The sequence below is a fragment of the Ptychodera flava genome, chromosome 20 (genome assembly GCF_041260155.1).
Source record: "Ptychodera flava strain L36383 chromosome 20, AS_Pfla_20210202, whole genome shotgun sequence".
Taxonomy (NCBI): Eukaryota; Metazoa; Hemichordata; class Enteropneusta; family Ptychoderidae; genus Ptychodera; species Ptychodera flava.
In genome coordinates, this window is record NC_091947.1 from 11881228 (window position 1) to 12025406 (window position 144179).

The 144179-nt window shown below is 37.6% G+C and overlaps 4 protein-coding genes, 1 long non-coding RNA gene and 1 other non-coding gene across 10 annotated transcripts; 2 read left to right on the forward strand and 4 right to left on the reverse strand.

The window, feature by feature from the left end:
• Positions 1–22922: 22922 nt before the first annotated feature.
• LOC139120047 (uncharacterized) lies at positions 22923–33733 on the reverse strand. The gene is made up of 4 exons (XR_011549026.1): positions 33659–33733; positions 33055–33117; positions 31119–31297; positions 22923–23194 (listed from the first exon to the last, which is right to left on the reverse strand). It is a non-coding gene; the product is annotated as an uncharacterized lncRNA (long non-coding RNA).
• Positions 33734–43918: 10185 nt separating this feature from the next.
• LOC139120040 (alpha-adducin-like) lies at positions 43919–61183 on the forward strand. 4 transcript variants are annotated; one of them, XM_070684059.1, is made up of 8 exons: positions 43919–44058; positions 53248–53321; positions 53887–54042; positions 56657–56887; positions 57703–57846; positions 58845–58943; positions 59487–59663; positions 60237–61183. In XM_070684059.1, the coding sequence occupies exons 2-8, from the start codon at positions 53259–53261 to the stop codon at positions 60297–60299; spliced, it is 933 nt and encodes a 310-aa protein (XP_070540160.1). In that variant the 5' UTR covers positions 43919–44058; positions 53248–53258; the 3' UTR covers positions 60300–61183. The 4 variants fall into 4 exon arrangements, with proteins under 4 accessions (XP_070540160.1, XP_070540161.1, XP_070540162.1 ...); XM_070684060.1 differs by having other exon boundaries at positions 43919–44035; XM_070684061.1 differs by lacking the exon at positions 53887–54042.
• A 3460-nt stretch (positions 61184–64643) lies between these two features.
• On the reverse strand, positions 64644–80127 carry LOC139120038 (BRISC complex subunit Abraxas 2-like). 2 transcript variants are annotated; one of them, XM_070684056.1, is made up of 10 exons: positions 79983–80127; positions 76832–76921; positions 76156–76246; positions 75642–75678; positions 75379–75445; positions 73628–73827; positions 72962–73090; positions 71745–71829; positions 71027–71150; positions 64644–68854 (listed from the first exon to the last, which is right to left on the reverse strand). In XM_070684056.1, exons 2-10 carry the CDS (start codon positions 76904–76906, stop codon positions 68361–68363), a joined length of 1302 nt encoding a protein of 433 aa, XP_070540157.1. In that variant the 5' UTR covers positions 76907–76921; positions 79983–80127; the 3' UTR covers positions 64644–68360. The 2 variants fall into 2 exon arrangements, with proteins under 2 accessions (XP_070540157.1, XP_070540156.1); XM_070684055.1 differs by having other exon boundaries at positions 64644–68857; positions 79983–80126.
• Positions 79547–115089, forward strand: LOC139120681 (hexokinase-2-like). The gene is given in 21 exon segments (XM_070685207.1): positions 79547–79764; positions 85313–85384; positions 90241–90403; positions 90909–91048; positions 91774–91894; positions 92676–92770; positions 93675–93774; positions 94825–95017; positions 95385–95437; positions 95440–95539; positions 96067–96254; positions 96257–96423; positions 105760–105922; positions 106256–106398; positions 106637–106757; positions 108592–108683; positions 109677–109776; positions 110256–110448; positions 112282–112437; positions 113158–113336; positions 113339–115089. Coding segments are annotated over 21 exon segments (2745 nt in total). The 5' UTR covers positions 79547–79746; the 3' UTR covers positions 113527–115089.
• Positions 115090–116880: 1791 nt separating this feature from the next.
• Trnar-ccu (transfer RNA arginine (anticodon CCU)) lies at positions 116881–116987 on the reverse strand. The gene is made up of 2 exons: positions 116951–116987; positions 116881–116916 (listed from the first exon to the last, which is right to left on the reverse strand). It is a non-coding gene; the product is annotated as a tRNA-Arg (tRNA).
• A 10542-nt stretch (positions 116988–127529) lies between these two features.
• On the reverse strand, positions 127530–132622 carry LOC139120033 (fibroblast growth factor 1-like). Its single transcript, XM_070684049.1, has 3 exons — positions 132144–132622; positions 130537–130640; positions 127530–128759 (listed from the first exon to the last, which is right to left on the reverse strand). Exons 1-3 carry the CDS (start codon positions 132382–132384, stop codon positions 128556–128558), a joined length of 549 nt encoding a protein of 182 aa, XP_070540150.1. The 5' UTR covers positions 132385–132622; the 3' UTR covers positions 127530–128555.
• Positions 132623–144179: the final 11557 nt, after the last annotated feature.

Here is a 144179-nt window from a genome sequence, read left to right on the forward strand (position 1 = left end):
TTCAAAATACAGCTCATTCAAATGTACTGTATTCAAACTTTAAGATTGACACTTTGAAATTCCTATCTTACAACTGACATGTCAACAATTTCATTAAAACATAGAATGACTATTTAAAATATGAATATATGTAAAATGTAAAATATAATATATATATATACGTATATAGATATATGTATATACCAGTATAATATATATATATATATATATATATATTATATATATATATATATATAATTTATGTCCACCTTTTGTTTTACCTATGTCGGCGCCGGGGGGGGGGGGGTCACCCTGTTTTTGAAATTTGGAATAGGGGGGGTCACCCTGTTTTCAAAAATTGGAATAGGGGGGGTCAGCCACTTTTTGACGTCGGCAAAAAATAATCCACCGGCCCCCCCCCAGGCCGAAGAAACTGACCAGTCCCAATTATTTGATAGGATATTAGACCTTAAAATATCATATCTTGTACCACAGGTCTGATTTTTAGTATATGGGGATAACTTAGCAATACAATTTTTTTGACAAAATGTCATGTGACCTTCATGACCTTTGACCTTGAATATACGTATATGTCCATAACTCAGTAACCACAAGTGCTACACACTTCATATGTGGTATGATGGGAGACCTTATGACACTGCATCGTGTACTTCATTAATTATGCACACAATCTAAATTTTCTTTTGCTCTAATGCGGCCACTTGTGTCGAAACCCGGTCATCGCTGCTTGCAGCTATATTTAGGGTTTCGACACCATGGGTGCGAAACCCTCTTGTAATCGTTCTGTTTTTATTATTATTATTAGGGTTTCGACACCATTGGTGCGAAACCCTATTGTAATCGTTATGTTTTTTATTATTATTATTATTATTATTATTATTATTATTCTTCTTCTTCTTCTTCTGTCGCGCTTCTGCAACTACCATGCAAACACCGTTGCACCTAGAGACTTCATATTTGGTACACAGGTACAAGTCTGCAAAAGTAAATTTTTGGTCACATGACCATAACAAAAGGTCACGTGACCTTTCGGCCATTTTGAAAATAAACTTTAAAATTGACTTCATTTGCATAAAAATTAACCAATCAAAATTCTGTCCTATATTTTTGTAGACCATAGGATTGAGCTCCTTCATGCCAAATTTTAAGGTCATAGGCCCTGCCGATTTTGAGAAGAAGATTTTTTAAAGTATTATTTTTTCTGATTTTTCTATGACCTTTGACGTTCCTATACCTGTGCAGCTAAGCTATGGCAAAGGCTTTTCTAGCCTATCTAAGGGTCCCAATAGGCAAGTGTGTCTTGAACAATGACCTTTTGGGAGACCACATTGAACACCGAAATTTCGGGGATGCCCCTTGACCTTTGACCTTGGCATCATTTAGCACATTATTAAACATGCACGTATGCAATTCTGGAGTACCAGATACAGCAAGAGGTCTGATTTTTGCTATAAGGAGGCAAACAAAGTTTTTGAGGTCAAAGGTCATCCTGGTCACGTGACATTTTGTCAACACACTTTGCTCCTATACTTCTGCCTGTGTACCAAAAATCAGATCCCTAGCTCTATCGGCTAGCCCGGAATTAGATATGCGCATAATTAATGAGCTACGTGATGTGGTACCACATTGTCTTCCATCCCACCAAATATCAAGGCAGTAGCACTTGTGGTTACTGATTTACAAGCCTATTCGTGAAATCGAGGTCAAAGGTCATCCTGGTCACGTGACTTTTTGCCCAAAATCTTGTCTTCCACACGTCTCCCCATGTACCAAAAATCAGACCCCTAGCTCTAATGGCTTGCCCAGCATTGGCGTTAGCAGCCCCTGTGCAGTAATGCTGGCTGAGCATATTCCCTATTCATAAGCTATAGGCTGGCCTCGTACGTAACTCAATGAGATGAACCCTCGCTGGCTTCACATCCTGAAAAAACTGATCTGATTTTGCCGTGAATCTCATGTTGGCTCTAAAATCAACTTACAACCCATGCTCTATCTTTGTAAGCCACAAACTGAGTGCTGATCAGCTGCTATTCAAGCATAGAGACAGGCACTATTTTTTGAACCGGACTATCTGACCTTTGACCTAGTAGCTCTACCTTTGACCTCAGCATCTCAACAGCATATCCCCGTGTATGTGTACCATGGCCCATATGCCTACAGCTTTGCCCTATTGCTTTCATTGGGTTTTTCTTATTAGGGTTTCGACACCATGGGTGCGAAACCCTCTTGTAATCGTTCTGTTTTTTATTAGGGTTTCGACACCATGGGTGCGAAACCCTCTTGTAATCGTTATGTTTTTTATTAGGGTTTCGACACCATGGGTGCGAAACCCTCTTGTAATCGTTCTGTTTTTTATTAGGGTTTCGACACCATGGGTGCGAAACCCTCTTGTAATCGTTCTGTTTTTTATTATTATTAGGGTTTCGACACCATGGGTGCGAAACCCTCTTGTAATCGTTCTGTTTTTTATTAGGGTTTCGACACCATGGGTGCGAAACCCTCTTGTAATCGTTCTGTTTTTTATTAGGGTTTCGACACCATTGGTGCGAAACCCTATTGTAATCGTTATGTTTTTTATTATTATTATTATTATTATTATTCTTCTTCTTCTTCTTCTTCTGTCGCGCTTCTGCAACTACCACGCGAACACCGTTGCACCTAGAGACTTCATATTTGGTACACAGGTACAACTAAGCAAAAGTAATTTTTTGGTCACATGACCATAACAATAGGTCACATGACCTGGCGGCCATTTTGAAAATAAACTTTAAAATTGACTTCATTTGCATAAAAGGTGGTAAATCAAAATTCTGCTCCAGTCACTTTTTAGACCTTATAGCCTTGCTCCTTCATGCCAAATATCAAGGTAACAGGTCTTGCCGATTTTGAGAAGAAGATTTTTAAAGTATTATTTTTCATATTTTTCAGTGACCTTTGACCTCCCCTATAGATTTACAAATGCCCATTATAGGCTAGCCAATAGAGCTAGGAGTCTGGCTCTTTTTCGACATATACGATCATTGGCTGTTAATGTTCACCGAAATATTTTGGGTCAGGTCACGTGACCTTGACCTCATTAATTATGCGCATATCTAATTCTAGGCTAACCAATAGGGCTAGAGATCCGAATTTTGATACACAGGGACTACTATCGGATAGAAATCTATTGCAAATATGTCACGTGACCAGACCTCATTAATTATGCGCATATCTAATTCTAGACTAACCAATAGGGCTAGAGATCCAAATTTTGGTACACAGGGACTACTATGGGATAGAAATCTATTGCAATTATGTAACGTGACCAGACCTCATTAATTATGCGCATATCTAATTCTAGGCTAACCAATAGGGCTAGAGATCCAAATTTTGGTACACAGGGACTACTATGGGATAGAAATCTATTGCAAATATGTCACGTGACCAGACCTCATTAATTATGCGCATATCTAATTCTAGGCTTACCAATAGGGCTAGAGATCCAAATTTTGGTACACAGGGACTACTATGGGATAGAAATCTATTGCAATTATGTCACGTGACCAGACCTCATTAATTATGCGCATATCTAATTCTAGGCTTACCAATAGGGCTAGAGATCCAAATTTTGGTACACAGGGACTACTATGGGATAGAAATCTATTGCAAATATGTCACGTGACCAGACCTCATTAATTATGCGCATATCTAATTCTAGGCTAACCAATAGGGCTAGAGATCCAAATTTGGTACACAGGGACTACTTATGGGATAGAAATCTATTGCAAATATGTCACGTGACCAGACCTCATTAATTATGCGCATATCTAATTCTGAGCCAGCCAATAGAGCTAGAGGTCTGATTTTTGGTATATAGGGATAACTTAGCATTACAATTTTTTTGACAAAATGTCATGTGACCTCGATGACCTTTGACCTTGAATATACGTATATGTCCATAACTCAGTCCATAACCACTAACCACAAGTGGTACACCCTTCATATTTGGTATGATGGGAGACCTTATGACATCACATCCTGTACCTCATTAATTATGCGCATATCTAATTCTGAGCCAGCCAATAGAGCTAGATGTCTGATTTTTGGTATATAGGGATAACTTAGCAGTACAATTTTTTTGACAAAATGTCATGTGACCTTCATGACCTTTGACCTTATATATACATATATGGGCATAACTAAGTAACACCAAGTGCTAGACCTTTCATATTTGGTATGATGGGAGACCTTATGACTTCACATCCTGTACCTATTTAATTATGCGCATATCTAATTCTGAGCCAGCCAATAGAGCTAGAGGTCTAATTTTTGGTATATAGGGATAACTTAGCAATAAATTTTTTTTGACAAAATGTCATGTGACCTCGATGACCTTTGACCTTAAATATACCTATATGTCCACAACTTGATAACCACAAGTGCTACAGACTTCATATGTGGTATGATGGGAGACCTAATGACACTGCATCCTGTACTTCATTAATTATGCTCACAATCTAATTTTTCTTTTGCTCTTAATGCTGCTACTTGTGTCGAAACCCGGTCATCGCTGCTTGCAGCTATATTTAGGGTTTCGACACCATGGGTGCGAAACCCTCTTGTAATCGTTCTGTTTTTTATTATTATTATTATTCTTCTTCTTCTTCTTCTTCTTCCGCCTTTCTTTTGCAACTACCACGCGAACACCGTTGCACCTTGAGACTTCATATTTTGGTACACAGGTACAACTCACCAAAAGTAATTTTTTGGTCACATGACCATACAAAAGGTCGCGTGACCTTTCGGCCATTTTGAAAATAAACTTTAAAATTGACCTCATTTGCATAAAATTAACCAATCAAAATTCTGTCCTAAATTTTTGTAGACCATAGGGTTAGGCCCCTTCATGCCAATATCAAGGTCACAGGTCTTGCCGATTTTGAGAAGAAGATTTTTAAAGTATTATTTTTTGATTTTTCAGTGACCTTTGACCTCCCCTATAGATTTACAAATGCCCATTATAGGCTAGCCAATAGAGCTAGGAGTCTGGTTCTTTTTCGACATAGACGATCATTGGCTGTTAATGTTCACCGAAATATTTGGGTCAGGTCACGTGACCTTGACCTCATTAATTATGCGCATATCTAATTCTAGGCTAACCAATAGGGCTAGAGATCCGAATTTTGGTATACAGGGACTACTATGGATAGAAATCTATTGCCAATATGTCACGTGACCAGACCTCATTAATTATGCGCATATCTAATTCTAGGCTAACCAATAGGGCTAGAGATCCGAATTTTGGTACACAGGGACTACTATGGGATAGAAATCTATTGCAAATATGTCACGTGACCAGACCTCATTAATTATGCGCATATCTAATTCTAGGCTAACCAATAGGGCTAGAGATCCGAATTTTGGTACACAGGGACTACTATATGATGGAAATCTATTGCAAATATGTCACGTGACTAGACCTCATTAATTATGCGCATATCTAATTCTAGGCTAACCAATAGGGCTAGAGATCCCAATTTTGGTACATAGGGACTACTATGGGATAGAAATCTATTGCAAATATGTCACGTTACCAGACCTCATTAATTATGCGCATATCTAATTCTAGGCTAACCAATAGGGCTAGAGATCCGAATTTTGGTACACTGGGACTACTATGGGATAGAAATCTATTGCAAATATGTCACGTGACCAGACCTCATTAATTATGCGCATATCTAATTCTGAGCCAGCCAATAGAGCTAGAGGTCTGATTTTTGGTATATAGGGATAACTTAGCATTACAATTTTTTTGACAAAATGTCATGTGACCTCGATGACCTTTGACCTTGAATATACGTATATGTCCATAACTCAGTAACCACAAGTGGTACACCCTTCATATTTGGTATGATGGGAGACCTTATGACACCACATCCTGTACCTAATTAATTATGCGCATATCTAATTCTGAGCCAGCCAATAGAGCTAGAGGTCTGATTTTTGGTATATAGGGATAGCTTAGCAATAAAGATCTTTTGACAAAATGTCATGTGACCTCGATGACCTTTGATCTTAAATATACCTATATATCCACAACTTGATAACCACAAGTGCTACAGACTTCATATGTGGCATGATGGGAGACCTAATGACACTGCATCCTGTACTTCATTAATTATGCGCCCAATCTAATTTTTCTTTTGCTCTTAATGCTGCTACTTGTGTCGAAACCCGGTCATCGCTGCTTGCAGCTATATTTATTATTATTATTCTTCTTCTTCTTGCGACGAGCTTTTGCAACTGCCATGCGAACACCGTTGCACCTAGAGACTTCATATTTGGTACACAGGTACAACTCAGCAAAAGTAATTTTTTGATCACATGACCATAACAAAAGGTCACGTGACCTTTCGGCCATTTTGAAAATAAACTTTAAAATTGACTTCATTTGCATAAAAATTAACCAATCAAAATTCTGTCCTATATTTTTGTAGACCACAGGATTGGGCTCCTTCATGCCAATTTCAAGGTCATAGGCCCTGCCGATTTTGAGAAGAAGATTTTTAAAGTATTATTTTTCTGATTTTTCTATGACCTTTGACCTTCCTATACCTGTGCAGCTAAGCTATGGCAAAGGCTTTTTCTGGCCTATCTAAGGGTCCCAATAGGCAAGTGTGTCTTGAACAATGACCTTTTGGGGACCACATTGAACACCGAAATTTTGGGAATGCCCCTTGACCTTTGACCTTGGCATCATGTAGCACATTATTAAATATGCACATATGCAATGCCGGAGTACCAGATACTGCAACTGGTCTGATTTTTGCTATAAGGAAGCAAACAAAGTTTTTGAGGTCAAAGGTCATCCTGGTCACGTGACTTTTTCTCAACAAACTTTACTGCTATACTTGTGCCTGTGTACCAAAAATCAGATCCCTAGCTCTATGGGCTAGCCTGGAATTAGATATGCGCATAATTAATGAGCTACATGATGTGGTACCATATTGTCTTCCATCCCACCAAATATCAAGGCAGTAGCACTTGTGGTTACTGATTTACAAGCCTATTCGTGAAATCGAGGTCAAAGGTCATCCTGGTCACGTGACTTTTTGCCCAAAATCTTGGCTTCCACACGTCTCCCCATGTACCAAAAATCAGACCCCTAGCTCTATTGGCTTGCCCAGCATTGGCATAAGCAGCCCCTGTGCAGTAATGCTGGCTGAGCATATTCCCTATTCATAAGCTATAGGCTGGCCTCGTACGTAACTCAATGAGATAAAGCTCGCTGGCTTCACATTCTGAAAAAACTGATCTGATTTTGCAATGAATCTCATGTTGGCTCTAAAATCAGCTTACAACCCATGCTCTATCTTTGTAAGCCACTAGCTGAGTGCTGATCAGCTGCTATTCAAGCATAGAGACAGGCACTACTTTTTGAACCGGACTATCTTCGTGGGTAACGGATGACCTTTGACCTAGTAGCTCTACCTTTGACCTCAGCATCTCAACAGCATATCCCTGTCTATGTGTACCCTGGCCCATATGCCTACAGCTTTCTCCTATTGCTTTCATTGGGTTTTTGTTATTATTAGGGTTTCGACACCATGGGTGCGAAACCCTCTTGTAATCGTTCTGTTTTTTATTATTATTATTATTAGGGTTTCGACACCATTGGTGCGAAACCCTCTTGTAATCGTTCTGTTTTTTATTATTATTATTAGGGTTTCGACACCATGGGTGCGAAACCCTCTTGTAATCGTTCTGTTTTTTATTATTATTATTATTAGGGTTTCGACACCATTGGTGCGAAACCCTATTGTAATCGTTATGTTTTTTATTATTATTATTATTATTATTATTATTATTCTTCTTGCGACGCACTTTTGCAACTACCACGCGAACACAGTTGCACCTAGAGACTTCATATTTGGTACACAGGTACAACTCAGCAAAAGTAATTTTTTGGTCACATGACCATAACAATAGGTCACGTGACCTGGCGGCCATTTTGAAAATAAACTTTAAAATTGACTTCATTTGCATAAAAGGTGGTAAATCAAAATTCTGCTCCAGTCACTTTTTAGACCTTATAGCCTTGCTCCTTCATGCCAAATATCAAGGTCACAGGTCTTGCCGATTTTGAGAAGAAGATTTTTAAAGTATTATTTTTCATATTTTTCAGTGACCTTTGACCTCTCATACAGATTTACAAATGCTCATTATAGGCTAGCCATTAGAGCTAGGAGTCTGGTTCTTTTTCGATATAGACGATCATTGGCTGTTAATGTTCACCAAAATATTTGGGTCAGGTCACATGACCTTGACCTCATTAATTATGCGCATATCTAATTCTAGGCTAACCAATAGGGCTAGAGATCCGAATTTTGGTACACAGGGACTACTATGGGATAGAAATCTATTGCAAATATGTCACGTGACCAGACCTCATTAATTATGCGCATATCTAATTCTAGGCTAACCAATAGGGCTAGAGATCCGAATTTTGGTACACAGGGACTACTATGGATAGAAATATATTGCAAATATGTCACGTACCAGACCTCATTAATTATGCGCATATCTAATTCTAGGCTAACCAATAGGGCTAGAGATCCCAATTTTGGTACACAGGGACTACTATGGGATAGAAATCTATTGCAAATATGTCACGTGACCAGACCTCATTATTTATGCGCATATCTAATTCTAGGCTAACCAATAGGGCTAGAGATCCAAATTTTGGTACACATTGACTACTATGGGATAGAAATCTATTGCAAATATGTCACGTGACCAGACCTCATTAATTATGCGCATATCTAATTCTGAGCCAGCCAATAGAGCTAGAGGTCTGATTTTTGGTATATAGGGATAACTTAGCAGTACAATTTTTTTGACAAAATGTCATGTGACCTTCATGACCTTTGACCTTATATATACATATATGGGCATAACTAAGTAACCCCAAGTGCTAGACCCTTCATATTTGGTATGATCGGAGACCTTATGACACCACATCCTGTACCTAATTAATTATGCGCATGTCTAATTCTGAGCCAGCCAATAGAGCTAGAGGTCTGATTTTTGGTATATAGGGATAGCTTAGCAATAATTTTTTTTTGATAAAATGTCATGTGACCTCGTTGACCTTTGACCTTAAATATACCTATATGTCCACAACTTGATAACCACAATGCTACAGACTTCATATGTGGTATGATGGGGACCTAATGACACTGCATCCTCTACTTCATTAATTATGCGCCCAATCTAATTTTTCTTTTGCTCTTGATGCTGCTACTTGCGTCGAAACCCGGTCATCGCTGCTTGCAGCTATATTTAGGGTTTCGACACCATGGGTGCGAAACCCTCTTGTAATCGTTCTGTTTTTTATTATTATTATTCTTCTTCTTCTTCTTCTTCTTCTTCTGTCGCGCTTTTGCAACTACCACGCAAACACCGTTGCACCTAGAACTTATATTTGGTACACAGGTACAACTAAGCGAAAGTAAATTTTTGGTCACATGACCATAACAAAAGGTCACGTGACCTTTCGGCCATTTTGATAATAAACTTTAAAATTGAGCTCATTTGCATAACAAGTGATAAATCAAAATTCGGCTCCAGTCACTTTTTAGACCATATAGCCTTGCTCCTTCATGCCAAATGTCAAGGTCACAGGTCTTGCCAATTTTGAGAAGAAGATTTTTAAATATTATTTTTCTGATTTTTCTATGACCTTTGACCTCCCCTATACCTATACAGCTAAGTTATGGCAATGGCTTATTCTGGCCTATGTTTAAGTCCAAGACAGCCATTGTCTATTGGACCATGGCCAGTAGGGGACCAAACTGCACTCCACAATTTTGGGGATTGCCTTGACCTTTGACCTTGGCCTCTTGCTCCAACTCATTTATTATGTGCATATCTAATTCTGAGCCAGCTAATAGAGCTGGAGGTCTGATTTTTGGTATATAGGGATAACTTAGCAATACAATTTTTTGACAAAATGTCATGTGACCCCGATGACCTTTGACCTCAAATATACATATATGGCCATAACTAAGTAACCCCAAGTGCTACACCCTTCATATTTGGTATGATGGGAGACCTTATGACATCACATCCTGTACCTCATTAATTATGCGCATATCTAATTCTGAGCCAGCCAATAGAGCTAGAGGTCTGATTTTGGTATATAGGGATAACTTAGCAATACAATTTTTTTGACAAAATGTCATGTGACCCCGATGACCTTTGACCTCAAATATACATATATGGCAATAACTAAGTAACCCCAAGTGCTACACCCTTCATATTTGGTATGATGGGAGACCTTATGACATCACATCCTGTACCTCATTAATTATGCGCATATCTAATTCTGAGCCAGCTAATAGAGCTAGAGGTCTGATTTTTGGTATATAGGGATAACTTAGCAATACAATTTTTTTGACAAAATGTCACGTGACCTCGATGACCTTTGACCTCAAATATACATATATGGCCATAACTAAGTAACCCCAAGTGCTACACCCTTCATATTTGTTATGATGGGAGACCTTATGACATCACATCCTGTACCTCATTAATTATGCGCATATCTAATTCTGAGCCAGCCAATAGAGCTAGAGGTCTGATTTTTGGTATATAGGGATAACTTAGCAATACAATTTTTTGACAAAATATCATGTGACCTCGATGACCTTTGACCTCAAATATACATATATGTTCATAACTAAGTAACCCCAAGTGCTACACCCTTCATATTTGGTATGATGGGAGACCTTATGACATCACATCCTGTACCTCATTAATTATGCGCATATCTAATTCTGAGCCAGCCAATAGAGCTAGAGGTCTGATTTTTGGTATATAGGGATAACTTAGCAATACAATTTTTTTGACAAAATATCATGTGACCTCGATTACCTTTGACCTCAATATACATATATGTCCATAACTAAGTAACCCCAAGTGCTACACCCTTCATATTTGGTATGATGGGAGACCTTATGACATCACATCCTGTACCTCATTAATTATGCGCATATCTAATTCTGAGCCAGCCAATAGAGCTAGAGGTCTGATTTTTGGTATATAGGGATAACTTAGCAATACAATTTTTTTGACAAAATATCATGTGACCTCGATGACCTTTGACCTCAAATATACATATATGTCCATAACTAAGTAACCCCAAGTGCTACACCCTTCATATTTGGTATGATGGGAGACCTTATGACATCACATCCTGTACCTCATTAATTATGCGCATATCTAATTCTGAGCCAGCCAATAGAGCTAGAGGTCTGATTTTTGGTATATAGGGATAACTTAGCAATACAATTTTTTTGACAAAATATCATGTGACCTCGATGACCTTTGACCTCATATATACGTATATGGGCATAACTATGTCACCCCAAGTGCTACACCTTTCATATGTGGTATGATGGGAGACCTTATGACACCACATCATGTACCTCATTAATTATGCGCATATCTAATTCTCAGCCAGCCAATAGAGCTAGATGTCTGATTTTTGGTATATAGTGATAGCTTAGCAGTAAAATTTTTTGACAAAATGTCATGTGACCTCGATGACCTTTGACCTTAAATATACCTATATGTCCACCACTTGATAACCACAAGTGCTACAGACTTCATATGTGGTATGATGGGAGACCTTATGACATCACATCCTGTACTTCATTAATTATTTCACAATCTAATTTTTCTTTTGCTCTAATGCTGCCACTTTTGTCGAAACCCGGTCATCGCTGCTTGCAGCTATATTTATTATTATTATTATTATTATTATTCTTCTTGCGACGCACTTTTGCAACAACCACGCGAACACCGTTGCACCTAGAGACTTCATATTTGTACACAGGTACAACTCAACAAAAGTAATTTTTTGGTCACATGACCATAACAATAGGTCACGTGACCTGGCGGCCATTTTGAAATAAACTTTAAAATTGACTTCATTTGCATAAAAGGTGGTAAATCAAAATTCTGCTCCAGTCACTTTTTAGACCTTATAGCCTTGCTCCTTCATGCCAAATATCAAGGTAACAGGTCTTGCCGATTTTGAGAAGAAGATTTTTAAAGTATTATTTTTCATATTTTTCAGTGACCTTTGACCTCCCCTATAGATTTACAAATGCTCATTATAGGCTAGCCATTAGAGTTAGGAGTCTGGTTCTTTTTCGACATAGACGATCATTGGCTGTTAATGTTCACCGAAATATTTTGGGTCAGGTCACGTGCCCTTGACCTCATTAATTATGCGCATATCTAATTCTAGGCTAACCAATAGGGCTAGAGATCCGAATTTTGGTTCACAGGGACTACTATGGGATAGAAATCTATTGCAAATATGTCACGTGACCAGACCTCATTAATTATGCGCATATCTAATTCTAGGCTAACCAATAGGGCTAGAGATCCAAATTTTGGTACACAGGGACTACTATGGGATAGAAATCTATTGCAAATATGTCACGTGACCAGACCTCATTAATTATGCGCATATCTAATTCTAGGCTAACCAATAGGGCTAGAGATCCGAATTTTGGTACACAGGGAGTACTATCGGATAGAAATCTATTGCAAATATGTCACGTGACCAGACCTCATTAATTATGCGCATATCTAATTCTAGGCTAACCAATAGGGCTAGAGATCCAAATTTTGGTACACAGGGACTACTATGGGATAGAAATCTATTGCAAATATGTCACGTGACCAGACCTCATTAATTATGCGCATATCTAATTCTAGGCTAACCAATAGGGCTAGAGATCCGAATTTTGGTACACAGGGAGTACTATCGGATAGAAATCTATTGCAAATATGTCACGTGACCAGACCTCATTAATTATGCGCATATCTAATTCTAGGCTAACCAATAGGGCTAGAGATCCCAATTTTGGTACACAGGGACTACTATGGGATAGAAATATATTGCAAATATGTCATGTGACCAGACCTCATTAATTATGCGCATATCTAATTCTAGGCTAACCAATAGGGCTAGAGATCCCAATTTTGGTACATAGGGACTACTATGGGATAGAAATCTATTGCAAATATGTCACGTGACCAGACCTTATTAATTATGCGCATATCTAATTCTTGGCTAACCAATAGGGCTAGAGATCCCAATTTTGGTACACAGGGACTACTATGGGATAGAAATCTATTGCAAATATGTCAGGTGACCAGACCTCATTAATTATGCGCATATCTAATTCTGAGCCAGGCAATAGAGCTAGAGGTCTGATTTTTGGTATATAGGGATAACTTAGCATTACAATTTTTTTGACAAAATGTCATGTGACCTCGATGACCTTTGACCTTGAATATACGTATATGTCCATAACTCAGTAACCACTAGTGGTACACCCTTCATATTTGGTATGATGGGAGACCTTATGACATCACATCCGGTACCTCATTAATTATGCGCATATCAAATTCTGAGCCAGCCAATAGAGCTAGATGTCTGATTTTTGGTATATAGGGATAACTTAGCAGTACAATTTTTTTGACAAAATGTCATGTGACCTTCATGACCTTTGACCTTATATATACATATATGGGCGTAACTAAGTAACCCCAAGTGCTATACCCTTCATATTTGGTATGATGTTAGACCTTATGACACCACATCCTGTACCTTATTAATTATGCGCATATCTAATTCTGAGCCAGCCAATAGAGCTAGAGGTCTGATTTTTGGTATAGGGATAGCTTAGCAATAAAAATTTTTTGACAAAATGTCATGTGACCTCGATGACCTTTGACCTTTAATATACCTATATGTCCACAACTTGATAACCACAAGTGCTACAGACTTCATATGTGGTATGATGGGAGACCTAATGACACTGCATCCTGTACTTCATTAATTATGCGAACAATCTAATTTTTCTTTTGCTCTTAATGCTGCTACTTGTGTCGAAACCCGGTCATCGCTGCTTGCAGCTATATTTATTATTCTTCTTCTTCTTCCGTCGCGCTTCTGCAACTACCATGCGAATACCGTTGCACCTAGAGACTTCATATTTGGTACACAGGTACAACTCAGCAAAAGTAATTTTTTTGTGACATGACCATAACAAAACATCACGTGACCTTTCGGGCATTTTGAAAATAAACTTTAAAATTGACTTCATTTGCATAAAAATTAACCAATCAAAATTCTGTCCTAAATTTTTGTAGACCATAGGGTTAGGCTCCTTCATGCCAAATATCAAGGTCACAGGTCTTGCCGATTTTGAGAAGAAGATTTTTAAAGTATTATTTTTCTGATTTTTCATTGACCTTTGACCTCCCCTATACCTATGCAGCTAAGCTATGGCAATGGCTTTTTCTGGCCTATGTTTAAGTCCAAGACAGCAAGCGTCTATTGGACAATGGCCAGTAGGGGACCAAATTGCACTCCACAATTTTGGGGATTCAACTTGACCTTTGACCTTGGCCTATTCCTGCAACTCATTTATCATGCGCATATTTAATTCTGAGCCAGCCAATAGAGCTAGAGGTCTGATTTTTGGTATATAGGGATAACTTAGCAATACAATTTTTTTGACAAAATGTCATGTGACCCCGATGACCTTTGACCTCAAATATACGTATATGGCCATAACTAAGTAACCCAAAGTGCTACACCCTTCATATTTGGTATGATGGGAGACCTTATGACACCACATCCTGTACCTCATTAATTATGCGCATATCTAATTCTGAGCCAGCCAATAGAGCTAGAGGTCTGATTTTTGGTATATAGGGATAACTTAGCAATACAATTTTTTTGACAAAATGTCATGTGACCTCGATGACCTTTGACCTTGAATATACGTATATGTCCATAACTCAGTAACCACAAGTGCTACACACTTCATATTTGGTATGATGGGAGACCTTATGACACCACATCCTGTACCTCATTAATTATGCGCATATCTAATTCTGAGCCAGCCAATAGAGCTAGAGGTCTGATTTTTGGTATATAGGGATAACTTAGCATTACAATTTTTTTGACAAAATGTCATGTGACCTCGATGACCTTTGACATTGAATATACGTATATGTCCATAATTCAGTAACCACAAGTGGTACACCCTTCATATTTGGTATGATGGGAGACCTTATGACACCACATCCTGTACCTCATTAATTATGCGCATATCTAATTCTGAGCCAGCCAATAGAGCTAGAGGTCTGATGTTTGGTATATAGGGATAGTTTAGCAATAAAACTTTTTTGACAAAATGTTGTGTGACCTCGATGACCTTTGACCTTAAATATACTTATATGTCCACAACTTGATAACCACAAGTGCTACAGACTTCATATGTGGTATGATAGGAGACATTATGACACTGCATCCTGTACTTCATTAATTATGCGCACAATCTAATTTGTCTTTTGCTCTAATGCTGCGAATTGTGTCGAAACCCGGTCATCGCTGCTTGCAGCTATATTTATTATTATTATTTTTCTTCCGCCTCCTAAATGCGCTTGCCATTCGAACACTGTTGCAGCTAGAGTCTTCAAATTTGGCATATAGATAAAACACCTCGCAAGTAATTTTTTGATCTCATTACCATAACAATGGGTCACGTGACATTTCGGCCATTTTGAAAATAAACTTTAAAATGGAGCTCATTTGCATAAAAAGTGATAAATCAAAATTCTGCTCAAGTCACTTTTTAGACGATATAGCCATGCTCCTTCATGCCAAATATCAAGGTCACAGGACTAGCCAATTTTGAGAAGAAGATTTTTAAAGTTTTGAATGACCTTTGACCTCCCCTTTACCTCTGCAGCTAAGCTATGGCAATGGCTTATTCTGGCCTATGTTAATGTCTAACACAGGCAGCGTCTATCTGACCATGGCCACTAGGGGACTAAATCGCACTCCACAATTTTGGGGATTCCACTTGACCTTTGACTTTGGCCTCTTCCTGCAACTTATTTATTATGTGCATATCTAATTCTGAGCCAGCTAATAGAGCTGGAGGTCTGATTTTTGGTATATAGGGATAACTTAGCAAAACAATTTTTTTGACAAAATGTCATGTGACCTCGATGACCTTTGACCTTAAATATGAGTATATGTCCATAACTAAGTAACCACAAGTGCTACACCTTTCATATTTGGTATGATGGGAGACCTTATGATACCACATCCTGTACCTCATTAATTATGCGCATATCTAATTCTGAGCCAGCCAATAGAGCTAGAGGTCTGATTTTTGGTATATAGGGATAACTTAGCAATACAATCTTTTTGAGAAATTGTCATGTGACCTAAATGACCTTTGACCTCAATATACATATATGGCCATAAATAAGTAACCACAAGTGCTACACCCTTCATATTTGGTATGATGGGAGACCTTATGACATCACATCCTGTACCTCATTAATTATGCACATATCTAATTCTGAGCCAGCCAATAGAGCTAGAGGTCTGATTTTTGGTATATAGGGATAACTTAGCAATACAATTTTTTTGACAAAATGTCATGTGACCCCGATGACCTTTGACCTCATATATACGTATATGGGCATAACTAAGTAACCCCAAGTGCTACACCCTTCATATTTGGTATGATGGGAGACCTTATGACACCACATCCTGTACCTCATTAATTATGCACATATTTAATTCTGAGCCAGCCAATAGAGCTAGAGGTCTGATTTTGGTATATAGGGATGGCTTAGCAATACAATTTTTTTGACACAATGTCATGTGACCTCGATGACCTTTAACCTTACATATACCTATATGTCCACAACTTCGTAACCACAAGTGCTACAGACTTCATATGTGGTATGAAGGAAGACCTTATGACACTGCATCCTGTACTTCATTAATTATGCGCACAATCTATTTTTTCTTTTGCTCTAATGCTGCCACTTGTGTCGAAACCCGGTCATCGCTGCTTGCAGCTATATTTATTATTATTATTATTATTATTATTATTATTATTATTATTATTATTATACTTTATTGTCCTAAAAAGGATAATCACCTTACAGCTCAGAGGATAGAATAACAACCAGACAGACATATAAAAACAAAAACAAAAACAAAACACAGACTAAGTCAGCAAACACAAGAAAAAATACACTTCAGAGATTGAGTCTCTTGATGGCTGTTGGAACAAAGCTCTTGCTGAACCTTAATTTGTTACATTTCAAGCAGCGAAATCTCCTTCCTGAAGGCAATAATTCAAATGAGGAATACAAAGGATGCTTTACGTCAGTAGTGATTGCTCGTGCTTTGCGCAGTATTGCATTATCTGTGAGCACTGAAAGGGACGGAGTGGGTCTACCAATTATCTTAGCGGCTGTTTGCGAGATTTTTAACAACTTATTGCGATTTACGGTAGAGAGCAACGAAAAGTAGCAGACATTGCAATAAGTCAGAAGTGGTTCAATAATACTCCGATATAGTAAGAGTAACAGATGTGAGTCCACATCAAAGGAACGCAGCCTTCTAAGCACGTGCAATCTCTGCTGACATTTCTTTTGAAGGGCTGTTGTATGATGACTAAATGAAAGTTTACTGTCAAGAATTACGCCAAGGTACTTGAAAAAGGTCACCTGTTCAACAGGTTCTCCGTCAATACAAATTGGGTCATTTTGGTCAGGAACCTGACGAAAGTCGATTGTAAGCTCTTTCGTCTTTGATACATTTAGCTCTAAAAGATTCGAGCTACACCAATCAGAATAATATTTAACCGAATTTATGTAATCAAGTTTCGAGTTTAAATCACTAAGGAGAGCAAGTACAGCTGCATCATCTGAAAATTTGAAAAATGGGCTAGTTGGAGAACTACTTTGGCAATCATTTGTATACAAAATAAACAAGAACGGACTTAAAACACATCCTTGATCAACTAAATGTTACTGGAGAATGAGCTTTCAAATACGTGTAGTCTCCCTTATCAGATGCAAGGTTGGGATGAAGAATTAAAGCAGAAAGCGACAGAAAATTCACAGTGAAAAAATGCATACTCTGAATTTCTGAATTTTCTGAAAACACTCTGAATTATCTGTCGTTCTCTGCTCCAAATCTTCATTCCACCCTTGCATCTGATGAAGGAGACTTCACGTCTTTGAAGGCTTATGCTCCAGTAACATTTAGTTGATCATAGCCTACCAAATCTTAGATTATTTTGTATTGTAGATCAACACGTCTTTTGTTCTCGATTTACTGTTTTTAGCTTTACTGTAAAGGACACAGAGCGTATATCATAGGTGAATGTGTGGCATCGTCCTCAAATTTTTACATCCCAAGCTTTTTCTTCAAAACGGCCAGTACGATTCCTTTAATATCTGGAATACAGTTTTCCAGGGATTACCCTAATCATATGTACCAGTTATGATGAAATACGCAAATTTGTATTTTTGAGACATTAAAGACATTTCAGACATTTTTAAGACATAAGGAATTATCAGAATGTGATATATTCAAGTAAGCCAAATTTTGAGCTTTTTAAGAACAGGCGTTTTTGTACGTTTGTACAAGTATGAACATATAACGTTTTGCACAATATTTAAGTACTTCTGCTATGTCATTACTTTGCTCATATTTTTAAAAAACGATCTACAGTGTTTATGTGGATTTTCTTTTGTTTATGTTTTGATAGGAAGGTGTTAACACCGTTGGTGTTTTCCTCTGACAAACTTTACAAAGTGGCCATGTTTATTTGCCCAATTTACACTGAGAGTTTGTATTTTACTCAAGAAATTTTTGTGTATTTTTAGATAAAATAATTTTACTGAATATCAGTGGTCTGTTTTGTTATTTCCAGGCTTGAACACCCCCTGAACGCCCAAAATTAAAGGTGTTCAACAAGTGCATATCATGTGTTCTAACCTTTAACACACTTATCGTTGAACGGCGTCCATGCGTTCAAAAAGTGTTACAGCCCTTTGAACGCGTAAATGCGTTCAATTTTTTGAACACACTTCATGTGCAACGTGTGTTCAGATATGGAACACCATGGTGTTCAATATAATGTCTGATGAACACGGAGTGTTCAAAATCTGCACACGTGTGTTCAAAAATTGAACATTGGTTGAACACGTAGTGTTAAATTTCTGAACGTCTAGACGCGTTCAAAAAGTGTTACAAAAAGGCGTTTAATTGGTGTTCTATCCTTGAACACTTAACTTTACAGTGTACGAAACTTTAAGATCTCCGAATTCGGAGGGGAGCTGGCTTGAATATGGATGGAGATCGAAAAAATGTTCTCCTGACAGTAGCTGTGTGATGTAACCGGGGTTATGATGGTATTGTCGTTTACTTGGTAGTGTGTAGGGGCGGCAAGGCTTGTATTCCGATGATAAAGGGATTCAAGGAGGACGAGGCGGCGAGTACTATAATCTAAGTATGCTACTTTATTCCACTATGCACTAGGCTACGGTACAATGACCAGAGGTGAGCCGGAGACTGACCAATATCCACGTGGACCAAGACACATATACATGCCCTCATGAATAGTAATGACATATCATGAATAATAATAAGGGTATACGATTTGGAAATTTCTTGAAAATTCACATAGAAACTGTCAGTAAAGGTCATTTTCAGTTTCTTCAAGGTAGCGCTAAAGCAACGACAATTTGGCTTTAAAACGGGTGTCTCACACTTCTTTATACCATCAATGATCATGACCCTGAATATTGAAGAAATGCTTTAAATTGTTCTGCGACCTACTTGCATAGCTGCATTTTTGTGACCAATATCTAACACTAACAGCTCAAACAAAAGCCATTGAAAGCCTTTAAAAGGGGCACGCCCACTTGTTAACATAATGCCAATGGTCGATATTTGACGTAGCGACTGCGCGCGGATCTCGAGATATCGATGAAAACATGTCATTTCCCGAGCGTGTTTTTCACATTCCGAAGTTTTACGATCGTTTCTGATTATGTCCCGAAATCCTCCGAAGGTTTGTTGTTGTGCTGATCGACGATTTTCTAGGGAGTCCATAATAAGTTCGAACAACACAATTAATTTTTCCTCCCACTGCGAAGACTTTATATACAGCATTATGTCTTTACCTCAGGTAAGTTTTTTTAAAACTTCTTAGTTTTTGTCGTTTTCATTATTCTCAATCAGTTGTATTGTATATTTAACCAATACCTTATAAATATCAGTTTTAACGTGTAAAATATTAGCCCCCTCTGATGACTGCATTTTGTCGTCTGCCACACAGTTACGTGTAGTTCGCGGCGTGGTATCATCGCGTCTATGCATACCACGCGGCGGCCGCACATATCTGTGCTAGTCACCTATGCGAATTCTGGTGGAATCAGCAAAAATTGTTTTTCCTTTTTTTCGCCAAGTCAGTAAGACTCAGCTTTCTCCCACGGGGCATGACCGATCACCGACGCGAGTGGTACTGTGGCATGCAGCAGCGTCAGTGTAGACTCGTACTCCATAGCTTAGTTGACAATGGCCCCAGTGCCGAACGTTCAATGTTCGGAAGCTGAATTTAGGTGGGCCACCGGAATTCAAACTTTTACTTTTTGAGGACATGTTTTTATCTATATCTCGCGATCCACGCGCAGTCGCCACGTCAAATATAGACCGTTGGCATTAATTAAATGTGTTTTAAAAAAGTTACCAAGTGGGAGTGCCACTTTGACATGCACTGACCAAAAAAAGAAAGAGAAGTCTGAAAACACTTTTGTGCCTGGTGTCCTCTGGGGCTAAAAAAAGAGGGCTTTTCCGCGTATTATATTTTAAAATGTATATTCTGATCAAGCTTAAAAATAAGGTCAATTGAGGGTATAATTGTTGGAAAAGTTAGGTTTTGCCATTATGTCAATGGCTCTCCAGCATGGACACGTGGAGCTGCATGACGTCCAAGATCGCCATATGAATACGTTGTTGTGTTCGACGCTGTGCCAGAAAGAAATTCCCACTATTTTTTTTCTTGACCCACTACTTCAGGGGCTGTGTCAGAGACTGGCGTAAGTTAGCGTACACTGTCTCTCTCATTCCTTCCCCTCTCCAAAACCTTGATGTTGGAATTGATTTTATTGTCTGGCACGCCATAAAAAATCAATAAGTACTATAAGTGTTCGACGAAAAATTACATGGGCCGTTGCATAGCTGCGTCAGTAACTGCATACACTGTTTTATCTCTTCAGCAACATTTAGGTAAGAATTGTTTTTAATATGTGGAGAGCCGACGGGGGAAAATTACTAAAAAAATGCTAGAACTTTTCATGGCCTCATCCTTATGGAGTGTCAGTATGTAAAGCCGTCTCTTCACCCCCCCCCCCCCGTCCCGATAAAAACATTTTGGTATTCATTTTCTTACTATGTCATCTATGTGGCACAGCCGCACAGTGTTTTCTGGGCGACATGAGCTTACTTAACAGCATTATTCTTCCTAAAGAAACTTCTCTCTGAGTTGAGAAAATTCCACTTACAGTAGTACGTGCCAAAAAGGAAACGTATGTACGGTACGGTACAGTTTGGGTACCGTATGGTACGGATTTGATACGATACGGTACGGTTTGGCTGGTACGGCCGTACGTGTGGTTTGATTGTGATATGTAAACTACTAGGACGCCTACGTAGGAACTGTTCGATAAAAACTTATCTCACGTACATAAAGATAAATTTGCACAACAAAAAAAGAAACAAACGTACACTCTAAAGTATAGGTGTACATCTTTATTTAACATTGAAATCTAATCAAACATAATCAATACCGACACTATTCAGACGTATAGATGAACGGTTATACATATACAAAAATATACACTACCATTATTTACGAAACGGGCAAAATGTTTATTTCCCAAATGCAATTATATTAGAAACAAAATACATTTCATATCATTAATTGCAGCAAGCGATGATTACTAAAATGTTTATTTCAAAAATGCTATATTAAAAATAAATTAAAATACACTTCATGAATTCAGCGATTTATTTTTAAAATGTGAATAAATTCAAATCAAATACATTTCATTTTATCAATTAAAGAGGCACTCCCACTTGGTAACATTTTTAAAACACATCTTTTTAATGCCAACGGTCGATATTTGACGTGGCGACTGCGCGCAGATCGCGAGATATCAATAAAAACATGTCTTCAAAAAAGTAAAAGTTTGAATTCCGATGGCCCACCTAAATTCAGCTTCCGAACATCGAACGTTCGGCACTGGGGCAATTGTCAACTAAGCTATGGAGTACGAGTCTACGCTGACGCTGCTGTATGCCACAGTACCACTCGCGTCGGTGACTGGCCATGCCCCATGGGAGAAAGCCGAGTCTTACTGACTTGGCGAAAAAACGAAAAACAATTTTTGCTTATTCCACCAGAATTCGCATAGGTGACTAGCACAGTTACGTGCGGTTGATACATAGCGGCCGCCGCGTGGTATTCATAGACGCATACCACGCGCGCGGCGAACCATACGTACTGTGTAGCAGACGACAAAATGTAGTCATCGGAGGCGGCTAATATGTAACACATAAAAACTGATGTTTATGAGGTATTGGTTAAAAATATAATAAAACTGATTTAGAATAATGAAAACTACAAAAACTAAGTAGAATTTAAAAAAAACTTACCTGAGGTAAAGGCATAATGCTGTATATAAAGTCTTTGCAGTGGGAAGTAAATTCATTGCGTCGTTCGAACTTATTATAGACTCCCTAGAATATCGTCAATCAGCACAACAACAAACCTTCGGGGAATTTCGGGTCAAAATCAGAAACGATCGTAAAACTTCGGGATGTGAAAAATACGCTCGGGAAATCACGTTTTTATTGATATCTCGCGATCCGCGCGCAGTCGCCACGTCAAATATCGACCGTTGGCATGAAAAAATGTGTTTTAAAAATGTTACCAAGTGGGAGTGCCTCTTTAAGGAATGGCTAGTAATATGTTTATTTATAAATTAAACACTCAAACTCAAAATGCATTATTCATTTCATTAATTAAGTGAGCATGATAGCTGGCAACTTTTTTATAGAAAGCAACTAAATTAAAATCAAAATACATTTCTTTTCATTACAACAAACGGTGGCGATCTTTCTGGCGTAACTGTTTGCAACGCTGACCAAGTGCTTCTTTACATTTCTTCTGAATTTCCCACGCCTCTTCAAATTCTTCTGAACTAAGGACATCATAATACTTGCGTCGAACAGCATCTGAAACAGAAAAAAAGCACCCCTTCCGTCCAAAACAATACCAAATGTGCTGTCTTTCTATTGTTTGGGATAGGTGTTCATAAAATCACTTATAAAGTTTGGCTTTGATCAATTTGGCTTGCCGTTGTTACCATGTCATTGGACTAAGCGTTTTATATGGGGAATTATACCACAGTTTCCAGAGTAGTTATTTTATGATTTGTAAGTTTTAATTTGTTTTAATATCACGGGTAAAGTCATTAAAAAACGAGTATCAGAGAAAAACTCTCAATACAGTTTGTGTGTGTGTGTGTGTGTGTGTGTGCCGCGCGCGCGCGCGATACATTCTGTAAATTAGCCCAAAATCGCTTGCCATGTGATAGAGGGTAAAAAATAACCCCCAGAGGGCACCGAGCAAAAGTGTTTGATACTACTCCGGGCACGTACATGTTTGAACAAGTTCAGCTTGACGTAGTAGAGTTTTTTTATTCGCAAGGTCTTGCATGTTTGTACATGACAGCTTTTATTTAGCAGGTCAGGCTTTTGTTTTTTGCCGTTTGTGTCAGGCAATGCAGCCATGTAAGTAGTATGCAGCACAGTAAGTGAGGCTACCCACAATTCTCCATGATCTGTACACACGGAGATCACGGACTGAACTGAAGCAAATTTCTTCTGTACGCAGAACAACTCGGTCCATATTTCAAAATTCTGGCAACATAGTTCTGATAATCATAATTTTCTGATTTCTCACTGTGAATAATGAGAAGATCAACCCTTTTCCGCGGAGGAGATAGCAATTTTGTAATTTTGTCGACATAGATTTTTGACAGCCATACACAATATTTTCTAGGAAACTAAGAGAATAAGTTTCATCTGAGTTGACGAAAGAAAGGGTATTCATTTTCTTGAATGCTCACGACAAAGGAAATTTGCATGTCTAACAGGTGTTATGATGAGACCATCTCAGTTGCTGATAACTTAACCTTGACAAACGTACAATTTTTAGCACCAACAAGCATCGACTTATTATTCAATTTGTTCTTCAATTTTAAACATAATCGATAATTTTGGAACATGTTTTAACAAACAGTCTTGAAATTCTTAAATTATAAGTTAAAAATTCTTAAGAAACTGATGAAATTGAAAAAGCCTTTTGCAAAAAATGTCTGAGTGAACAAATCAAGGGGAATTATGGGTAGCCTCACTTACTGTGTGCAGAAATCTGAACAAAATGTCTAAGAAACTAAGAAAACCCTGGAACAGTTAGGAAAAATTATATAGAAACATTTATTATACAATACTTATTGCAGCTCGATGGACTCGAGGCGAACGCTGTATCAGTTGTATCAGAAATGATCATACAAAAGTCAGTCGTAAATGTTCAATATAGTACCGAGAAAGATCACTTATCCTTTGACATGCCTCTTTGATTTCGTTGTGAAAACTATGAAAGCCATTAAGTGGTGTTGTCACTTCGTTTATATCTCAATGACGGATAGAAAAGTATTGAAATGTTTGCGAAATTGATGTGCACAGTTGGTTTGCATTCTACTAAGTGTTAACCAGACTTAACCCACATAACCGAAAAATCAACCATAGAAAACGATTTATATGTCGAAGTACTAAAATCTTCTATTTCCATATTACAATCATCCTAGCACTGAACTGAAATTACTGAGTTCAGTCAGGTTTTGTTTGTCGATGAATTTCATTGTTTCTTTCCGCCTTGTATACGGCATTGTCAGACACAGGGGCAAATGTGTTCAACCCAGGAAGGAGTTGACCATTTGATATGGTTTGGCTGGGAAGATGGATAGGGGAACATCATTACCGATGTACTACAGCTCTCACTGCTCTATACTTGGAGTTGACTTTCTAGTTTAGCCGATTCTAGCAACATATTTCACCATCCCTCCCGAAAGACTCTCATTCTTTCTTTCTTGACAACTGACGGCATTCGCTTTTCTCTTGGTTGTAGTAATTTTCTTTACATGACACAACGGAAGCGCATCGGACATCATTACCGATGTACTACAGTTCCGACGGAGGAACTGTGGCTGCACAAAATGTAATCGAACCTTTTTTGCAAACGACTGCTGCTACCACAGAAAAGTGGAAAAGGAACAGAAGGAAACTTTCCCCACAGTAAGATTACAGATGCAGTAGAGATGTTTACTAAAGAAATCATTGTGGACCCAGTTCATGAATGCGACGCTACCACTGTTTATAGCGATTAGGTTTGTTGAAGGCAGTAGAAGCATTCCAAAAGTATTTGAATGTCTGAACAAGGCATTGAGGGGAGAGGAATAATGTGCACCTAAGTGACTCCAAACGTTATAATTCTGGGGATATCAAGAGGGATTGTGACAGAAAATTGTGAATATTACAAATTAAAATAGAGTCTTTTGAGATCATTTTAGTTGGAATTTACAGGACCTGGTTTATCCCATGACATATGCATGCTATAAAAAAACAAGAATCGTTCAGTAAATGTTCGTATCAAGTCATTTAATTTTAACGGAAAATACCTGTGCCCTTGTGTAACCGTAATGTAATTACATTGGAAATGCTGTGTTTAAAGTTTGAAAGGCATTATGGACTTCCTTAACATTAGGTCTGGGTGCGGGAACAGAAACATTTGTTAACAAGTCTTGATTAATCTGGCCCTTTAGTCAAGAACAACAGTGGGCATAGGATATCCGGTGCAGGCTGGACAAGCTGAGCTAGCTGCATGCTTTCGGGGCCGAGAAGGAGAAGCTACAGCAGAAGCACAATAAATATGACTACTAAAAATGTCAAAGTGAAAACCTTGGTATATACATGTTAAATAAATGGCAATGGAAAAGTATGATTTATTACGTAAGCAGTCACGCTGCGAGGACGTCAAGTTTACCGCTCCGTCACAAATCCGTTATTTTCGCATTGGTTTGCTCCTGAAACTCAAAAGTCACCAAAGAGGAAAGCTTAAAACATAGAAAGGCCTATGGTCCAATATGGGGACGGAGTTAGAAATTTATAGACGGAAATTGGATGTTTTGCTGGTGGTGCGCCTTCTCGCCATAAGAAGTCACCAAACATGGCCGCTTTGCGTATACCACTAATCAACTGCCACATGTTACTGGCCATTAAGGTATGTCTTGTGGCACTGCTGGTTGTAGCAGGCAGTGTTGAACGGAACCCTGGTCCACCTAAACGCCATGCAGCAGATCTTGCTACAAAAGAAGATGTTTCGTCGCTTCATGAGAAACTTGACGCAATTTTAGAAGATACGAAGGTAATGAAAAACAATTTCGGACTTTTACAATCGAGAGTTGATAACATCGAGGAGGATATACACGATTTAAAGGAGCAACTACAGGAAGAGTCGGACAGAATTTCAGAACTAGAAAATTTAAAATATAGCAGTGATTCTTTCGATGGTAGCGCTAACAGATCTGAGGGTATCGGGAAAATGTAACCGGCCCGCTCAAATCGACTCTCACGACATGAAGAAAGCTATCAACGATATCAGAAGAGAGAAAGACGACCTTGAAAACAGAAGCAGGAGAAGTAATTTAATTTCTTTGGTGTTCCTCAAGATCGTGGCAACGAAAGTTGGGAAGAGTCAGAAGAAAAAGTTAAGAATATCGTAGAAAATCAACTCGAGCAACGTGGCAATATTGTCTTTGAACGCGTACACCGAATTCCTAACGCGCCATCTGTTCGCGGTTGCAAGCCTATCGTTGCAAGATTCGCTGGTTACAAAGACAAGGAACAAGTTCTCCGAAACGCGTTCAAGTTAAAGGGCAGTAGCATTACCATCAGCGAAGATTTTACAAGACGAGTCCATGGTATTCGATCCAAGTTATGGAGTCATTCTCGTTCACTCGTGGCTGAAATAGCAAACTGAAAGCGCACCTTCAATATGATAAATTTATTGTCAAAGATTCGGACTGTAAGCATATTTTCAGCGTGAACGAAGAAAATCAATCGTCGAACGCACGGTAAAAGTTACTGCTTCTTTGCCCAGTTAAGGTTGTGGCCAAGGTCAGAGCTGTAATCGCTGTAATCAAAATTTATATTCACTGTTAGCATGGAATATCCGAGGATTGAAAGAAAATTATGTAATCCTGATTTTGTATCACTTTTCCAAGCTTATGATACAATTTGTGTTATGGAAGCTTTTTGTCTGAAGGATGACGATGTCAATTTTCTTTCCAACTACAATTCATTTTCTTTCCCCGCTGTAAGATTTTCAAATAGAGGTAGAGCAAGTGGAGGTGTGACGATTTATGTCAACAAATGTATTAGAAATGTCACCCGTATTCATTGTGATGTGAAAAATTGTGTTTTTCTTGAATTTCCATTGGCTTCATTTTCTCTGGAAAAACGAGTCCTTCTCGGTTGCTGTTATTTTCGTCCTGAAAATCCCTTTGTTGATTTTGAGAACCTGGATGAGTTTTTAGTCAATGTGCACTCTGTAGATTCCGAAAAACCAATTATTTTAACAGGTGATTTCAATGCGAGAACCGGCCATCTTGACGATTTCATCATTGACGACACAACCATTCATGTTCCAGTGCTAGATAATTTAGATTATATTTCAGATACGTTCTGTACACCTCGACATTCCAAAGACACCGTTGTAACACCGGCAGGTAGAGTATTGATTGACATATGCAAACGAGCTGGTATTCACATTGTAAATGGCCGAACAGGTGGAGATAAAGATGGCAATTTCACGAGTATTTCATATGCCGGTGCAAGTGTTATTGATTACGTCATTTTATCGACTGTACTTTTTGACTCATTGGTTGATTTCAAAATACTATCTCGCACAGAATCAGACCACATGCCATTGTCATGTAAATTTTCTGTTGTTGAGTCTTCATTTGTAGGTCAACTTGATAATGATTCTGATGACAACACAACAAAGCTTGCTCGTTTCAAATGGTGTGAAAATTACAGAGATGTATTTTTAGAAAATCTTTCCTCAAACCAAGTGAAAACTCTTTTAAATGACTCTGTAGATAACTTCTTAGATATTGACACAGCTATTATTAAGTTTACAACAGCACTGCAAGTAGCGGGAAAGGACATGAAGTGTACACAGTCAGATTTGAAAGGTAAACAACGCAAGCAGCCTGACTGGTTTGACAACACTTGTGTTTCAAAAAAACGGTGTATGTATGATAAGTTAAAAATTTTCAGACATTCAAATTCTACAGTTGCTTTGGGGGACTATTTTACAGCAAAGAAAGACTTTAAGGAAACATGTCGCAACAAGAAACGGGTGTACCAAAATTTAGTTCAAGAGAAACTTGACAAAGCATTTAAGACTGGGTCGTCAGATGTGTGGTCAGTTTTAAAATCGTGCATGAATCGTAGGCAGTGCAATGCAAATAGTATAAGCTTAAAGGAATGGTATGATTATTTCAAAAATTTATATGAGCAATGTGGTGACACAGTTTCAGGGGATGAAAATCTTACACACACTGTAAATGATTTCTTACATGGCATGGACACGTCATCGACCAGTATTCAAGATGACGATATTTTGAACAAGAGTATTTCTATTGAGGAAATCGCATCGAGTCTGAAAAGATTAAAATCTTGTAAATCACCGGGAGTTGATGGCATTCCTGGAGAATTTTTGAAATTTTCAGCAGATGTTACTATTCCCTTTATACACGTTTTGTTTAATAGAATTTTTGAATCTGGTTATTTTCCCGAAGAATGGGCTATAGGTGTTGTTATTCCTCTGTTTAAAAAGGGAAATAGAAATGATACAGGTAATTATCGGGGTATTTCTCTTTTAAATGTTTTTGGTAAAGTGTTTACCTCAATTCTAAATGAGCGTTTGACATCATGGGCTGAACTCAATGAATTAAGATCTGATTGTCAAGCGGGTTTTCGAAGAGATCACAGCACAGTTGATAATATCTTTGTTTTGCACGCAATGATACAAAAATATTTGAGTGTAAGGGGTGGGAAATTTTATTGCCTTTTCGTTGATTTTGCAAAGGCATTTGACAGTGTGAATCATTCTTTACTTCTTTATAAGCTTTCTCTTCTCGGTGTCTCAGGTAAAATGTTTTCCATTCTTCGCTCCATGTACTCTAATGTGAAATCATGTGTAAAGTCTGGGTCTAAGCTTTCAAATTATTTTGATTGTCCATCTGGTGTTAGGCAGGGATGTATGCTTAGCCCTGTACTATTTACTTTTTTTATTGAAGAATTGAACGACATGTTAAAAAACTCTGGTAGCATTGGAATTCAATTAACACAAGATATGTACAACTTATTTTCACTGCTGTACGCTGATGATGTTGTAATATGCTCTGACTCTGTTGTAAACTTACAGAAGTTGATTAATATTTTGGGTGAATTTTGCAGTAAATGGTCAATGGCTGTAAATATTAATAAGACAAAAATAATTGTTTTTCGTAATGGAGGTCATAGAGCTCGCACAGAAAAGTGGGTTTTGAATGGTCAAAATATTGAAGTTGTTTCCTATTAAATACCTAGGTATTGTTTTATCTTCTAGAAATAGATGGGGCAAAGCGGTTTCTACATTAGCGGAGCAAGCTAATAAAACTCTAGCCATGCTATCTGTTGCGACAAAAAAAATTGGAGGATTGCCATGTAACACACATTTTATGCTTTTTGACACAACTATCTTACCAATTATGATTTACGCTTCTGAAATATGGGGCTTCCAACGTTATGAAAAACTTGAACAAATTCAAAGAAAGTGGTGTAGGGCCTTTTTAGGTTTGCCACCAAGTGCAACAAATGAAGCTGTTGTAGGAGAATGTGGCAGATTTCCTATTTTTGTGTACTCTCTGAAACGCTGTATTAAGTTTTGGTTAAGGTTGTTAGAACTACCCTCCTCAAGATTGCCACGCCAAGCATATGTCATGCTTTTCCAACTTGATGAATTAGGGAGGCATAACTGGGTTACATCAATTAAGAATATTTTATATTCTTATGGTTTTGGCTTTGTATGGCTGGCACAGGAGGTTGGTAACAAAGAAATGTTTTTAAGTGATTTTGGAGAAAAGGGTAAAAGATATTTGCAAGCAACAATGGCGGGGAAACATTATGAAAATAAATAAAATGCGTACATATATTGAGTTTAAGAGCGCCCTTGAACCAGAGAAATACATTTCTTTAACTATTAATTTTAAAATTGCCAAACAATAGCATGCTTCCGTTTTTCATGCCTTCCTTTAAATATAAAAAAGGTAGACATGTGGGTGAAGCTTCCACTGAAAGATTTCGTGGAATATGTAATTTTAACAAAGTTGAAGATGAGTCATTTTTTGTTGGAATGTCCCAATTATCATAATATCAGATCATTGTACCTACCTGAAGATATCTGTATTCATCCAAACACATATAAGTTTCAGCGTTTATTACATTCTACAGATGAATGTGTATTGCGTAAGCTTGGTATTTTTCTGTTTAAAGCTTGTCAGTTGCGAAAAGAATTACTTTGTAAGTTAAATGTAGACAATCCTTGATATAGAAATTGTTAATTACGGATTGGTTTATTTTTGTATTGTAAATTTGAAAGTTTTAATTTATTTACATTTTTTGACGTGTAACTCCTCTGCAGATGGGCCGGAGGCCTTGAAATGCAATAAACAAACCAAATGAAAATGATTTATTATCTTCATCATCATATAACAGATCATGAAGGTCTGCTGAAAAAATGAATCGAAACCTAATATTATGGCACGCCGAAAAATTAAAAGAAGTTACAGACGGTCACTGTCAATGTATTTTATTCTTAACTTTAAATCTGCTTTTTATATGTTTCGGCATCTGTTGCTGGAATTTTCTTCATATGCATCCTTTTTTAAATCTTTTATAAAATCTTCCTTGCCCCGATATATGAAATGGTCAAACCCTAAAGACAGCACATTAACTATAACAAGTAAAGAGGGAACATGAAACATACCTTTTGTAATTTCCGAAGCAAGTTTTTCCTTCAAACAACTCCAGAGTTTTGCATCTCTATCTTCTTTTTCTTTTGAGCTTTTGTTTTTCACTTGCTCTGCCTTTAACTGTCCTCGCGAAGGCGACCCTTCCATCCTTAGTCACGATGCTTTATTGAGCAAAGTTATGACAAAATGTACCCTTGAAAGAAAAAATCCAAACCGCACATCAAATTAGCATATATTATATATTATGTGTATGAATTCAACCTTTATGAACACATGGATACATTTTAGCAATCTGTAGAGTTACGGGTTGCAGATCGCATGACTGCCGTTGTCTCTTTGCTGTGTGCACACGTTTGGTGATTAGAGTCAATGTGCTTCATATAGATTTGTGCAGATTAAGTTACTCAACCGATTTCTCTATATGATGACATGATGTAAGTCATCATCTGTCTGTAAATATGTTATGAGTTTGTATGTCTGTGTATTCAGGTGTCCGTGCTAGCATGCTTGTAGGTAAGTAAATATGTACTCTCGGTATACATTTAAATATGTAATATTATATGTGTTTATACTTATGGGGTTGTATTTTTCACCTCGATTTTCCGACTTGAAAGGATAAGGAAATCCGCTGTGGTGTCGTACATGTAACCACAATTCACACCGAATGCGGTTAATTGTCTCAGCTATTGTATCGTCGTTTGGCTCTCAAACATCCATGCAACTCTAAGTTTTCCCGTTATAATTTCAGAGAAACTGTTTTGCGCTCATTTTAATAAAGCTGCAATGTTAATACTGGTGTTCCATTGTTAGTTATGGTCGTCTTCCATGTCTTGATTTCAGTACACTGTTCGGAATTATGACACAATTCTTGCAGCAAACAGAATACAAAATTATATTGAACAAACGGCAACACAATTGCAACTGTGGAATGGCATCTGGGAAAAGCGCCGAGCATGAACTTCTGCTAGAATTCCGCTTTCTCACCTTCGAAAACATGTACATCTTTTCAACCTTAACGGAAACTGGTAAGTTACACAGGTAAACTTGTTATTTTAAAGTATACTAAAAAAGTGCGCAGGTAACTTCCTTTCCATTAACAACACGTGGTAATATGCCATCAACATCTGGGTCGCCCGTCCGACCAAAGTGTATTATAGCCAAAAAGTATAACTGATTTTGCAGACTCGTGTATTACTTTAAATGTTGATTGTTAGGTTAAAATTTTCTTATAAAAAGCCAAGGATTAAATTCTGGTTCCTGTTGTTTTAATTCACAGACATGCACTCGACACATTTCTGGGATAATAGTCATATTTAATATGTAGAATGTCTATATGATTTGATTATTCAATAATGAATCACAGTTGGTATTACTGTACATGTGGACTAGCATAACCGAGTGGCTATGGCTGCCGGGCTTGGGCCCCTCGAGCACGCTTACTGCTTCATAGGATTTTTCCCACATTCAATTAGGCTTACATATTAAATATGATTATTATCCCAGGAATGTGCTGATCGCAAGAGCATGTGGCCCAATAACCCTGTGGCTTTACATTCTACTTGAGAATTGATTCAGGTTGTGTATGTCCAAATGCAGACTGAAAATGTTTTATGATGATAATTTCAATTTCTCTGATTTCTCAATGTCCGTACTAGATTTTTCAAACCGTACAATGCAAACTTAGCTTCGTAGTATAGCAAATTCGTCACTCGTGAAAAATCGTGGGTGAAAAAATGGTAATTCCCCCTACAATAGGTATTTTCATTAAAAAACGAAACACATAAGCCGTCATCACTGGTCGCGTACAAAGTTTTATCGAGTTAAAGATAGCATTGTTTCCGATCAACCTTTCGCGGATATACGTGCTTGCAGCGTTGCTTGTTTGGTCGATTCATGGAGGTGGAATGAAAGATCTTTCTTTCTACCTCCATGGTCGATTGAAGGCCTAACCTCTGCAGTTCCAGTTGTTCAATGAATTTTCAAAACTGATACCAAGGTTCGGCCTTCGATAGGCTGAAAGACAAGGGTCGAGATGTTAGACTAGTTATGGTTCGATAAGCCTACGCGATATTTCTAAAAGGACACATTCAGAGGAAGACTTTTTATTGTTTAACAATAGATTTATTATGCAATATTGTCAATAACTGTAACCCTCAACCCGCAAATACCCACTTTCATTTCACAATGTACCATTGCTCTATAAATATTGATAAACTCAGTGCCATGTCTTGTTCATTGTTGACACACACATTAATTTTGTAATGATCAGCATACAGTATTGCATTCTCTATATTACAAAATTCTGTTCCTTTCCACAAAAAGCATTCTGTAAGATCATGTTTCTCCACGATAACCACACAAATATGGCGGACTTGGACGGAAGCCAATGCAACAACTACGGAAATGTCGCAAATGTCGACATGTACTCACTGAATTAAGTGCGACCGAATCTCGTATAAACAAATCAAAGTTGATTCAAAGTCACTTCCGCAGAATGTGGTGTCAAATGCGGTACATAATGCTTATGACACGAACGCCAAATACCAAGACTCACCTGAGATACCGATCTTGAAGTATCAACCAGTTTGATATGATCATATATCCGATGACGCGCGTACCTGTCGATGAGATGTTTATGAACTTTGACTCTGGTAACAGTCACGTGGCTTGGGTGACTTACAGCAACACGGAGACCAATATAGGACTGATAGGAGCAACGTTAAGAAGCTCATAATGCAAAATGTGTCTCAGAGGGCTAACAGTAAGGCACGCTCTTGAACATGACCTGCTTTGGCTCACCGTTTGCAAAACCTTCCTATATGACACAGGTTACTGTCATGACTGTGTCCAAGATCGAATCACAGTTTTTTTGGTCTGGAAGCAATTTAAAATGGTTTATTTGAAAAATTACGTCAATCAAATGTGTGTCCAGTGTAACACATATATCACCAAGGGTCAGAACTACTACCGGTATATTGGAACTACTCTAGCATACTTGAAAAAAATTGATTCAAATGAAATTCCATGAATTACAATGAACATTTGAGTGACGTAGACAGTACCTGAAATTACAGGATTGGCAATTCTTAAGAGCTTGTAATTATGCCAACATCAATATCAAATTCAGTCTTTTTCACCAGATATTTTAATTTAATGCATTTCATTTATTCATTCATTCATTCGTTCGCTCATCTATTCATTCATTGATTTGGGGAATTCAATAGACATTCTAGTTCATACACTTTACGTTTTCTAAGGTTTGCAAAACAACATTCCCACGGAAACTCAGCGCGGAGAAATTTGAAAACATTCAACACGTACCTGTCAATCAACCTGACTTAAGCCTTGAAATTATACTGATATTTGTCAGTTGGCCTAAATGATGCGTTGTCTATGCTCAGCTATGAGAAACACACTTTAGGGCATTTTAGACATTGTACAAATGCAGTGTACTGTTCAAGGGTAAAGGTAGACTAAGTATGCATGGTGTACATTTGCCAGTGATACGTCCAATAGTTCTCAATTCAAAACAATTCGATAGTATGTCTCGAACGGTGAGAACAATGGGAGACTAAGTTCTTATAATAAGATAGGCACGTCTCTGTCAGGATTTTAACAGTTGTCAACCCGATATCAATCTTGTAAACTGTAACAAAGCAGTCCTTCGTCCGTACGCTCTATTATACGTAACATTTAGATATCCATTTAATTGCACATGCCTTCATTGCAGACAATTTTTCCCATCAAACTATACTATTTTAAACTAAAACCGTAACTTTACATCATTTCTACAATCAAATCAAGTGTACATATGATGAAATTTTTCTTTCAATTAAAAGAAGATATTATCCTATGTTTCTTGCAGAATTCAGTCGACTATAAAGTGAAGTTGTCTCGTATTCTAATATTAAGTTTGTACTATTGTTAAATTACAAAGTTTGTACTTTGTTAAACTTACAAAGTCGCTCTTTTTTGACCTTTTGGTGCTACAAGAAAACTTCGGGTACTTGCCGACTGACTTTCCTGTGACAAATAAACACTGCCACGATGTAAGGAAAAGCTGCTATCCTTGTCTATATGAAAGGCACCGCCGATACAGATTTCGCTTCCATGAGGACCAAACTTTTGCAACGGTGTATGTTCAGATATGCTGACAGTTGTGCACGAAACTTGATTTTTAGTGCAGACCGTAAACTGTATCACTGAACAATATCTCGGTTCTTTGACATAATATCGTTTTTAAATCTTTTCTCAGGATACGCCATCTATAGTCAAGGCAGTGTCTTTCAAAATAATATTGCTTTGGAGATGTGGATAAGGTTGAGATGTTTTAAAACTTCTTTATCAATTGAATCACCTATGTTTAAATGCCCAATAAAATGAAAAATTGACAGTCGTAACATATGTCACAACCTAAATTATAAACCTGAAAGAGATATTTGAAATATAGGCCTATTTGAAATTGGACTGGTTTATAAAATGCGGTGAAAAGATTTGAAACTTTCAAATCTATCTTACATGCATATAGGCGCAGTATGCACCTGGTATAGTGCATGGTGGTAACAGGCGGACCTGCTCCTGATTTTAAAGACTTTTTACCAGCTTTCAAGTGACACTTTTTGATGAAAACTTCTCCGTGGATCTTTAAATACTCAGGGATCCTGTGAATGCTGACTGTTTGCACCGAACACCTCCGTTAAAGCTGTACTCATGGCTGTTTTTTCACCAACTAGCATCTACAAAGAACGGCTCAGTTTTTGCTTGTGAACCATCCAATTCCTAAGGTCAATTCATATGCAAATATTAACTTCAGGTGTGTTTCTTTTTACTGCTTTACAACAACAAGATACACAGTGCTGACAAAGCTGCTGATCTTCCTCAGTTCAAGTTCTGTCATTTCAAGGTAAAGCTTGGTGCTCCTGTTTTGTATTATAGTAATCATGTGGCTACATACAGATCACTGCTTATTGATGGTGATATACAGCCTAACCCTGGTCCTGAGAGTGAGACAAATGTAATCTATCAGTATACTACCAGAATGCCAGGAGTATCAAGAACAAATTTATGGATATTCATAGTTTGGCTCCACATCACAGGCCCCTGGCACATTGCTGGGATAATAATCGTATTTAATATGTAGAATGTCTATATACGACTTGATTATTCAGTAAAAGAATCACCGTACGTGATATTAGTGTATGCCTATAGGCCTACATCAGGTGCAGCCAACGAACAATGCACTTTTAAAAAGGTCCTTACTATGATAAGATATATTGTGCATGACAAGTAATGTGAACTGACTAATTTTAAGTCAAGAGGGTAATTAATTAGCTGTTCATAATTTGCCCTCCCACAGAAAATTTTTCGACTTACCCTCCCACACTCAAACTTCGTTTTTACCCACTCCCCACTTATTTTTGCCTGTTTCCCCTCCCCACTGTGAATTTTTAAAGCTCCGTCGCCCTGTAGCGAAAAAAAACTTGCCAACCCCTGCCCTGGAAACAATGCCCCTCAAAGTTTTTCGCCAAACCCTGTCCCAGGAAAATCAACCGATATCCGCCCTGCCCTACAAAAAAAAACTAAAATTTGCTCCCCTACCACCTAAAAACATGTCCCCTGCCCTAGCAAAATTAAAATTTCCCCTGCCCTCAAAAATTGCTCCTGGAATAGCTTTTTCGATGAATAGCTCCGTTGGCTGCACCTGCTACATATTGACTGGCATTGTACCTATGGCTGCCTGGCTCGGGCCCGGCGAACGCATTGCATAATCATCAATGTGTAGAATGTTTACATGACTTGATTATTTATTAAAGAATAATGGTACGTGATATCAATGTACATGTCGGCTAGCTTAACCGAGCGGCTGTAGAGCTCTGCAGGGCTTTGGCCCGGCTTTGGCCCGTTGTCCACTGCTGCACAGACAGGAAGTCAAGGTGAGAAAGTAATTCACAGCCCGATTTCATAAATCAGCGAAATTCACGAACTCTGAGCGTTTCCGGTGATAAAAACTGGTCAACGGTCAGATGGTTACGTAAACAATCGATCGACTGGCCTCTTTTGCCTAAAATCATACCTTACCCTATGCTACTGGCGAGAAATCGTCCTGAAATCGGCTGGGCACACCAACCCAGCGCCGGCCATTTTGAATAAGCTGCATTCAATGTACGCGTCCAATATATGAGAGAAGAGCAATGACGTCATCTGCCAAGGGTTGTATGCACAGGCGCATACATTGCATGCAGCTTATTCAAAATGGCCGGCGCTGGGTTGGTGTGCCCAGCCAATTTCAGGACGATTTCTCGCCAGTAGCATAGGGTAAGGTATGATTTTAGGCAAAAGAGGCCAGTCGATCGATTGTTTATGCAACCGTCTGACCGTTGACCAGTTTTTATCACCGGAAACGCTCAGAGTTCGTGAATTTCGCTGATTTATGAAATCGGGCTGTGAATTACTTTCTCACCTTGACTTCCTGTCTGTGCAGCAGTGGACAACGGGCCAAAGCCGGGCCCAAGCCCTGCAGAGCTCTACAGCCGCTCGGTTAAGCTAGCCGACATGTACATTGATATCACGTACCGTTATCCTTTAATAAATAATCAAGTCATGTAAACATTCTACACATTGGTGATTATGCAGTGCGTTCACCGGGCCCGAGCCAGGCAGCCATAGCCATTCGCCAGTCAACATGTAGGCCTATAGGCCTACACAAATATCGCGTACGGTGATTCTTTTATTTAATAATCAAGTTCAATATAGACATTCTACATATTAAATACGATTATTATCCCAGCAATGTGCCAAGCGCCTATGCTCCACATCTCTTGAAATTCGACATTATTGTTCTCACTGAAACATGGTTACATCACAATATTGAGAATCAAGAACTTTTTCCTGACCACACTGTTTACCGTCGAGATCGTATTGACAGGAAAGGAGGAGGAGTTCTCATTGCTGTGAAACCGTCGATTTCGTCAAGACGTCGTCCTGATTTTGAAACAGACTGTGAAGTTCTGTGGGTTCAAATTCAGAAAAGCGACATGAATACACGTAGTCTTCACCTTGGAGTTTTCTACCGCCCTCCTAGTGATGACGTATCATCGCTTATCCAATTGGAACACTCGCTGTCTTCGGTCTACAGTGATGATAAGGACATTATGCTGTTGGGTGACTTTAATTTGCCATCTATTAACTGGTCGTTCCCTTCAGCACCTACTTCATCTAATAACATTGAGGTGTATTTCATTGACAGTATTCTAAATAATTTTTCTTTAAATCAACATGTTTCTGAACCAACAAGGGGTAACAATATCCTTGACCTGGTTTTGTCTTCATTTGAGTGCATTCCAATTTATATTGGTGAGAACTTGCTTGATTCTGATCATTCTTCTCTTACATTGAGTATTCCCACGTATAACCATTCTACCATTGGCTTTCCGACACACCGTAAATTCTATAATTTCAAGAGGGCTAACTGGGATGACATCAAAGCCGACCTCCATGCCATTCCATGGAGTTCTCTGTTGTCTGACTCTCTAAATAGCGCGTGTGATATATTCTATGACATTTGTTTTTCTGCTTTAAAAGATCATGTTCCTCTTATCCATGCGAAAAAACCAGTTCCACCATGGTTTGATGACGAGGTTTTTGACCTTTTGAAAACAAAGGAAGCATATTGGAGATCTTTAAAGAAAAATCCATCCTTGCACAACCGTGGAAGGTATAATCAATTAGGTCCTCCTTTAAAAAGAGGGTCAAAGACAACTATGCTCTTTACATTAACTCAATGCAGATGATATACCAACCAATCCTAAGCGTTTTGGACATTGCTGCAGTCACGTAAGCGTATATAAAAGGTTTTCCATCTGTTCTTACGTACAATAATGATTTAAAGGCGAGCTCTGATTTTGAAAAGGCCAATTTGTTTCGTAAATTTTTCAATTCAGTTTTCAATAACAATATTGCTGCTGATATTCCCGATGTTGCTACTATAATTGACGACCAATTTTCTATTGATATTGATGTCGATAGTGTCAGGAAAGAGTTGCTTTGCATTAGCACCAGCAAAGCTATAGGAAGTGATGGCATTCCCAATATGTTTTTGAGGGAATGTGCAAATGAACTTGCTATACCAATTACCATCTTATTCAATAGGTCTATTAAAGAGGGGATTTTTCCTGATATCTGGAAACGTGCAAACATTATCCCTATTTTCAAATAGGAAGTCGTTCAAAAGTTGAACATTACCGGCCAATTTCCATTTTACCAAGTCTGTCTAAAATCTTTGGAAAGATAGTTCACAGACAACTCTCACATCATGTTTCCAATTCCATATCTACTAATCAGCATGGCTTTGTTTCAGGTAGATCTTGTATCACTAATTTATCTATTCTTATGAAAGATCTCCTCTTAGCAGTTAACAGCAAATCACAATGTGATATCATTTATACCGATTTTGCTAAAGCATTCGATAGTATAAATCATAAACTTTTACTTCATAAGTTGACTTCTTTTGGTGTCCAGGGCACTTATCTGAAATGGTTTAATTCATATCTTGATAACAGGCTACACAGAGTGATTATAAAAAATGCTTTTTCTGAGTGGACTCCCGTCCTTTCGGGCGTTCCTCAGGGTTCTCACCTTGGTCTACTTTTATTTATTCTTTCATTAATGACATCTCTGATGATCTTGTGTCGGATTCGTTACTTTTTGCCGATGACATGAAGATTATCGTATCATTGATTCGGATAATGACTCTTTATTGCTGCAATCTGATATCGATAGAATTGTCAGCTGGTCCGACACTTGGTTATTGAATCTTAATCCTACTAAATGTAAAGTTCTTACTGTTTCATTGAAAAGAAATGTTCATATTTTCCCTTACAAACTCGACACTCATGCATTGAGTAGAGTCAGTAGCATGAGATATCTCGGTGTTATTATTGACCAAAGATTAAATGTTTGTGACCATGTAAGTAACATGATTCAAGGTGCTAGAAAAGCTCTCGGTTTTATTATGAGGAATAGCCATTGTATTAACAGTGTGCACGTTTTAAAATTATTGTACTTTACCTTGGTAAGGTCTAAGCTTGAATATGCTTCTGTTATTTGGAACAGTATTAGTAAACACCAGTCTGATAAAATTGAAAGAGTACAGCATAAATTTTTAACATTTCTTCATAAAAGAATTACTGGTTTTTACAGTGATGACATTGACTCGTTGTGCAATATTTACAATTTACAGTCATTAAAATCAAGGAGGACTATATTTGATTATATATTTTTATACAAATGCATAAATGCAAAGTTTAATGTTAATGCTTTTGCTTCATTTTTTAGTCTTCATGTACCAAGGTTTTTACTCGGCGTACTACTTTTTTTCATGTGCCATTTGGTAGAGTTAATTGTGTTCGTGACTCTCTTTTTAGTAGAATTCCGAGACAATTTAATTTGCTTTTAAACGAATACAATGACATTGATCCTTTTTCTGTAAATTTAAATGGTTTTAAAAATGTTTTAAAACATTGTTTTCTCAGTATTTGTTAAAGTTTGTTCGTCTTGTCTTCATGCTTTAACTCTGTATCTGTATTTTTACTAACAGTCTTCCATAAATGGCCTCGGCTGTGGAAGTCATTATTAATAAAATAAAATAAAATAAAATAAAATAAATGAGGTGATACTCATACGTAGCAAGTTTACGTCCGATAAACTATTATGATTTATAAAACTCATTTTAGTGTACAAGTTTCACCTATCGATAGCCAGATCAAACTTTCGAAAATCGTGATATGTACGGTTAGTACGCCGCTCTGTAAGTTTCTTCACAGACTAGTAGTCAGCGTTGACAGGTTAGACATATAGGTTACGTCAAAAGTTATACCTATCGTTTAAGGTAGTTCGCACCTCGAAAGTGAAAGACTTAAACTTTTGCTCTAACTTTCCTCAAGGAATCTTTCAATCATTCTCTTTCAAAATCAAGAATAAAAATAGGGGGTCACCGTGCAAATTTTGGTACTAGAGAAACAAATTACCCAAGATTTACCGATATTACAAATTCAAAATGGCCGCCATCCCTGTGTTCACTCTATGGAGAAAAATATAAATTTTCGAATTTTGAAAAACTAAGCCAATGAAAAGTATTCTTTTACCAAGAGCTTTAAAATGAACCCCCACATGTGGTATATCAGAAGAGAATTGTAAAAGTTTGAGAGTCCGAATGTCTGTCCCCGAGGTGCGTTCTAATTTAAACGGTCCCTGGAGGGACCGTCTTCGAACCATGTATTGCCAATTGCTTCGCTCAACTTCGCCTCTACTTCGTTTTATTTCCATTTGAATCGTTGCTGAAATAAAAATCCGAGTCGAAAAGATCCTAAAAATACCATCCACGGTTTATTATCGAAAGTTTAGAAAGTATGTCCCGATTTTATTTCAAAATTTGTGAGCTTTATCAGGTTGAATCCCGTTTTTACTACGGAGCTATGTCCCTATACATGTTTCACGTTGATGTCCTTAACATAAAAATTGAATTTATTTTGTCATAATGTGTAAATTTGTTGGCGATTGCCAATGTGCTTTCCTCTGCTGTGCTTTTGTACTTCTGTCACAGCACATCTGTATCAACAGAACTGAACATAACTCTATCAAACAAATGAAACAGAGCCGCATCAAACCTTTCATGTCGCCTGATATATACGAATTTATACGTAGGATAATCACTGCGACGTTGATGCTTCAGTTCATTAAAATAACACTGGTCAAAATATTTTTGTTGAGTAAAGTCTAGGATCATTCTGTGTTTGTCTGATATTGTCATTCTTTGTACAGTATTTCAAATGAGACAGTACATATCTGTCCTCTGCCAATCCTTATGTTTTCACAAGTTATTGCCGCCGTTTACGCTTAGGGGTGGACCATTTTATATCCTGGAGGGGGTCTTGAAGATTTTCGGAAGAAAAAAGAATTCCCAGCAAATGTCAATATGAAAACAAAATTAGCCAGAGAGGCTTGACAAACAAAGATAGCGCACTTAGGTGAAAGACAAAAAAATCTACCAAAAGTTACTTTCTCTTACACACTTTTTTTTTATTTTCAGGGCGACCTTCTGGCGCAAATTTAGGCTGCATCAGATATACTACGGTTCTTTGGCCAAATGAGTGAGGGGAGATTATATTTAGAGAACAATGTGTCCTCCCTACAGCTAGATCTGAAGGGTATACTCGTAGCCAGTAAATGTAGTAACATTTTGCTTTTATAACTTTTTGTTCAGTTTGTTAACTTTTTTCTTCCCACTGAAGTTTGACATCGCAAGGTTATTTGGGATGTAAACATAAAATAATATAAGCATATCACATCTGTGATTGTTGAGAACTATATTGTGGTCGACCCTTCATATTATGAATATTAAACAAAATTCCATAATTTAGGCAGTATGCATAGGTACGTAAAATGGGGAATAATCAGCGAGCATGAGACAAAGAAACAGTGATTGAACGGACGATAACAAATATTTAATTTGAACTGAATAAACTTTAATAACTGAACTTTAATAACTTAAACCCGGACCGCGGGTACAAAAGGAATGCAGCCAGCATAATCGATGCTTATCTCATTTGAATGGAAAAGGTTAATAGCGTCAAAGACAGCTCTGCAAAAAATCCATGCAAAGCGCTGATAGAGGAAAATTTTCGATACGTCTTCCTGTTTCATGAACCTATGAATATCCATCGAATTCGAATGCTGCTTTAACATAACACTAGACAGTTCGGTCGTACTATATTGGCAAAAATTATCGAACCTTGCGCCAACAGAGATAGGCAGACCGCGGGACCCACTTCCGGCAGTGGGATTCAAAATTACGGGTTTACCGACTGAAAAAAATTACTTAAATAACTTTTCAAAGATAAAACTTCACTATTACAGTATGTAATCTTTTTTTCAGACATTGTCAACAGTGCTATTTATAATATCTCGCACAATCATATCTGACTCTTTGCCACTTAGTACACTGTCAACAATACGGTCAACAATGTCCCTCAATTCTTCTTTGTAACAAATACTGTGTATAATCCCATTGACTATTTCTTTCATCTCCATCAGTCACCTCCTTTATATTCTGGGCAACTGACTGAGATAGACCGGTGGTCAACAGACAATATTTTAGCAACAGTTTTATATTTCCTGACATTTCAAAAGTGTTTCTACATGCATGGGGACTTGTACATCTCATGGACAAGAGAATAGGCCTTGCTTACAGATTTAACTGTACATAGGGACTAAGAAAATTAAATTTCTATATTTAATACTGGTTTTAATTTTTAAGTGTATTGTCATTAGGCCACCCAGAAACAAAGGTCAAAGATGGCTTGTACAGAAGGTACTTTTTGAATTATTCTATGGCAAATTAAGCTGATCATCTTTTAAATTGTTGTTTTGAGATGTTCAATAGGTACAGATACCTTGGATGCAGATATGTAATCTTTCCTTAGATCATGTGCATTTATTTTATCATGCACCAGAATTACACTCAGTTCCCGAGTCATAAACATTTGAACATATATGTACAAGTATTATGCCCCAACTGATTATGATTATCTAATGTACGACGTTTTAACCACGCGCTGTAAAGATCTCTGTTCATTTGTTGTTGTTTGGGAAGAAATCATAGAGAAAGAAACACAATGTATCAGGTAAAAAAATAATGCTACCAGATTAATCTTCCAGACCCCCCCCCTCCTTTTTTGCAGAATATCAAATGGCCCATCCCTTATCAGGCGACCGTTGGTGCTACGTAAAAACGAACAAACACTGAGGCGATGCCGATCGTAAGGTTAAAGGTCACAGGGAATCAAAACACTGCACCGCGGAGCGTAGAGTTTTTAGTCCATTGAAAAATGCATTTTCCCAGTCAAAAGAGGAGCATAAGGACAGTTAGAGTGTTGTGAGTAATGTTTTGATTGAATGGTAAGATTTCAACATGATATTTATAAATGCATTGAGAACTGTGGGTCGACATGTATCCTACTCGCTCGGCTGAAGCCTAACGCTGCAAAATTGTAGCTCTACGGTGAGGCGGTCGGTGAGTTTTGGTTTTAGCTACTATAGACTATAGTCTATATAGAAGCTATTGGGATGGGTATCCGTCCGGCGTCCGTCGTCAGTCTGTATGTATGTATGTATGTATGTATGTATGTATGTATGTCCGTTTGTGAGGCGTCCGTCCCACAGGCTCTAGAGGAATACAAGAGAAGTCGGCCAGTTGCGAACTCGGCCAGTTGGAGAACTCGGCCAGTTACGAACTCGGCCAGTTGGAGAAGTCGGCCAGTGGGCGAACTCGGCCAGTACAGTATGCACCCAATTAGAATATATGCTCCATTATAGTGTTTCTTTTTTTGAAGTTTTACTAAAGTTATATGCGAAAGCGATCTAAATGTCATTCATAAGATGAGCGTAATGTTTGCAAACTTCACAGATCACATTTCAACGCACGTATGATAAACACACATTGGGTAAAATTAGGCTAAAGATGGCGGTGTATCGCGATCGTGGTAGCGAGTTTTGCAGCCTTCGTCATAGTTACACTTGAAGTTCGTTAAAAAGTCATAGGAGATGGTGAAGCAAATTAGTTAAGAGTCATCAAGCCATGAATTTTACTGAAGAAATGGCATAATGTTTGCCTGAACTTTAACAACGGTACGCGCGCGATCTGCAGAAACACTGGCCGACTTCTCCTGGCCGACTTCTCCCACTGGCCGAGTTGGTCGGCACCGGCGCTGGCCGAGTTCGCAACTGGCCGACTTCTCCGGTTACCCTCTAGAGTCAATGCAGGCGAACCGGTATCCGCCACTGATACAATAAAAATCAAAAGGTGTGTAACAGCGGCAGCCATGCACGGAGCCCGAGTAAATTTCAACAGACGGTTTTCGCCCTCTTTTATCTCAAATACAACTTGCTTATTGGGGTCGATCGATGCTCCAGTTCATCAACTTCATGAAAAATCACACCAATATCAAAATCTCTCTGTTAAGTCCATGAAAAAGCTGTGTTTTCGGAGCAGTGTCAGCTAGGAAACGCTGTTATCATACATGACCCACATTGACTGTATTTTATTGTATCAGTGGCGGCTACCGGTTCGCCTGCATTGACTCTAGAGCCTGTGGTCCGTCCACTCAAATATCTTTAGAACCGCAGTACTTACTGATTTGATATTGTTGTGTGGTGAGATGAAAAATAGGATTTTGAGAAACTGTTTTTTTTTAATTTTTGATATTGTTGAAAATAGGCAAATTAATGCCAAAAAAGGCGTTTTGGTAAAAAATCTTCTTCTTCATAACCGCTGGTAAGACAGCTTTGTTATTTGGTATACAGGTCCCTAGGGATAACCCAACTTAGATTTATTAAATTGTGATGAAATATGCAAATCTGTATTTTTAAGGAATTTTTTTGCCATTTTTGGTCAAAATTTGACTTACATTGTATGTAATTCTTGTACTGTATAAACCCTATCAATTCACCCAGAAAAAAATAATTAATATGATTTTGAATAATTGAATTAATTGGGAAATCATCAAAGCCAAAATAATTTTAGTGTAGAATTATCAGAAAGTTCAACTTTTTTTGACAGTTCATAGTGAAATGCCTACCATCTTGGAGGATTAAAACATGTAAAGGCAACTTTCCTGAATCCCAACTTTGACATATTCTGAACTGTCATTTATTGTGCCCTGTATGTTATCTAAAAGAAATTGCTCATAATAGCTTGTCATGATAGGGTGGTCAAATAAATAGAGATAGAGAAAGTTCTAATTTCCATTTATGGTTGACTTGGTAAGGATAAAATAAAATTACTCTTTGAGGAAAAAAAATAGAGTGGTCAATTAAAAAGGTGGTCAAAGTGATAGGGTTTTTTTATGGTAAAGCTGGGCTGTAAGATTCCTCATGTGCTATTTATAGCAATTATGCAATCTGTGTAAACAGTGCAAGAAAGTGTTACATGATTCCTTATAATGCTTTTGATGACCTTGAACTTCTTAAGTTTCAAACATTTGTCTCTTCAGTGTGCTTTCTCTGAGTACGTACAGTCTCAACTTATTCAACAGAACTTACTTACAATGTAAATTTGAAAGTTAAGATGTGCTTTGTTAATAGGATGGAAATACTGATAAAGATAACCTGACAGATACATATATGCTGTTTTTTATGACGTAAATCTTGATTTAAGCAAGTCTTGTTTACTTTAATTAGAATGTAATTAACTCTGGTGTATTAGCTACTATAGACTAATATAGTCTATAAAAGCTATCCGTCCGGCGTGCACCGTCAGTCTGTATGTATGTACCGTATGTATATATGTATGTATGTATGTATGTATGTCCGTTTGTTAGGCGTCAGTCCACAACTGCAGTACTTACTGATTTGATATTTGTTGTGTGGATAAAATATATGATTTGAGAAACCACTTTTATTAATTTTTTGATATTGTTGAAAATATGCAAATTAGCACCAAAAAGGCGTTTTTTTGGTAAAAAATCTCCTTCTTCATAACCACTGGTCAGACAGCTTTGTTGTTTGGTATACAGGTCCCTAGGGATAACCCAACTTAGATTTCTTAAAATTGTGATGAAATATGCAAATCTGTATTTTTAAGGAATTTTTTTTTCCATATTTGGTCAGGCCATCCTGAAATGAGCTATCAAAGATATCCACCTTCTTCATCAATGCATGTGTCACAAAATTTATTCTGTACATAATGCAGCAGAGTTCTGTCAACTGTTGAGTCGCTTGTTTTTTTCGAAACCGCTGGTCAGACAGCTTGAATATTTGGTTTACAAGTCCCTAGGATGACCTTAGTGAGATAATTTCATACAGTCATGTATCCATGTCTATAGTAGCTTCAGGGACTTTGGCCCTATGTTTGGTTTTTGCGACTTCGCTCACCAGTAGTGCTACAAGGCCGATGGCCCTGGGGAGTATCATATAAGCGCACCCCACTCGACCAGGCGTGTTGATGCGGAATGCAACATATTTACTGCATTTGGTCGTACCGATTTATCACCACTGAAGACTAAACAGTATACTGCACTAACTTTGTCCTTTTATGGGTTTGAAATTTGTTCAAACACGACGATCGCGTTCTGAAACATTTCTGGGAGCCGTCATTACCAATGGTAATGGCGGCTCCCACAAACACCGACGCCCTACGCTCAATGTTTTCAGAACGCGATCGTCGTGTTTGAACAAATTCAAAACCCCATAAACGACAAAGTTAGTGCAGTATACTGTTTAGTCTTCAGTAGTGATAAATCGGTACGACCAAATGCAGTAAATGTGTTGCATTCCACATCAACACGCCTGGTCGAGTGGGGTGCACTTATATGATACTCCCCAGGGCCATCAGCCTTGTAGCGCTTAGTGAGCGAAGTCGCAAAAAACAAAAATCACCGACCGCCTCACCATAGCGCTACAATTTTGCAGCTACGCTGAAGCCTACCTCCATGGCTGAAGCTAGCGCTGCTGCAGCCAAAAATTGCAAGCCAATTTCCTCCTATATTTCGAAGTCAAGTGGACAATAATCAAACGTACAAGGTTCTTTGTACATGTATCAACACAAACACATCATTTACTAATTATTTTTTTGCATAATAACTTTATAATAATTTTGCATAACTTATGCAATAATAATATATGCAAAGAAATTAATTAAGAAACAAGATAAGTGTAGTTTGTTAGTATAGATGTGTATGTGTAAGAAATGCTAAGTGAAATGGATGCACATTCTTTCTTACATTGCTGCAGACAATGCATTCTGTTGTAATTTACCATTATAGGCGAGCATATAGGTGATAACTGAAATAGAGATAATTTATGCAAAGAAATTAATTAAGAAAAGTCTTGAGTGCCGTCTTCCACACCAAAGTTTTGGCTGCTATATGTAGCTTCAGCGGAGTTCCTACTCAAGCTCGGATCTTTTACAGACTTAATTGGTTGTAGCTGCAGTACTGTAGCTCGAGGTTTTGCCTGAGTTTTTGGGTCAGACGTCTGATTTTGCTGTCTGACCCAAATACCCAGGCAAAACCTTGAGCTACAATACTGCAGCTAGGTTGGAGGGGCCTTCCATGTACCCATGCCTAAAATGGGTAAGCCTAATTCACGTGTCGCGTGCCGCATGCCAGGGACTCGTGAGAAATTATACCGAGGGAGGGCCTTGTTAAAAAGAGTATTCTACGGAATCTGACACAAGCAAACAAAGGAATAAAGGAATTGCGTTAGTTTATACATGCCCAGAGTATATTCAGGCAACACCACAATAGCGCTGTTTGTTACTAAATATAGCTGTACGCACGCGACATCGGACACACAGCTTGAAATGCGGACAAATTTTATCAATGTTGCATACATTGCCGTTTTTGCAGCTTGTACTCTCAGTCGTGAATATGCCTTTTAGTATTCATTGTTAAACTAGTAGTCGTGTACAGAGATGTGTTTTCGTCATTTTTACATGCGTAATTTTCAAAAGCATAACCTAAAAATATGGACAAATATTTATTTTTGCATATTAATTAGAGAACAGTCACGTAAACTGAACAACCCTATACCTATCTCAACACTAGCTTTGTTACGCCAAACTCACAAAAGTCGGGGATAGAAATTAATGAGATGGAAATTTAGAGTTTGACCAATTTCGACACTTCTACATGCAGAGAGGCCGACTTCGTCTTGGAGCCGAGTTGTCGCAGAGCGGAGAAGTTTGGGACCGGCTGTGTTCTCATTGTATTCAAACTTATTGGCATGTAAAGACTGGTACAATTGTGCATTTTGTGGCAAATCCTTCGAGATCTTTGTGACAAACTGATGGTGAATCACAGTGATATTTGGGAAAGGATGTCAGTCAGTGTTTTCCATACCAGAAAGTACATTGAAGTAATGCTGAACAACAAATGTTCCAGTAATAACACAGTGTGTAGGTATGAAAGTTGGCTACAGATGGAGACATACGGGATACGCTATCCGTTAACGTGATCGCTAGGTCGGAAGTAATTCACACTCAAAGTCGATGCCGAAAAGACAAAGTGAAATACTATTGGCTGATAATTTTAGTTTTTCTCTATTTTCCCGCCTTTGGCAACCTTTAATATATGGTCTACAAAATCAATGTACAGAATTTTGATTGATCTATTTTTAATGTTACAAATTTACGCGCAGCGTGATTTTGAAAAATACTGGCCTTCCCTCTATAATTTATCTCGAGTCCCTTTCTGCATATGCACATAATTCGCAGGTCATACACTGGTGCCCAGTTCATGCATTTAGAAGGCGGCGTTGAAGCCCGAATGTTGATTTATTCATGAAAATGAATCATTGAATTAAATTTGAGTGAAAATGTATCTACTTCTGGCACACGGCACGTGGCACGCGGCACATGGCACGGGGCACGTGAATTAAAGGGGAAGTTCACCAAGGATGATTTTTACATATGTGCTAGCTTTGTGGTCATACACCCCGGAAAAGCTATTTTCGCCATTTATAACTTGCAAGATTTTTTACAAAAAAACGATAGAAATAGTACAGGAGTTGCCCATGTAATTTGAATCATGGGAAAAAGCGCCAAGGTTGGAGCTTGCAATAATGTGATATGGAAGAGACCATTTTGCCATTGGTATGGCATTGTCCACTCACCAATTCAGGGCTCCCCCTAAGTCACCAAAATGATTAGCCAAATGATTAGCCAAATCAAAAATTTTGTAGCCACTTTGAGCAACTTTTAGCCAGTTTATGATCTCAAGCGTAGCAATTACAGCTTTCTCGGCATTCAGGTGTTCCTAATTTTACAAATCAAGATGTTTTGTATGCTGTTCCTGATAGTTTTTACATTAAAGAAATATTTGTTCAGTTTTTATTGAATAATGTGGGTTTTTATGACATTTCCAGGATAGAAATACTTTTTCATTTCAGATGTTAAACTTTTATCACCAGAAATAAAATAAGGTATCAATTGAATTATAAAAATCTGGTAGCAAAGTGAAGTGTATATTACAACAGGTACAGAACATTTCTGCGGCATTCATTTAGTGTTCACAGTATGATAGCTTGTCATAAGCTACAAGCCTCTCATGCGGCAAATTTATGCAGTCTTCCATAACCAAAATGTTTTAGCCACAAGATTAAAAAAATGGTGCAGAAGAAAGCATTTAGTAGCACACTGGCAGTGTAGATATGATTGGCTCCAGTGTTACTAGTATGTCATAGTTCTGATCAAGCAGGCTGAGAAGCATTTTGAGTATGAGTATTTTTCTTGAGACCAAAGGGTTTGGCCAAACATAACTCTTGTAAAACAAGACACAATGATATATGTTCATTTAAATTTCTCACTGCTTGAGAGTGTACATTGTTTTAATGACTATGATAACATTTTAGCACAGATATATTTTCATTTGATATTTTGATATCATCAAGAAATGTCTGGTGATATTCACTTCTACATCATTAAACTGGTGGAATCTGCAAAAATATTAAAATAATTCAGAATCACATTATTTCTTGTATAAGTTATAGCAGTTTGAAATAGACCGAATTAATAGTTTATTGCTTTAATGTTTACATGCAAAATTGCAATTCACAAACGTGACGATTTGACAATGGATATGCTTACTGCAATTACTGTTGACAATGTCCCTTTGCGATGACTCTAATAAAATTTAATTTAAAACTGACAGTCAAGCTGAATGCCATTTAAATTTGAAGGCACCAAAATTACCTGTTACCTATTGGACCACCCTAGGTGGCTCTTTCGAACCATAATTGTACACTTAAAGGGTCTTCATGCATGACATCACATGATGAGATGACCTAGACTTGACCTTTCAGAAAACCTCAGTTTTTCTCCTCTTCCTTTGTATTATTACTCCGTTTGTGAAAGTTTCCTTTGAAATTATGGTTTTTACTATCAAACTGAGTAGTTGCAGGCCAAATATTGATTCTAGCAAAGTAGGTAAAATTTCTGATAGACTGAAGGACGAACGGGATTCACAGAGACAAAGCAAAGCCTCTGTGTACACACGGAAAAGCAACAATGTTTGTTTTACATACCAGGGAATTTGTAACTTTGTAGAAATGAGAGTAAACTGTTTCAATACATTGCAACTTTGTATGAAGGAGGGTAAACTGTTTCAACATCTTACAACTTTTTTATTGTTAGCTGTAGTTTTTTGGCACCAGGGCCGGGCAGTAAAAATTCATTAGCCACTATGTTCGCCAAACTGGAATTTTGTAGCCATTTTTAACTTTCTTTCGTATTTGGCTAATTGGCGATCGGTAGCGGGAGCCCTGCCAATGCTTAAACCAGGCTGTGTGTATTCACATATTTTTGTTTATACTGTTTATCCTTGCATAAAGAATGAATCACTTATAATAAACTTTCCACTGTCAGATTTTGTGTTGCTGTTTACTACTGTGTTACTGTGAGTGGACAATGTGGGGGCCATACCCGTCCGAAGATGGTCCCTTCCATGTCACGTTATGCAAGCTCCAAGTTTGTAGCTTTAAGTTCCCATGATTCAAATTACATGGGCAACTTCCTGTACTATTTTATCGTATTTTGTAAAAAATCCTGCGAGTTATAAATGGTGAAATAGTTTTTCCTGGGTAAATGACCACAGAGCTACCACATATGTAAAAATCATCCTTGGTGAACTTCCCCTTTAAGGCTAATGTGCAGCACTGAATAAGCTCTAATCCAATTGGGTAGCTGAATCTTACCAATATAATTAAAACAAAACAAATAGACTCCCTAAGTCACTGTGAATAGTGACAATGGACCAATCAGAGAAAGAGCTTATTCAATGCTGCACATCAGCAGGAATTAGGCTTACCCACCTAACGGCTTTTTAGGCATGGGTCACAGAAGGCCCCCTCCAACCTAACCAGGTGATCCGGTACGTGACAGCATCCACAAATTAACAATTTACCCTAGGTTTGCTTTGACGGGCTTATGTAATCCAAAGAATCAGACAATTGAAGCAGCATAGTGATAAAACTTAGCTCATAGTTATCACAGGACAAATGTACATGACACAAAAAGGAGTAACAGAAGAAATCTGAAACCAGTGCTGAGACCAAGGCACCCAAAGTTGACAGTGCAAATCTTAGCAACAAGAAACCCATGCTGAGAAAGGTTCACACTTTGCACCAAAACCACTTCGCACCATACCATCTCGTCCCATACCATTTTGCACCAAAACCACTTCGCACCAAAACAACCTTGTACCAAAACCTCTTCGCCCCAAAAGTCATGTTGCCCCAAACTATTTCGCCCCCAAAATACCATCACTTCGTCCTAAACTTATCGGGCAACCGGTAATGCTTAAAATAATCAACCACTGCCATCACAGGTTTCAACACCTTTCAATCATCCCAGGAGTGAAATCTTGAAAGTGTACACATGTCGAGAAAATGACATCATGCAATTCTGCGCACGGCACCTGAGTTGTAGCATTTAGTAGTTTGTGTTTTTCTTTTTTCTAATATACCGTTTATGGTTTCATGAGAGAATAAATAGTTCATGGTAGCCAAAATGCCCTGACACATCAATGCTTCCAAGGTGCAGGTAAAAACAACGTTATGATATATCGTGGCATCGTTGTTTTAGGACGAGTTGGTAGTGCAATGATGGTGCAATACTTTGGGCGAAATGGTTTTAGTAAGAGGTGGTACTTGGGGCGAAGTGGCTTTGGACGAGGTAGTACTTGGGACAAGGTGGTTTTGGTACGAAATGGTTTTGGGACGAAATGGTTTTGGGACAAAGCTGTGTGGGGTGAACTGGTTTTGGTCTGAAGTGTCTGGACCCCGTGAGAAACACCCCACCCCCTTCCATGAACATATATACTAGCCCCTGTGCAAGAACAGCAAAAAAAAGAAACAGACCCATCACCACAAGAAAGCTATAGAGATGGAAATATCACCATCTCTGCATCAGATTTGAGTCAGTAATTATTGATCTTCCATCGCTCATGTACATGTAGTTTAATTTTCATCCAGTCAGCCAGACAACACAGTTATATCATCATTGTGATATCATCAGATGCTACTTGTTGAATTTTGCCCATTTTCTTACACCATATCTAATTCTTAATATTCTGTTTTTCACTCGTATCCAAGGATTTGAAGATATGGCAACAGAAGACGGGAGGAATCCAAACTTTGAGGAAAAGTTTGAAAATATAGTGAGAGCTGTAAGTCACTCAAACATATTGTACCTTTGGTTTTGTTTACTAAGTAAAGTTTGACAAAAAAATCAAAGCTATTGTACAAAGTCTACAGTTTGACTTCAGTGTTGTGTACGTGCCAAAGTATGCCTGAAAACTTTCAACAAACACATTGACAAACACAAGTTTCATGTACCTGTACCACTGAGTATGTATTCAGACCCAAACTACCTGATCAAATGCATGTAGGTGCAGTAAATAGATCATCTACATACACACAGCCTTGCTCTCGACTGGTATTGCTTTATTCTGGTGACATGTGCTGTATTAGCAGAGATATATGTCAGTGTCTTTGTCAATAACCAGGTTTTCCTGGCCATTAATGTTATCGGTTTTCCCCCTGTCATATCAATGCAATCCTATAAGGGAAAAACAGAAATGGTATCATGTTCCCACACCACTTACCTATTGTCCCAAACCATTATAGCACTGGATGTTTCACTGAAATGTGCATGTAGACAAATAGGTGATATTGGTTATAGCATAGACCCTCAGTATGGTTATAGTGTCTGACGATTGTCTTTTCACAAAGGCTGGTCCACTTCAACACAAGTTTCCAATCTGCGATGACATTTTAGACACTATTGACGTCAGTCCAGAGGAGAAAGAATTGAGATGTAAATTAGCTGCACTCCATCGTCTAGTCTATTTCCATGGATGGATCACGGATATAGACAATCATATGACAGTGAGTAAATGGTAATCAAAACAAGAAATGTTGAAGCTTATTCATTCCCTGTGTATTCCATTTTCATCTTGAAAAATACATACAGGCACTGAAAGGTTATAGACTTTGAATATATACAGCAGCTCTACTACGAGCTGTGCAAGAAAGAAATGCTTTTTGTCACAAAGTAGAAACAGATTTACAGAAATATATATTAAGATGAACACAGGAATACACAAATTTATGATGACAGTAAAAATGGAAGAACAATCTTTGCAAGACTTTGCTCGAGTGAACATTTGTATGAACTTTTCCAATAGGCCATGTCAGTGAATCTTTGGTCTTGCTCACGACAGTTTTGGCTTTGCACGAAGTTTTGATTTCTTGTTCCCATTGCGAGATAAATTGTAAAACTCACAGCTAATGCTGGCCCTGCCAACCGTGCTTTATGTACGCAAGTAGGTTAAGGCTTAGGCGTCAAACGTAATCATGAATATGCAATAGGGCTCATGAATATTAATAAAACAACACTGCCCACACATTAGATATCAACAGAAAATCTCTAAATCATATCACAAACAAAGTTCGGGACTGGAACATCATCGAACCAACGAAGTGACAAAGGACACACTAGTGTTCACAAAAAAGATAAGCCCAACGTGACAAAGTGTTAATGAACAGAGTCGGACACAAAACGATCCAAACATGAGTATTCTTTCTTCCCTGCAAGGAGAATGCAGAGATCAACAACATAGATACAATGTAAAATTGAGGAACAGATGTGCATATGTCATGGAGGTACATTTGGTACCTCCATGTTTAGCCACTAAGGAGCAGAGTGGTAGGAAACGTGGGTCAAAAGGTCATGGTGGTCTGAGACATACTTCCACGTCTCACCATGGCTATAACAACCAATTTGTTAATTTTCACACTAACAACCTTACCAAATACGGACAGAAAACACATAAGGGCAAATACAAGACAAGAGAGATGATGTGTGCAGCCACTTTCCAACTTAAAATTACAAATCGTTTCAGTAACAGGCGACAGGGTCATGACCTTTTGGATAGCTTGCGAGATGGCCTGATCGTGCACAAAGCGACCTGATTTCTTTGAAAAATTCAAACTTGTAGAATCGGATTTTTTTCCTGAAATTTTGCAATCCACAAACTTAGGCTTAAAATATCTTTACAACAATACCTTTAACATGTATGACTTGGTAACGTTTCTTTGAAAAATCACCGAAATTCAAACAAGAATTGACTTTTCCTACGAATCGTACGTATTTGGTGCAAATATGAGGCGATTAATTCAGGAATTTTTCTTTGTAAAGGATGTTGATCGATTGTACTGAACCCATTCTATTATCATATGCCGAATAAATATAGTTTAAATGTGGTGCCGATAAATAATATATGTGATTTTGGCGCGAAAATATCTATAGAAAATCACGTGACACCTTTTATGCAAACTTAAGTGACATAAACTGAAAGAGCTATCAAAACTACGTATGTGTACCAAATTTCATCAAAATATGACCGGTAGTTTTTAGCTCACATTTGGTATACCAATGTGAGGTTATCGTATAAGCTGAATCAGTTCATTTGCATCTGATTTGCATGTCTGTATATTTGTGGGTATGTGCGGATGTATGTCCGTCACACCACACAAAGGCTCCCATACCGCCAAAGCTACCGTCTCAGTATTTGGTGTACAGGTAGATGTAGGGGTTGAGATGTGAATTTGTTCAAATGAACACATCAGTGTCAAAAATGTGCAAATGAGGTAAGAAAGAGTGAAATCCTGCAAATGTGCAGGCCAGTAAGAAACAGGCCAACTGCACTGATCTTGAATCATTTCCTGTCATTGTTTATGAACTGTTACATATTAACATACCTGATGAAACCATAGACAGTAGAGGGGGCGAAGACCGTCTATACTCTAACTAAGAGGGGCTTGTTGCTGCTATGCATGTTGCTAAAGTTGACCTCCAGTACCTAAAGTTTCAGACCTTAATTACTTTTGTCATTCCTGTTTTTCTGGTTTAAATATTTCTGGTTGTTTTTCTGGTTGTACTGTGCAGAAATCATTGTCATAGACAGTAGAGGGGGCGAAGACCGTCTATACTCAAACTAAGAGGGGCTTGTTTCTGCTATGCATGTTGCTAAAGTTGACCTCCAGTACCTAAAGTTTCAGACCTTAATTACTTTTGTCATTCCTGTTTTTCTGGTTTAAATATTTCTTGTTGTTTTTCTGGTTGTTCTGTGCAGAAATCATTGTCATAACATCAACATAGAATTTTCCTCCACTGAACAGATAGAAACAACATTTATTGTTGATCATTGGTAACCCATGCTGGTATATACCAATTCTGATCAAATTTGAGCAACACCGTATAATTGCGGTATTTTTTAGAAATGAAATTCAGCTCAAAATTCGGTCTGGACCCCTGCCTTAACTCACTTGCGTAAGCCCCTCAAAGAATTTAGAACTCACTGCTCTTCCTGCATTTGCTCTCTGCAGATTGACTTTTTGTTTTACATGAGTATAGTAGGTGGGATCCCTTTGATATTTAATTTTTGCCAATTATTTATTGTACCTACTAGAGCTGTATGTTGACAATTATTTTATTTAGGTAAGGACATCTGAAGATGAGAAACACTTCTTAATCCATCCATTTGGGATGTTTCACTATGAAGTCACAGCATCCAGTTTAGTTAAGATTGACCTAGAAGGCAACATTGTGAACCCTGGCAGTACTCACTATGCAGTAAACCTGCCAGGTTGGACACTACATGCTGCAGTACATGCTGCAAGACCAGATGTGAAGTGTATAATCCATGTGCATACTCCAGCTGGCTCTACCGTGAGTCATCTTTTTAGTATGTCTATTAAAATACAAATTTTTGCATGGCAATTTGTGTAATACATCGGGATATTTTTCCTCCTTTGCAGTGTTAGGCATTCAGGCCTTTCCCAAGTAAAAAAACATTCACCCATTGAATTTGAGTCCATGATTTGCCTTGCAAAGATACCAGCCTCATAAATGTTATCAAGAGGTTGATGCTGTTGAAAATAATTAAAATCTTTAATGTAGAGACGAGTAGCTTTTCACCTCTGAAAGGTTCAAACTTAAACCTGAAATATACAGTCTAATATAATAATCAGTCATTTCCTTGACAACTATTTAACGTGAACATCTGTGAATTCTTATACAGCAAACCTGTCTATAAAGTGGTCACCCTTGAAGTTGAAGGGCAGTCACCACAGTAATATGCATGGTCACCTTGTGGCAGGCTTATATTAGTATTTTACATGTTAGATTTGCTACCTTTCTTGTGTGGTCAGTGGCCACACATACATGTAATTATTCTGACTTTGTAAAATGGTCATTTCATATCTAACTCTTTACTGACCTCTGTCAAAAAATCCTTTGATTGAAAGCAAGAAATGATTTTATATTTGCATCATGATTTGTTTGAGAAATATTTATTGTGGTTTCCATAATTTTCAAGAGATGATATTGTGTTTTACTATATACTCTTATCTCTTTTTAAATTCCATACTCAAAACACTCATTCATACTTATGGATATCCCAGTTTATCATGTATATTATTTGTTCAGTATAACATTTTTTTTACTGAATTTTGATTTTCACCATTTCTGCTATACATATTCAGGTGGCATGTATGAAATACGGGCTACTGAGATGTTCACAAGAGTCACTGTCTGCTGGGGAAGTAGCCTATCACAGATACAATGGTCTATTAGTGGATGAGAAAGAGAGCAAAGCTATGGCCGATAATCTGGGACCAACCCCAAAGGTATGGAAAAAAGCTGAGTATATAAAATTTTACAGATTTAATGTTTGTGAAGCTTGCTGCACATGCTACCCGTAATCATGGTGACCCAAATATGTCAGCATTGGCACAAAGAAGGAGTTGAGAAATGTAAATATACCTAGCAGGTTGCATGTATACATTTAAGGCATGTAATCAATATAGTTTGACAATTACTTTGAAAGTCTTCATGATTTACAACAGTTGCTATTGATAAATGTTGAAATGACCTGACCTGACCTCAGACCTTAGTCTTTTAGATGTCACATCTGATTTACTGACAACAAGAGGCAGGTTGTTTCTGATGAAGTGTAATAAATCTACACAAATCTATGTAGAACGGTAGACTGGACTAACAGATATAGCCTTGTGGAGAATCTGAATCAGTTTTGCAGAGACCTACCCTCTCTGTGCACACAAGTATGGAGTTTGAATCGTAGTACTAATTCCTTCAGTGTATTTTGTGCAGCAAACAGGCATGGTCTTCTGTGAGTTTGTGCATACCTTGTATTTAAAGCATTCATTTGAACTTTCACCAATAATCCCCGCTAAGTATCCATGCACAAACAGTATTGTCAGCACTGTAGAAATTTTACAAGTTGAAAAAAATGAAATTTATGACAGCCTGAGCCATTAAAAACATTTTTAGAACCACATTTTGATGAGTTCATCCTCACACTTAAGTGTTTGACTCTGTAATTCCACATTTATAGTAGTCTCATCATACTCATCAATGAACATTAAACTAGTCCAAGTAGGCCACCAAGGGAAAGTATAATCAATGTCCGGGGTTTGCTTGAAACATGACATGGTAATCAGTAGTCCTAGACCTTATACCCTAGATCTATTCATTTCCTCATAGTCTGTTTGTATCAGTGGAATATCCTACAAATTGATGTGCTGGTGTACTGTGTATATCGCAGCATCATAGAACAAAGGCATGAAAATTATCTGAAAGACATGTATGTATTTTGGTTTCTCAGATCTTCATTTTGCAAAACCATGGCTTGATGGTGCTTGGAGACACAATAGAAGAAGCATATTGCTCGCTGGTTAATTTAATGGCTGCATGTGAAACTCAGGTGGGAAGATATATGCATTGATTCCAAACAGAGAAACAAAATGCTATAGAATGAATTGAAATCGCTTACCACTGAACACACACAAAATTTATTCTTTCAAAGGTATGATGAGAATACATGCCAGTGACAGTTCATGAGAAATAAATGTGTTTGCATGCATCAACTATACATATACTGGCATTTACTCTTGTTGCACTGAATTGATCTGTGTTTCCAAGCCTCTAGAGATTTTTAATTTGATATGTGGAACAATATGATTTGCTGTCAAATCTATGATATGATACCACACTACAATGTATATGGCTTGTTCCAGCAAGACTGAAGAACATCAGATCAACTCATGCCAGGCTACAGGACTACTCAATAGTATCCTAGGGGATATGTTTTACTTATTTATCCCAAAAGGTATCCTCAGACAGGCATTGATTATTACCACAAGGAAGATTGGTCCAGTGTCCATCAGATTGGTCCTTTGTTACTTTTAAGGTGTTACATGTTGTACATTGATCATCACATCACTTCAAATAATATTCATCATTACAGGTTCGGTTGATGTCGTGCTGTGGTATGGATAATGTGATGCTGATGGATGAGTCGATGCCAAAGAAGGTACAAGACGTCTGTTGTAGAGGTCAGGATGTCAGGTTCAGTACTGGAGACCAAACAGTGAATCTGCATGAATTGGAATTTGAGGCTGCAGTTAGAATGTTAGATAATATGGTAAGGAAACTGGTTAAGATCTGCAGCATTAAAATACATGATCAAGCTTGTGAGGTTTTTTTGACTTTTATGTTATGTCTTTCTATGAATCAGTGTAATATAATTCTTGTGATTCATAACATGAAAATTATAATTTGAATGTTTTTATACACATATCCAGTGTAAATAGTATGAATTTTGAAGCAACGTTTAGACATGCAGGAAAACTGTATAAACGAAGTTTAACTTTGTGATCAGGTGAGGCATTTGTGTCTCATCACCAAATTTATGCCAATATTGCTGTCATATAAACAAACAACAATATTTCTAAAAACTCAATCTGAGACCAGATAGGATTCTGTTGACGATTTCAATAACAGGTAGAAAATTAATTGAGTTAAGCATTGTTTCACTGCTGAGACATTATATTGATATTTTATAAACTTTGTATTGAGTACAAGTTAAAAACTCACAAAGAGTATAAGAAGTGATGATTTTGTATTTGGTTACTTTTGCAGCAAAGTCTGACTGACATGCAGCAAATTCTATTTGAGAATAAATTCTATTTAATCAAAAATTTTATTGTTCTTACAGGGTTTAAAAAGTGGCTACAAATATAAGAAGTCGCCCCATTCACTCCTTGAAAAGAGTACATAAATTACCATTACATGGCTGATGGAAATGTGAGAGTGATAAAGACATTGAACATCAGAAAGCAAATTGTTAGGATATATTTCAAATATTCAGCTCCTCTGATGTGACATCATCTGACTGATGCAGTCCAAGATGCAAAATCTCTTTTATTTCATCAAAGAAACAATATTTCCTCAAAGGAGATACATCCTGTGAAATTTTTTGGTGATTTTCCATTCTGTCTTGCCCTCTTCAGTTTACATTTTTGTGTAGACATTGATTTTTTATGTGGCAATAAATAATGTTCTCTAAACCGGCTTCGTCACGTGCATATGCATGGCTGTTGATTCACTCTGTTGTGTTAGACACCAAACTTGTCAAAATTTTTATGCATCAAACTTTTTATGTGCACACAACTTAAGATAATCTACAATATTGAAGAACAGCGGACAGGAAATGTATGAAAAATTTCTCCCCAGGCAGAAAATGGCAGAAGGAAGTTGGCGTCAAGTCAGGGGCAGAGGCAGCCACAGGTCCATATGAAGACAAAGACATTCTTCATAGCAATGCAAGGCTGATTTTATGTCATGTCATCTACTTGTCGTCATTTTCAATAGTGCTTTCCTCAAACTGCTGTCTGCTGCTTTAATTAAATTTTTTCTTTAAACTTTCTACATCCACACCACACTTAGATCACATTCCAAAAACTTCTGGAAATGTGACTCCGTGCTTTGTGTCTGTAATTCTTCTGTATATTTTGTTTTTGACTCATCCTCCAATATATATTTTGCAGGGAGTCAGGGGATGTAGAAGGCCATGGGACGAAATATTATTAAATATCATTGTAAATGAGTTTTAGAGAAAAGCCAGTTTGTGGTCTGAATTTAATAAATTTCATTAATTTTAAATACTCAATTTGTTGAAGGAATTCTTTTGTACAAAAACAGTAATCTAGTGTACTTGAATCAGTTGGATGGTGATAGGTATAATAACCAACTACATGTAAATCACCCACTGTTCTACCATAAGCAATTATTGATTATTATATTATATCATGCTATCATGCGCCATTCTGATTGGACGAGAGCTCATTCCACCGATGCTAAAATACTGTTTTAGCACTGGCAGCAGTGCTAGGGCCCCTAAACCAGCATTTTCGAAACTTGCCCGGTCGGTGCATTTGAACGTACCTATCTAAACCACAGACCCTCGAGAAAGACGGTGACCGAAGACCGAATTTCGATACACAGATAAAGTGTGGGTCTGTAACTCACCTCTTGGTGTTAATAAGTTGGGATCGATGATGAAAGACATCTCTGAAGCAGCACGTTTGGGGTATGATGTACACAAATATTAGGGCGACAGCGCACCGTGCACTTTGCGGGAGTCGAGACGCGATATATCCTCGTACCGCTCTTTAAAATGTAGATAGTATTCGTTCATACACAAATAAATTGACACTTCCTCACAGTAACGGTATGTCAGATATTATTTACCAAAGTTTGGGCTATAACAGATCGGGATGTCCTAACGATGTAGACCAAGAAGTTCAAAATAACAATGGGATAACTCCTGGCGACTGCGACGATATTTGACATCAAATGCAACGAGCAGTGTCAGCGTCCAGCTCTCCCTGCATCGGGCAACACACTCAGAATCTGCACAACTGTTCACCACAGTTGCAGTCATCGCAAGTCTGGATTATTTTAAAACTGCTTGTTTTCTGGTACAATTAACGTCCAAATTATCCATCAAAAATAGATCCTGTAACTTCACTGTGCCACCACTGAATGTCGCGACGGTATGCAGTACAGAATGAGACAAATCTATTTTTAGTATGCCAAAAAAGCCAGGACTATTGTTCTTATGTAAATTTACGAAAAAAATTGTTACTTTTTTCTTTTGATTTGAACTCTTGACCCATTTTCTGTGTGAGTGCAGCAGGTATTTTTTGACAAGTATCGTTCGTGTTGCATGCGAATAAAATGCAATGTCGATATGGACGTAATGCGTATTTATCGTAGGATACTGTGTGCCTGTACGGAATCCCAACTTATAAAAATGCTCGGTCTCGGGCGCAGAATTTCCGACGTTCGATCTCTCAGACGTCCGTTTTCTGCATTTGGCGCTTAGAGTGATGAAAATACCCAAGTAAGACAACAAATACACGCAAGTTGATATAATATAATTCTTCGTGGTTTAGAGCACGAGCCAATGAGATTTCTGGTGTATTTTTATTTTAAACATACATTAGCGAATAAACTATGATGATGGTGATAATATAATAGCAATAACCCCCTTCGCAGTCGGGTATACACGAGATTTTGGTACAATTCGCTCCATATAGCACTCGCCTATCGGCTCGTGCTATATGTCGCGCATTGTACCAAAATCTCGTGTATACCCTCCTGCGGCGGGGGTTATTGCTTAATTTTATAAACACAAGTCTATTGATTTATCACCAAATATGGAATTTATCTGGTGTGTGTCTCCTATTAAAATATTCGGAGGAAATATGATTTGAACCAGAATATGAGCTTAATTATCATCAAGTACATATATATTTCGTATTCTGCTGTTAAAGTCATTAGATATTATCACCTATCCTATTTGGGAAAATTTTGAAATTTTTCTCAAAAGATTCATATTACTCATGATCAACATGATAAACAGAATTTTCTTGATAGATACATCCAAGATAAATGTATATTTTGTGCCAGATAAAATCACTAATTTCAGACTTGCATTAGGTTACACACTTTTTAAATTTAGATAATACTGTGACTCCTAATCCCATCTAGACTTGACGTACTTGCCTTCATGAATTATAGGGATATAACTGCTGAAAATCATCTTTTGCTAGGTTGTACCATGTAAGAATATAGACACTATTTATTTGTGGTTGTTCTGCCCTGACTCCATATAAAAGTTTCATTTTAAGTCTGGTGGGTATGAAAACTTCGAGAGATTATGACAGCATAAGGGTAATTGCATCTGCAGAAGTATTTGCTGTGTTTTCAAACAAGAAATAGAAAATGTCCAAATGGCTGAAGTACAAGCGGTGATTCGAGGAACAATTTATTTATTCTGCTTGGCCCCAGATAACATGAGGTCAGGCCTACATGAATTGGCAAAAAGGTCTAAAAACTACTAGTAGAATTTATCCACGCAATTATGCCTTGATTTTGTTTCCTATTGAAGAAGCACATTTTGCATCGTACATGGTTTCCAGGTTGCATTTCATGCTTTTGCTAAAGTTCACAAAGGCTCTTCCTGATACCCAGGTTTGTACAAATATCATTCATACAAAGATTGGTGTTTTTACAGATTTGGATGCTCATTTGATAATTAGTACATGTATGAGTTATGTATGACTTCGTAAAAATCATGTACATGGCAGAGTACTTGATCTGAGATATCCCATAATTCACTCGGTCTCATACAATCAGATATATTACAATAAAAGTTAGTTATGTCTTCTGTCAGTAGAGAAACTCATTTTATTTGTTACTGGAATTCTAAAAAATGTACTTTAGCCTCAGTATTTCTCTAATTTCCCAAAACACGGATATAGCAATTTCTCAAGTTTTCCAAATATTGTATATCCCTCTACAGTTTTAAAGGACCATGGGCAAATATATAATGACATCTAGTAGTTTAGCAAACGAAAATGTCATGATATGGACATGATAAAGAATTTTTTGTGTCAAATTACATTTCAAATTTCTTTTGAAATGCAGAACTAGGAAAGGTTAACAGAAAGGTTATCTGTAAAGGTACACAACAAAGGGACTTGTTGGTAATTTGTAGTACTGTGTCTGGCATTTACACCATTCTGTTCAGGCTGAATAGCGCCCTCAGTGTGTGTTTGTTTCTTATGGATTCATGTTTTGTGCTATTTATTCTTTAAATATTCTGGTGATCGTTGAAAACATGAAAGCATCATTGTTTTATGGTTAAATGAATTAAATTGCGAGAAACTTGAGTGAATCAGAAACTGAACTACATGTAAATTACAATATTACTCACTGTCTCGTGTCTGACAGCTAGATTATGCTATGGTTTTCTCTCTCTGTCTCTCTCTATACAAGTGGGCTGTCAATGCCATAGCCTGAGGGAAACTCACAGAGTAAAATGCAGTAATGCAAAATAAAAGGAAATGTATGCACAGTGCGGATACTATTAAACGCTGTACAGTGCAGGTACAGCATGGTAAGAATATAGAGAAGTGAAACCTCTTTTATCCCAATTAATGAGGTCATAGTAGACACAGACAGAAAGATTGACAACATTTAAAGAAATGGCTCATGTATACAACAATGTTGTTAGTGACAGGAAGGAGATAAAAATAACAAGTGACACCAAATCTTCAGTTTTTCTTTTGCTAAGTTTATTATAATATATCAAATATGTACCTCAACATCATAACTTGTGACAAGGTATTGAATATTATTCAAGTACTTTTGAAAGGTAAATAAATAAATGAGTTAATCTATCTCACATAAGATACCAGGATTTTCATACATTATTCTGTATGTGAGTGATATCATTGATAAATGATACAGTGGCTCTCTGAGATGACACAATCAAAATATTATATTTCAATAGTTTGGTTTACATTAAGTAAATATAGAATTCATTGGTCTCTCCCGATGCGCATGCATTCTTTTAGGTACTTCATAACATGCAATATGCAAAATAATGGGCAACAATGAAATTGAAAATAGTTATTCTATTGCGATCATGTTATCACATAGGTGGGGCAAAGTTTCATCATAGACAGAAGCTAGTGTCTATGGTTTCACCAAGCTGTTTTTCAAGTGTTCTCCACAGATATACCGGTACTTATGAGTGTTGGTGTAAAAAAAATCTTGATAGACTAAACGTTTTTATCCTCAAATATGTATCTACACATCAAGATGTTAATATCACTGGATGAGCATATACGAGAAAGTTTGGAAATCAGTGTGCATTATGAGCTTAGGTTAGAATGCACCTCGAGGACAGATAATCTAACTCAATTCCTTCCTGATCTACCACTGAGGGGGGGGGATACTTTTAAAGCTTTGGAGTTAGAAATATTTTCACCATCTTAGTCTTACGAAAATCGAAAATTGTATATTTCGCCACAGAGTTAACTCACGGATGGTGGCCATTTTGAATTTCAAATATTGATAAATGTTAGGTAATTTGTTTCTCAAGTACCAAACTTTGCACTGTGACCCCTGATGATTATTCGTAATTTGGTAAGAGGTGGTAGAATGTTTCATTGAGGAAAGTTTGGGCAAAGTTTACATCTCTCACTTTCAAGGCACACACTACCTTGAGCCACTGATTCAAGAAGGCTTTCTCTGACACAAGATAACCATTCTATTGGTGCAGAAGAGGTAAATTTTCAGGAATTTGTAAATTGAATCAAAGAGTTTGTCAGTGCAAACACAAAATAATTATACTTGATACACACTGAATATGAAGCACACAAGTCTCTCGAATAAACCAAAGTTTTACTTGACTTCGGTGTATGCCCAATGCATCCTGCACAAAGGGGTCTGGTGAATGTGAGGGCAAAGTACACGTATATATGTCTGTAATAATAAAATCATCCTCAGGAAATGAGAGGTAGCAGTTTCTTTACACGTCACTTATTATACCAACAGCAATACTGAATTGACACAAATAAATACACTGAATTAAAATTACTGAATAAATCTATTGACCTGATACACACAATACATGTGCCTGAAAAAAACTCTTCATATCCTTGGTGCTGTGTGCATCAGAACCATTCATGAAGTGTGACACAGTGGGTACGTACACTCAAATTCACAGAAAGTCCTCAGACTTTCCAGCAGTATTTTGCTATTTATAGAAGTATTTTGGAGTGAAGCAAGAAGTTTGGCAGAGCGTTTTTTGTGGCAGCAGATTTGTGGAATTTTTGCAAATACATACACTATATATATTATCAAATCAACATTTTTACATGAGATCAGCTTTTCAGGAAAAGTGAATATTTTCCTACGACTTTTCATCAAAAGGTTTTGAAATTCAAGAACTTTCAAGGGGTATATACCTTGACATCTCTGAAGCAATGCAAAAGGAATGGTTTTTACAGAAGATTCGGATCACTTAACATGGTGCTGATATTCTCAAAGGCTTTGATAGTAAATCAAAACATAGAGGCGATTGTTTTTTCCATCAGGAAATGGTGTCAAAATATACCAGATCTGTAAACAGTAGTTATGATCTGCAGGTGTGACCTGCATTGTTGCAAGGGAATGTTGAGGCATATTAAGCAGACCTAGCCATTTAACAGAATGAAAGGTGAATGGAGAATGAAGGAGTTTCATAAGTAAGCATTACCAACTTGAAACAAAGTACGTTGAATACAATACTTCACAATGTAGAAAAGGATAATTCAGCGGCAATTATGTGAAGTATAACCCTGCATAATATCAAAGGGTTAAGTTTAAGCTCAAAGGCAACACTGGACACTACTTCACTGAGAAAAACAAACAAACAAACAAACAGATTCTGAAATTTGTCAAGCCCTTTTGAACATTGCATATATCCACACGAATCAAATCTGGAAATGACCAGATTTCATATTCTTGACTGTTATTTCTAGAAGAAAAATTGAATGGTGGTTGTCCAGAAGATTGAAAGGGGAAAGAATTCATGACACTTTTTATACCATGCTTTTTAATTTTTGATAGTAATTCTTGACCTTTCCTACTATGACCTTCAGTGCATTTGTTTGTCAGGGGGTGATGGTTATGGGGAAAAACAAGGCCCTCTTTAGGCAGTGCTGGATCTCATGCTATCACTGTTTTTGAGCAAAGTCCACACAAAATTCTGAACTGCATAACACAAGAGCTAATGTATTGTAAGCTAAAGAGCGTGACCAGGAGGAATGAAGAAATTACTGTTGAGGATTAGCAAAATTGTCAAATTTTCAATTTCTCTATAGCAAACTTTATACAAGGCTGCAAGATCTGCTGTTGAAGTCAGTTCAGAAACTATAAGTTGATGTCAAAATTTGGTACAGGTCAGTGACCTGAATGGAATCCTGTATAGTATACAACATTTTGGAGGACAGCGTTATTTAACTTAAGTAGACATGTGCAATTGCACAAACAGAACACTTTAACAACTGGATCAACGAGACACAGAAATTGCAATCAGATATGATTGCATTGCATTCCCATGATTATGTAAACATGGTGATATTATACATCATAGTACAACAGCATCTAACAGACTTGCTAGTTACAAGTGTTGCTCATATAACTGAAAGGCATTATATCAGCAAATCATATGATCTCTGGTCAAGTATGATTTATTTCTTGCCTTGACCACTGGACTTACATTGTTGTAAAATGTATTAGATTGGTAAATACTGGAAAAATGGTCAAACTTGATGAGGGAAAATAGGATTTGATGGATCTTGATCTTGATCTTGGTCTTGGTAATTTCTAATTTGATATGCTAAATTCTGATAATACGGTTCTAATCTTGCAGAGTGCAAAGACAGATTCGCAGTATAGGGTAGCTGCTGCATGCAGTAAGTAATATTGGCCAAATCCTGAACAGAGTAAATATCTGCCTGTCAAAATGGCATCATAGACAAATTCCAGGCGTGTTCTTACAGTCTTGATTTACGAACAATATCTACAACCCTGGCTTATCAAAAAGAGTATAGTAAATTTTGTCACATCCACAAACACTGAGGGAATGGAGCTATTCCATTGAATACACAGAAACTGTAGTGTTGATATAAAAATGTTTAACATATAAATTGCCATTACCATGAGTAGTCAAAATGTTTTGACTGGTCTTATAGATATCTGTAACCCTCAACAAACAGCTGCGTTTCAGAGACTGTTCACCCACATCCAGTGCTAGAGTCTCTCCATCCTTCATCAGCTGACTTTGGGCAAAAAAGCACTATCGGTGAGAGATTCTCAGGGTACTCTGATAAGCTGCGACTTGGATCCACTTCATAGATTTGGGTAAATCTCAGATTGGAAAAAAAAGGCAAGGCAGGGAGCTTTCTTTACTGTTGTAAAGATGACAGTAAAAATGTTACTAAAACACAGGTGAGTTTGAAGTTCCAAAGTCAGTGTTACTGTTTTGACTAGATATACATGTACTGTCACTGTCACTGCCATTTTCATCAACAAACTGTTCATACTTGGCACTGCGCCCTATATTTTTCTGGCTTCCTGAGTGTTCTGTAATACTGTTCTCTCCTCTATTCACTGTGTTTATCTTGTTTTGTGTCTCCTTCGCTGCACTGCGAGATCGTTCTGAGATCGGTGTTTTGGCTTTTGAGTCACCCTGTGACTTCTTTATTGAATCCACCATTTCGTTGATCATCCCGGCAAACGGGTCCTTTGACATGACCGGCTCTGACTGTGCAGGCTCCTGGATAGGCTGATCATTTGCAGGCCCATCTTTGGTTTCCGTAGGGACTCCACTGGTTTCCATAGGAACCAGGTCAGTATCTTCAGTGGAGATTTCTGGTGTACTTAGCTGAACTGGCTCTTCTTGCACAGGCATCTCTTCCACCTCTGTGACTTCTTCTGGAAAAAAGAGTTTAAGACAGTCATCCTCACATACAGCGATGAAAATAACCACCAAATGCTGTACTTTCACACTAGGAATGTGTTAAAGTTCCCTTCATTTTAGGTAATCTGGGCCTCGAAACTGAAAGATTATTAATATGAACCTCAATAAACCTAAAACGTTTGCTAAAGGTTTTCAAAAGGAAACTATAAACCATTTTCTTTTAACCCTTTCACCCCAAGTTCCATGTATACAGGTCCAACTTTACCATAGAAAACAATGGATTTGGGACAAACCATGGTGGTGAAAGGGTTGAAGTTAAGAATAATAATCTAGGGTAACCATGTAATTTAGTACTACAGAAACAAATTACGCAAGTCTTGAGATTTAAAGGTTATTAGAAGGAAGCAAGGGTATTTGGTGGCAGATACAAGATTTCTGGGGTGAAAATTAGCTTGCCTGGCTGGAAATAATCACAGAGCTCTCTGTTTATAACCTCATTATAGTCGCGCCAGCCACTTACTGACTACTCATGCCCATACACTGTGGGAGTAACTGGAAGTGTACCAAACTTAATCTATGGGCGCAGCCATTTTTTTGTGAGTACTTGTAAATAAACAAATACGAAACGTGCAGAGTATTAATTTACAATATGCCATTAACAAAATACCGTACATCTCTTTTATAAACCAGTAATTATTATTATCCACATGTCACTGATACAAAATATTGTTACTATCACGTCTAAGTAGAAAACGAGAGAAAACTTGTGCAAATGAATGAGGACATGCACAAAGAATGCTGGGATTGAATTTTGGAAAAGCGCCCTCTGTGTCAATGACTAAACGCAAAAATTGCCTGTTTTTAGATGGAACGCTAGTTTTCAGCTTGCAACTGGAAGTTGGGCAGTGCGACTTCTATTGCAACGATAATGATAGCACAATACATCCCTATTTAAACACAGTAGGTAGTTATCATGGTAAAAATTGCCAATTTATGTCCCACTTTAACAATTAATTCTATTTTATCCTTTACTACTACTAATCATGAATCAATACCAATAAAATTTTTAATCTTAACCCCTGGCGCGACACCAAGGGCTGAACCCAATATAATATTAATATGATAAAGTTAAATATAAGTGGAAAAGTTGCGCTTTGGCACATGAACTTGGGACGGTGGTTGATGAGCCTCAGCACAACTCTACGTGAACTTGTCAGTACAAGCCACACATGTGTGCACAGTTGAAGGTAATGTAATACATTGATTAAAATCATCGAACTTGGAGAATTTTATTTGAAATAAGCTAAACAAGAAATTGAAAAATAGTTGTTGTTGTTCGATTGCCGTTGCTGCTTGTACTTGCTCTTCATCACTGAATTCATCGAGCTGCACCAGAGCAAAAGTTAACAATCAAAATTAACCTCAAGCTCCACACCTGTCCGACATGGTAGCGAGTTGACCTTTCATGTTGGCATTTCAAAATTTGTGCGAGCTTCAAAATATTGCACAGGTCTTGTTGTTGAGAATATATACCCTGTGTCCAACCAAACAGATGGCCAGATTTAAGCAAAGCATTGTACAATGACTGATATTTGAAATTCACAGTGGCCACTACACCTCTGTTGACTGTTTCATTTTTGATTTTCACAAAAACAAGACAGTGAGTGAAAACTTCATTTACTCCACAAGGTACAAAGAGTCTCCACACAGGAAGCATACCACCGAAATGTTGTAAAACTATCTGTCCTCCAGGTGTATACACTGTACCAATACTACCATAAAAATAGATGACATAATGTAATCTGTGTTTGACACTGGTAAGTAATTTAACCTTGCTGTAATTTACTGAAAGTGTAATGCCATGCCGGGATGTGCAAAAAACTGACTTTTCTTTCCTAAATCCTTTCTAGGTCATTTGTTGATGCTGCAAAAATATGCACCCATGCTTTTGATTTCAAGAAGTTGACAAAACAATTCCACTGTCCATGTATTGAGAAGATGTTTATTTTTGAAATTCCTAAAATTACAATTATTTGACAGCAGTTTTGAGGCTGAATCTGTATTCTTGAAAATACTATGGCCAGAAAACACATGTTCAACAAAAAATGCAATGTGGTGAAAGTAGAATAGTTTGATCTTGCAGTATTTTAGAACACTGAACAGAAAGATGTTTTGTATTTTACCTTTGTTTGTTTGCTCAGCCTCTTTTTCTTTCCTCTTCATTTCAGCTTTCTGTCTGAGTTCCCTCACTTCACCTGAAAGCGTTTGGAGCTTCTCTTCACTTGAGCTAACATTCTGTCTCAGTGACTGTAAAACAAAAATAATGTTGAAAACCACTGGCGGAAAAAGAACGGCTACAGTCCATGCTTCTGTCAAGTCCACTCAATTCACTCCTTTTTTTCCATGGCAAGGAAAGATACTACTGTTACTTTTGTGACAGGGCTTTTACTCATTGTCTGATTGTATACAGATATATAGAATGAAGCCATACTTTACAAGCAGTGTGATGAATATATGAAGTTCAAGGTTTGATAGTCTTGCCAGGTAGTCACAGAATACTGTATGAACACCAACACTGGTTGATAAGTTTGATTTGGAGTATCAAACGGTGCACATCGAATACTTTAGTGTTGGGTTTGCAACAACATGTTTTCTATGCCAAGGAAGTGTGCCACTGATTCAGGGGTGATGTCTTGAATGTGAGAAAATTTACATGTTGCATGTAATGGTATTGGGTCTACCCATGGAAAATTTCAAGAAATTCCTAAATTGACTCAATGAGTTCTGAAATTTCAAGTTCAATGGTACACTGATTGGCAATACTTTTGAACATCAGTTATACTGAATGAGTTACATCATGCCAAACATTTACAAACTACCACATTACAAATATTCACCTACCATTAGTTTTGCCTGCATGGATGTGTTCATTTGCCGAATAGCTTTCACCGAGTGCAGCTGCCCCTTGTTGTCCATGAATTGGTCTCTGCAAGAAACAACATGAAATACAGTTACACTTAGCTGACTTGCACCATGGGGGTAAGAGTGGAAGTCTTCTGATTCACTCTCTGAAAGTGACAAAGTACTACATTGATTAAGTAATCATGAAAGAAATCAGAGTTAGAAACATACCACTATGTTAAAACTTATCCAGGAAATCTAAATGTGGTGCAAACTTGCAGTAATTCAGCTATGATACCTAACAATGATACTATTAAACCTGCCTATCAGGCAAAGAAAGCACTTCGGTCACTATTTCTGATTTCATCATTTCATCCCTGGATCTGTATGTAGTTGCCACACTTTGACACAGAAAACTGAAAAAATTTGAGCTGAAAAAACTTGGAGATATAAAATGTGACCAGACTGCAGAGATAGATCTCTAATAAATTCAACTGTTGAACTTGACATTGATGCAATGTCCTCAAAGTATTCAATGTCAGGTGTACTGGAAGAGAAGTGTTTTCAATGACAACTGTCATATTTTATTGATTTTTTTGATACACAGTGACTGTTTAATGGTCTGATATATTTACCCTCTCACTACAGTAAGTGTAGTACCGTAAGACCAAACCAGATGTTTTCAATGGCAAGGCTAGACCGTGGTACAGGGAAATGGGAGATACAAGATTTATTTCCATCCAAACTCATTTCACACAAAACAATTTACAAGACTCTATTACAAGCCTAACAAGCTTGAAGCACTCTTTACAGAACCACATGCAAACAGCAACACAACAGGTATCATGCACGATTGCAAGTTGACACTCAGAAATGATGAAAACAGATGACAACTGTCTAGAGTGCTTTGAAACTGACAGGCAATATTCCAACATAACCATGTCTCATATCAGTCTAGAATTAAGTGCATTAACTCAGAGAGTCTGTAAAATTGTCCTATGTTTTAGAAATGTATTTTACTAGCTGGCATAATCTTCGGCATTAACAGATGCACTGCATTTCCCTGATTGTCACCTATTCTACTTCAACTATAATCTAAAACTTGTCAATCAACTGTGTATTGACATGCAGGACATGGTACTCCTCTAACAATGCTGGGATGTGATAAGCAGATGGAATATATAGTTCTAAATGAAGTGGAGTCACTGAATACTTACTGAAAGCTTTCCAGGACTTTACCATATGTCCCATTTCTCGAACTTAATGTTGAATTCTGTTTGGTTCTATAATCTGAATTCTCTGTGTTGCCAAGGTTGACAATTGTAACTGGGATGGGTTTGAAATCACTGTGAAAAAAAACGACAAAAACAAACCAAAATGAAAAACAAAATGCTTTAGCCGCTGTAAATTTCTTGATCTGTCACAGAAATTTAGGAAGGATGGCGCTCTTTCCAAGCATGAGAATCTACAGGCATAATTCATATATCTCAACAGGGTTCTCCACACACAAACACATGTAAATGATGCACTGTTATGTAAATTGGCCGCCCTCTTGTTTTTCCAAAGCTGTGGAAAACATGATGTACAATAATAATTCAACAATTGGGAATAAAGTTCATGTTATCTACAGATGTTTTATCTGATTCTTGTCTTGTATGACTATACAAAATTACTTTTCTTATCAATCTATCACAAAAGCATCTTCATCACTATTGGGTATTATTCTCACTATTCTCCCGATATCTGCATTCTCAAGATCCCAGGAGAGACTATCTCAATACATGGCAGTCTTCATTTACATTTTTGCCGAAGCAAAGTAGCATCATATTACACATATATTTCCTAGAGAACTTAAAGGAAGAAAACAGACTGCTTTCTCTTACCTGCCGTAGTATGTCATGTATAAATAATCTGTTGAATGGGTGGATATTGTCAGATTGGGATATGCTGTAAAAAGTCCAAATAAAAACATGTCTTCTGAAACATCCCGGAACACTTTTAGAAGATTTTGATGGATAGAAGATTCCCTCATGGACACATTGAGAGATGTCATCCTACGGAACTTATACCACCCAACAACATGCTGAAAGAGATGAAAGAATAATATTCACACAATCATGAAAATGTTTTCATGTACAACAAAGATGTTCAACTGTTTTGTCAAAATAGATCTCGATAGTATAAACAAGTTGTACCAAAGCTTGGCAGCAAATCAACAAAGATTAGGACTATGTACCGGGGAAATTGGGAACAAGCAATACTTGTTAGGACTATTTTAAAGGTACAGGTTGTTTACATGCTTTATCTCAAAACAAACTGAGACATCAATAAAACTTTCAAGGAAAAAAGGTCTCACACCATGTAAATCATCGGTGTCAACAAGAAATACATGTAATTTGAGAACCCTAACGACTGCTGCATTGAGAATTACAGTTTAAATAAAATTTGTGTTCCATGCCATGTGTAGAGGTGCCTGCTTTCTAGTCCACTTTTATATGAGAAAATATTTTCGATGGAAGTTTGTATACATAGGTACGAATTGTATCGTTTTACATTTCATTGATATTATATCCTTGTCAATACCTGTGAAATTTGTGATGTCATCCCCAAGATTATAACTGATAACGTATCAGGTTATCCAGCATTGTGGCCCAAGATGTTTTCTACATCTAAATTCACTGGTATTGCCAAAACTACAAAATAATAGCAACATTGTACCCCTCCCTACCAATAATGGACTCAAGTAAACTTTTCATTCCATAATGTGCTTCACTTTGCCTTGTCCATGATGTAGTGCAAAGTTTGCTTTTCCCCATTATGAGCTGGGAAGGGGTACATTATTACTTAAACATGTGAGTGAAAGGCTTTTGAAAACACTGTTTTACAGTGACAGATTTTGTATAGCCGAAACGTTTATATTGGTGGTTTTTGAAAATGTACTCTAGGAATGTAGGATATATATATTTATGTTCTTTAAAGTTAGTTGGTATTAATATTATATTTCTTTTAATGGCATTATCATAAGTACATGCCAGAAGATGGATAGCGAAAGCTGATAAAGAGAGTGGCATAATTGAAACTGTTAGCTGATAAGTCTCCGCAAGATTTAACAAACAAACACGTTTCTGGAGAAGTCATTACTGTTTTAAAAGTGTGCTAAGGCCTGTTGTTCAACTTGTCAATAAAGTCTGTGCATATGTAATGTCCAATGTTATTGTTGACTACTAAACTCTAGTATGGACTAGAATTCAGTTGATAACAATAACAAATTGTACAAAATCTACTATGCTGGCAAAGTTTATACTTAGCATTTCTACATATTTTTAGGAGGACAATGAGATTGTTTTCTGTAACAATAACAACAATAAATGTTAACAAAAGTTAGAGTTATTGTCCCTTTAATATCAAAATATATACCAAATAATATTGTGCATGTAATATTGTATGCATAGACAAGTGAATGAATATAAATTCATTTTTAGAAGCCCTCCTATTTAAAACATTCATATCTTTGTTTTCTGCGCAAGTATACACTTCTTGCATAATTTTGCATGCATAACATTTTACATCTGAGTGATCACACACTGTAAACATGTCCTTGTCTGAAACTTGAAATTCATTTACATTACTTTACCTTGTAATTCTGTTTCAGCATGGACAACAGCTGAACTTGATTCACATATCCTTTTCTGTTATAAAAGCTGAAAGATTATAAAGATATATTAAAAGCAATTCAAAACCCTCAAGGAAGATTTTAGAAAGAAGATTTGTATACAGAAGTAATATGATGTTCACAAGTTCTCATTTGTCGTTTTAATAATAGAAAATTTTAGATTTTGAAAATTCGCCATTTGGAAGTTACTTCATTGAATGAAAAGAAAAGATCACATTAATTACCTGCCAATTTCTGGACATGGAAAATATGAAAATATATCTGGAAAAGGAAAAAATATGTTACTCATCAAATATCATTAAGGATTTGGTAACATACATGTCGGTGACATTAGAATTTTGAAGCGATTGTTTGTTTGTTGGATTCTAAGTCAGTTTGATACATGAACTATGAGTAGTGCTCTGAGTGTCAGAAAGCAACTTCAGTTCTGTGCCACCTCCATGTTTGACCCGCTGACATGGTTGCCAACTAAACATCTTCAAAAGATACATGTGCCTTTACACTAACTCATGAACCTATCATTGATAACTAGACCATCTAGCATGAAAATCATATTCTGTACACAGTTTCGTAATCATGACAACAATTCTTTTTTTGAAGAAATACTGACTCAAATGTACAGTGTTATTCAATAGAAAAGCTTTATCTACTATCTAATATCTCGGTGCTTAGGCCTGCGCTATACTTTGTCCTGCAATATCTCTTTGTGGAAAACAGATTAGGCTTCGATCAACATACTTAAGGAAATGTCTTCTTTTTTGTGTTTTTCTTGGGTATCCGTAACTGTATTGGTGACATGTTTGGCGACTTCCCCGATTAGGAATCCTTCCTGCAAACGAAATGAGATGTAATGACACTGATCTCACATGACGTCACTCGATACACAGACGTTCGTTAGCTGGACTACGTCCTTGAGCAGGACTATGTCCGACAGGCTGGTGCAATAGAGAAATTGTGATAAGCCTACCGGACATAGTCCTGCTCACGGATGTAGTAGAGCTAACTATCGCCTGTGTCCGACACGAGAATGATTGCACACTGAGTCACAGTGTGCAAACTTCTGAATGACTCAATACGACCGGGAACCCCAACCTCAACGGTGTGAACTTTCGCGAAAGAAAAGTTCACGATACAGTTAAAGAGCTTGTAATCCTTCGGGTACACTGTAAATAAAGATAAGAAATGGCTCGCCTGTGCAGTTATCTAAATACTGAATGTTTTCTTAACAAGTAGCATGCGTGTGCTGTAACATGACACAATATCTTTGAGAAAGCAGGAAGTTGGTTGGCAATTATCGCTGAAGTCTGATAACGATTTTTGTTTTTCATGTGAAAGAATGAAATCGTTATTATAGGACATTTTCATGAGAAAAGCAGTGTGTTTCTGATTATTGAAACGAAAAAAGTCAACATACCTGGTCCCCGTTACAGTTTTTCTGATCAAGAATCAGAGAACTCCAAAGGCCGCCACTTATGTTGACAGACGCCATGTTGGAAGTGTACCCCTTAAGTGAACAAAAACAATTTTCATGATGGTTGGCTGGTATTAGGCTGCATTCACAAATACTGCGGGGGGGGGCCTAGAGTAATTCGGGGGGATTTGAAAATACTGGGGGTAGTAGAGGGGGGACTTGAAAGTTTTGCTCTGTGTATGAGGAAGGGGGGGGGGATATTTTGGTTCCTTGTTTTTTTTCATTTTCAGATTCCATACTTTGTTGAGTAATTAAATGAAAAATTAATAGCATTTCTATGTTTCTATATTTATGTATTCTGATCTTATTATTACTATTTTTTACTATTCAGTATCCACAGAAGATATTGTAGTGTAGTGATTATGTCATGCAATGGTTCTAATGTTAGTAATGATTAAACAAAACCAAGAACCATTTTGTTCCATTTCATGACTTTTATTTCGAACAAATCTAAAATGGTATGAATGCCATTGAATTTTCTCTAGGAAAACAACAGGTACATGTACGCTTACTATAGGGGCAAAAGCTGCAACTGTTGATAATATTTTCAATATCTATGTGCAATATCTGTATCAAATACAGTTTCTTGCTGTCTCCCTACGGCATGCTGAAATACAAGACGTTCAGTTTGTCAACAATGCGTATATATATATATATATATATATATATATATATATATATATATATATATATATATATATATACAGATTACTTCAAGTACAAAGTAATGAAATTTATTGCTTAAGTTTCATACATCTTGCAATCCTCAGATAGAGTGAAAGGACTACTAGCTCGACACTCTTACATATATGATTGGGACGAACCATTCTATAATAGAATGGTTCGTCCCAATCATATATGTAAGAGTGTCGAGCTAGTAATCCTTTCACTCTATCTGAGGATTGCAAGATGCATGAAACTTAAATAGGCCTAATAGATTTCATTACTTTGTAGCGCTCTGCTTTTGCATTGAGCACTGTAATTTCCCACGAAGACATCTGTATACTTATATATATATACATATATATATATATATATATATATATATATATATATATATATATATATATATATATATATATACAGTATTACCGCCCTGCAGAAATGCATTGAGCACTATACTTTGCCTGTATTGACAAGCAAACCATTTTTGTATATATATATATATATATATATATATATATATATATATATATATATATATATATATATATATATATATGTTTAACTTGAATTTTGCTTCAACCTGGTATTGTGTATATCAACATCATTTTCTTTGTGGTAAATATGTTTTACAATCGTGTTGAAATGCTTTAAACTTATTTAAAAAGCCTGAGTATTAATATGCATGTTTTTGACATTTCGATGCATATGAAATGCGACAGCAATAAAGTGTACATAACACATATGCAGATTGTCTTGATAGGCTGAATACTGAATACTTCAACATAACATGCATAATAAGATATTAAACAAGAGGTATGAGTTAATACAAAAAGTAAAAATACTGAAAAGTATCAAAATTTTAGGTTTGTGATATGCTTAAGGGTGTATGATCAGGAAAATAGTAGCAATTGTCATACAATTACATTAGGGATTTTGAATTCTAGTATCATATTACAGAAAACAGATGGGGTTATCATGTTTGATTTTCTACAAACGTACAATGAAAAGTCACAGTGATCACTTACAATCAATACATTTTTTAATTTTCACCAAATTTGCCATTATTACACCAAAAATTTCAGAAACTAAAAGTTTTATTTAATGGAATATTTCAATCTTCCAGAATTGTCAATTTTGTAAGACTTTTATAAGTAGCATCTAGATCATATAGTATTGTACTTTTTATCAAAAAATGTTTCTTTGGTAGGTCGCCTTGCTCCGTTTTTCACTATTTGGCAAAGTGCGGTCAGGAATTCTTGCATACTCTCTCATGATCGCCATCTTGGGTACTCTCAGCAGCAGGTTCCATTGGTCCTACCAGATTTGGATTAACTCAAGTCGGCTTAGACTGATACATCCAAGTCCACTGACAACATTTAAATTACTACATTATATTTATGTGTGCGTCGAAAAAGGCCGGGTAGTATCGAACACAGCGAGCAGAACTAGACATCCCTCATAAATATACGGCTATATGATGGTGGAGGGGATTTGAAAACATTTGATCATATAGCGGGGAATCTGAAAATTTTTTGAGGGTATTGAAGGGGAATCTGAAAAAGAAAGATTTCGATCGCGATTCCTCCAGTTCCCCCTCCCCCTATTATTTGTGGACGCAGCCTGTATGTTCAGCGAACGGGGCCTGCAGCCTTGGAAATGCAAGTACGAAATGACCTTCAGTGTAAAATTCGGAAAGAGTTCATTTTAAGTTACTTAGTTAATTAAGTCCCAAAAGATGAACAATAAGTGTATACTGTAATTTCTTAAAAATTTTTACTCGGAACAAAAAAAATGTTGAGAGAACTGGGGAAGCTCATACGTCTGCTCGGAGGTTTGTTGACCCCTGACTTCAAATTACGACAGAATAATTCGTTCATAAGAGAACGGCAAGATAGGTAGCACGGAAAAGTTATATATTAAAGATTTTTCGACAGATAAAATGTATCTAAACGGATTTATTGGTCTGTTATGTTCATAAAGTCTGGGCGCCGTCTGTGACACACCCACCCCTGTACCGTATTACTACGCCCTTTGAACCCTCAGCCTCCATCGACGCGGCGTGTCAGCAAGCAGCAAGGCCACATACACGTACACGACAAGCAGCGTCGCAATCGTTTTTGCGACTGTACATATACATAGCCCAAGCGCTGCTTTCTCAACAATAATTTCGTGAGCAGAAGACAGAAGACAAAATGACAGAAAGCAAAACTGTGAGTGCATAAATTTATCATTTTAATGGAAGAAAGTACAAATCTTCTGATTCTAATGTATTGAATTGTACGTAGATTTCTATACCCGGAATTCGGAATGTTGGTGTGGCAGCTCAGATCGTGTGCATTTTTGGTGTTTTGTAAAAGTTCTCACTGAAGGGAAAGTTATTAGAGTTCGACCTAAAACCAATAATTCACAAATCGACGTGAATACGTACCCGTTAAATGTCCTTGTACAGAGAACAGTTCAACTACTTGGATATTTGTCCTCTGTCAAGTCATCGGCATATGTCTGTCGTCAACGGGGTACACACTGTACGTACACAGTACGTACACTGTACAGGTCTACTGGTGCACATACGAGATCGGATAATGACCGCGCTGTAAATCATCAAATGCATTGATAAACCTATCAATTCACACGACATAGGTCAAAGCATAGGAGTGGGGAGCAAGATGGTGAAATATTTGTGAATTCGATCTGATTTTATTGACATCGATTACGGATTAGTCCACTGGTGGCCCGGACTGGTGGCGGTGAACATCGGCTCGCCATCTGATCAATCAAACATCTTTTGGGGTCATCCACGGTCAAATCATGGAGATAACACGCTGGTTGCTATCTCCATGATTGAACCAAAAGTCGACAGACAGAAATGATGTACTCCACACACAAAGTGACTTCAAACTCGGTTGAACTGTAATTATTTCATCACAATTTGTCCAAGAGTAGGAAAATTCAATACATTTGTACTGTATTGGGGAGGCTGCATGGGTGCGGGGGTGGGGGGGTGGTGTGGGGGGAGAACCTATTAATCATATTAATTTGGTAATACCCTGCCATGTGAAACGATGAAAGTGTGAACTTCAACTTGGTACTAGAGGCCGTCTACCACAAATACCAGTTACACTAAGTCATCATGGGGAGGGAACAACCAATAAGATATTTTAGAAGATTATAGGAGTAATCAAAATTGGTCATAAAGTGATATGCAAGCTCCTTGGCCAACGGATGGGTGTAGGGCTCCCCAAGGAACACAGCCAGACAGATGGTTGTTTAATATCCACACCTGAAAGTTTTATCAATGTACTGTAGATATGGAAATTCTGCCAAATATTGACTTTGCCACAAATATTGTGCATTGCGATATGGATAACTGTCTTTATTACTCCTTTAACAAGTAATAAGTTACTCATTTCTTTCAGTATGTTGATGAAAATGGCCGATGCTGCAATGCATATACTATGGATGCAGAGTCATAAACTCAAACTCATACTGGTATATAGCTACTACCATACACATACCATTCTTTTACAATTTGTTGGCTACTAATTAGCTTGATTTTGACATACCCGCAATAACCTATAGTTTGTGTGTTCTTTTTACGCCTATACAATCTTGATCTTTTCATAGTTTTAGGTCCTGAAGTAGAAAACTATAAACAACAGTGATTAAGATAACTACATTTGGCAAATAAACCCTTCTTCAAAACACATCACAGATGTGACATACAAGGAAATGAGAAACAAATTTAAATTTCTAAAAGTATGCCTCATAAGATGTTATGTGATATTGAAATGGTTGTTTGTTTTATTTGAATCATAATACTAAAAGTTTGAACATATGCTTTACTTATAGACTAAGTGTATTGAGTAATGGAAGAAGAAATGGTTAAAAAATTTCATTTATGGTCAGTCACCTGTGGTTATGTTAGTATTAGGAAATGTCAAAGCTATTCAAAGAATATGAAGTGTTGATTGTCACCTCACCATAGACTGTTTGCAATCACTTAATCCTCCTGTGGCAATATTAAAAGTCCTGACTGTGAGCATGACTTCCCAGTACTTTGTACAAATTAATTGTTAAAATGTTTGAATAATGAATAACATTACAATTTGAAATCAATACTGATAGTTTGACTAATGATCCCAGCGTCCATTGACTACATTTTGAGCTGTCAAGGTAAGACCATTTCAGCTAGAACATCACAAGATATTTAATATGGTTGTCCCTTGGTTGTTAATAGTCTGTGACCCCGTTGGAGGAAGAGTATTTTGTTGCAAGCAGGAACTGACTTTTTATAAATCTTTTGATTACAATATAAATGGAGGTATTTGCATTTGAAGAAAAACAATTATCAAACTGAAAATGTGCTATTTGCATTTCATTCATACTGAATGTTTTGGAATGTTTCTTAGCCCATGATGAACCACAGTTCAACTGTCTATTTAAAGTAAATCAGAAGACAACGCAATTATACATACCCAATTGTTGAAGTTCCTCAGTCACTGCATGGTTTTAGTGGAACCTGGATGACCCCAGTGAATGAAATTTGCCCACAGAGATCTGTTATCAGGGGGTTGAGTCCTGCCTTCTAGCAAGTAATTGTGTATCTCGCCTTGTTCAAGCATAGAAGTGTACAGCAGGTCAGACCAAAGGTCAAATCAAAAGACTGAAAGGGCAGTAAATCATAAGATCAGACATATCATTTTTGACTCATATCAATAATGTGCACTGACGAAAAAATCAGTCCAACAGTTACTGAATTTTTTATGAGTGCTTTTGTCACTATTCATTGCAAAAGGCATGTAGCGTAAATATTTGGAACCTAATTGTGCCATACAGTATCATTTCAGTGTCAGGCAAGTCGGTAAAAAAGCAGTGTTGATCCAAATCTACACATATTTTCACCCACTTGGCATGGTATATCGTAGCAGGTTCAGCTGCTTAATTTTTTTTCCTATTTACAGTATCTATACATTCAGGGACCTCCAAATAATCTAAAATGTAAAAAATTGGACCTGTTGAGCCTCACTAGTTTTAACCAACATGACCTGATGGTGACATATGAACTTGGCAGGATACTGGGTTAATATTGTAAACTACTGTAGAATTTTATTTCCTTAAAATGTAATCCAACCTCTTTGAATGTTTTGCAGTTTCTTGTAATACAGTCAGTTTGAGAATGGCTGGAAAAACGAAAACTGGAATCTCTCAGAAAGTAAAAGTGTATGCACAGTACGGTATATTAATAGTGGCTGATGAGTTAAGATTCGCAGTTACCATAATTCTGCCTCATTGAAAGAATTTCTTTTTAACTCTGTCTGATTTCTTTATTCTTCCTTTATGCTGTTTAATATTACCCGGGTATTCTCTTCCTCAACTCATCGAGGGTTTCCTTTAGGAAGAACATCTACTGTCTTCTGGAGTGACACCCCCTGTCATCGTTAATTTGTGACTCAGCACTACGCTGTCATAGTTTCATTGGAAAGTAGTTTCCCCGGCCACCACTATTATGAGTAATGAATATCAAGTGTTACATTTGAAGGGAAGTTTTTTGTATGTGTAATCAGCAACACAAATAATTGTCCTAATTTCTTTTCAGTGATATGCGCGAGTGGATTTGTTAAATGGCATTGCCGACCCCTCATCTGCTAGTATGCTAATAACAAAACACAGAGGTTAGTTCCTGTCAAAAGAAAAACCACACACTGAATTTGTAAATTTTGTGTCTCTTTAAAAGGTATAGCCTGGCTTTCAGCAGAGCAAGCATAATAAATCATATTTTCCAGAGAGGCTGAATCCTACTCATAAATTGTGCATACACTTTAATACTTTAGGACATTATCATTTGCCAATACCAACGGCAACTGCTGAACCACGGGGTCCACTGTTCTTACTCTTGCTCTGTCAATATTTATGACTTTGACCTTTGACCACAGCTAGGCCATCAGAAAAAAATAAATTCATTGAAAATATGACTTTACCATGGTTGTTAATCATTCTGATTGCACCCATCTACAATTGTGGAAACACTATTGTCTCTTTTATGTGTCACTGTATGGGCTAAGTTTGTTGGGCAAATTATGCATGCTTTTGATATTTATAATTTTATGTTCTGTTCTGTCCACATGAATGCACTGGTATATGACTAATAAAAATAGAAAGTAGAATTATAAATTAAGTGTGGTTATACTGTAATGGTTAAAATACTGGTATGCTATAATTATTCATACTTGAAATTTATATTTTTCACTCGGAATGGATTTTTAAAAGCTTCAAAAGAAATGGACATAATGTGCAAACATGACAAAGATTCCACAATGTTTTGCTTTGAAAATCAATGCAATATATATAAAAGCATGTGAGCCACTCCTCATGAACAAAGTGATTAGCATTGTGTATTGTGTGTATTCTGTTGGGAGATAGATTGAATGGGAATGTAGACTAAACTATACATGTATGTGTGTGTGTGTGTGTGTGTGTAAGCATTGTAGGTAATGTGAAACAATGATAAATAAACAGACATTTCACTGATGTCAAATATATATACAGGACTGGTCTTGGAGTTACACTTACAGCCTTGAATACTAGGTCATTGGCATGCAACATGTTTTTTTTCTCCCTAGTATTAGTCACAACACAATTGAATTTTTTCAAGGATCGATGCACCGGTATATGTTAATTGCTGTGAAAGCCAGGGAACTATATTAACCAAAGTCTATTCAAACACATGACCTTACTCCAGATTATGGAGTCCATCTTCTTACTGTGGTATGGTAAAGTCTTTTTAGGTGTTATATTACCATTTGGTTAATTTAAAACAGTTAAAATCTCAGTGTTAACCAAAGTGTGCCCTTAATTTAATAGTCTGGGTTCTTCTCAGGAAATTAAATAGTTCCATAGTTACCGTTTAATTTAATAGTAACTACGATTAACAAATTGTACTATGAGAAAAAGCTTATTTCCACACTTGGTTAAGCAGATAAAATTGTTTGATTAACAGTTTCTGTAATGTTTCCTCTCCAGCATTTCCTTGTAGTATTATCATTGTACTTGATGTGCGAGAGATGAAAATGAACTATATATACCTGTACACGAACCCTACATCATAATATGCTTGTGTCAATTCTCCTTTCTGTACTTGATTTTTCAATCACGACTGTGTAGCTGTTTCTCGTGTACCCTGTATGTCCGTGTAATCACAAGATGAATGAATATTTTATTTATTTTCTGTTATGAGGATTCAGATTCAGAAATGACATTGAACCCTTTCAACCATCATGGTTTTGCCCAAACCCATTGTCATCAATGGTGAGTTTGGACCTGTTTACACAGGGAATTAGGGGTGAATACCAGTAGATTAAAACAATCTGACAACACTGCCAAAGTGAGTTTCTTTGGAGTGTATACACAATATGCACTGCATGTAGACTTTTGGTGTGAGATATCCTCCCACTAACACCACTGCTAATTGCAACTGCACCACTATCCTATCTACAATGTACCGGTACCTTGATTCATTCACATGTACCAAGATAATCCTCCCAAATCCTCCCTCTGTGTCTGGCGAAATATTTACATGAGTTCAGATGGGTTCAGGTAGGTATGTGTCCCTGCATGTTATAACGACTGCTCATCTTTCCTACATCTCCAGTCAGTGTTGATGGATTCATGTGAGATGAGCCACACAGCTTCCTTCTTACCCAACCTGCCGATTAACACTTGCACTAACACTTCCTGTTTGCACCTTTTCCCCTCCTACAGCATGGAAAAAAGTGGGTTCAGATAGGAGGTCGATGGGTACAAAAGAGAGTTACCTCCATTGAAGAATTTGGGGTATTCTGTTTCTCTTCTTTCACATCTGTTGTAAATGTCATCACAGTTCATTAACTATAAAGAGAGTGATTATTTTGGACAAATGTTTCCATTTTACATTTCAAGGTGATCAGATTTTGCTGAAATCATGGTGACAGGTGTGGGTTCATACTTGCTGTGGTTTGTCTCCATTATATTTGGGAATTTATTATATGGGGTGCTAACTTAAAATCATTATTATTATCATTTGTATATTACTGTAGGGTAGAATGTGCCTCATGGACATGTTTTGATTCGCCAGCTTTGACAATACTTTTTTGGTCTACCATTTGTTTGGACTCATTTTGAAGCTCTTGAAGTAAAATTCGCCTCAGGACAAATATTTGGACTCAAATTTTTACAATTCTTTTCTGATATACCACTTGTGGGGGTTCATTTTAAAGCTCTTGGCGTAACAAAAATTTTCGAAAATCAGAAATTTAATTTTCCTCTATAGAATAACCTAGGGCGGCCATTTTGAATTTCAAATACCGTGAATCTTGGGTAATTTGTTCTCCAGTACCAAAATTTGCACGGTGATCCCCAATTTTTATTCTTGATTTTGAAGGAGAATTGTTGAAAGATAGGAAAGTTTGAGCAAAAGTTTTCTTCTTTCACTTTCGAGGTGCATACTACCTTAAGCTCACTGGCTTATATAGGGTTAGAACGGGGATGGCAGCCATTGTATATTTCAAATGTTAGTAAATATTGTGAACTCTACTTCACTTGTACAAAATTTTGCACGATAAGCTCTGGTTTTTATCTGTGATTTTAAATGGTTTAAAGTTCCACTGTGGAAAATTTGGGCAAAAGTTTTAAAACTTGTCAATTGTGAGGCACATACTACCTTAAATATAAGATATAGTACCCATACTAGTATATACATCCAGTATTCATTCCATTGAGAGGATTTTGAATTCCAAGGGTCCAATGGTAAATCACAAGTAATAACTATTTTATTCTATAGTCATTGTTGTAGTAATAATTGTTATAAAAGTATGTACTTCTAGATTATTATTATTATGTGATAATATCTTTTTGCACAGTAGAGAATTAATTTTAACAAGACTATATATTCATGCAAGAATGTGCATATTTTCAAGTGTTTGTTGATATTTGCACTGAATACTATCGTAATATTTCCATCAAACAAAATATCCCATTTTCTCATAGAGAGACGTTTGGACAATTGTTGTTAGACACTGCATGGCATATGTGTCCTTGTTTGTGTGGAGTTTGTACCTGCTATCATAAGTCACCATCCCTTCAAACAACTGCATCATTCACACTGATTGTCAGTGTGTGTGTGCAATGATAACCCCTAAACCTAGTAGTAACTAGGTGTATATTATGGCTGGTTAAACCAAGTGACCCGGCTATGCAGGAAACAAGAGTTGAACATTTTCAGTCATAGGTATCTACCTATCTCTCTAATTATTGGAGATACGGCCTGCAAGAATGTTTGAAACGGGGTTTGAAACTACCCTGGTGTCTGAATGGTTCTAGTGTGTAGAAGTTATGAATGAAATAAGTGCAACTTTATCTCACCATGTATCGTCCACAACATGCATAAGGTCGGATGTACTTGCCCTGAAGTCAGGGACTTTAATAGTACAACCATTCCTCTTACTGACACAGTGGCATAAAAAAGCTCCATTAACAGATATTAAACTGTAACTTTTGATGTATTTTCAAAATCTTTGTTGCAGCACCATAAAATGCAGCTTCTTGTTCTGTATTAATTCTGTGAAAACTGGAGGATCATGAAAATACATGTAGGAATGAATCGTTTGCTTGACTCTACGTAAAGTATAATTGGGCAGGCTATGCACAGGTGGTTCTCATTCCACCTGGCCACTGGAATACACCAAATAAAATCTTTCACATCTGGGTACCTTGAGTGTCCAGTCAAAAGTGGCACAGTGATTCTCTAAACATCTTTTTATTTATCATGAACAAATATTTTTCAAAACCAACTAGTGTACAATCGATGGATTTGATTCTATGATTCCATCTGCTTTCTCTTTTGACAGTCAATGTTATCGTTTATCCTTCCAAACATAGATACATGTATTGTTCAAAATTAAACATGAATACATACATACACAGCAAGTCATAATTTTATCACATTCCTTTGATGTTATGGTAACTTCTGCAAACATTCTGAAAATTCAGTGTTCTCTGATTAAAATCATACTTTCCTGGTATCAGAATGTCTCTAATTGTGATGGAATGAATGCACAAGCAAATCTTGTGAGAAGAAAGTGTAATGTCCATCATGTTTTATGATTTCAATTCAGCAAATTTCTCAGTGCCAGCAGGCAGTGTCTCAGATACAGGTATGCTGTGTAAACCTCATAAAACAGATCAGTTGACATCTTTAAGGGCAAATGTCAGATTAGAAAAAAAAAGGTCATCTGATATTGACAGTCAAAGATCAGATCTTTGTGCAGATGAATGGGCCATTCAGAAAGTCAGGCCTTTGAAAATTTGAAACTGCACGGGATTGGTGAAATTGTATCAGTTGTATCAGACCACTACAACTATACTTGTGCATGCCAAAATGATTGCACTTCTGAATGTGATGCTTTTGCAGTGTCAGTCATAATAGTTGAATAGATGGTTACATAATTATCCAATAAAAACCTGCTTGTGATAAAAATCATGCAAACCTTTAAAAAATTTATGTACCAATGTTACCTTATTATATAAACAATTGTATAAATTACAGTCATAGTGTTGCCATCATCTGAAATGAGACAGAAAAAGGAATCTTTAAATTAAGTTTATGAAGTTCTAAACTACCTGTCTGTATTATGTTATGTTCGGTCAGAGTTAGTCGCGGCTTTCATGTATGAGAGGAAGGGGTAGGGGTAGATGCTTTGTAAACTTCAATGACACAGCATGAAAATACACTGTACCCTTGATAAGGGAGTTCAGAGTCTGACATAAATGCTGTTGTGGCCTGTTTAGGATGATAAATGGCATGTCCAGATTTAGAATAATGTGAATTTTTTATAGTGATCAGGTGTACGATGATGTCACCTACTGCACTGAGGGAAGGATAGCATAAAACCTATAGCGCTGTTCACGGTTACAGGTGTGTTACTAAATATAGCTGTACGCGCGCGACTTCGGACACGCAGCTTGAAATGCGGACAAATTTTATCAATGTTGCATGCGTGGCTGTTTTTGCAGCTTGTACTGTGAGTCCTGAATATGTTTTTTAGTATTCACTGTTACACTAGCAGTCGCCCCCTGAGATGTATTTTCGTCGTTCTTGCATGCGTAATTTTCAAAAGCGTAATCTAAAAATGCGGACAAATATTTATTTTTGCATATTAATGAGAGAACAGTGACGTAAACTCTGAACGGCCCTATTGCAGCAGAGTGTTGAAGTCTTAAGTTAGAATGGAGGGGCCTCAATTCAGTAATAATAGTAAGAATTGTAAGAGTTGGCATGCAGTGTATTCACAAGTACCAATATTATTGGTGACAGGGTATGTTGAAGTTAAAAAGACTGACAGAAACAAATTTTACAACGCATTTGAGATGTATTCATTTTCTGAACTGCCTTTTATCATATTAGATATTCAAAACGCTTTTCATTTAAACCTGATTAAAATCTAAAGTAATGTTTATAAAACATGCATTGAAATTCAGTGTAAACTTGAAGTTGTAAAAGCTTCATACAATTAAAAACTTACAGTATCTGTTCAGAAACTCACAGCAACTCTTGTATTTTTAAAACGTGTGCATTTAGCATGGGTTTAAATTGCTCAAAATTGTCAAAATGTTTCATTTGCTCAGGAATAGAATTCCTAAGCTTAGATACCCCAGTGGTTAATGCCCTATCATACATCTTACTAAAAGAACATGGCACAACAAGATTCTTACACTGCTATTTGTTACTGAATTACACTTACTGGGTTAATATTGAACTGGCACAGCCATTGACATATCCTAACCCTTATCCAAACTCTAACCCTGATACAAATGTTTGTATTGTATGACAAAAATGATTGATTTGTCAGTGAATTGAAATTTATAGCAAAGGAAACCAGCTTTGACCTTCTGTGTAATGCTAATTTTAAACTCGCCACACAATGCAGTCCAATCCCCTATGACCTCAGCCAACTTGCAGGTAATATTTTTTGACAGGCATGTGCCTGAACATGGCCAAATTGATTCAGTGTGGTAATGTGACAGGTAAGGTCATTATAGCCCAATCAGTCGACAGCATATACATGTAGCCGTACGTCTTCAACTCATATATCATGATAATGCTCGTCTACCATGGGATCAATGGAATTTGGTACATGTCAGGATATGAATCAGGAAAATGGACATTGCTCACATTCGCTCTGGCTGGTACAATGTTGCCTCAAATAGTTCTGCAACCATACCTGTTAAGGGCCAGCAGCTGTAACTTTTGATAATTTTTTATTTTGTACTGTTTTTGTTTTTAATGTCAACTACAGTCTCTTGTTCTATCTCAAAAGCTAATTGAGATAAAAAATGTTCAGCTTGTCAACTCAACTTGTGCATTTGTAGACTGAGCGTTGGTATTGTTGACAAGTGAATTTTGAGCTGGACTAAAACACAATTATAAACAATAACAGCACGGTATTCCACAAGTATAGACGCTGTGTTGACAAGTCAAATAGTGGGTGTTTCAACATTCTTTGGGGAGTAGAACAAGAACTTTAAATTTACATAAAAGCCAAAAACAATGAAAAAATCATCCAAAAAGTACAGCTTGTTGCCCTTAATCAATCCATTTCACAATGCTTTGCCAGTCATGCATCATCATTTTGCTGTCCCGCTTTCGATTTCAGGTGGATTCAGTTTTGGAATCAATGCACCTGAACCAGGACCAGCTGGCAGATGTCAAAGGTCGCATGAAGAGTGAGATGATGAAGGGACTTGGGTCGGCCACTAATCCAACTGCAAAGGTGAAAATGTACCCTACCTATGTCAGAGCAACTCCAGATGGGTCAGGTAATAGCATCATTTGTTGTGCAATAAAGGTTGACTTGTTAGATGCATATTATATGATACGTACTGAATGACTAAATGTCATATCTATGAGTATTGAAGCTGCCAAACCAAAAGCTGACAGTTCCTCCCTGGCATTGTGTACAGTAATGAAAAGCACAATGTTACTTTGTTAGAAAAGTCTGCTTTGAAAAGTTCATGTGATTTGTTTGTGTATATGTGGTGGGGTTTATATTTGTGCATATGTGTATACATGTATGTCTGTGTGTGCATGCACAAAGGGACAATTGCATGTGTGTAATGTACACATGCACAGCAAAAACCATTTAGATTTAAGTTATGCTCACTTTTCATTAATAATCATTCATCAATAATTCATCAATACATACAGGTACATGTAGCTTTGGTGTCAGTCAGTCTTGAATTGGCTGCAGTAATCGGTTAGTTTTCAAATGGAACCAATGATCTTTATGGTGACGAGGTGTTTCTCACAACATTTATGTTTCAGAGAAAGGAGACTTCCTTGCCCTTGACCTTGGCGGCAGTAACTTCCGTGTTCTTCTCATCAAACTGAATGGCGACCAAGTGGAGCAACAGAGTGAAGTTTACAAATTGACCGATGACCTCATGAAAGGAACAGGGGAGCATGTGAGTCTATAATCTAATCAAGGATTTCATGATTTGCTCTTTTTCATGATTTCGGATTTTGGATCACAAAATATGCAGTTGCATTTCAAAAGTCATGCATTTCTTGACAAACTTCCATTTTCTCACCCAACTTATGACAAGATATCAGGAAACAGATCTGTATAGAATCTGAATAGCATTACGTAAATGTACATGGTCTCACTTTTGTTCAATAAATATAAATTCAGACGAATGTTTGCCTTTTTATGGAAATCTGCTATTACAGAACAAGAGTGGGATTATGACTAGCCTTTCTTAGTATTATATACCAGTATTGTCATAGAATGAGCTTGAACCAATAATTGTATCAGTGTGAGTTGATGGCTACAGTTTCTTTCTGATTTGTAAATGTTTTTTCCCAAGCTTAATGAGTCACATTTACTGAGAAAAATTTCATCTCCACCTGATCATGATTTAGACTCTGATTCTACAAGCAGAATTAAATTTTGCACTGCAATTTTCAAGAAGTAGTGTAACGGCCAAACACAGAACCTGACACTCTTTGAACATCTGCTTGCTTACCTCAAGAGGGCGCTCTCACATCTGAAATACTGACAGTCTAGGGCATCTCCCATACGGTGAATATATGTGCATGTATGCATGCAGCTGCAAAGTGCCTGTAGTTTTCACAATCTCTTCCTCTGCTTCTTTTTTTTAAACAAATTTCATTGTGCTTTGCTCTACAGTTGTTTGACTACATCGCTGAATGTCTGGCTAACTTTGTGAAGGACCATGAACTTGAAGGACAGAAACTCCCTCTTGGATTTACCTTCTCTTTTCCATGCAAACAGCAAGGCTTGGCTTCAGGTAGGTCTGCTTACATGTACAGTCAAGCTTGGTGATGGTGGGTTAAACTTTGTTCACTCTTTCACCAAAAAAATTTGACATTACAAACAGATTTTAGAGGTAGATTTGGACCTGTTCAAAGCTCTGGCAATAATTGTGTTCACTTCCGTTCATATACCGGTAAAGCTATAGCAGTTGGAAAAGTACACAAATTTTATGGTTATGTCGCTTGATGGGTGGAAGGGACAAATGCACATTGAAAATTTCCGTCAAATGTCTGTACAGGGATACATAATTTTCTATGACAACCCAAACAAAGGTATTTGACTTTTGTTTAAATATGCAACTTCTCTTCACACTGCTATTGTTTAAAACATATATTCAAACCCTGAAATACACTAGTGTGCATGGCCAAGATTATAGGGAAGCTGTTACGTGTAGGATGCTGGCTGGAGTTTCTTGTGATATGGTAGTTTTGAGCAAGGCTTTATACTAAATGTAGTATTTATATCTGTTTTAAACACTGACAAAGGTAACATTATTTGATTCAATGAGGAGGTGGAAGTTACAAACAATGTTAAAAGGGTAATCTTGATCCCTAGAGTGTTTTGAAAATCACTGATGATAATGAAGAGTTCCTGTCAAAAGCATACATCATTAAGATCGATCCAAACATAGAACTGCATCAGGAATTATGTTGTGGATTCCGAGCAATGAGCATATAGAATTTCACTCTAATGTTGAATTTCTCGAACAAATCTCAATCGTAATTTTCTTTTGGTTTTCTTGATGTGCTCAACAGCGACTCTGACCACTTGGACCAAAGGTTTCACAGCATCAGGTGTGGTCGGTGAGGATGTCTGTAAACTGCTTTATCAAGCTGTTGCCAGAAGAGGGGTAAGCTTGCCAAGTTTATTTTTCACATTGAGTTGTCATCGCACCCAGATTTTCCAGTTTTGTTGTGCCTAGGTTTGAAGTTCTCTGTAGTTGTAATTCACTGTCATTTATGGCCTGATTTTGTCTTGAAGGGATACTGAATATAGACAACACAGTGCATGTATCTACAATGAACTGAAACTAGATCCATGTACCGGTACTGTTAAAGTGACTTTATGCTCCAGATTAGAGTTTGTACCGAGAGAGACTTTTCAAACATGTAGTAATGTGTAATTTCCCTATTTTCACATTTTGCACATTGAAATCGTCGAGGAGTAACTTGGTATCTTATACCTCCACTAACTCCCGCATCGGATGTATTTCTCAGTATATGTATTTTTGCTCTACTCGTAAAGCATGGTTTCTATCTCTTCAAAAATTATTTTGAAGTACTTGGTGTTTAAATGGTCAACACAGCTGTACTTGTGTTATCTTTAATAGTGAGTCAACGATGATGCTATCAGTAATATTGTATATTGCATATTAACCTGTTGAGTGCTGTAAATTTTCCTGCTACAGGAAATTTTTACGAATTTGTTTGCATTTTTTTGACAATTTTGGATCAAAGGGCCATCTCTTTTCATTGTCTACAATTTTTTGATCAAAATTTCGGAAAAATTAAAAAAAAATTGTCTTGGATATATTTTATAAAGGCAGTAAAAATTGACTTTGGTGCCAAAAGTGGTAATATTATAATAACGTAATTACATAATGTGTTTGCAAAGATAGTGCAATGTATTTCAACAAACTACAGGTGGATGAAGAATTATATGTAGTTGTTTTATTGAAGAAAAGCATTGAAAATATCAAAATTTAGCACTATATTCTGCCTGATCTCAATTTTCATGCTTGTTTCCATTCATAGGATGTTGAGTTGGATGTCATCGCTGTTGTCAACGACACAACAGGAACGCTCATGTCATGTGCTCACCAAAATCGTGAATGCATGGCAGGGCTGATCCTTGGTGAGTTCTTTTGTATGTAGTCACTGAGCTTAGCAGGACTTTTTGATCAAAGATTCAAATGAATCTATGGGAAAAGTCTTCAAAAAAAAATTGTTGTGTAGTGATCTGACAGTATCTTTAGGCCTCTAAGTGATTAGAGAGTGGTAAACTTTAATTAAAGCCCATTGGTTGTGCCTTTTGCATTTTTGTGATGGGATGGTTTGAAATAAAATACAGCTTTGTAAAAATTTTTGTAAGAAATTCTTACCCAATTGTGATATTTTTCAAAAATTTTGCATCAAGCTTAAGCCGAGATTTTTAACAACTAAATGATTTTGACATACAAATCACATAGGGCTGCTGTGAGTGAGTACACAAAGACTGTTAACAATCAGTTGACCAAATCCCTCATGAAGGAATGTAGTGGTAACATTCTCGAAGAAAATATATACTACTACCTGAATACATGGGTTTATGTGTCCAAAAGCAGCTGTGACAATTTGCCTGGTGCCATGATGGCAAATTGTCTCCTGCTGCAAAGGCACATAAACCCATGTATTTAGGCAATAATATTTTTATTACATGCCTCTTTACAGTGAACATATTAGACATTTAGTTACATGAAGGGCATTCTCAAACAATTTTGCCATTATCGACCAGCATCAAAAATATTTTAACGAGAGTAAAAATAGCAGTGTGTGCATGGATATTTTACATCTTAGCGTTAAGCGTCTACTTTGACGTCGAAAAGGTCAAAGGGCTTCACCAGACCAAGTGATTATTGAAACCGGTCAGCACATCTTTCACACGGTATGCTAACTCCATGGATGTTCCCATTCAAATCAATGCAATGATTTGCACTCACATTGAGGCAAATAATAATAGGGCTGAATAACACAAATCAAAAACACTGCACAAAGATTGGATGGTGTTTTCTCATAAGCAAAAATGCAAAAACTGACATAGCTAACAGGGCTCAAAGTCCACAATCCCAGGAAGAAGCAAATTCAATTCTTGCAGGAGGACATTAAAAGTACAAAAATTCATATGAATGTTTCACATTTTATGTAGGTACTGGTACCAATATGTGTTACATCGAGAAACTAGAAAATGTTGAATTGTGGGATGGTGACACAAACCCCCCTAAGCAGGTGTTAATTAACATGGAGTGGGGTGCCTTTGGTGATGATGGCGTGTTGAATGATATAAGAACAGAATATGATGAGGATATGGATAAAAATTCATTTAATCCTGGAAAGCAAAAGTAAGTCTTCAAACTCCTCCACCACCACGACCCCCCTACCCCACCCAAAAATAGGATAAATCACACAGAACATTGATCACACACAAACATAGCATCTTCAGCTGTCTCACAATTTTGTAATGTACTTCATATGAACACTCATTTTCTGAAATGCAAGTGGCCTCTCTCAAGTCTTTGGCAAAGCTTATTGGACACAGTCCATACAATAACAAAGCATCCGTGATGTACCGGTAATCCCTGTAGTCAGAACTGCTGCAAGATTTCATGGTAGGCAGCACAAAAACTCTTCCTATTCTGTCACGTGATAGTGTGTGTGCACGGAATTTCTTATTGTGCTGATCTGCGCTTTTATTTCCTTTCTTCCAAGATATGAGAAGATGATTTCTGGGATGTATCTCGGTGAACTGGTCAGGCTGATTCTTTGAAGTTAGCTGATAATAATCTGATATTTGAGGGTAAAACCACCGATGCCTTGAAAACAGCCTGGAAATTTGAAACCGCCTACCTCTCACAAATTGAAGGGTAAGTTGTGCCTACATTTTTTTATCCCCCTTTTCCACCCTTACTTTCATACATCTGTATCTCTTACGCTGATGAGTACCCGCCTGAACACTCGCTGAGTCTGTTTCATTGTCGGGCACACGTACTTGTGCACACACACATTGCTGTGTGAAAGGAGATAGAATGGGACCTTGCTCACTGGATAAAACTATAATATCACTCTATAATTGGAAAAAATGCTGCCACTGCAGATTGCTGTATTTTATTGATGTGTCTAAAAAAATATCATTATTGAATAGTAGCAGTTGTGTGAGTAAAACACACAGAGCCATGTTTACTTATGGTTTTGCAAAAATCATTTGTTGCCAGTGAATATAAGCCCATGTATCGTGTTAAATCATAATATGTGATAAACTGTGATTTTGTCAAAATTCACACTTACAGCCTGTGTTTGGAGAGACACACATGACAATAGTATATATTGTGTATAAGCAGAATAATTGTATAGTATAAATAATTTTGTATCATTTTGATGGTCATCCTCACAGCGATAACTCTGCAAATTACAAAGAGTGTACCAAGATCTTGCAAGACCTTGGACTCAAGCCATCACAGCAAGATTGTAAAATTGTGAAGACGGTGTGTGAGGCGGTTTCGGTGCGCGCGGCCAAGCTTGCCGCCGCTGGCACCGCTGCCGTGGCATGTCAACTGGGGAAGCCAGAGGTGGTGGTCGGTGTGGAGGGTCTCTCTACAAGAAACACCCCAAATTTCACAGTCTGATGACAGCTGCTATCAGACAGCTTGCACCTGATGTCAAGGTTTGCTTTGAATTGTCGGAAGATGGCAGCGGTAAGGGCGCGGCACTTGTCGCCGCTGTAGCTGTACGTATCGCTGCTGGACAAAAATAGACTTCATGTATTTTAGCCAAAGCTGAAACAAACCAGCATGAATAGGGCAGGGAAAACACAAAAATGTTTACAGACTTTCTGTTAGAGCAGCAATTGCACCACATCTGTACCTTTCTAGAGATTTTGATTCACAACTGACATAGTTCATTTGTCTTCCAAGCTGTATGGCTGTAAATGACACGAGACTTATTATTTTAATGATGTACATTCTATAGCCCTAACAAAGTTGACTTTATACTGTTTTTAGTGACAAGTCTTGCCGATCTCTTGTCAGTTTGGTGATATAGGAACTAACAAACCACAGCCATAATCTGATGCTAATGATTTATGAAAAGAGTATCATGATCATATTTGACATAATGGAGGGTTGTCATTCACACAATACTGTGAAATTCCTAATTACAACCTTGCTGAGCAGCACTCTAACTCTCAAAACCTTGCAACAAATCAATGTTTGCTACATTGGAACTCTGAAATAGTTCTCTTTCATCCATGGAGACAGGCTCTTACAGTCGCTACATAGGGACTTCAGGGAACTGACAAAGAGATGCACCTTGAATTGTTCCGGTTGATAGGCATGAAAGTATTACATTTTAGAGTGTTGCATGAATTTAGAGAATGTCACCCCTGCTCCAGGTACATCGAACCATGCTTATAATAGAAAATGATGGTGGTAGACCAAAGTTTGTTCCAGAAGGGGTAACCCATACTTCATCAAGATGTAGTATGGCTCAGTTATTTTCTATGGCATTGTCAGAACACAGTCACTCCCGAAGGGAATTGGGGAGATAGGATAACACCACAAAAATGATACAGTGGTAGGTTAAGAGCACAGATCATGGTTGTGGTATGTTAACAATTTCTGATGGTATATTTCAAATTTGAAAAAAAAAACAGCCAGTTTGCTGCTGTTGTGTATTACAATTATTCTCTTCTGTAATTTTATTCAGTTTCTGGTATTTTCTGCTTTCTGCTATCAAAAACATTGACAACTTGTAAAGATTTTTTTTCATATCTTCAATCTGTCATGTAATGATATTCCAAAGTTTGTAATCCCTGTGAGGGTGTTCAACTCAATGACTTCATATTGTAGCGTCACTATCATCAGAAATGAAGCACAACATGCTAGTTCTCATGACGACATGTCTAAATCATGACTATCTATCATATTGTTATTCATATCTACGATTTTCATGACAACAAGGGCATTCGATACCATGGTAACCATCAAACAATATTCCATTATTGCACATTCCAGATCAGATCAACCTTTAAAAGTCATTTGTAATACCTGATACGAAAGTATCTTGTACATGTACTTCTTGGATTAGACTCCCAGCCCCTCATTGGCTATGTAGCATGACCTTATCTTTCTTAAGTGCGCCCTCAAACAGCTCAGTGTAGGATAGCCTGGCTTGGTGAGTGAGCAAAGCAGATGTGCTTTGCCATGCAATGCCTGAAGGCCTTTCTCAGCTAGACTTCAGAAGGAGCATCAATGTGAGACAGAGATAAAGAGCTGCATAGATAACGAAGGGCCATTATAGTAAAATTTTGCTATAAAAGTGCTGCCGTAGGCCTCACCTTCCTGGTCTGTTGAGGTAACATCAAGCTGCATTGCTAATAAGGTGATACAAAGGATTCTAAACATGCATCGGTCATCAATGATGTTGAGTGCAGTCACTCCAACAGCTCTTTCAGGGAATACCTTGATGTGTATTGACAAATCTCTTTGGGGTTTTCGTGTAATTATCTCATCATTGTACACATACCTTTTCTTGCCAGACTTTCTTTTAGGCCCGTTGTACCTGAAACCATTTTAATCAAGAGGCTTACCATAAAGGAAGCACATGAAGGGTTAAAGTTAGAGCTTGTTTAACATATGCAGTGTACAGGTTATCCTATCTAAAAGGGAGAAGGTTGAAGAAGAGGCCCTGAAGAAGTCTTTCCTTTTTTCCATGTCTACAAATATGCAACTTACAAACAACATGCTAAAGTGTTGAGAAATATGCAGAGAGACATCGCACTCTCAGCAAAGGATTCAGAGATATTATTCAAGGACCTTTACTGTTAAAAATTAAAGAGAGTTACTTTGTTAGCTTTATTTTATGCCAACTATGATACCCAGGCAAGATAAATCATTAAACACGTTCTATTAATGTTCCCATAATATTTTCTTTTCCATTATGTGCCTCACTTATTTGTTTTAATGATCATTTCTTATGACACATGAATTGAAAAATCTTCAGTCATGAAATACTGAACTACCCGTATCCCCCCCCCCCCCTACAAACACTCTGACCATACGGAAAGAGGAAAGAACACCTGCATCCTAAGGTGATCTCTAGAGGGCGTTTCAAATTAAGCCACCCTTGCCCTGCTGTGTCATTGACCGAAACCAGTGCGACTCTACACTAGCAGTGACCAGTAATTTATTAATGATTAATAATATTAATAGTTGCATGACCCCTAAGCCTGTCTTGTAATACACATAGTCAAATATCAAGTCAGACCTTTATCACATGTATCAGGGAAGTAATAAATGTTAATGATTCATTGTTCAAGTTTTGCCTAAGTTTTGTCACCATCTTTCTATCAATTTCCTTGCATCTTTTTTGTACACTTAGAAGTTTTTGAATTATGAAATTTTCGCTACAAATACAATCTTAATATCTTACGAATGGTTGTCAAATTACCAACGAAGAACTGCTTGATTTTTTTTCCTACAACTTCACATCAATTCCACAGCTGTTGTAATCGTAACTGCACAGCCAACTTGAGTAACGAGCAAACCAATCGACAATGAATTTCAGAGTAAAGCACAGTCAACTTTTCTACATTAAAGTATTGCAAAATTTCTTGTAAGACAGAGATTGGCGTATTTATCATGTTTGGCGGTTGTTCATTCCCAAGCAATGGCATGAAATGCCACCGGCTGTCTGTATTGTGATCGAATACTCCGTACCGTGAGTTAAATAATAAAGAAAAAGGTGGTCTATATTATCCTAGTTAGTCAAGTGTGTTTGGTTATGTGGGTTTTTTGGTTTGTTTGTTTCCTGATGTGTTGCCGAAAGACCGAAGTGTCGTATAACTTATCACAAGTTCAGTTTGCTGAATGTAGAAAGATCGAAGTTGGGAGTCTTTGTGTCAATAGTGCAGCTGGTTTTAGAGTGACACAGATCTCCAGTCCGACCAAGAATAATTCCAACAAGACTACCACATCGTACGCCGGCCAAATATATTCAGCATACTGCATGTCATCCTGTGCGCATTTCACTGTATCTTGATGGTGAAACGTTGAATATTGTCACTGTTTATGCCAGCAACTACGGTAATTGTTGTTTTGTGAACCAAAAGTATCGAATAAGACAAACATTAACAGATTGATGAAATCAGAACTACTCACCAAACTGCTAGACGGGAAATCTGCGAAAGCGCCCAGAGTTCTGTTGTCAAATTGAAGATATGTTGCACATTACACATGTTGTGCTCAAAATCAGGCGTTTGCAAATATTCATTCTATTTTCATTAATTTGCTAACTCAAGATTAAAATATTGGTTTGGTTCACCTTAAATTTAGCATGACAAGCAGTTGTAAGTTGGGTGAGAAAGAAGACTTAGTGTGAATTATATGCAAATCAACAGATGTCCTTGTATCATTTTTCTCCAGTTTTCAACATTCAAAAAAATTTGACTCCACTCTGGCTGAGTTAAATTTTGTTTAATTTTAGCATTTCATTCTTCAAATACTACATAACAAAACAATCACGATTTTGTTTGGCTATTAAGTTGTTAAATTTTGACTTAATAAGAGTCATTCCAATTGCTTATCATGATTTCAATCACTCTTTGGATGTCAGTCTTTCAACCCCTACCATTAAAGAGTGAGAATAAATAATGAAAAACAAATTGCCTTTTTTCTGCATATTTTCTTGTTTCAAATGAAATATCAAATTTCATTAGTGTCAAGATTTTGACTTGATCGTTTTCATTGACACAAATACTGAGGTTTTCTATCCCGTACATGTACCCTTCATCTATATAGTAAAATATTGCATACGAAACTTGATATTCTATTCTTTTTGAGAATACATAGTATGAAAGAATGTTCATCTTTGATACGAAATTTTGCTTTAAAATAGTGTGTTGGTGAAAGTATAGATCATTGAGAAAAACTCTTATCTCGAGGGTCTATTGTTAAAGTACAACGCCAACTTAATTTTTCTGTGAGTAACTTCTTCGTTTACTTAGATGACGGTCTTAGATGACATCGATCCACCAATTGGGGTCATGTAATGGACTTTTTATATCTCCATTATAAAGTCCAACGGGAAATATGTATAACGGTCCGCAGTCTAATAATCAGTATCTGTAGGCTACCCATTTCGTCTAGTATATCAACTGACAACCGTGATAAAGCTGTTATCTCTCAGATTCCGCCCTTATGTAATTAGTAACTGTCGACGTGGCTTTACACGTGTATGACACTACACCTGTAGTATCGCGTTCAGTGATTAAAATTTTGGTGTTGGCATACCGAGTTACAATTTATGCAAATCAGTGTCAGATGACATGCAGTAAATGTGTACCTGGGAGTGTTGATTCATAAGGCGATAGTTAGGGAGTATTCACTTACTATAGCTGGGGTGGAGCTGGAAATTTAAAATGACAAATTTAAGTGAACCTCCCTACTAACGTCACAACAGGGGTCATGAAAATAGCTGATCACAGAGGTCTACTGAGGGCCAGGGAGAAATGGAGAGAGAACTTAAAGAGGCACTCCCATTTGGTAACATTTTTAAAACACATTTTTTAATGCCAACGGTCGATATTTGACGTGGATACTGCGCGCGGATCGCGAGATATCGATAAAAACATGTCATTTCCCGAGCGTATTTTTCACATCCCGATTTTTACGATCGTTTCTGATTATGACGCGAAATCCCCCGAAAGTTTGTTGTTGTGCTGATTGACAATATTCTAAGGAGTCCAAAACGTTCGAATGACACAATTAATTTACCTCCTACTGCGATGACTTTATATACATCATTATCAATGCCTTTACCTCTGGTAATTCTTTTTAAAACTTCTCCTTAGTTTTTGTCGTTTTCATTATTCTCAATCAGTTGTATTTAATTTTTAAACAATACCACATAGATATCAGTTTTTTACGTGTAAAATATTAGTTGCCTCTAATGACTACATTTTGTCGTCTGCCACACAGTTACGCGTGGTTCGATACATAGCGGCCGCCGCGTGTGGTATGCGCGCATACCACGCGGCGGCCACTATGCATACTATCACAGAGTATCATAGACAGAGTGGCAACACTTGCATGCCTTTTGTTCCATGGTCGTCTCGGTAGACTATTGGCTTTTCATATTAAAATGAGCTTCAAAGGTGTTAAACTTTTTGGAGGCTTTGTTTGTGGTTGATAATTAACCGAGATTATGCGAAACATACGACGAGATGGCATCGTACTGCCAGTCGCGTAGCAACCATAGTTACTTTGTGAGCTCTCAGGCCAGAAACACTGCTTCACGCCAATCAAAACATAACACGCCAGCAGTTTCATAAACATGTCCTTTGTGGACGCACGTGTAAAAGACTGTATGACTGACCGTAAACCATTGAGTAAAACCAGACAGTATCGATAAAAGACTTTCAAATTTGGTTCAAACACACTCATTATATATTCATAAAAATATGAGAGGAATTTTTAAAACGGTAAAACCCACTTTCCTGAAGCTCAAAACACTCCCGTTTTTGCCAGCACATCAATTCCGATCAGCACCACACGACAACAACAACACAAACTTTGTCGAACATACTTTCCCTTAACAATTGGTGAAAATCCGAAAATTACCGAAGGGTGCATGGTCGGCACTCTTCGGAAAAGAGAGCCAAGAGCTTCGTGAGGCGAGGCAAACACAGATTGCTTACGTAACCGCTTCACGCCTTAAACAATAGGTGTTGCCACTCTGTCTATGATACTCTGTGATACTATGTATCAACCGCACCTATCTGTGCTAGTCACCTATGCGAATTCTTGTGGAATCAGCAAACTTTGTTTTCGTTTTTTTGCCGAGTCAGTAGTCCTCGGCTTTCTCCCATGGGATATGACCGCTCACCGACGCGAGTGGTACTACTGTGGCGTACAATAGAGTCAGCGTAGACTCGTACTCCATAGCTTAGTTGACAGTGGCCCCAGTGCCGAACGTTCGATGTTCGGAAGTTGAATTTAGGTGGGCCACCGGAATTCAAACTTTTACTTTTTTGAAGACATGTTTTTATCGATATCTCGCGATCCGCGCGCAGTCGCCACGTCAAATATCGACCGTTGGCACTAAAAAAATGTGTTTTAAAAATGTTACCAAATGGGAGTGCCTCTTTAACATTGCTCAGGAAGCCATATATTCCCAAAATGACCTCTGGATATGAGGGGAACATCTAGCCCACATCATCATTTACAATACAAACATATACTTTATATATTTCCTATTCATAACATTCAATGTTAATACAAGTTGATAATAACAGACAAAGTTATCGATGCTTTTGATTAATATTTGGCTGTTTCTCTTGCCCGAGATAAGTTTTATGCGTTCTGTTTTAATAGCAGCTAGACAACAATAGTAGAGATACCTACAGCAAAAACTGAATTTGCAAAAGCTCTTTGTTTGAACTTACAGCTTAAACTTTACTTATAGTTTGCAATACTTCAGTCAACCCATGCAAGGAACATGTCATTTCCACTATGCTGATAACAACGTTACTGTGTATAGACTTGGAAAGACACGCAGTGTAAGACAAAAAACACATGTATAAATGAAGATTTTGTACAAGTGACATTAAAGGATGAAAACACCTGAAGAGTCACCGTTGAAAATCAAGTGACACCCTCAGCCTCTACGCAGTGGGTATAAAGCTCACCCCTCTGCACTTTTGAAGTTTTCGAATTTCCGGATGTGCAATTGTACCGGCCCCTGGATGTGCAGTTGTACCCTGGCGACTAGATATGAACGCTTCCTAACAAAATTAATCTCGCTAGCAATATTTGATTTGCATTTGATATAAATGCATGAATGGGCAGGTAAAGTTATTGTAATGGATATATCAGGTGTATCATATAAACGTGCGTTATTGTATGATACTCAACTCGTACTCTTGTCGAAATTTGCACGTTATGGTGTTTCTTTCCAATTCCACTCACATGCCACACACCATTCGCTACTCGCCTAATCTGCCATACACCACAGTCCTTCTACCACACAGTCTTCATCATTCTGCCTCACCAGTGACGTAGCGCGGGTGGTGCGTACGTCACTGGGCGAGAAAGCAATGTAAGTAGTATACTAGTTATACCAAAATTCAAAGGAAAACGTGCTTGCTGAAATTTGTAAAATGAATGTACTAGACTTACGATGTGATACGAGTGGTGATGGGAGAAAGTCGGCGGTGAAGGCTTTCATACGCTTTTCCATGCGTACAAATTTCACACCAGTAATCCAGGTGCTGAGAAATCGTTTTCGGTCACTGACTCCACATTCAAAAACCAACGCTTGCATAAGGTGTACGTGTCCAAGTTAAAGATTTACCATTCCATGTTTAAATTGTTGACCTTTCAAGACAGATCTCATAGTGAACCACCAATACCCGCACTCCACAACGCCAAGTTCAGTTTTATTAACATGGCTAATAATCCGACTGTCACGGTAAGAATATTGGTATAACTATATCCAGTTTCTCATGCGCAATCCATCGGTTTGTTCTTCTTCATTTCCCATGTAAGTGTCTGTCAACAAAGGTCATAAATGACAGCGACATTTTGTCCTATCCCGAATGATAAACCACACTCTACAAGCATCAACAATCCTGACTATTATCTCCAGATTGTTATCTACAGCGTCTTCAAGAAATAATCTCTACAGCGCCCATAGAACTCGGCGTCTGCAGTCTGTCGTAACGGTTGAGACACAGTTGCACAGTGCAGATGAGATTTAGAAAGGAAACTCAACTGAATATTTGAAACCTTCCTGCTTACCAAAACTGAATCAAGTTTATAAATTTGTTGATGCTCTGAACTTATTTAAGATCTCCGAAACTGTCTATAATATTTGAACACCGGGTTTCGACACATCGCATGTTACTTGAACGGCCCATCATATGCCAGAATTGATCGTGGCGTCTGAAAAATTAGTCTTGTAGTTTTTGGATGCAGACCGTGATGTTGGGCATTGCTTTGTAGAAATCGCAAACATTCGATAGAAACATCAGAAATTACTTAAAATGGTACTCTGGTACCTTGAAGGAATGGCACTTACTATCGGGTAGCTAGTGTAGTGTCGGCCAATTCCATGATTTGCAAGGAGAAATGAAAGAAAACATCTTTTTGATACTCTCATTTTCCCGAAAATTGCACGAAAGATTTGGACTGAGAAGTCATTTTGAAAAATATACAGCCAGAAAAATCGCAGCATTTCGCTAGATTTCGAGATAAATTAATAATATTGTTCCTTTTTTATAAAAGAACCTGCGTAAAAAATGATGACTAGGCAGTTTTTCAGATATCTATTTTTCTGTTGATAAATATGTCATTGTGAACTTTCACTGCGTTGTCAGAAACACGTGTCTTTCTTCATACAATCCAAAAATAATTTGTATTATTTAGAACTCTAAGCTGCAGAAAAAAAAAACAATGCCAAAGTTTTAATCACCTACAACATGTGACTGATTACTGTTGACGTCATCACACTCATCGCAAGCCACCTGAGCACGTGTTGTATATCTGTCTGTCTGTCTGTCTTTCTGTATGTATGCATGTATGAATGTATGTATGTATGTATGTATGTATGTATGTATGTATGTATGTATGTATGTATGTATGTATGTATGTATGTATGAAATTTCCCGTGTGCATTTATGAACATGCATGTGTCTCATGATGTGCACATTAGTTTTGACAGTTCTCTGGGGTTTTAGTGAAAATAAAAAGATGAGAATACCCTATCTTATCACGATCTTGTTTAGATAATTGTCAAATTGTAATCTACTGATCAAGCATGCATAAGATAGCAAATTATACCGCCTGTGATAAAGTCAACTCAAAATCTTGATATGCTAGGAAAATGGTGCAAAAGATCAAAGTAGGTTAAATTACAAAAATGCGAATATGCAAAAATTTTCGTCGTTTTTCAAACTTTCGTAAAGCGGCAACTTACTTACTCAATTAACTTTTATTTAGTTATTTATTTATTTATTTATGATATTTACTTAGTTATTATATATTTATATATTTATTTATTTATTTATTTATTCCCTCATTGTGAGTGACAGGTAGATACCATATTGGAGCCTTTTCGGCTGACATTTGAAAACTACAAAGACGTCAAACAGAGGTTATACAAGGAATTATTCAGGGGACTTGCCAAAGATACTAACCCTACTGCTACTGTTAAAATGCTACCAACACATGTAAGGAGTGTACCGACTGGAACAGGTATGAAGTGTGTGGATCTACATTTTTAAATCAGGGGACTCACTCATAAAGTTTTACTTTGGTTCATGCAATACATATGTACTTATTTCATCGGGGAAATATTTTGTTTTGTAGTCTAGATGATGTGAAGTTGTTCACAGCGTAGGCTGTCATGTCGACCGTGTAGCGACGATGACGACGATGACGATGATGGTTATGATGATGTTGTTGTTGATGATGATGATGATGATGATGATGATGATGATGGTGATGATGATGATGCAACGAATTGTACGGCAGGTACACTGATGCCATATTAGAAATCTAATTCTCTGTCATTATTTTGAAATTCAGAGAGTGGGGATTACATAGCCTTGGACTTGGGTGGTAGTAATTTCCGCGTACTTAATCTACGTCTTCATAACGGCAGCAAGGTGGAAACCTGTAATCGTAGTTATAGATTAACCAATGAAGTTATGCGAGGTACAGGTGAACAGGTAGGCAATTTCTCTTCAAATACAATACATACATACATACATACATACATACATACATACATACATACATACATACATACATACATACATACATACATACATACATACATACATACATATGTATAAATATAAACAAAGGCAGGACGATAAATAAGGAGAAATAATCAAAATTGCACAACGAACCATATTTTATTAATATCAATGTCCTGCGTATGACATTTCTGATTCTCTTTTTCAGTTGTTTGGTTACATTGCTGATTGCCTCGCAAGGTTCATGGAGGAAGCTGGCCTCTCAGGACAACGTCTTCCACTTGGATTCACCTTTTCCTTTCCATGCACTCATACAAGCGTGAATAAAGGTATGTTGGTCGGCCATGGTAAGCCTCAGTACCCCAAGGACAATGTGCACATAACGAACAGTTGCGTAGCAGCCAATTTCCTTCCTTTGTGCAAACAGTTTGTTTTAAGCCCTGGATGAGCGTAAGATGCACGTTTGGTATTACATGTGATTCTTTTACCATCAGATACCGTAGACGAGTCTCTCTCTCTCTCTCTCTCTCTCTCTCTCTCTCTCTCTCTCTCTCTCTCTCTCTCTTCCACTGTAAAGATTTCTCGATCTATAAACCCATTTGCACTTACAATACATAGCATATAATATTTAATAGCAGTTCGAATTCGAAGTAAAGCGTTCAAATATTTTGTCAGTAGAGATATACGGAGCTATTTGGGTTGGGGTGGATCTTATGGGATAGCTACAAAGTACGTACCTAAACAGAGATAAAAGGAAATGACACCAGCAGCAACGCTACTGTATTCATGCCGAAATTGCCTTCATCAGTGATTCGTTGGAAGTTTCGAAGGAAACATCCAGAGGCCGTTGATTGGCTGTGACTGAGGAAGTCTTGGATGATCGTGAGAGTGCCACAACTGGCCTTGGCACTGTGTGAGACACGAGTCCCCCACCCCCACCCACCCTTATTAGTCCTATTTGGAAGTTTTGTACTTCAATTGTAAATTGCTACGCTTTCAAGAGAACTTTTTTCCCTTTGAAAACAATTTAGACAAAGGGAAAAAAATTACCTACGCAATGATTAGAAGGGGTCAAATTTTACAAAGGTTTGGAATATGGAAAAAAAAATTGACTTCGGAATTTCACCAAAATGTTGCTTGGTCTTCCATACATCATCTATGAGTAGTCTATGAGAAGCTATGAATAATTTCTTTTAAATACAAAACTAGCTAAATCTGTGAATTTATGTACTCTTGATTATTGATATTAATGCACTTGATTAGACTAGGGCGATTACAAGTTAAGTGTGTGCAAGAAATTTGATTTTGGAATTTCACCATAAATGTTGATTCTCTATACATTGTGGTATGTGAGGAAACTTTGAATATTTTTTTACGATACAAACTAGCTATGAAAATCAGTGCTTTAAAAAGTTTTACAATTGATATAAATGTACGTGACGAGAATATTATATTTGAAAGAGCTGATATGAAAACCAACATGATATTTGAATTTCACCCAGTGATTATTGTAAAGTTCAAAACGGATTCTTTGAAAGTTCAAAGGTCAATTGGGACATTATAATTCAACTAAGATATTATTGATACGAACTGTGACATCTGGGGGAGGGTCGCTGTTTTCTGTGCACGAAAATTTAAGTGGTGGGTAACTCTTTTTCTTGCAAAAACTTTTGAAGGGCCTAATTTTTCAGGCCAAGGCCATAGGGTGCGAAGGGTTAATGAATCAAATCTGATGAATGTTTTTGGGGTCACATTTACGATTGATGAATTTGGGGGGTCAATTTTATGAAATTTGATTTGGAAGGGGGTCGCTTTTTACATTTCATTTGTCGCCCAAATTCTACCGACCCCGCGCCCCCTCCCTTAAAAAACGAATGCACTCTAACCAATATTACAGAGACACCCCTCCCCATGTTAATGCTCTAGAGGGCGCCTGACCATGTGCCCGAATACTGAGCAAACTGTGTGAACATGTGTACATGTGTGCCTGTAGCACCACGTTCTTCCACCCGTCCGCACGACTATGTAGACTACGTTGTCATTCGAAGTTGTCTTCCATGCACATGCCTACCCTGGAAGTTGACCATAGGTTAACCAAGGAGGGGGACTAAGTTTCTTTCTGCCGCTTAATTACTTAAGCGTTACTTTTACTTCCCTCGTCAGCTGTCCTAAATATTTGGACGAAAACTATCGATGCGTCAGGCGTTGAAGGAAAAGATGTAGGGGAACTTCTCAGCAAAGAGTTGAAAAAACGGGTAAGCTTATCTGATGCAACTTAGTTTGGGGCTTGATTTAGAGTTCACAGATGAGAAAGATTCGCTATAAACGCGTACGACTACGAGAATGTCACAGTTCCGTAGTGTAGAGTGATAATAAGTGACATTCATAATACCTTGAGGGCGCGCTAGTTTCACAAAGCTATAAAATCATGTTGTTCATTATCATGTTGTCTTGTACAATTGTCTTGAGAATTTCATGCTCAATGTTCTCTGGCGTGTATTTACGGTGTTGTCCCGTGCATTTAGCATGCTGTCGTATCCACATGTTCTGTTCATTTAATTTTATGATCAAAAAGGCCCGCCTTTAGTTACTTTTAGCATGTTTGCGTGCAAATAAATCTCAGACATTGTCCCACAGCCCAGATACATCCAAGTCGAAAATTATGTTAATGTTTAACTAAAGCAATGAACTTGTATCAAACTATAGTTGCAACAACAACACTAAATTCTTGACAATAGTCTCTGAAAATCTGAGAAGGAAAGGCCAAAGGTCAACAATTTATAGGCAAAAGTGATAAGAATCTGCATGACAAGACTAATGAGGTCAAAACCACAATGTATATATGGAATAATAATTAATATACCCTTCTAACAGCATGAACCTTAATTTCCTCCATGTCCCTCATAAGATCCCACTCCATTCCTGGACCATGGTCGTGTCTTGATCATCTGTGTAATTTATCTGATTTTACTTTAGGACCACAAGTACCATAATATATACCTTGCTTCTTAGTTTAGCCCAAAGATTTTACTTTGAGAAGGGATTTGTGTTAATTTTCAACAAAAAAAGGACCAAAAAGTGGGATGACCTAGCGTCTTCAGGGAAAGTGTACGCTGTATTTTCAAACTGCATAGTTTGTGCATTGGTCTGACATTGAGCCATGATTTTCACAGCTGAATCCATCATAATCCCTGGTTTAGCATAATTTTATTCACTTGCTATTTCATTCACCTAAAATTTGTTTTTAGAAAATTGAGCTTGATTTGATGGCCATCATCAACGACACAACAGGAACTCTCATGTCATGTGCCTATGATCACAGAGACTGTAAAGTTGGTCTGATTGTCGGTAAGTAAAATAGACGGGATTTCTAGAATCCTGTGGATTACAGCATAGTTTGCAAGAATTTGAATAATTTGCTCCATACATTTGCAAATATCTCTATGTACATTAAGGTATTTAAGAAACTGGTTATTATTTCCCGAATAGGGAATTATAAGATTGATGAATCATAAATCATAATTGAAATAACTTGTCTTGAACTGGAAAGTGTCCTGGGAACAAAACCGAAGATTCATCGCTTGAGGGCGCTCTTCAGGGTGAGAGCTCAGACTGAGAGATAGGAGGGGGAGCCCATGATGCCATGTTTGATGTGTGTTTAGAGCAATCAAAAAACTATGTTTCAAAACAACAAGTACCACTAAACTTAAGTAAGAGTAACAAGAGAAAGAAAATCAGAAGAGTTAAGGCAGGTATGGGATAATAGTGTAAATGTGTTTAAAATAGGTCATTGCCTTCACGTAGCAAATTTCTTTGAAATTCCGCAGGTACTGGTTGTAACTGTTGTTTCATTGAGAAGCTTGAGAATGTTGAGCTGTGGAATGGAGACATGAATGAACCAAGGGAGGTGTTGATTGATGCAGAATGGGGTGCCTTCGGAGACGACGGGGTGCTGAATGATTTTAGGACTCCCATTGACTATGAGATTGACATGCCTTCAGTAGACAAAGGTAGACAACTGTGAGTAGGAATTTCAGAATGTTGTCACATAAAAAGATATCACAATTTTTTTCTGAAATTTTATCTTCTTTATTTATATTGATGTGTATCATTTAGGTAGTATATGCCTCAAAACTGAAAGTTTGAAATTTTTGGTCAAAGTTTCTCTAGGAATCTTTAAACCATTCTCTTTCACATTAGAAATAAAAATCAGAGGTCACTGTGCACTGTGAATTACATGAAGGAATTACCAAAATTTTACAGATATTTGAAATTCAAATTGGCCTCTATTCCTTATGTTAACTCTGTGGGGCAAATTACATTTTTTGGTATTAGCAAAACCAAGGTGGTGAAAATTTTGTTCACAAGCTTCAAAATGAAACCACACAAGCAGCTAACTACCAATATAACCATTATAAAAAATTTTTAAAATCTGAATATAGAAGTTTTGTAAAAATTTGAGTGTCTGAATTCCCCCCAGGTACGTCTTCTACCATACTTAATTTTGCTTCTTGACCAGGGCACACCTGAAGAAAAAGTGTGCTCAGTCCTAGCTTTACTATTAAAGGGAGCGGAACATTAGAACTGTACTCAAATGTTGTATGGGACCCATACAACCGTTGTAAATACTGTATCTAAGCTTCTTTGGCGATTGTTGAAGGTTCAAACATGTTTGTCATAATGTAAATCATAAAATTTAAATGTTGCAGCTATGTTTACATGATGCATCTAGATATCGTGCATGAAATACATCAATTGTGTTTGGTCAAGAAAGTGGAAAGGGCGCAGTTGTGATGACCCCCTCCCCAACCCTTTTAATCTGCACATTTTAGGTTGTCTTTACATGATCTAGAAGTAAAAGCAGGTCCAATGCTGTTATAGCTATGTCTTGGCCCGGCATTCTGAAGCCGTACAACAGCAAGTGACTCAATTTAAAAAAAAAACCAATTCAGCTTTTAAATTTAATGATCAAAATCATCATTTGAGCATGCACACATTTCAACTCATTCATTGATCTTGTGTAAGTTTAGTCTATTTTTTCACATTTTTTTGATAAGCAGGGCAAATAAATCAAAATTGCCAAATATAATTTCTTATTTCCAAAGGAAATATGTCCTGCAAATAATATGACAGTCTGTTTAATTTGATACAAGTATGTTTATTAGTGAGAGTAAGTTGACAAAACAGTTGGGTTAATATGCTAGCTCATTCTCGTGAGCCAGAGCATAATTTCTGCTCCTCTGACCTACGCAAAAATCAAGGGTAGCGCTAAGCTGTTGCCGTAAAGAGGCGCGTGGTTTACGACGATGATGCTAGGAAGGCCATATTACAGTTTGACACTGATCCTAGGGATATTTTTTCTATATTTACTGTACAAGGTACATGAATGATAAGCAGAATACTGTTTTCAGATAGTCTAATTGTTAACTGACTAGTCTTACAAGAGTATTCATCGGTTAATTTTTGTGACAGCTTTGTGTCCAACTACTTAGTACATGTGCGCAAGAGATATTTCATTTGTAGCAACTCAGAATTTTTTTCTGAATCAATTTCATTTCAGTGGTTTGCTCCATGCAACCACACTGTTTACAACCTGACATGATTCGGTTGAAATTTGGGGCATTAAAAGAAGAGGTTCAGCACTCAGAAACATTTCAATATTTTGAATTTCTTTGTTATCAAATTGCAATGACATAATGAGATGACGCCATCTTCACCAAGTACTCAGTGCAATGCTAGTTGTCTGACAAAAGGACCAATAATATCATAGTGATATTGACTTGTGACTACAACAGAAAGGTCTATGCTTTCTGTATATGACCAAACTTGATTTCTTTTTCTTCTGTGTTGCAGTTTTGAGAAGATGATAGCTGGACATTACCTTGGTGACATTGTCCGTCTCATCCTCTGCCAACTTGCCGAGCATAAGTTGATTTTCAATGGACGACAGTCTGAGGCCCTGAAAACCAACCTAAAATTTGAAACCAAGTTCCTCTCTGAGATAGAAGGGTAGGTTTATTTTTAGCCGGGTAAGAAATCCAAATATTATTTCACAGTTTTTCAATACACAAGATGATACACATGCAAAGTTTTCGTATCAATTATTTTTTCATGTGGTGTCAAAACATAATTTTGAAGAAGCAATATGATCAAACTTTTGAGATTGGTCACATACCGAAAAGTCTCGGTGCAAGTGTGTGATTTGAGCATGGGTCATATATAAACACACCTGTGTGTTTATATTCAGTTTTGCAGTGAACAGTATGGTGACTTTAATGCTAGCTGTGTCATGAGCCTCAAGTTACACAGAATCCAATGGATTGAGTGCATCTGGCCAAATTCTCACTCATCAGGGGTGAAACCTTGCCAGATATTTGACAAGCTACCACACACGACTGATTTCTCTAAAATTTATCATCAGGAGCAAGTCTATTAAAATTCAGAAATTGTGAATTATCATGTTACAACTGTGTATTTCTTTCACAGCACTCGGCGTAAACTGAATTTCTAAAATATACCACATGGGAAACATACATGTAAAGCATGATTACAGAAGTGGTACAATACATTGCAATTATGGACTACTGTGCTTTGTCCGTGGCAGGTATGATGTCATCTGCAGTTTCTGGCAATACCACTTTTGTAATAGTGCCAAATATGAAATCATATATCAAGTTCTTAATCAATTCTCATGCTCCATATCATATTTCAACATACATGTACTTTCAGGGAACCAGAAGGGGAGTATAAGGTCTGCGAAAGGATTCTGAGGGATCTTGACATTGAACCCACCCTTGAAGATTGTAAACTGGTTAGAAAAGTCTGTCAGGTCATTTCAACTAGGGCAGCACGACTTGTGTCGGCTGGCATCAGTGCCGTGGTGGACAAACTCGGCGTGTCTGAAGTCACCGTGGCATCGATGGATCATTGTATGAAAAGCACCCTAAGTTCCATGATATCATGAACGATGCATTGGACATTCTCTCACCGAATAAGAAAATCAAGTTGGTACTGGCACACGATGGAAGTGGCCATGGTGCTGCCTTGGTGGCAGCAGTACATGCAAAACTAAGTCAGACATCAAATGAGAATAACTAGACATGCATGTAGATGCTTTATACATGACATATGCTTGCTGTGTTTTTGCAACTTTTTTTTCAACTTCCAAATTTGGACTTACATGTACCACTTCAGTAATTAGCCTTTTGTTATTTAGAAGAGGCAGAATTTTAGAGCTAAAACTATGGAATTTTTTTTTTTAATATATTTCCGCAGTGAGAATTAAAGTTTTAAATTTCTCTGAGTTTTTAAGTCTATAAAATGTCAATTAAAATCCATATTCAGTTTAAAGTGGGAAATAGATTTCCATTGTAGAACTTTTGTAAATTTGTCATTAATATACATGTAAGCTATGATCAACATTATTCTAGTGAAAAATTGTGTCACAAGAGTTGTTAAAATTTTCCATTAAGAGTTCTTACTGTTGCCAATATGATTTCAGTTAAAAGAAGATCCTGAATAATTTTCATGTAAAAAATATACTAATAGTAACTATGTTTCAAAAGATGTTGAATCTGACTTTTTTGAAAGATTTGTGTGTGTTTCCTGATATTGTATGAGTGTGTGTCCCTATGCAATCATTTCTTTCACAGGATAAAAACCAATTTCATTCTCACTGTATGGCTCTTGGATCTGTTTAGCACGTAATGTACAATACTTACATCTATTCAGCAATATCCCTTATTGATATTTTAGGCCTTCGCAAACTGTTACTGCAAATTTGCCGCAAGCTTTGCAGTAAATTTGCAGAAAACTATTTGCTGCAAATGTGTGGGTGGTTCATCTTTTCAGACGCAAATTAGGTTTCTTGTGAATTTGCTGCAAATATGCAGCAAACCTCTTGCTGCAACCTTGCTACCAACTCTTTGCAGCAAATAAACGGCACACTCCTTGCAGTAAATTTGTGACAAATTAATTTGAATGTTACTGAAAATTTGCCGCAAACTCCATGCAGCAAATTATTTTGCAAGTTACTGCACATTAGCGGCAAACTACACATGCAAAATTTCCTTCAAAAGTTGGCATAACTCCATAGCAGTCAGTTCTGGAATAAACTTTTACCAATTTCAGTAACAGTAAGAAAACTAAATACATTATTAAATAGACGAGATACTGAAAACCAAAGAAACAACACACTTACGTGACAGCAAAATTTCTTGTATCACAGGAGGGTCACCCCAACATATTTATCACATAGCTTTAGTGTTATTTCAATGTGTAAGCATACAATGTCTGAGTCCAAATTGTTACATGTATTGTAGTTGTATATTTGTAGCCAATAATGTATTCTGGTGTGGAAACTTAGATACTTTTAGTTCATTTACATTGAAGTATTACATTCACAAGTGTAATACCAAGTGGTACACACATCTAATAACAAGTACAACATAACATTTGATTTATTTCAAAATGAAATCGGTGAATATTTGTAAAAGGTCACTGGTGTTGTGGCTTTGAATACAGATTATATCTAAATCTTTTCCTTCATACATATAGACTGTGACATCGATGCACACAAACATCCGACAACATTAAGACAGGTTATAATTTCCCAAGAATCCAAGATGTCAATGAATATATTTGACAATTTCCCAAGTTCAACGTTTGGTGTCTGGATTAAGCTATCATTTCACTGAACTGCCACAAACAGCACACCCTCCGAGTGGCAATTAATCGTTCTTGCAATTTGTATCACCATGAATGAGCATCAAGTCAACAAATAGCCTTGCCTTGCAAAGAAGTCATGGTTTTCTGCCAACCCTGGAACTGTGATCAGCCTCATCCTCAAAATATTCATATCAATGAAAAGTCAGAAGATTTCACATTTGGTAGTTTTTTTCAGTGATTATTGTCCCAAGATCTCTCATTGCAGAGAACATTAAGCCATGCTCGCATTGGGTAGTGTGCAAATACTGTATGGCAGTTCCAGATACTGGTCTTAGCTTTATAATATCACACTTTTACATCATAATACATTACATATTATACACACAGTTCCTGAAACTGTTGCACAAGTAAAGACCATTGAAGGTAAACGCCAGCTGACAATGAAAATTAAGTGAATTTGATCTGAATGTTATCACATTTGAGTAATTGCTCGGAGTTGTTTCTGAAATTTCTACAGTAGTGGCACCAATCTAAGGACTGTACATGTATATTGATCCAAAATGAAACACACTGGAGAGTATACTGTCTGATAAACTTTAGATACAGGTTATTGTATAACATTGCTATACTGCCCCATATCACATGACAGCCGAGTCAATTACACAAGTGATATTACATATTGATCATTTTCACCGTTCATACTCAGCTGGCTTTCCCTGTAACAGAACCACAGGGATGCCAGGAAAAAAACAAACAAACAAAAATAAAGACAAACAATAAATAAATGAATTATATATTTACTTATTCATTTGTTTGTTTGCATGCTGGGTTTTTTTTCGTGGCTTCCCTGTGATAGAGCTGTGGCCATGTAAGGTAGTGTTCCACTGATGAAAATAAAATATTTAAAAAATTTGCAGAGAGAACCTGTACCTATCCTTGCAGTAAATCCCGATCAAAATAGATTCAGGGAACAGCCATTTTACTCTGAGAATGGGACATTGTTTGCAGGTTGAAAATAGTGGAAAGGGATTATGCCCACAGAATCCCAACACCAGGATGAAAAAACGACAATAGAGATATAAAAAAACTACAAGAAAATTTCTATTCAACACGTAATGAGTAGAACAAGCCAATATCATGTGATATTATTTACATTGGGAAACAATGTTACAGTAAAACCTGTCTAAAGTGAACACAAAGGGGACTGAGAACTTACTGTTCGGTTTACAGAGGTGTTTGGTTTATAGAGGTTCCTTATTCATTCTCTGTGGGACTAGAAAAGGTGTTCAGTATTGACAGGTTTCCAGTTTTTGACAGGGTTCGGTTTAAACAGGTTTCACTGTAGAAACTTCGATGTGTGTAATATTGCTTTGATCGATTGCAATACGGTCAACCATTTTATTTCGATCGCGCAACTATCTCTTTGATACGAATGAACATAGTTTTGGAACCTAAATTTCTCCAATTTCCTCCGTCTGTCAAAGCCATTAGTCAAATAATAGAGATTTAGACCGTCAATACCCAGGAGAAAATGCCCATGACACCGATATTACCCCGATATTACCTGTCACTGACGCTGATGGGGCTCGTCAATAAAACGTGCACACGCAGCGAACGCGTAGAGGGTAACCTATAGTTGGGCAAAATTGTGTCAAAAAGGTGGGAAGCGGTGCAGCGTATGGAGAAGCACGTTGGAAAGGAGAATGAAGCGATATGCACGCAATTGTAAACATTTTCATTGTCTTTGTGTGTCTTGAAAAAGTAAAAGAAAGTTTAGTAAAAAGTCACCTCCGACGGGACTCGAACCCGCAATCCCCGGCTAACTATCGCCCAGGCAATGCAAGCCTGGCACTCATAGGAGGCCGATGCCTTATCCATTAGGCCACGGAGGCTTGCTGAATAAGGGCGGGACATAACACATTATAATTCTGCAACCATATCAGTGTGTTTTGTATCCGTTCAAAATAAGTTTGGACATGTGCTCGTCGGGGAAATTTGTTCGCAAAATGTAAGTTTAACATGGTCATTAGCCGATTGAGTCCAACAAGAGAGTTGATACGCTGGCAATAGTGCCGGTTTGTTCACAGCTGTGATCACAGCTTGTACACAATGTCATGATCATGTGTCCGCAGCGCAGCGCTTTGCAATCAGCGCCTGGATTCCGTTCACGTCACCCTTCGTTGCGACAAAGCCATGTCGGTAATGAACGCTTCTTACGACGTGTTACCATGTGGCAGAGACGAAAGGGGAAGGGCATCGATGTGTATTGAGAGAGGTAGAATTCGAGGATTTACAGCGTGTGCGTTTGGCTGTAACCGTTCGGTTACATAAATTTTGTGCACAATGACGCCCTCAACCGTGACAGCCAGCGTTTCGTAGGGCCCAACAAAATACAGGGTCACGGCGCGGCACAGGTACTTGCAGCGTTGCTTGGATAATTCAATCAAAAGCCCAGAATCAAAGACCGCAGTGTGGGTCCGAAGGCCGGCCCTTGTTAGTAGTACATGTACTAAAGAGAATATTCAGCTCCCACGCGTTACGGTCTCCCCAGTGCATTAGTGAGAGGCTGTGCCCAAGAGCCGTCATATGCAAGGAATCGTAGAAGTTTCCTAATTCAGGCAATGGTAAGCTTACCTCCGGGAGTAACTCCCTACAACTTGTCTCTGTTGCCTGCCCAATTGAATCTGAATGTAATATTACAGGCCGGTTAATGTTTATGGGATGGTGAGGCTATGGGTATTTTTGCAGACATCGAAAAGCGCCTGACTCCCCCTCCCTCCACCTGAAAAACATAAATAAAACACGGTGACCCCATGCCGGTATATATATATATATATATATATATATATATATATATATATATATATATATATATATATATATATATATATATATATATATATATATATATATATATATATATATATATATATATATAACACGATTGGAATTAATTTGGGATAATTGGATGGTGAAGTAATGTCTGTCTGATCTGCAAATGTAAGCTCATCTGCTTTTCTTTTTAAGTTGTACACTTGTTTTTATGAGTAATTAGTAATATTGCAACAATCAGCCAAAGAGCACCTAACACTTTTGAGAAATTTTAAAAATATGAAATCCAAATTTCTCAATTAGTTCCAATCGTGTTATATATATATATATATATATATTATATATAATATATTATATATATATATATATAATATATATATAATACCTCCGGGTAAATAGATAAATAGATAGATAATAGATATAGATAATAGATAAATAGATAAATAATTAGATAGAGAGATAGAGATAAGGTTACAGATGTGGGAAATTATAGTGTTCGATGTGCTAAAAGCCGTGCGTTATAAGGGAGCCGTCATTATTTATGGCCCGGGGGTAGGAGGAATGGGCTTGGGGCACTCAAATATTGAAAGCTTCAAAGGGTAACCGGTTGCTCAAAATGTGGAGAAAAAAGGGGGTCACTCACTTTTGTGGTAAGAAATAAATTGAACAATATCTCAGATTACACCATCGCACACATTAATTTCTCAAAATATTTGATGCGAGAGGGGGGCATCGAATACCGTGCTCCCCCCTTTTCGGTGTTCCAAAAGTTTTACTAACAAAACAAATTGAAGACACCGCTCAGATTGCACCAGACTGTACCATTGCTCACATCAATTTCTCAAATTTTTCACAGTATCTAGATAAAACCGAACTGTTGTGAATTCACCCGAGTTCTTTAGGGCCATTATCACAAAAACATATATTTTAGTTGACTTTGAACCATACCGCATTCAGGCTTTTCATCGGATGATGGCAGCTGGAGAATTCCACGGCTGGCAAACAAATAATGAATGAATTAGAAAAATACTGACTCTGACTGATGGTCCTCTAATATCGTTTATAGAAATGTACGATTTTGCAAATGACACATGAAAGTCTCAGATTTTCCATTCCTGCTTATTCTTAGGTCTCCAACCTCTAGAAAAATGTTTTTACAAAATGCATTGTCATTGTTTTGTTGTTAAATATTGTGACGCAAACACTGATCATGCAAAAATGTAATAAACTTATCAGTGTCTACTGTAATTTTCAAACAGTTTTTCTGAATGCAAAATAAATTGAAACCCTCTCAAATTGCACCATTACACACATCAATTTCTCTAATTTTCGATGCAAGAGGGGGGCCCTCTCTCGCGCTTTTGGCTGTTCAAACAGTTTTACTTAGTAAAAAAAAACACCAAATTAAAAACACTTCTCAGATTGCAAGAGACTGACCACTGCACACACAAATTTCTCAAAATTTCCACGTTAGATAGGGAATAGCCCCTCTGACACGTTTCCCCTCAGTTTCAAATTTTGCCATGTCAGATATCCTCGTGAAAACCCTGTCATGATACCCATCCAAATTAAGCAATACTATATGGTTCGATACTCGTTTATAGCGTGAGCTTTTGTTGTGACTTTGGGTTCCATTTTGTTGGTTTCACCTTTTCAAATGTCATGAGATAACCAATGAAAATTTAGCAGCGTAGGCCTACACAAGGATTTGAAAGGTCTTTACTATTGCTGTATTTTTGTAAATTTGACAAGTTATTGTCTTTCTTAGTTGGGGGGGGGGCAGTCAAAATTTCTGTGTTATAAAGGGGTGTACTCAAATTCATCATGGATGGCAGGGGGTTACTCGAAATTTCGGAGTTTCCGATGAAATTCCTCCTACCCCTTCCTAGGCCGTAAATAATGACGGCACCCTTAAGGATACAAATTACTTCACGTGCGAAGTAATTGTATGTGTTACTTAAGTTTTATACATGTAGCAATCGTCAGACATATCTGACAGATATCATTACTGCATACTTGAAGTGATTTGCGTTACATATATATATATGTATATATATATATATATATATATATATATATATATATATATATATATATATGTATATTATATATATGTATATATATATATATATATATATATATATATATATATATATATATATATATATATATATATATATATATATATATATATATATATATATATATATATATATATATATATATATATATATATATAAAGTGCTGTGTTTTTGCCAAAACATAAAATTTTGATCTTGACTGAAAATTCTCCTGCTGTCTGTTCATATGCAGGCTATTTTAACAAGTCAACACTGGGCATTGGAACATGCCTTTAAGTCTTTCATCATAATGATGGACCGCTAAAGAGGAAAATGAGGGTGAAAATGTTTAGAGAGAACAAGAAACCGTAGTTGATAAATATATAATGGTATTGTAGGCGTGAAATTTTATTTTTTGTGAGTATTCACTATTTCAAATCTGTGAGACAATGTTTTAAAAAGTGCCATTATACAAGCTTCGAATTCCAAGCTATTGAAGATGAAATTTTCTATTTTGTTTTCCACTGTTACCCTTCTCCTCTGATGTCAAGGTCAGAATATTTGTAAAATAAAATATTTCAGCATTAGGATTAACAAAGTGGACTCACGCCCTTACTAAAACCATCAACAGAAGCCAAGAAAAATGGCTTGTTTGCTAGATTCCAATTACATCTCCTGATAAGCCAACATCGTTTTCTTCTCCCCAAGACTGAGACGTATTCATGTCATTGGAGCTGTGCAGCTTTCAGTGGTTTAGGCCTAGATATAATACAGAAAAAAATGTTAATTACAGATTTCTTCTTAATAAATCGTCTACTGATTGCTCAAGGTCCCCATTTAATATTCGGTTGATAAATCTCCATTCTCGAGCAAGTTGACGAAAAAAGTAGAATCAATTACTAAGCAACCACGAGCGGAACTAAGCATGTCCCGTGCATGTACGCACGTCATGTAACAAAATTAAGAGTCCTTGTGGATGTGTACCGACGCTAATCACATTTTAGAGCCCTACTGACTTTAATTTCAAAGATTTTAATTTGATAAAGTCTATTTGATAAGCGTGCACAAGCAGAAATCTTGGACTGTAATGTTTTCCGACGGGTAACCTAGGTCATCGGCGCCTCGACCATGTGCACACACAACTTTGGAGATAGGTGTCCATTGGCTCGAAGTTCCAATTAGATATCTGTGCAAATACACATCAACGGAAATACCATGTTTGCATTTGATTATTTTGTCAAATTCAGCCATATAACATATGCATCTATTCAAGCTACTGACTACTTATTAACGAAAGGGCCTGATTTTTGTTCAATATACACTGATATTGTACGTGTGTGGAGATATCTAATTCATATCTGTAAAAGTGCATTATTTTTTGTTTTCCTAAGAGGGCGCCCTCATCTATCTTTACGGCACAGTTACTTTACCCATGACTGCACCAATAATGAACTGGACAAAGGTTAGCTGAGTTGATCACTAGGTTAGGATCGGGTTGACCACAGTACGGTGACTGTACTTTTTTCAGAAGCGTTTACGATAGATGAGGCAAAAAAATAATTATGCTGTTCCGATAACATGGTCTTTCGGCAGGAATTTGTTTTCAAAATATTTGTATTTTTGAATATGTATTTTTCAGGGTTCAGGGCGGTCAAACTGGCTACAACATTTCCAAAAAACGTATCATACTTATAAAAGAAAAAAAAAAACAAAGACAATCTCGTTCAAGCAAAGATTAAATGTGAAAGTAACGAACGCGTGATTTTATGGTTTCTTTCTTTCTTTCTTTCTTTCTTTCTTTCTTTTTATTTCCATGTGTACGTAGCTCTAAAAGTTTGGGGTCGGCAGGTAAAAAATAGGGTAGGTCTGGTTATCGGAACAGCACAGTTTTTTTTGTTCGGCCTGAAAGCAAACCGTTTCAGTACTTTAATAAATTTTGTTTAGTGAATATTCCGTTGCCTTTTGATTTGAAAAGCTAATGATAAATGATTGTATCTCGTTTTGCACATTCAAAGTGCCTCGGCGATTTTACCAATATGCCTGTATGACTTCAGCGGATGGCTTCTCTCTCCCGTCATAGCCCCTGCCGACCTTTGTTCGGTGTTCCTTGAAACATGCATCCGACCAAGATACTTCTGCTGCCTGGCAGAGTTGATTGTGTTAGAATTTTGTTCAAGCCTACACATCCTTTGCTTCCCGTAGTTCCAGTCCAGGCATCTTTCAAGTTTATTTCGCTGATGTATGACGTAATAAAATACTAGTTCGCTGAAGTATACCCACGGTGTTTTTTATTGTTCTTACACACATGGTATGATCAATAGGATCATCATACTTTGCAGATGTCGAGGTTGGCACTGTAAAGCTTACCTTACTGAACTAGTAGTGGAATCAACTTCCGAAACTTCTGGAAAGCTCTGGTATGCGGCGGTCACCACGCTGAGCGCCATTTAAAGTGTCCATCGCTCAGCCATAAGCTATAGTCACTCTGTAACCATCATGACACTGATCAGCTGTATGTTGTCACGAAGCTGAGCGCGTCCAGAACACCGTTCCATATACAATATCGAAATGTTCAACTTGCCATTAAGTTTAAACACTTTTGTATAGACCCTTTGCAGGTAAATTTCGGATTACAATGAAATGACACTGCACGATTATTTAGTGTTGCTAGTACAACCCAAGCCAATCGTCTTTATGAAGACAAAGTAAAGTCTTCATACAGTGTTGTGAGACGGCAAAGTCTTTGACCATAAGAAAAAGAACCCATACTAATGAATATACATACATTTGTTAGAAGGTATTCGCAAAAATACATCAATTTATTGCGACAGAACTTCCAAATTATGAAGCATTTTTAGCTCTATCACTCGCTATATTTAATTCCAATGTTTTTTTTCCTGGTCTGTTTTTATTACCAACTGATCGAAATAGCTTGCCATTTCCAGTGTAACAAACGTAAGTGTTCGTAACAGTTGCCAACGGGCGAGTTCTTGTGCCACCGGCCATTGACCGACGTGTTTTATTCTAGGAGACAACTTTTAATGGTTTCAGTGACACTATTTAACCTGAATAGTAGTTAGGTATTTTTTAATTGTCCGTCCTTGCCCAAACCTATATGTAGCTGTAAGGTACAGCAGCTGATTCTTTTTAAATAGCGAGATATTTTGAGAATGGTAAGTAGCCTGGATAATGATTGCTCAATGGATTGATCGCCTTCAGACGGGAGTCCACTCAGTGCCATTTAACAGTCTATCTGCGGGACACCGTGTCATCTATTTACAAGTGGGATTTGACTGAATTAAACACCCTAAACGAGGGGAGAGTAAACCCTCCCCCTTGGGGGATGTTTGCTAAAATCCACTTAAAAAGCATTCAACTGAGTGTGATTGATGCATTGGCCGAATTCCATTCCTTACCTAGTAGGGCAAAGTTCAAGTACTATCATGGAATTCCACCAAGGAAGTCACCAGAGGTATAGTATAGAAGTATGGATTATTCTACACCAGATCTATCTGGTTTGATTTTCTAATCATGTTCAATGTCACCATTTTCGAAGTTCATGTTCAAAGTCGCCGTACGAATACAACACGAGGCAAAAGGCAGATTAATATATCGCGGGGATATGATAAGACAAATAATACAAAACTCTCCTCAGATATCTTTTTAAAATAAAATTCGTTTTCTACATTTTTATAAACTTTCTGTTGCTTTTCTATAGTCCATGTTGGTCTTTTGTCCCGAAGTTAAAAGTTGACACCACGATGCCAATGATACTATCAGGCGCATAGTCTTGTGACAGAAAGAACCGCTAGTTTTAGTCCTTACACGCAAGTTATTCCTTGCATGAAAGAAAACGTGATCACGAATTGTACGTTTGACGTAAATATAGGAGATCGTAATGATTGAAATAAAACCATTCAAACTACATACATACATACATACATACATACATACATACATACATACATACATACATACATACATACATACATACATACATACATACATACATACATACAGACAGACTACATACAGACATACAGACAGACATACAGACATACAGAGACAGACATACAGAAAGACAGACATACAGAAAGACACAGACAGACACAGACAAACACGCAGACACCTTATTATGACGTCAAAACTGATCCTGTGATGTGATGATTTAAATCAGTCACGTACGTTTTGTAAACGTAAATTTCCACGGAGGAAAAGGCCCTATTGATATATTAATACAAACAGACTAAATTATGAAAGAAGAATAGTGGTTTATCCTACGATTCAATCAAATTAAAGGAGACTTCGTCTTCCTCGTTTCTTTCATGAACCAGTAAATAAGGAAATTGGATAGAATGTTAAGAGACTCAGAGAGGAAGTACGGGTGTTACTTTTTAATATGAAGTCATTAGATTGAATCAATCTGTTTAATTCTCTGTGTTAGATTCAGAAAATGACGGTCAAGGTCGAAGACACAACAGAACCACCTTGTTTTCTGTGATTTCGTACACGATTTTAAAACATGTATGTGTTTGGTCACCCTTAATTGAAATAAATGTACATGCATGTCGTTCCAGGGATTTTCCACGCGGAAAAGATGAATCGGTTGTGGGATTTGCTCTCTTCACGGGAGAGAAAGTCGAGGGCTAGTCTCCTTCTCTCCGTATATCTTAACGACATCTCACCTTTGGCTTACTATATCAAGTTGTTTACGGGAAGGCGAGTTGCTTTCTTTGCACTTTTTATCGAAGAGCGAATTCAGCGTAGGCGGTAGGTTATACCTCAGCACTGGAAAAGACAGCGAAGGAAAGCCCTTTTCGCAGTTGTTGGTATTTACATGTAAATGGATGCTGTTTGCTCTGTGACCTCGCTTCCCATGGAAGTAAAGTGACTCGAATGTTCAGTCCTTGACAGGTTTAAAGCAAGGTGAAATTGTTATCATAGCGAACAAGCTGCCAAAAATAAAACTTTGGCTGACATTACATGGTATCATTACAAATCTCGTAACATATTTGCAAGTACATTGTGAAGCTTAAGATTTAGCATGAGATTAGATTGTGGCAGAAATTACTGTATGCCTCCGTTTTCCCTTGTCAAAGGGAATTTGAAATCGCTCTCTGAACACTATACTGAAAGAAATTTAAGTGAGTGGTCATGATCTTGTAATATATGGAACATAGACTTAAGCAAGTGTTACTTTTTATTATTTCGCATTTTCCTTTATATATATATATATATATATATATATATATATATATATATATATATATATATATATGTATGTATGTATGTATGTATGTATGTATGTATGTATGTATGTATGTATGTATGTATGTATGTATGTATGTATGTATGTATGTATGTATGTATGTATGTATGTATGTATGTATATATGTATGTATACATATGTGTGTGTGTGTGTATTGCACAATATCATCTTAGACTAATTGCACAGTAGTCGCAGACAGACAGATTTAATTTGAGTTTTAAGGTAGATAGAATGCGCCTCGGGGATAGATATTCGGACTCTCAAACTTCTACAATTCCTTTCTGATATACAACTTGTGGGGGTCAATGTTAAAGCTCTTGGTGTAAGAAAACCTTTCACAGCTTAGTTTTTAGAAATTCGAAAACTTTATTCCTCGATAGGGTTTAACACAGGGATGGCTGCCATTTTGAATTTCAAATATCGGTAAATCTTAGGTAATTTGTTTCTCTAGTACCAAAATTTGCACGTTGACCTCCGATTTTTTATTCTTGATTTTGAAAGAGTGTGGTTGAAAGGTTCCTTGAGCAAAAGTTAAATTATTCACTTTCGAGGCGCATACTATCTTAAGGAATTTTTGTGCGCTACATTTCTCATTAATTTCCAACAAGGACATCTATACACTTGACAAAACTGAATATATATATATATATATATTATAATATATATATATATATAAAAACTAAAATGAAAACACACAACTACATCCGAGTGTCTTGCTCAGCAAATTTTTGGGGCTTGAATAATGACCCATGTAGGACTTGAACCCACGTCCCCCGAATTCAGTTCGGATGCTCTATATACCAACTGAGCTAACGGATCAGTTCAAGTTGGTTTGACGTGCGCCGTCCTGTTGGCCTTTTTACTTCCCCGAATGAGACCTCAGATTTACACTGGTTATTCTCTCGAAAGAGTTGTTTTAAGGAACCGTAAATATGTAACTAGAAACGTGTATTGAAATATGACAGGTTCCCCAGTGTTGTGTAGCGTTTCCACGCTACACAACACTGGGGAACCTGTCATATTTCAATACACGTTTCTAGTTAAATATATATATATATATATATATATATATATATATATATATATATATATATATATATATATATATATATATTCAATATATTATACCAGAAATTTTCTCGACTGTTTTGAAGTATCACTGTTGCTATAGCAATAGGCCTGGCTCAGTTTAATCTCATCAGTTTTCTTACGTACTTGGCCAGAAAACGAAGCGGGAAAATGGAGACCGCAGATGGCCGACCGATGATGGGCTCTCATAAAACACTAAGACGGTGTGTAAGTTAATTATCGGAAAATTCCATCTTACGAGAAAGGTAAAGGGGTAATAAAACTCCTACGAGACAGGGGGAGGTCGTTCAATTACCGACAGCACACACGATCGCTTTACATTTGTATAGGGCAGCCCTTGTCTTCTCATTAACGAATGGTCGTATCATCTACAATATCATTCCTGTATGGGAAGGTATAGGTAGCAAACGATAATTGCTACAAGGTGAAAGTCTGTGTGGGAGTAACCGTGTGTACAAGCTGAGGCCATTGGAGACTTTTCTACCAAAGGCGACTAAAAGTACAGTATCAACGTAAGAACAATTATGTTAACCCTGTGCTAGCCCCGGGATGACGCAACTTTAACCATGACTGCCAGGTTTTTGCCGTACAGAGAAAGCCAAGCTTTGTTCTATTACTGGTAATAAAAAAAAACAATTTTCTTTAGCCCAAATTATAACTTTCTTTGGAAGTATTGCACATGTCCATAAGCGGAGAGACAAGAAGTAAGCAGCCTCTATCAGCTTAGCTATCAAGAACTTTTTGTCCATTTTATATTAAACGACGTGTCGGGGAACCGAAACTGTCGGCCAGAATATTATCGTCAAGAAGACAAACTCTGTATGGGAATTCTTCTCCTTACCCGGTCGTAGCTACACTGCATCTCTTTTCATAGAATATAGAATGCCAAGATACAGTCAATGAACTCTCTAAGTACGGCACAGATTCAGCGTGCCTGAAACGACTGGTCGCAGATGTACAAGAACCTCAGTAGTTCTGTCGTCAATTGTTAGCTTTTATTGCTTTCCACTGCGGACAGAAGAATCATCGTGAAGCCATTTTACATATCTGATAGTCTCCTAAACATGGGTCATTAAAAACATGGAGAAGGCGACCGAAGAGGAGCAGTTAGTTTTGTAAGCCAGTGAAAGGATATTCAAATTACCGTACGAAACTGCGTAATGAAATAACACGGGGGACAATGGTCACATTGCTGAAACAGCATTTTAATTCGAAAACGAAACCATACACTGCGTCATTTTTCAAAAGTATTCATTCATTCATGTTCGGTTTCTCCTCAAATAATTCAAGAAAAAAAATCTGTTTTCGATCGTCTTAACTCATGCCTTTGTTAAATGTATTCGTTGGCGTCATTCTCGAAAACCTACACTGTTAAAAATTGTATAATCTACATATACATGCTATAGTAATCTAATTTCGTTTCCAGCAAATAAATTACATTACTTTATATACAAAGAGGGTGCTGAATCCCAAAGAAATAGACCCCCTCCCCGGTCCAAATTTTAAGTTTGACAGGGGCAAATAAAAGAGCGTATACTCCACGACTTAAATGCCAAAAAGCGATCGCGCGCGTTCTTGGTTGAACATAGAGACATGTGAAATGGTACCACAAGATTTAACTTTGTCACAAAGTCGATCGAAACATCATCATGGACTTTACAAATACGGTTGGTTTCTACATTTTTGTATATTTAGTAGAGCTTGATCATGACAGACCTACCCATGCTACACTGAATTCTAAGGCTGTAACGTCCAATATAGCATAGTACACTGTAGTTTACATCATCATCAACAACAACAACAACAACAACATATCAAGATCGTGTATACAAATATTCACCAATACGTTGAAAAGGGGCTTTAAAGCCAGGATGAAGGCCATCAGTTTTCGACAACGTCCTCTTGATTATTCAGCATACATATGGATGCACAAAATAACGAGAAACAAGTGACTTCTAGTAAGCTTTTCTAAGACACTGTCAGCAGACATAACGTTGCTCAGTTATATCACCCGGTTACCATGGCAACAATTCCATGGTTAATTTCCATTGGGCACGTGGCAGTCGCTTAGGTGCCTAAACAATGGAGTTTTTGTTGCGTTTTTAAACGCAGTGACCGACAAGAGTTCACATATACATACATAATTTACATAGTTCAGAGCATTTTAAACTTTCCGTCTGATGGGAAAGACAACGAAAAAAAGTCAAAGTCTACAAGCGTGTGATCCCGCGAGTCGACCACTCCACTTTCAGCGCGATGAAGTGAGTCTTTCGGCCGCCACTGCCCTTTCGTACGTTGCCGTTCCTATCGATAGCAAGGTACCAGTCCTCGTCCTTGTACCTGTGAGATCTGTATGTTCGGAAGTTATCGTCGGTCAGGCTTTCTTCAAAGGCACATTCTGGAGTGTAGTGCGGCTGCAACGGAAGAGAAGAATTATGGGAAAAAAAGTTAATGTAAATGTTTAGAATTTTCTATATACGCTGAAGTATATTTTAACGGTCGTTTGGTTACAATTATGTAAAATTTTAGCGGAGATACTTGAACAGTTTGCCAGACTGTCAAATCTACATCTCTGGTTACTTGGCGTTCTTTTCTTTACTGTTGTCCTTTGTAAAGATTTCAAACCTAAATAGCAAAGCTTGGAGTGCTCGCGAACGTCCATCGAAACATAATGTCGGTGAGTGATTGGTAAATTCCAAATAGATTATATATTTTAGTTCACTGACGTAGTGCGCATGTCACCACTTTCAATCACTGTATCGCCTTAATCTACGGTGTACCCCACAGGAGTTGATAGACTAAGGTGTTCAATGCATGTTAGTTTAAGAATCGGGGCCGACAAGGATAAATTGACAGACCTCCCTCCTAAGAAATGACTTTTGTTCAACGTTTGCCGATGGAGATAAAAGGCTTATAAGACGACAAGAATGCCACCTCCTGGAAGAAATGTGGCACGTTTGACAAGACAAAGTCTTTCGCATGTCTAGCATAGCACGCCTTGGAGAAATCCTTCAACTGTCTTAAGAAACTTTGGCGTCTCGGCGAAATATTTGCTAATTGATTAACTTTATTGTGGAGCGTGTGCTGAGAAGAAACAGGACACATTCCTTAACGGTACGCAGCCATGTGAAGATGGCATTTGTTTATTTTGAACAAACAGAGCATCCGGGCACAAACAGTACGACGGTTCACTGTCACTCAAACCAAAGGCCAACCTTTGTTTTTTTTGTCGCAAAGTGTAATTAATACACTTAAGATGATCTCAATTGAAATGCAGATGACACGGCACTTCGGAAAACTTGCACATTTTGCTTTCCACGCGGAATTCCTATTTTGCTCACAACCCAATAAGTAACACGCCAAAATTCTCAATAATTTATGCCCATCCTGTTTCCTTTCCTAAATTTCATCACACGGATTGTCAAATTACTGTTCTTCCTAAACATTGACGGATGGCATAAGATTTTAAAAATTAAGAGGTGAAAGACAAAATTCCAGGCATTCCGGACGTGACTGGCTAATTTGTCTTGTTAAGAAAATATTCCGGAACCCAAACAACAAATAAAAGGTGAAGTGTTTTCCTTGTCTAAACAATTATGTTCTCATTGTTGTGGGTGGTATGTTGTTTCCTAACTTAAAAACTAATTGGGGAGGAGCCCTGTTGGGATTTCGGAGGAAAATAAAAAAAAAATCCACGAGAATGACATTCCACTGATCATTGTTGTCAATATCATTGTTGTCTCCGGTAATTATTACACGGCTGCTAATAGATACTGTTTGTGAAGGTATCTCAATAGTCGGAATGCCACCGGCCGCTTGTCAGACACAGCCCGTCAAATGTCAAACATCGACCGCAGACTTGAGCTTCCTCCTTCCTCTCCCCTCCAACCAAAGAATTCGACGGCAGAGCCCTATTGCATGCTTTTTAGAATAAACTGGCAGAAGCATGGGACAAAGTCTTCCAAACGAAAACGTTGTGAAAAATGAAGAATAAAAAAGCTCATCTTTTCGACGGTAGCTGGCTAATATTTAACGCATTCGGAGCACAAAATTCAGGAATTTCCTCGTATTGCAAGGAGGAGCTCGCGGCATTTGTATTCCAGGGAGACGCGATGAACCCGACTGGCGGAGAATAAGACCGGAAGATGGAAGAAAAGAAGCAGATATAGTGGAGTGATGCCTCATACTCACCGATGAATACACATCACCATCGCTGTTCATGGCCAGGTATGAATCCGAGGCAGCACCAATTATCGTAGCCAATCCAATACCGACGGAGCGTATCTCCAGAAGTTCTGTGGACCGAAAAGACACGCACAAACATAGTTATCGGTCAGGGTTTGATTAAAATGCGTATCGTGAGCAGAATGACTACTACTGCAGAAAATGCTGCGCTAGATCAGATTCTGTTTAAATTGTAGAAACGGTACATGTATTCTCAACGATGAGTTTAGCCTTGTTGCATTCAATTACTCCCAGAACAACATTTTCTATTTGTTCTCTACAATTATTGCGTTATATTAGATAAAAAAAACTGATTTTAAAACTAAAAATACATCAAAATAAGGTTTAAGGCTCTCTTGCGTGTTTTTTTTCTTTCAATTATCGCTCAACTGAACTCAGCGGGGAGTTTTAAACCGGTTCACTGATTATGACGCAACGGATGATTGCTCTGATTGAAAACCGTGATCGTCCGTAAACCTTGACTGAACATCTTCGGAAATGTCCTAAGCAAGTCATCATCTACTACGCTTTCTGATCCGTACATAACGTTATGATTCATCGATTTGTGCATTTTAAATTCTTCTTTGGTCTGTGGCGTGGGTTTAAGGCAACTTTAATTATCGTTCTACTATAAAACAGATGAACAGACAAAATCTCGTCTTAAAACATTTAAGTCTGCACGCGAGAACAGTTTTACCACACTAAATCAACATTTGAGGGTTTTTTACCTACAAAAATTCGCAAGCTTGTATCTGCAACTTCCTGCGCGTATAGTCAGTTTGATCATTTATATCATCGCCGGTAAGCTGTTCGATAATTGGCGTTGAACACGCGCAATCGGAACACACATTTTGTCCTTGATGCGCTTACAAAATCATAAGTATCACCATCGATATTATTTGCAAATGATTGGCTTATTGTTTACAGTTACATTGGATAATGAAGCAGTTATGGAGTTATGAAACATGAAACGCGAAATATGTGCCATGATTTCTATGTTAATGCGCGCAGCAAACTCGATTTGCTTTAGCGAAAGAATTTTCTTTATGTTAAGCTAATCTTTTCCTTTTAAAGTTCTCATTCTAGTAAAGGATTTAGGAGATCTTTCGAACTCTTGTTCAACAATTATTTTATCTCGTCAAATTATGTGTCTGCATAAAATGAAGATAATTGATATAATGGAAGAAAAAGACGGCCTTACGAAGGTGGTGAAATGTATTTTACAACTTTTACTGGGTTACTTGGAAACATTCAGAGAGAAAGGGGAGAGAGATAGAGAGAGAGAGAGAGAGAGAGGAGAGAGAGAGAGAGAGAGAGAGAGAGAGAGAGAGAGAGAGAGAGAGAGAGAGAGGAGGGGAGGGGAGGGAGAGAGGGACAGATAGGTGAAAGAAAGACAGATGGACCGACAGACAGAAGACAAAAAGAGACAGACACACGTGCAGACAGATAGATTAATAGAGACAAGAGAAAGACAGGGCAAAACAGACGGACAGAAAGTCAAACACGCTGACAGACAGCAGACAGACAGACAGACAGACAGACAGAAACGCTAACAGGTACAAAAGAAATCTCACCGTTGATGTTGTTTGCACTCCTTCGACTGGCTGCAACGTTGTCGCGATAAATGACGAGGTTGTAGCCGGTTTCACTGTGGAGAGTGAGGAACATGGGCGAGGTTTGAAAACGAAACGGGTCAAAGTCAGCAACTTCGTTATCAACTTCATTGGAGTCCGATGTCACTCGAACAGGAATCGCGCTTCCCTCTAGGAAAACATGAGCAAGACATACCAACAGCGCGTACAGCTTTAAATTCATATGCTGGAAGACAAACTGCAATTCAAATCGTCATCTTCGCCATAATGAAAACTCAACTCGTCTCGAGACACTTTTTTGCACTTCTAACTCGAAGCTTGAGGAGCGATCGATCTTTCACTGGAGGGATGGAGTGCGTCTTAGCCTGAGAGAGGCGTGCTCCGCTCGTTTTATAGCGTTCACCGGCTGTCTGTCGCCTGTCATGTCATCACCGCCCCGTTTACAAATCTCATCAAGTAACGGAGATGTTTTGTGTGACGTCACAGGCGTTGACCTCATCATGCAAGCTCTCGATCTCAAACTCAGGTAGTGGTGTGACTGAATACGTGAATATTCAACGCCATGGGTTACTGGGCCCATTGGAAACTCAATGAATCCTAAATAGGATAAAGCTAAATAGATCCAATTGCAATCGGAATTTGAGGAATGCCAATGCGGGAGTCAGCCCGGTGACATTTGGTAGACGGGGGACAAACACTTAGTTTGGGATACCCGGAGTAAAAAGAAAGGCATGCATACGTTAAAATTTTTTATCAGTCTATAGTCTAAACTGTAAACTGGAAGTCACTTATTTAGAGCCTGTTTTGTTTTCGTGTCAAAAAGTCAGTCACTTCCAAAGTGACAGCATTTTAAGCCCTAGCATTCTGTAAACTTCTTCCGCCCAATTTGTGATCTCGTTAATTGCATTTTGCACGTGCGGTCAGGTATGCCAGACATTTCGCCAATGCCATTCTTCCGTGCATTTCCCAAGCCGCCGGAAACGCGACGTCCGTGCCACGCAAGGGAGGTGTATATCGTATGGTCTTCCGCGAAAACAAACAAAAATGATAAACGGATATCGGTTTTTTTCATTGAGTCCTTTTCCTTTCTTGGAAATTTGGGAGGCGGGGCGCAACAAAGTGCCGCGGTGTATTTGGCGATGGAATCAGCGAGGTGCGGTGGTCTCCCAACTTGCGTCGTAAAGTAACATGTAACTCACACCAACCAACGCAAGTCGACAAATGCGATCCAACAGTCATGTGAAGGAAATATCATAGTGTTGGTGGAATAGCCCATGGTTGTGATGGACTGACGATGTGGCTCTTTTTGACTTCAATGAACCACGTGACCAGATCCTCAGATGTTGCCGAAAACACTATCACACAGTGTAATTTCCAAAGCCGAACACACTCAGATTTCAAGAACACACTCAGATTTCTGTTTCCACGAGGCAGAATAATTCCTTAAACTCCAAAGCTCTGACCTCGTCAGGAGATGAAACCTTTTTTCGGTCACACATTACTATAAAGTAAAAAGGTTTGCCTGAATGTCTCCAATTGCGAACTTATTCTCTCTTTTTTCAGTCAACACCTAGGCAACTTAGCAGTCTTAAGTCTACATGCCATTCTCAGCAGTTTCTATTCACTGTAACTGTTGGTTTCTATTTTACTGGAGGTGAAAACAACTATGTATTGTTAAACATTGTAACACAGGAAGTGTTTTCTAGGTGTTCTGGTCAGGCTTTGGTCAGCAGCATGGAAGAGTAACGCACAGCTTGCTTTTGCAGCATTTGCTGCCTGCTTCATTGTAAACTTTTTTTGTGCTCTAATTATATGATTTGTTGTTTGCTGTTGACTTTGGTTGCATTTGGTCACGGTGGAGTGACCGTGATTTGGTCTCTGGTCTATCGCTCTTCATCTTGCCCTTTCATGTGTTATCGCCCGAAACGCCTTTCTTGCGTTGCTCTTTTCCCCAAACATTGTCTTTAATTTAATGTTGTGTTTGGCTGTTTGCAGCTCCCAGTTCTGCTGTGGTTATCATGTGTACCATTACACTAAAAGCTCTGCTCTTTTGCATCTTGTTCTTGTTCAATACATAATATCGTCTCCAGTTCTTGGAACCATGCGGTTAGATTTCTCAAAGATTCTTGGTGAAGCAAATTTTGCGTGCCAATCATTGACGCCTTTCTTCCAAAGAAATCTTTCAAAGGTATCTTCTGAAGACTTGAAACTGCGATCAGTCTCCCACAAATGCTATGTTTACACGACTTGAATGTCCATTGACGTAGATTGTCTGTGTCAAATGCGATAAACTATTACACAGGCCAATCATTTTTTCGAGGGGAATACACCGTGATTTGTCGTTGGCGACCAAAATGTCGTTTGTGAAATTCGAGATTATTCGGGGGCGAAAAGCACATGTGAAATGTACGTACGGCTGAGTCATACGCTTCAAGGGAAACTTGTCATAGCTGCCGACTGACAAGAGAAAATAGATGGCAGATTTTCAACTGTCAGTTGATCTCGATTCGGATTCGTCTTCGGATCCCATTCCGTGAGAACCTAGACACGCAAGGATGTTGTCTTTCGTGATTTTGATGAATTTGGCAAGATGTCAACCATCACTACAATTAGTCATTGCTTTGTTGGAATGAATGATAGAACGGAGAAAGCCACCGGCTTTTGAAAAAACGATCAATCAGTTAACTCTTGTCTATATAAAGTTAGATTCCTAGTGCTAAGTATGTACACGAGACTGAAGCTATCATTATATCTACACAATCCAACCGACATGACGCATTTTAGTTGTCAAATGATTATCCATAAATCAGTGTATACGAATAGAAAGTACACATTTTAGCGTTATTCAACAGAGAACATTGATGTATTTTCATCATCCTTCACACCTATACATACTACTGATAACTGCAAACTTAGACTATTACTTGTTAAGAAACACAGACTTCAACATCAGAAATGTCGTTAGCTTGTTCACCGATAAATCTATCATTTAATGATGAAGATAATCGTTGAGTATACTTCTGGGCTACTTGCAGTATACTCTCTGGGAAGGAAGAGAGAGGCCTGCGATATGAAAAAGTAAATATTCATACAGCTCCGTTGAATGTAACGCTCTTCTGGTATTTTTGTTAAATATTTAAAATAAATGTAGTTCTTCCCCTGTCTAAAGGTGATATCGAAGTACCCAGCATTCAGCTGGTCAATATACAGCCTGAACGCGTGTTATATTCAATGTTATCGTTGACATCTGAATAATTAGTCCGGATTAAACTCCATTTGTAAAAAGAACAGTATGTATAGCAGGGAGAAGAATAAAACACGATATTGCAGTGGACGCATCATTGTGTCAACAGTATTAACACTAAATTCCCAACAGCGTTCATGCACGCCATCCGTACCTGAATCTTCAAGCGCGACTCCGCGTGATGTGCGCACTCATGTCCTAACAAATATGTTCAGAGTGAATATCAAGATTCCAATCGCGCTTTTATATTATTCAAAATTTTGATTTCATCTATAGAATTGGTTTATGTAGTGTCCTTTTTTTGGCGATGCTTTCTGAATGTCAAAGTCTCCAGTTTTTGGTTACAGGATGCCCATTTGAAATTCAAATCAAGGGTATTCCGGATGTTTAATATAGGTCGTTCTGGTGGTACTTTCTGCTTTCCTTGATTACAAACCAAGTGACGAGGGACAACGCACGTCATTAATGGACACTGAAATAGATTGAACCGCTATTGTCGACATGACATGGTGCTGAAAATACATAGTGAGCCATACCGGAAATGGCTCACGAGCGAATAAAAGTGTTCCACAGTCACGGTACTAATCACCGGACTAAAGCTCTATTTGTTTTCAAGTTCGGATTCTGCGGCTGCAAGATTTTCTGCGTGAACACAGGAAGACGCGCATCAGTGGTTAAGGACACGTCTTCTGACCATAGACAGTGGAGTCCTCCTTCTACTGTCTATGTTCAAACCATTCGATATTCCCTTTTGTTTCTTATGAAAGGGCAAATTAGAAAAATTACGGTTAATCACAGGGCGTTGGCTCACGCCATAGCTGTGCGACGGAGCATGAAAACTCTGTTTACATAACAGATAAACAATTTTTTTCCTTTAATTATGAAGATAAGGTCAAGCCCAACTGAAAAATTCCAAAGGTAGGACCCACTCGTTGTCCCCCAGGATACAATGACATCATCTTTTTAATTTAGTGAACAGATGATTTGGTCCAAACCATTGAGTAAAATCCAATGGGTCGCGCGGTCTTTTACGCAACTGTTTTGTGGTCTCTTTTCCGCAGTCCTCCACTATTGCGGAATAAGACCGCAACACGAGTGCATTAAAAACCGACTCTGCATCGGATTCAGGTTGGATTCAGTAAAAAAGCCAACAGAACAAGAATTGAGCTTATTCAGAATTAAGCTGCTGCGTTTACCGTTGGTTCTGTTGTCCGTAACGGCGGATTTACTTCCAACTACCAACAGATGTATAATTTTGACATTATTGTATTCTACAAAACAAAAACAACGCCATTTTTCTTCTCAAAAAGATGTATGTTACGATATAACGCAATGTGCATACATGCCATGAGCTTATTGAAAAATGAATGCTAGGCCGGGTTTAAATTACAGGACAAATAGCTGTAACTTTTGATTTCTCTCAGTATTTTTGTTTTGAATGTCAACGTCAACAACGGTTTCTTGTTCTGTCCCCTCAACCATGCAGTATTAATCTTGTCAACTCAGCCTGTATGTGTGTAGACTGCACTGTAATTGTTGACGTGTTAATTCTAGTCTGGACTAGAATTCAAATGTCAACAATAACAGTGCATCTGAAATTGAAATAAAACAGCAATAGTGAAAAAAATCATCAAAGTATACTGCTACTGGCCCTTGAAGTAGACATTTGACAATGTATACGTACATTCCGTATTGACAATTGATCACTTGTAGGTCGGTATGATTTTGTGAAGTGAACAGGAAAACATATTTTTCAGACAGGAAAAAATACTGGAAACCTGTCGAAAGTTAGGGTTAGCCAAGTTGTAATTGTTTGTTCTTTTTACCTTTGTTTGTTCAATAATCGTGGTTTGTTAGGAATTGTATGATTCTTGAAATCCAATGGTATATTTTTGCAAGTCTCTGCATTGAGAAGGCAAAACGTAACAGCCTGTAACACTTCCATGAACCTAAGGATAATAGCCATACCATCTGTCTGTCCGTGGGTGAACGACCGTACTGGTACGAGGAGACGACTCAGTACGCTTTCAAGAGACACGTTTCTCGTGTTACCTCGATGGGCGTTAGAAATCTATTTATATCTGATACCGTACATGTGTTTTTCGATAGCTGAGACTGACGTAAAACTAGGGTAGGGATTTCCGACCAGCGTCTTTTTGTTCTATTTATGTCTGTATGTGGCCAATGTCTTGAGGTCTTTGAAAAAGGCAACTTTGCACGTCGACCCAGTTCTTGTGCTGACTGAAATAAACAGGGCCTCCACTTGAAACACGGTCCCTCGAGGGACCGTGCTTGGAATAAACGCTTCCGCGACAGTAAATAGAGTTTTGCCGATATACGTATTTTTGTCATTTGTGTTCAGTTCTACATATTGCTCACTCTTCTCCCTGAAGATCTGTCGACACTCAAACTGTTGCCATTGTTGACGCTATGAGTTGTGCACAGCATGCAATTTTGACAAATGAATTTTAATCTTGGGAAAAAGTCATTGTCAACCATGGCATTTGTCAATTAGCAAACACCGGTTGTATTGACGAGTTAGCCTAGAATCCTACACGTCCGCTTACCTCCGTACCTCCGACCCAGGTACGGAGGCGAGCGGACGTGTAGGATTCTAGGCTATGACAAGTTGAACACGAGGCAAATTGGGGAGAAGACTAGAAATATGTAGTTTAAAGACGGGACAAAAATAATGGAAAGAACATCAAATTTACAGCTAATGCAGCTTTAAATTAAAAAAGGAGACAAGATTGAACTTTCGTATATTTGTACACAAGAAAGTTATCTATTTGATTTTTGACAGTGAAATATCATTCCTGTCTCCCGTGGTATTTACTGAATTGTTAAGCAGTCTAAATTGAAGAGTGTTATTCCTCAGGGCCGGCGAGAGGAAATATAAATAAAGGAGTCCGACGTCTTCAAGAAAACAATCACAAAACACTTTAATTGTAAGGCATTGAAAGACGTCTTCAGTGCAGAATCTTGAAAGGTGATTTAATGATACAATAGAGATGGCATCAATTAGACTAATTAGCCTCTTGTGAACAATACGACTTGGCTGGTTGGCATGTCCGTGTTAATGAAGAGATTTTGAACTCCCTGAACGACCTCGACACACACACAGGGATATGTCGACGTGTTTTTACGTGGTATATTGTTTTACAGTGTTGATCAAGCCCAGACGAAGTATTTATTGACGACAGGGAATGTGTTTGCGGAGGAAGCGGACACGGATTTGTCGTGTTTGTGTCGGCAAGTACGCTTCCTGCATGCTTAATGTTTGAAAGCGCCGACGCCCGTACACTGAACGGAATACTTTAAATTTAGCGACGTACTTGGAACTAATTATGTCAGAAGGGGAAAAGTCGTGAAAGCCGATCGCAAAATCTCTTTACGGAAATAAATCCTCGTTCAACCGTTTGTACTTCTAACGATCGCTTAAAAACTGCTATCGCCTGTAAAGCCTGGCCTAATCAAATCTGCGTGCGAAAATCGCAAGCGATAAACTTTTCGTTTTGCCCATATTATTGGGCGCACTTGTTTTATAATTCCTTGTCTACATGTAATGAATGTCGGAAATTAGTTTAAATTCACTTTTCAGGGAGGCTCTGAGAAAATGTGGGGAGAGAGAGAGAGAGAGAGAGAGAGAGAGAGAGAGAGAGAGAGAGAGAGAGAGAGAGACAGAGAGAGAGAGAGAGAGAGAGAGAGAGAGAGAGAGACAGAGAGAGACAGAGAGAGACAGAGACAGAGACAGAGACAGAGAGAGACAGAGAGACAGAGACAGAGACAGAGACAGAGACAGAGACACAGAGAGACAGGGAGACAGAGAGAGACAGAGACAGAGAGACAGACAGAGACAGAAAGACAGACAGGACATGCTGAGACAGTGATGGACAGTAATACAGTGAAAGACAGACAGACAGTGATAGACAAAGAAAGCAGAGGTAGAGAGTGTGTGTATGTGTGAGACGACGGGACAGACAGGCAGATACAACATAGACAGAGACAGGGAGTAAAGGACAGTGAGAGAGAAAAAGATGAGAGAGGTAGAGAAAACATGCATGAGACGGAGAGTGAGCCGAGGAAAGACTTGGACACAAATAGAGATACAGAAAGACTGGTAGAGACAAAGAGAGAGACAAGACTATGAGACAGTCCAAGAGACTGCCCCAGACTGAATGTGACACAAAGACAGACAGGTAGAAAGAATAGGAGAAATGACAGGAGATGAGCAGACAGATAACAGAAAAATACTCAAAACAGGCAGGCGTATAACATGTACAGAGGCCGAGGGAAAGTAAGCAAGACAAAGTATTTGTTAGAGGTTGTGAAGGTGTATGAAACCAGCGATTCTGTGCATTTTTGTTCTGTTCACTTAGACATCAGTGTTCCCCAAAGGCAAAATATGGCATCCAATGCAGCTTATATGACTCTTAAGGTCAAAGATGGTGTTCAAAGTTTACTCACGCCATTATCTTCATCCTTGACGGAGAGACTACCTGAAGAGGTGACTTTATACTGCGTAGAACATTTCTTGTTGTAACGGCGTTATTTAAGGGTGACTGTGTTTATAAGATTAACAAGGCAACAAATTTGTGTAACGTGTAGAGCTGTCAATGGTAGACAAAATGAACTCTATTTTAACCAGTTTTCCACAATGAACAAAACTCGATTCAGAAGATCAGACTCACTTGGTTTCAATTTGATTATCCAATCACTTCGAAAAATTAAACGTAGTAAATTTCACTGTATCATTCTCCTTTCTATATAAGTCGTTCACACAGTTATTTTAATGTAATCAAATCAGGAAAAGACGCAGAGAAATATGATTATTAGGTTAAACAGTCTCTTAGGATTCGGTATGTGGGTTTCACACTAGTGTACGTCTGCAATAACAACTTTCGACCCGTCTTTAAGAAGTTTTCAGCTCCTTGGCATACGAATGTCTCGATGTTATTAGCGGCACCTCAGAACAGAAGGAATTTCCATCCTTCTTTGGATGGCCACAGCACTAATCCACGGGTGATTGCTCCGTCGACTCCCGCTATGTAAATCAATAAACGATGATCGTAAATACCGAGGGAAATCGCTCGTCAATTGTGCGCGCAGGTCACGGAAGGTCTCTTGCCAATCACTTGTAATGCTCAGAAGGGACCTGTTCGGTTTATAACTTTCAATGACGGGCGTCAGTGATGTGGGTAAACACGCAAACCAATGTCAGTAACCCTCGTAAACCATGATCAATTTTTACACACAGATTTAACCGCTGTGTCTGCAAGTATCTGAAGAAACACTGAACCAGAGAACGTCCTTGTTACCGTTGAGGGCGCGGATTAGGTATTCGCTGACGAGGTCGACCACAAAAACATCTCAGAATAAGAATTGTCAATTCTTGACTGTATTTTTACATCTAAAACGAGCAAAAGTATGGTAGATTTTGGCCCTGAAAACTCCTAATTTTAGTCAATTTGCAGACAACAGGCCACTGGTGCTGAAACGTTACTCAGAAAATTGTTTTTGCCATGACAAATTTGTATTCTGGTGATTAATAGGCGCCAATCAAACGAATGGAACGGCTTACACACAGCCGATTTATCCCTATAAAAGCCCCATTCTCTACGTCTGAATGTCCCTATCACTGCCTTAAAAGTAATTACACAAAATTTTTTTAGGCTTATCTCTTTATTAGTAAAGCACCTGCCCTGCAATCAAGGTCATATCTATTTCGAACGGCCTACACTTTTACTTATGGGGTTGATTGGTGGCGGGGGATAGAAAAGATTTCATCAAGGGTGATATAATTAAAAATAACTGCAGGGTTCGTAAATGGAGTTCAAGGGAGACAACGAATTTTCTCATCCTCTAATATCGTCTTGGACCTTGAAACAATTTTAAGGCAGCACGCTCACCTGGCAAGCTTTACAAGGAATAGCGAAAGTTTATATCTTATTAGATACGTCTACACGCATCTGTGCGAAGATTATTAAATTTGATAGTCAGACATTAGCCATCAATGATATGGGAGTTCGTATCGCCATATACCTCGTCAATTTGTGTTTAAAATATATATCAGCTTGAACTTACAGTAATTAATTTCTCTACTGCAGCCTGACATCATCTCGTGGTGCTGAAAAGTTGTCATGGTAACAGAAATAAATGTATACACAATCGCTCCTATAATATGTATCAAGAATATCTATTTTTTGCGTTACTTTGTTGAAATTGGGGAGGCTATTAGTATCATCTCACTACTGCTGTTTATTAATAAATATGTATAGGATAAAGCCCGAGTACGAGGGCTCTTCTGGTATATAAAGTCCAACCCAACGATAAAATGTCGAGGCCGCAGGCCGAGACATTTTATCGTAGGTTGGCAGAAGAGCCCGGGTACGAGGGTTTTATCCGACTTAAAAACTATCGCCCCTAACTGATATATTTTCGTTTTCAATGTGTTTACGTCAACCGTCCCCTTTGTCAATGTAACATGTTTAGGATATGAATTAAAACTTTTATTTGTGAAATAGCCTTCCAATGTAATGGAACATCCTATAAATGCCCTAGGCACATTAATAAATGCCCTATGGCACAGCAGATTTTGTGTTGCAGCTGGTTTCCGCTGTGTTACCAAATTTGAATATTAAAACGTACCAGATGTGTACAGAATATGACATGTTCACTTTTGATTGGACAGTACTTTACTGAGGCGATGTCATTCGTTTCTGGAATTTGGTGACCAAGGCTTTACGAGTAAATAAAACACCTGAATTGAGCACTCTGATTGGTCATCAACAGTAGATAGTTTTTAAAAATATATAAAAACTCGTGTACACTTACAAACTTAAATAACCTTTGAATTCCAAATATATTGTTGAAAATGGTCGGAGCTCAGCAAGACATATTGCATCAACTATAATTTAAGCTGCCGTTACAAAATAAAATCTGAAACCTGTATCCAGATATCTGCTTTTGAAGTTGATTAAAAATAACTCGACCTGGCACGACCTGCAGTGTGCGACTAGCCATATGAATATGGTTTCAGCTCTTCCACTTACAGCTGAGCTTTCAAATGGAGGAATATTCGAGCAGTTAGTACGTCTCTGAAGGATGGTAGCATTAACTTTTGCATTATTCCCATGTTTGTCTTCTTCACGCGAATTTGCACTCTATTTTTCATTACGATTATCAGAGAGAAATTCAACTCTCTCTCTCTCTCTCTCTCTCTCTCTCTCTCTCTCTCTCTCTCTCTCTCTCTCTCTCTCTCTCTCTCTCTCTCCTCTCTCTCTCTCCTCTCCTCTCTCTCTCTCTCTCTCTCATTTGACTTGTTTTGTTCATGATATAAGCTAAGCTTAATCTTCCTAATACCTCTGTGCATCGTGCTATTTGAAGCCGTTTTCCGCGTGTCGGTGCCCTGACCTTGAACGTCGCGAGTTTCTCGCACACCGTCACTGCAATTGTCGCGTGAGTCTTTTTAAAAGTTTTTTTATGTGAAATTTTCCTACAGATAATTTTAAAATCTGCCACACGAGACTTATATATATCTTTCAATGCTTTGCCATTCGTATACAGTTCAAAACTAATACTCAGTACAGTAGAGCGTCAGATACTTCATATCATTTGCCTCTAAAGTCTTATAGTGTATGTTAAAGATTGTCAAAAAAATTATGTTGTATTAACGAATCAAAAATAAAACATTTAAGTGAAAGAAGCCTTATAAACACATGCAAAAAGGGGAAAAAAGACAAGTTTGGAAAAAAAAGAATGGAAAATAGTCGTCTAGCAACTGATGGAGTCCACTCGCATGTACCTGGTTGTTTTTACAAATTCATATTGGGTAGACTGTTCTCAGAATCTAGTTCCAAACTTTTGTTGCGGCATATTTTACTGAATGCAGAGTGAAATTGCACCAAAACTTGATTTGCTTCAAAAGTTTGCCAAGTAACATTATAGGAGGAGTTATGGTCACAATGATATCACCTTTAGTCATCTCTAAATTGATTTAAAAGAGAAACAATTTAGAACGAAAATTTTAGAAACAAAATGCTTTAATACAACAAGTCACCGTGACCCACATTTGACCCCTTAGTCACTATCGGATTTAAAACTATAACGGAAACCCATTTGTCAGAAATGTCTGCATTCATGTTTCCTTTGGCGGGAAACGCGATTAATAAAGTCTGTTTGTAGCTTTTATATCAGCTGAAACTTAGAACACAAGAAGTGAAGTTAAACGATGACATCACGTCGAGTCATATAAACAGTATCAATTGTTTTGTATTTGCGAGTCGTGTAAGGTCAAGACTGTTTAGGATGGCTTTTATCATTAATTAGTTCAGGTCGATAAGAGCCAGGTTTTCTTACAATGCTGATTAAATTCGTCGTCGCAACTTAAGGTACGAATGCTAAAAAGCTGCGAGGTGCAACTGAATGCAAAAACAGGTGTTTTCTTAAACGGAGTGAGGGAGACTCGATGCTTGCTGCCTGTCTGCATCACAGCAATTACTACCTCCATTGACCGTGCTAACCGCCGTTTCCGTCCAGGTTCAATTCAAACCCCATCAAATCATTTAATGGTTGACTCACTTTTCACTTAACGGGTTCCCGGTACTACTCTAGGCGGGTTACCATGACCACCGGTGGTTTGAAATGAGTCAGAATTTGCCGTTTTCACACTCAGCAAGGTTTTCAAGGAGCTGCCATGAATTATTTAACTTTGCGTGAACGTTTAATCAACGCACAAAATCAAACTTTAATGCTCACCGAGAAATTTTTGGCGC

Bases quoted from the DNA above. Each gene is read 5' to 3' on its own strand.
- LOC139120040 (XM_070684059.1), top strand. From the start codon at position 53,259: ATGGCAACAGAAGACGGGAGGAATCCAAACTTTGAGGAAAAGTTTGAA. The intron at 53,322-53,886 runs GTAAGTCACTCA...CTTTTCACAAAG, and splicing joins TTGAAAATATAGTGAGAGCT to GCTGGTCCACTTCAACACAA. The intron at 56,888-57,702 runs GTGAGTCATCTT...ATACATATTCAG, and splicing joins ATACTCCAGCTGGCTCTACC to GTGGCATGTATGAAATACGG.
- LOC139120038 (XM_070684055.1), bottom strand. From the start codon at position 76,906: ATGGCGTCTGTCAACATAAGTGGCGGCCTTTGGAGTTCTCTGATTCTT. The intron at 76,247-76,831 runs GTATGTTGACTT...TTTCGTTTGCAG, and splicing joins AAAACTGTAACGGGGACCAG to GAAGGATTCCTAATCGGGGA. The intron at 68,858-71,026 runs GTAAAATACAAA...TCTTTTTTCCAG, and splicing joins GGCTGAGCAAACAAACAAAG to AAGAAGTCACAGAGGTGGAA.
- LOC139120033 (XM_070684049.1), bottom strand. From the start codon at position 132,384: ATGAATTTAAAGCTGTACGCGCTGTTGGTATGTCTTGCTCATGTTTTC. The intron at 130,641-132,143 runs GTGAGATTTCTT...TTCGGTCCACAG, and splicing joins GAGTGCAAACAACATCAACG to AACTTCTGGAGATACGCTCC. The intron at 128,760-130,536 runs GTGAGTATGAGG...CTTCCGTTGCAG, and splicing joins ATGGTGATGTGTATTCATCG to CCGCACTACACTCCAGAATG.